This window comes from Amborella trichopoda, chromosome 10, assembly GCF_054954075.1.
Source record: "Amborella trichopoda isolate Santa Cruz 75 chromosome 10, AtrichopodaSantaCruz75HAP2 v2.0, whole genome shotgun sequence".
NCBI lineage: Eukaryota > Viridiplantae > Streptophyta > Magnoliopsida > Amborellales > Amborellaceae > Amborella > Amborella trichopoda.
In genome coordinates this window covers 37,231,917-37,376,095 of record NC_142345.1, presented here as the reverse complement: position 1 = coordinate 37,376,095, position 144,179 = coordinate 37,231,917, and the positions used below count along the sequence as shown (strand labels likewise).

The 144,179-nt window shown below is 37.2% G+C and overlaps 4 protein-coding genes across 26 annotated transcripts in view; 2 read left to right on the top strand and 2 right to left on the bottom strand.

The window, feature by feature from the left end:
* The window catches only part of DOX1 (Peroxidase superfamily protein), a 13,157-nt gene extending 1,136 nt beyond the window's left edge, over window positions 1-12,021 (top strand). Inside the window, exons 2-10 of the mRNA XM_006836618.4 lie at window positions 188-451; window positions 5,096-5,245; window positions 5,400-5,533; window positions 6,142-6,355; window positions 8,514-8,659; window positions 8,771-8,998; window positions 9,637-9,839; window positions 10,560-10,803; window positions 11,646-12,021. Of these exons, the coding sequence (XP_006836681.4) occupies window positions 188-451; window positions 5,096-5,245; window positions 5,400-5,533; window positions 6,142-6,355; window positions 8,514-8,659; window positions 8,771-8,998; window positions 9,637-9,839; window positions 10,560-10,803; window positions 11,646-11,871 (1,809 nt within the window). The 3' untranslated portion in view covers window positions 11,872-12,021. The remainder of the gene's footprint in view (window positions 1-187; window positions 452-5,095; window positions 5,246-5,399; window positions 5,534-6,141; window positions 6,356-8,513; window positions 8,660-8,770; window positions 8,999-9,636; window positions 9,840-10,559; window positions 10,804-11,645) is intronic.
* An 11,861-nt stretch (window positions 12,022-23,882) lies between these two features.
* On the bottom strand, window positions 23,883-58,416 carry LOC18427570 (P-loop containing nucleoside triphosphate hydrolases superfamily protein). 23 transcript variants are annotated; one of them, XM_088849931.1, is made up of 17 exons: window positions 58,111-58,375; window positions 57,362-57,859; window positions 56,915-57,094; window positions 56,613-56,806; window positions 56,283-56,444; window positions 54,040-54,170; window positions 52,714-52,882; window positions 52,294-52,589; window positions 47,746-47,870; window positions 33,954-33,997; window positions 32,234-32,365; window positions 31,208-31,285; window positions 27,118-27,200; window positions 26,382-26,504; window positions 24,871-24,931; window positions 24,553-24,780; window positions 23,883-24,217 (listed from the first exon to the last, which is right to left on the bottom strand). In XM_088849931.1, exons 4-16 carry the CDS (start codon window positions 56,730-56,732, stop codon window positions 24,613-24,615), a joined length of 1,692 nt encoding a protein of 563 aa, XP_088706057.1. In that variant the 5' UTR covers window positions 56,733-56,806; window positions 56,915-57,094; window positions 57,362-57,859; window positions 58,111-58,375; the 3' UTR covers window positions 23,883-24,217; window positions 24,553-24,612. The 23 variants fall into 23 exon arrangements, with proteins under 23 accessions (XP_088706057.1, XP_088706054.1, XP_088706060.1 ...); XM_088849928.1 differs by having other exon boundaries at window positions 57,362-57,856; XM_088849934.1 differs by having other exon boundaries at window positions 57,753-57,856; window positions 58,111-58,143.
* A 12,041-nt stretch (window positions 58,417-70,457) lies between these two features.
* LOC18427573 (AP-1 complex subunit gamma-2) lies at window positions 70,458-130,072 on the bottom strand. The gene is made up of 18 exons (XM_006836622.4): window positions 129,900-130,072; window positions 123,128-123,430; window positions 122,840-122,981; window positions 120,151-120,324; window positions 118,409-118,585; window positions 115,732-115,886; window positions 109,352-109,442; window positions 107,051-107,214; window positions 104,069-104,123; window positions 96,050-96,172; window positions 95,869-95,964; window positions 91,378-91,505; window positions 83,448-83,552; window positions 83,051-83,331; window positions 81,866-82,138; window positions 81,575-81,750; window positions 72,154-72,255; window positions 70,458-71,020 (listed from the first exon to the last, which is right to left on the bottom strand). The coding sequence occupies exons 1-18, from the start codon at window positions 129,941-129,943 to the stop codon at window positions 70,925-70,927; spliced, it is 2,685 nt and encodes an 894-aa protein (XP_006836685.2). The 5' UTR covers window positions 129,944-130,072; the 3' UTR covers window positions 70,458-70,924.
* On the top strand, window positions 83,746-87,337 carry LOC148780202 (uncharacterized). Its single transcript, XM_088849923.1, has one exon. It carries the CDS (start codon window positions 85,853-85,855, stop codon window positions 87,029-87,031), a length of 1,179 nt encoding a protein of 392 aa, XP_088706049.1. The 5' UTR covers window positions 83,746-85,852; the 3' UTR covers window positions 87,032-87,337.
* Window positions 130,073-144,179: the final 14,107 nt, after the last annotated feature.

The following is a 144,179-nucleotide window of genomic DNA, read 5'->3' as shown; positions in this document are numbered from 1 at the left end:
TTGAGTCAGGTTATCCTACACTGAGCAGTACTATATCTCAAGTTCTATTTTTACCGCTGAACAACCCAAAAACAAAATGTTCTTTCAAGTTTAAGCCTTTTTAGTTTAGGACTAGGTATGTCTATGTTAATTAAGGCAAAATGGTTATTAGTTTCTTAGATCTCCATTGGTTATGAAAATTTCGCAGATTATACATTTAGTAGACAAGGCAGGGATATGGCACAGGCTACCAGTGCTTTTAGGTGCCCTTTACCTTGTTATCAGACGCCATCTCCATGAAGAATATAACCTCCTTAGTGTGGGAAAAACACCAGTTGGGGTGCGCTTCAATCCTGCTGATTACCCTTACAGAACTGCCAATGGCAACTACAACGACCCCTTCGCCCCCGAATCCGGCAGTCACGACAGCTTTTTTGGGCGAAACATGCCTCCTCAAGATCAGAAAGCCGTGGTTCGAACCTCTCCCTCTCTCCCTACATACCTTTGTGCACACACAGCATGGTTTTGAAAACAGTTATTAACATAAATAATGGTGGTTATAACCAAGGTTTTAGTACTCGGCTTAGTGGGCCCGGACTTGTCACCTTGTTGAGCCGAGTCTAGGGCACGAAACTGGCATTTAAACCATAAATAACAGAAAATATTAGAGCATCATCATCGTCAAAGCCTTTTCCCAATAAAATATTAAATCATATTTTTTCGCTAAATCATGCTTATATATATATTTGATGTTGTTTATGGTAGCTAGTGAGTTTATCTCACAAGATGCTTTATTTTTCTATTTTAATTTTTTTTTAATTTTTTAAATTAGTTCAAGCTATCAATCATTTTTCTTGGATTTCTTTTTGTATAATCTCTTCGTATTTTTAGAATTTTAATAATGTTTATGGTTTCATTTTCTTTTTATTGATTTTATTATTATTTTAACAAGTTTTTAAAACTTTTTCCAAACTTTTAACCTTTTTGGGTATATACGACTAGGGCGATCCAAGGGCGGAGTTCCAAGCCCGAGCTAAGGCTTTACAATTGGTTATAATGTTAACATCCCCACTTGTTAAGTTGTATAAATACTACATCTGGGCTATGTTAAATAGAATGGATATGTGTGTTTATTTATGACTTGGATACGAGTGTCAAAAATACTAATTCAAAAAAAATCTTCTAGACACAATACATCCGTGCAATAAAGAGGTGGTTACATATATGCACGCGTCAGTTAAAACATGTATTAAAATTTATTTGTAATTGACATTTACATTTACATATACAACAATTCATATTATCATAACAGTAGTAAAGTGTTAAAGTACTACAAACTTTAAAAACTATCAAATACAAGTATGGACATCAAAAACTTGTGAAACACAATGGCTAGAAAAATACAAGTAGAATTATCTAAAATACTATATTAAAAAATAAGGTAAAATATGATTAGACCACCCTACTAGAAAACTATATTTGTGACACTTGTATGATCCGAATTTTTCACACATACACTCTCTTCATCATAATAATTAACCCAAAAATAAAATAAAATTCAAAATTTCACCCTAGATTTGGTCAAAATGAGTGCCCTCCAACAATGGATCTCGACCATCCATTTGGTTAATTTCAAGATCTAGGCATTCACAAATTCAAAATTAGTTTTTCCTTTTCTAACATTGTTTTCTAATGATAATAATGCCATCTAAATATTTAGAAAGGAAAAAAATCCTTCCGTGGCCTAAATCTAAGCATCTCACTAAAGTAGATGGCCTATATTAATTAAGTTAAAAAATACTCTTTAGGGTATGTTTCCAAATTTAGATTTTTAGTGATTTTTCACTAGAATGAAAAGAATGCATATTTAAAAATTGGAGTCATATAAATGACCGTAATATGGTTTTTCTAGATCACACACACGCACACATCTGTATAGGAAAAGTCTTAAAAACACCTATAGGCAAAGTACTACAGTGTTTTACCCCCGTCACGGATATGCCCTATCCATGACAGTTTTGCCTAAAAACCGCCATGGACCTACAGGAGCCGTGGTAGTCCCCCCATATTTTTTACTTCAAATTTGTGTGAAAAAAATCCCATCACGGACTTACTATGTCCGTGATGGACTGCCATAGACATGGTAAGTCTGTGACGGTCTTTAATCTATGACGTCCGAAAAAATCAGACAGCGCCAAGCCTATGGGCGAAAATATTGTTAATTTTCGTCCATAGGTATTTTGTAGTCTATTCCATATATATATATATATATATAACACCTATAGGAGAAAATGAACAGTGATTTTGCCTACCCTCATCACTGTCCAGAGTTCATGGTACGGTCATGATTATTCGGTAGTATTTTATTTTTTATTTTTTTCTACAAATTGAAATGATCTGAAATTTGGAGCTTGTGTTCATAAAAAAATAGGCAAATCTACGAAAAATATCAAAAAAATATTTTACATGAAATAAATTGATCAAAATACCCCCAAAATGTTTCAAGGGTATTTTGGTCAATTATTTTTTCTCGAATTATAATTTTTTTTATATTTTTATTAGGTGCGCTTCACTAAGATGTACACACGTTCCAAATTTCAAATCATTTTGATTTGTAGAAGAAAAAAAAATGAAATATGAAACACTACCGGACAATCATGACTGTGCGATAAACTTTGGACAGTGATGAGGGTAGACGAAATCATTATTCATTTTCGCCAATATGTGTTGGGAAGAATTTTCCATATATATATAGGTGTGGTTTGTATAAGCCTGTGGCCATAAACAATCAAAGTAAAGTGTGCCTCTAAATAGTATCAAAAGATATTATTTCAATACTGGAAATCTTTGTGATTGACTGAAATTTTATTTTTACATCTGATTATAAAATTTAAAGCTTCAATGTAGATCGAGCATATCCATGAACGCTTGAAAATCTTAGAAATTGACGGTCCAAAAAATGCAATACAAGATATACTATTTCCAAGACTTAAAATACATTTTTTCTCATGTCTATATATCTTAAGGTTGAGATAATCGATTTGATCAATTTGGAGCATCGAAACAACCTCTTCGAAGTGAATTTTTGAGCTGCGCCTTAACTTTATTTTATATATATATATATATATATATATATATATATATATATTCTCTGTTTCCTCTATTATTGATGTTTTTCTATATTTTAACATTTTGTCCTTTTGGGTTAATGTTGGTTTTTCCCTTATAAGTTTTATCACTTTTATAACTGTAAAACACACTAGTACCATTCCATTCTCCTTGATGCATAATACATACATAAATAAACTTGTCTAAAAATATTATTGTTCTTTGGATTAGGCTTGATTGCTTTAGGTGTTTAAAGTTTCAACATATCCCTATATCAAATGTACTGTAAACTTATAACTTTGATGTAGCGACCTATTTTTAAATGTAACCTATGGGATTTTATGGGACATTAACCATATAAAAACATGTGCTATTTTCATAGTAAGTGCGTTGGAAATTTATTAGGATAATACCTTGTTCTTTAGTTAAAATTTTAATTACACATATAAAAAGATAACAAAAAACCTGGAGTTATTTAGTAATAATTATGCATGCACCCATACTTAATGAGCAATCTATCATATAAAGTAAATTTTTAAAAAAAGGAAATGAACTTTGGTAAATCTATTGTTTACAACTCATTCTAATATTAGTATAAGTAATTAAGGGATAATCCAGTATTAACAACATTTGAGTATACTAATATTAATATTAAAATGGGTTGTGAAGGGTGGATTAACCTATAAAAATAACTTTCTAACAATAAATAATATTTTTGTAAATACACCCATCAAGACCTATTCTAATATTAAACTTTGTAATAAATATTATGTTTTATAGGTAACTTGATCATTATGTAAGATATGTATAAAATGCAAAACGCATAAAAATAATCACGAGCAAAGTTTTACACTATTTCAGTCATGACTCATCATCGTCCAATGACCATCAAATAATCATGATTATTTTATAATTTTTAATTTTAAGATTTTTTTACAAATCTGATTGACCTCAAATTTCGTCGGTGTGTCCACCTTAGTAAGGCACACCTAAATAATAAAAATAAATAAATTACCCTTATAAATATTTCAAGGGTTCATTTTATTTTTTGATAATTATTTTAATGTTTTATTTGGATGAGAGTTGGCTAGATGTACGCTTACTCTGAATGTCAAATAAATATGATTTATAGAGAAATTATTAAAATTCCTATATTATCAGACAATCATGACCCTGTGATGGATTTTTGATGGTGATAAGTCATAAGTAAAATGCTATAGAAATTCACTCATGAGTATTTGTGAGAGTTTTCTATAGTTATCACCAAAAGAGGAGCACTTTGGGCATGATAACAAGGACAATGGCAATACACAAGCAAAGTTTTATGACAATTTCTTTGATAATTTCATTGCATTTTTGTGCAGATTTCAAATGAATCATTCCTTAATTATTTAGCTATCCATAAAAATAATTTCTTATAAAAAAATATGCATTTTGTAAACTACATCCACGATAATGCATTCCAAACTTAACTGTAGTGTTGTGGTTCCTTTGTCTTAAACAACTTGGAGTAGCCTGTAGGCAACTTGGATTAACCTCACTAAATTAGGTAAGCTCAAAAGAATATGGTAAGTAGTAAGAAAAGATAAGGCAACTTATGACCTCATTGAAGGTATGGCTATTTGATAGAACAGGATGGTAGACTATAACTCTTGTAACCAACATCAAATAGTTGGAAAAAAACTATGATGATAATGATAGATTAGCATGAATAAATTTATGAGGCTATTACATTCCTACTGTCCAATTTTTTGGATGGTTAGGTACTAAAAAAAATTTTATTAAATTGTTAGGAGGGCAACTTTGAAAAAAAAAAAAATGCCACGTGCATGGGGTGGGGGTGGTGGTTGTGATTCCAACGGTGCCCGTACTTAATTTGTTTAAATTTTTTAGATCAATGAAGTCCTTTTAAGCAAGTCATTTGCGTAATGGAAAAAATAAATGTTTTGCTCATGGGAGACCATACTATACACCCTTTGTATTCATGATAAGGTGGTTTTCATTGCAGCTTTTGAAGCCGGATCCAATAGTTGTGGCAACTAAGCTTCTTGCTAGGAGGAAGTTGATAGACACTGGAAAACAATTCAACATTATCGCTGCGTCTTGGATACAGTTCATGATACACGACTGGATTGACCACCTTGAAGACACTCAACAGGTGCATCATCAGTCTCTCTCTCTCTCTGAATTTCTTCATTGCCATGAGAGAGAGAGATGATCCATTGCACAGAGAGAGAGAGAGCGAGAGAGAGGACCCATTGGAGAGAAAGAGAGAGAGAGAGATAACCCATTGAGTACTTGACTGCGTGCAGGTAGAACTAAAGGCTCCAGCTTCGGTGGCAAGTGAGTGCCCACTCAAGTCCTTCAGGTTCTATAAGACAAAGGAAGTGCCCACTGGCTTCTACGAAATCAAGAGCGGTTCCAAGAACATTAGAACTCCTTGGTGGTGGGTTTCAATTGGTTCTATACATAATTTCATAGTCATCAGTGTTCCAAAAATCGAGCCGACTTGGATGAGTCCGTGTAAACTTGGATGAGTCCGTGTAACTCGTACACCGGCCGGTTCAACCAGCCTAAGCGGGCAGGTCCCGGCCTATCCAAAAAGTGTTAAAAAATAAACAAATATCAAAAAAAGCTAAAAATATGATAAGTATATTTAACACTTGATTAAACAAAGTACGTCAAGATGAAGTTGAAAAGCAGTGAAAAAAATTGATTTGTGCCCAACTGTATTTTCAAATTTTTTTAATACCGATGGGAAAATGTAAAAATAAGTATTCATGGCCAAAACAACTTTCAATCTTTGCCAAAATAATAAAAATATTAAAAAATACATTACAAACAAATCCCTTATATCTTGGGATTTTATTTTATTTTTTGAATTTCTTTTAAAATACCCAGCATGACCAAAACCAGATTGACTAGTGCCCAATTCTGGTTTGACCTGGTTTCGAGTTGGACCAGCCGAATTTGCGAACACTCATAGTCATTTAGTGTAGAGAATGTTGTATGATTTGAAATGAGTTTGGATGAATGGTTTTCATGGAGAATTAGGGATGGGAGTGGGATTTATGGGAGCACGGCAGAGAAGCTTGCAAAGGTCAGAACATTTAGAGATGGGAAGCTAAAAATCTCCTCAAATGGTCTCCTTCTCCACAATGATGAGGGTATTGCAGTAGCCGGAGATGTGCGCAACAGCTGGGCAGGGGTTTCCACGCTTCAAGCCCTCTTTATCATGGAGCATAATGCCATTTGTGATAAACTCAAGGTAAGACACAGTTATAGTACCAAATGCCTGGAGGGAATTTTACGATTTTAAATCATAATTTTTGTCAAAATCTTTTCGCAACTAGTTGAAGTTGACTAGATGAATATGGTCTGCCATGCTTATTCTGCTCTATTAAGGATCATATCTTTAGTGAAGCCATAAGTCCCTATATTTTCTTCCAACCATATCCTTTTCAGTCTACCCGTTATCCTTTTTGAGTTTTCCACTTGAATAATCGTACCTCTTAACAAATTATATACTGGGTCTACGCCACACATAGCCAGCTAGCTAAGTGTACACTCTCTTATCTTATTGCCTATTGGTACCATACTTAAATTTTTCCAAACATATTCTGTCGACTTCTATCCTTTCTTATTTTACAACTCATCCATCTCAATATTTTCATTTCAGTTACACTCTTTCTATGAGTAATGTTGTTTCTTCACCGCACAACATTCCACCCCATAAAATAAAGTTGGTCTCACAGTTGTCTTATAAAACTTTCCCTTTAGTTTCATCGGTGAGCATAATGCCATTTGTGATAAACTCAAGGTAAGATATAGTTATAGTACCAAATGTTTGGAGGGAATTTTACGATTTTAAATCGTAATTATCGTCAAAATCTTTTCCCAACTAGTTGGAGTTGATTAGATGAATATGGTTTGTCATGTCATTCTGCTCTATTAAGGGTCATACCCTTAGTGAAGCCATAAGTCCCTATAATTTCTTCCAACCATATCCTTTTCAGTCTACCCGTTATCCTTTTTGAGTCTTCCACTTGAATAATCGTACCTCTCAACAAATTATATACTGGGTCTACGCCACACATAGCTAGCTAGCTAAGTGTACCCTCTTATCTTATTGTCTATTGGTACCATACTTAAATTTTTCCAAACATATTCTGTCGACTTCTATCCTTTCTTATTTTACAACTCATCCATCTCAACATTTTCATTTCAGTACACTCTTTCTATGAGTAATGTTGTTTCTTCACCGCACAACATTCCACCCCATAAAATAAAGTTGGTCTCACAGTTGTCTTATAAAACTTTCCCTTTAGTTTCATTGGTGAGCATAATGCCATTTGTGATAAACTTAAGGTAAGACATAGTTAGAGTACCAAATGTCTGGAGGGAATTTTACGATTTTAAATCATAATTATCGTCAAAATCTTTTCTCAACTAGTTGGAGTTGACTAGATGAATATGGTCTGTCATGCCATTCTGCTCTATTAAGGGTCATACCCTTAGTGAAGCCATAAGTCCCTATATTTTCTTCCAACCATATCTTTTTCGGTCTACCCGTTATCCTTTTTGAGTCTTCCACTTGAATAATCGTACCTCTTAACAAATTATATACTGGGTCTACGCCACACATAGCCAGCTAGCGAAGTGTACACTAGCTTATCTTATTGCCTATTGGTATCATACTTAAAGTTTTCCAAACATAATCTGTCGACTTCTATCCTTTCTTATTTTACAACTCATCCATCTCAACATTTCCATTTCAGTTACACTCTTTCTATGATTAATGTTGTTTCTTCACCGTGCAACATTCCACCCCATAAAATAAAGTTGGTCTCACATTTGTCTTATAAAACTTTCCCTTTAGTTTCATTGGTATGCGGCGATCACATAAAACTCCAGTTGTACATATCTAGTTTGCCCATCCAGCTCTATTTCTATGTGTAACATCTTCCTCAATCTCCTCATATACTTAGATTATCGACCCAATATATCAAAAGTGCGTTTTTTTTGGTATTTCTTGGTCATCAATCTTAATTACTTCTTCATCTCTACTACTATTATTATTAAACTTTCATTCCATATATTCCATCTTAGTTCGACTAATTTTAAAACCTTAAGATTCTAAAGCATCCATGCAAACATACCATAGGGAGAGGCCGAGTCGGAGTAGTCCAGGCCGAGTCTCGAAACAGTGGTAACATATGCTTCTTGCCAGTTTCTCTTAGTTTTGAACAGTAGAGCTCCATATCTAACGATGCCCGAACTTTTTCATATGCCATGCCCTAAGCCCCGAACTATTGATCTATCAGCCGAACCCTGAAAGTAACATACTTTGATATCAGTTTTTATCGATAGATTATTTTTATATGGTTTTCAAAAAAAAAACTAAGATTTTTTATTTTTATAACTAGTGGCATCATCCGCATCTCGACGATGAATCCTTGTATCGGTACGCAAGACTGGTGACCGCAGCTGTAATAGCCAAGGTTCACACGATCGATTGGACTGTGGAACTGCTTAAAACCGATACAATGCTTGCTGCAATGAGAGGAAACTGGTAAAGTTTGAATAGAATTAACTTGTTTGGGATCACATATTATAGTTCTCCATTTTCATTTTTCAGAAACATTAGCTTAGTTTATTTTATTGACTCGAAAAGTTGTTTCAGGTATGGCATATTGGGTAAGAAGTTCAAGGACACCTTTGGTCATGTTGGAGGCCCCATCTTGGGTGGATTAGTTGGTCTAAAGAAGCCTGAGAACCATGGCGTTCCTTATTCCTTGACAGAGGAGTTTACTAGTGTTTATAGAATGCATTCTCTAATGCCTGACCACCTTATCTTAAGAGACATTCATGGGCAACCTCAAAAGGACAAGTCCCCACCAATTCTAGAAGAGTAAGCACTGTCATCGTTCTTCTTGTTTTCTTATAAAGTGTGGAATGTTAGATAAGTCTCCATATCAACTAAGGAATCACAAATGAGTGGGTTCTCTCAACCCTAAATGGGCACCGGTAGCTTAATGAGCATGCTATGAACATAAAAATTGATGGGTCAAAAACACTGGACTGCATTATTATTTATGTTACAAAGACACGGTTACGTGCATCAGTATTGGACACGACTATAAGTTTCAAAAATGTCAACTCCAAAAATGACATTTTAAACACGACATGTTTGTATATCATTTAGTTGAGACGGGGGAAGTGGAATTTGAGGTAACATCTGGTATCTGTATAGTGAGAATTCAATAAAGAGCTTACGATGAAAATTCATTACATATTCCTTGGTGCGTCAACAAAGACCAAAAACTATAGACAGACGTGTCATATTACACGACGTACTAAACTCCAAGTTTGTTTTTCTTTTATTTTCATTGTTGATGTGAATTACTCAAGTCCATTTTAGAGTCTTCATTTTATCAAAAAAAAAAAAAAGGTTGGTATTATGCCAATTACTTGATAATCAAAGGAAGATAATGTCAAATTACTCCAACGATTACTCTCATCCATTCCATACTTGTGCTGAAATTTCAGGATACCCCTTGAAGAAATGATTGGGATCAGGGGGGAGAAGAAGGTAGCTGATATTGGATTTGAGTCCCAAATTGTATCAATGGGTCATCAAGCTTGTGGGGCTCTAGAGTTATGGAATTATCCTCTCTTCTTCAGGGATACTGTGCCAGAAAATGTGGATGGGACTGAGAGACCTGATCATGTTGATCTACCAGCACTCGAAAGTAAGTCATTAATTTTTCTACTCTTGGCAATTGTGTTATCTCCATTTGTTATAGTTCACTCATATGATCTAGGTTTCTTCCTGCCGACAGACCCTCATTGGTCTACCATCCCCCACTTTGGGGGGTTTAGAGGCATTTCTTTCACCTTAAATTTGACATATACATCTTTTTGGCCACAATGAATAAGAAAAAAAAATGTAAATGATTTATGTGGACTCAATAGGCTCAAGCCATTGATTTCATGGGTGACTAGGTTTAGGCCTTTACAAACTCAAAATCACTAAGAAAAGTTGTCATTCTAGTGATGTCGAGGTAATCTACAAAATTTTGGGTTAAACAAATCCCCCTAGGACCTTGATCAGACAACTTTTTATTTCCTAAAAAGGATGGTCCGCATTCATTCTAGCTTCTGTCTCCTCAAAAATTATTTTCTGAAACTTTTTACAATTCTTTTAACTATCTTATTCAGATGAACTGAGAAATGCATGTATCAAATTTGAGGCAAAATAAATGTCACAAGAAATCTTCAAAATCAGGGGAGAACAAATACTATTCTAGAGCTTCTATATTTTTTGCCTTGATAATCAGATGAAACTGATTCTTCCTATTGAACTTTTAATGATTACCTACTAATAGTTGTGATAACTGCTGAATTCATTGAGTGTGCACTAAAAATACAGTTGGAGGTTAATATGAGTTCTTTGCCCATGTTGGGCTCAGTTTATAGGGACAGGGAGAGGGGTGTGCCAAGGTACAATCAATTCCGAAGAAATCTGTTGATGATTCCTATTGAAAAATGGGAACAACTCACTGATGACAAAGAAGCAATCGAGTTACTGCAAGAGGTTTATGATGACGACATTGAGAAGTTGGATCTCTTGGTTGGAATGATGGCTGAAAAGAAGATCAAGGGCTTTGCAATAAGCGAGACAGCTTTCTTCATTTTTCTGATCATGGCTACTAGGTCTTTCTCAAAAACTGTCACCTCATTCTAGCTTTCATGGCATGAATTTCTTTTCTTTGATAGATTTTCATAAAATTTAGCTGATATGTTTATTAAACCACCCGGAAGTGAGAGACATACAGCGGAGAAGAACTGCAAACATTAATATAACAATAAACATTCACAAAGTAGTTGATATATGATAGTGGTAGGATATGACTGGTGATCAAATGGTACCTAGATTAACCCAAGGGAACATTTTAGAAATCAAACCACTTTCATGTCAAAAAATCAATGGTTTTTAGAAAGACATAGGAAAAGCAAACCATCCTCTTAGAAACTGCAGGCTCCATTTCATGGCCCTATAGCCATATCCCAGCTTATCTTCTGTGGCCTTATGGAAAATGGTAGAAACAATCTTCAATGATCATGTTCAAGTCAATAGTTTGGTTATAGCGATAAAAGAGGTTTTTTTCTTTTTTTTTCCAATCCATAAGGCATCAACAAATAGTATTTTGATGATATACAAGGTTCAATACCTTAACTTGTAGTATAAATAGTGGTGTCCCAAGCTGATAAGCCACTCCTCTAGGCCCATGTACACCAAAGTTTATTGCTATGGCCGTAAAATGATGCATCCAATGGGGCCTTAGTTGGCATAACAAACTCTTGAGTGAATCCAATAAAATTCGCATTAAAATGACTTCCTTAATCCAACTGTTGTGGCCATAATATCATTATTATCCATGGCAAAAGAAATTAGCAAACCTTTTCTTTCTCACTCTTCGCGCTTGTTATGAACATTTAGATTGCAACATGAATCGTCAATATATTTTGATTTGTCGAATGTGTGGTGTTCTCAGGAGGCTCGAAGCTGATCGTTTCTTCACCAGCTATTTCAATGAAGAAACTTATACCAAGGAAGGATTTGAATGGGTGAACACCACAGAGAGTTTGAAAGACGTTATCGATCGCCACTATCCCCATCTCACTCACAAATGGCTCAATGCTTCCAGTGCTTTCTCTGTTTGGGATGCACCTCCAAACGAAGATAGTCTTGTGCCTCTCTATCTTCGCACCCCCCATTAATAATTGAAAAAGTATATAAAAATATTATTTACTTTTTGTATAAGGAGATCATAATCACCTTTGTCCACCATATATTAAATTGGATAGTTGTAAGTGTGTTGTTGACTAGACTCCAAGTTAAAAAAAAAAAATTTGAATTTCGTGACGCAACTCAATCCATCCAATTTGACGACATTCAAATATTTCGTAGTATACAATGCCTTCTCAATTTGACGACATTCAAATAATCTCAGTATACCATCCCTGATATCTTTCCACTACGTGAATAAAGTTTTACTACTAATATCGTTCTATACAATATTCCCATGCTATGCAAGCTATTTAAATAAGGATGGTATCTTATCTTCTTGAGAATGTCCTTTTTCAATTCCTTTGGTGCTTTTTCTTCCTTGTGCATGTATATCTATTAGAAATCATGTGCAACTACCATGAATGGAGTTTAACTTGCACATGACCATGGTATGTGAAAGAATATCCTAGTAGAAAGTACTCCATATTTCAGGGCCGTTTGGGCAAAGGAAAACCAAAATATATGTATTTTCAACAATGATTTGGATTTCTGTTTACTCTTGGTAGAAACTGTTTGGAAACTCATGAAATCCTATCATTTATTTTCATTGTTGGAAAACCACAACAACATAATGAAAATACTCCTACTTGTTTATGGTTACAAATAAAGAACACCCTGTTTATAATTAATAATGATGAACCACAAGGGGTATTTTTACCATTTGATACATGCAAGGCATTTGAGTATCAAATGATAAAAATACTCTTAGTTGTTCCTCATTATTAATTATAACTGGTATGTTCATTATTTGCAACTCTGAACATAAAAGGGTTTTTTGTCATTCAATTGGGACCTTATGACCCTTGTCCTTAATAAGGATAATATGGAAAAATTTTATTTTTAAGAGGAGGTAGCTAGGGAAATAGGGGGAAAAGAAATTCCCCCAAATGTTAATTGAGATCAATTAAATTTTTAGTAATTTTGTAAAAGGTCTTAACCCCTTAAATGATATTTTCCCTAAATTCATTTGGTGCCAACAAGACACATGATATGTAAGAGAAAGCTTTGAAATACTTTATGGACTTCAAACTTTAAAAAAAAATAAAAAAAATAAAAAAAAAAAAGGGAAGAAGAAGAAGAAAGAGAGTGCAATAGTAAAGAACATTTCAAATCTCCAAGAAATGAGACAATGCGGGTAAAAGACAAGTTTACACAATTCCATAGCAATAATACAATATACATTTGAAAGAGGGATTGATTCTGCAAGTTCTGAAAGGACAATTAATCAAACTGAAATTATCAAAACGCTAGGAGGTGGTGGAGAAGAGACAGAAAAGCCACCTAGTTTTTCCCAGTGAAAATGACACAACGAGCTAGTTATCAACATTGCAAATAAGTGAGAGACGGTCTTCTAGTTCTAGTCCAATTACAAAAACTTTCATATGCATGTGTTATTTACTTTGAGAAATCTGTCAAAATACCCTTAAGAGAAAACTATTCAACATTTTGCCCGTTTGCAATTATTCCAAATCATGATCATGTAGATTTGATTCACCCAAAAGAAATGATCATATGAATTTTGATGGATATTTAAAATAAAAAAAATATAGGTAGAATATTAAATAGTTAACCTCTCATGAGTAAATAGGTAAATTCCCATTTATTTATTAATATATGTTTCAGATTTTTTTTTTTTGGTATTTCAGTAGGGAATATAGGCTCCTACCCATTTTTTGAAATGATTTATGGTTTTTAAAGATATAAGTGGGAAAGAAAGTCACAATGTTCAAGGTCATTTCCTATGTTTTAGAAATTAGAGAAGTTTGTATAGAGCCGAGGCTCTAAACAATCAAAGTAAAGCGTACCATCAAATAGTGTCGAAAATTGACGGTCCAAAAAAGCATTACAAGATGCACTATTTTCAAAACTTGAAATCCATGTTTTTTTTCTTATGTCCACACATCTTGATGTTGAGATGATCAATTTGAGGATATTCGAGAATCAAAACAACCTCTTCTAATGAAATTTTTGAGGCGAGCTTTAATTTGATTGTTTAGAGCCTCAGCTCCATATAAACTTTCTCCTTTAATACCTAAGCCCATTATGGGGCAGTACCACGTATATAGTAGCTAATAATAAAACCAAATGAGCATTATTTGTTGTATGTCATGTAAATGCAATCAACGTTGCAAATAAAACACATTAAAATCGATACCATAATTGTTAGAAAAAAGTTCACAAGTTATTTTGAACAAAATGTCATTTTTTTACTGTGATAAATTGAAATATTTGTGCGTAAGATTTCAATAATATATTTAGTATTTTCCCTCTTTCTAAATCTCTATGTGATTTTGTTTATTTCTCAGTTATAACCTATTGGAAATGTTTCTATACTTCCCCTATAGCATAGAAGATCTATACTTCCCCTACCATCCAGCCATCCAATTTTGATCAAGAGAGCCACTCACTGTTTGATCTTAGATCTGATGTCTCAAAGTATTTTATTTTTAGTTTTTTTTATACAAATTTTATGGATATGAAATTTGGTACGTGACATCTTCTCATTGGGGTGCACCTATACAAAATATTAAAAATATTTTTTCGATAAAATATAATGACCAAAATACCCCTTGAATCTTTCAGGGGTATTTTGATCATTTTATTTTATTGAAAATATTTTTTTTAGTGAGAGTTTAATAGAGGATTACACGCACAAAATTTGGTATCAAAATCATTTATATAAAAAAAAATTAAAAATAAAATAGTGTAGAAATGACATTGTGATTGGGGTAATCTTAGCCCTCCATTCAAAATGTACAGTTGAATAAAGGGAAATATATAAGTTTTATGTTGTGGGGGAAGCATAGAAAGCTTGCCCTAATCTATTTGCTATAATTTTTCTTATGTATATCTTATTTCGTAATCTTCCAATTTTGTGGCAATTATCATTGTAAAACAGGAAAGTGAGAAGCTTCTTACCATTAATATAAGTTCATTTTAAACCTTGAATTTATCTTCCACATCCTTGCTAAAGAAGTGGTGGGGGATTAAAAAATGGTCTATATCACCACTATGTTTCCAATTTTAATAACTAAATAGTAGAAATATAAATAAGGAAGAAGTTTAGGTAGGGTTGCAACTTATATTATTAATGTGTAATGCACCTTAAAATTCCAATAGAAAAGAGTGTTCCTAAGTTGGAAAACTACCAAATGATCATTTCGACCTCGAGATGTATTGGATTTAAAGAAAAAAAAAATGAAGTCTTAAAAATTACGCATCCTATAGCAAGTTATATAGACCCTCTATTTTTAAGATTTTTAAGTGTTTATAGAAATATGCTTGATCTACACTGTTTTTGGATCTTTAATTTCATAATTAACATTGTACATAAATTTTCAAACCATCATGAGGTTTGTGACATTGAAATACATTTTGTGGCAAAATTTGGAGGTGGACCAAACTTGTACAGTTTAAGGTGGACACCTTGTACAATCCTCACCTTATAAATAATGAACGTTAGTTCAAATCAATTGGATCACCGTTGTTATTTCAAAATAAGTCTTTACGGTATGGTCTCATAAGGCGGTATGTCATCATTCTAACACCGGAGGAGTATAATATATTTTTGGCAAATGGGGCACATAGAGTACGCTCCCTCAAGAGCATGGTTGACTTCTACTCTCTCAATCACAAATCTACTTGAAAGGATTTTTTATTCGGAAATTTTGGGAACCACTCAAGAACTATTAGATGATTGATTATTCTCAAAAAAAAAAAAAAAAAAAAAAGAAAAAAGAGAGAAAAAAATTAATATTTTAGTTTTTTACACTAACAAAATTGGATGGTCTCAAGACATTATTTATTTCAAGGGCATCGAGAATACACTTAGGAAATTTTATTTATTTATTGAGGTTAATCTTGGGTTAAAAAAGTTACATCGGCAGAGTTTGGGATTCTAAAGTTGATTCTAGATGGGGTTTTATCTTAGGGAGAAAATGGAGATTGTACTTGTAGAATACCTTTTGGGAATTGTAAAAGGGCTTTCCTGTCTTCCTTTGTCCATCAACCAAGGAGGCTTACATTGCCTTTCTTTCATCCTTCGAAAGTACCATGGAGATTAATTAGCATATGGGAAGCGAGACTTGTGATGGTGATTTTTACGGAGGACGATCTCATCCTGACAATTAAGATCAATGAGGACATTGCGGCTCTTTTGGCAAATCAGGATAACCAAAGTTCTTACTTGATGCGACGAGCACTACACGACAATAATGTCAACACCCAAATAAAATATTCAAAAATAATATTGTGTACAATATATTTAGGAAAAATATGGAAACAAGAGAAATAAGAAATCACAAAACCACAATACAACATTTAAGTGGTTCACCTAAAGTAAGTTACATCTACGAACAAAAGTCAATGATGCATTTATTATCAAAAGAAGAAATTTATGTGTTTGGGATTTTATAGAGATTACCTAATAGAATGATAAATAAAGCTCAAATAAACATTTCCCACCACAATACCACTATCAATCAACTTCTCTCTTCGTCACCTTCGACCAAGCCTATCACTGTGAAGAAATGTCGATGAAAAATCTGCCCAATACGAGATCATAATAGTGATAGTGTTTGTGCAAAAAACCCAAATTTAATTTCCCAAACTTCTCTACAATTTTCCTTATATTTTCTCTTTTAAAAAATGCCTTTTATGGACCTCCAAAAAAGGCATATTTTTTGTGATGAAAATAGCCCTCATGAAAGAGGGAATTCCATACAGGAGTATTTTGGCATCAAATCCCAACAATCTCCACTTTAATGCAAAATCATTTTCTCACCTTGCTATCCATATCCGGTTATTCATTTCTTGAAAAACCTAGATAATTTAATCAATGCCACAAGCCCTCTAGCCCAATACCCACAATGAGCATGCCTTGGTAATCTTCCTTTGTGTTTGTTCTTATGCAAACTCCACCTTCAATACTCTCATCTTTGAGTTCTTGAGGTCATCTTGCCTTCACACGTGCTCTAGGTGAATAATTTTCTACACATCTACAAGCACAACCGGTGCTTGATCTCATATCACCGATATTCCTTGCATAAGCCTCTCCCATGAAGTCTTGCATATGCTCAAATCCTTGGCAATACTTGCCCATACTTTTTAAATTTCGTACCCATTTCACTTCATTCCAACAACATCTTCCTAAGCTAAATACAAGCCAATCAATGAAGCACTAAACAAGTGAAATGACAAATTTTGTAATAATGATGAACATAATCAAAATCAATAATAGAGTAGCATGCAACAGTTGAATCACATCGGCCCTTCTTTCATCAAATTTGAATATGGGCCCAAAAGAAATTCATGTGTTGTTTTCGGCTTCACATCCCCTTGTGAAAGTCTCAAATCTTCAATTTTTCCATCTCGTTGAATATTCTTATCAAGATCGTACTCTATGTCACCAAGATCTTCAATTGCCAAACCATGTGCCTCTGGTCGAGCTTCTTCTCATTCTCCAACCAAATTTACCTCTTCCTTTACAATTGTGCTCCTTAATAATTTATATAAGTTTCTTACCAGGATGCCCTTCATCATAACTAGAACCCCCTTTGAAACTTTGAATATTCCACCTTGCCCTGTGAATTTGTAGCTTTCATATCTAAAGATGAAAGTGAAAATAAACTCTTCTTTAAATTTGGCACATGTCTCACTATTTTAATAATCATGCCGTTATACATTCTTATGCTAATCGAGCGATCATTTTACTTTTTAAGTTGTTCCTTGTTGATGCCAAACCGCCTCCACATGGCGCATATGCATCAAACCATGATCAATGATGTGTGGCTCCATTGCCAAGTATCCAACTTTCATAATACATAGGATTGGATCCCACCATCAATACCTCATCTTCAATATAACTGGATGTTGATTTTTCAACTTGGTGAGCATCATTCTTGGCCTCACCTTGCCCTTCATTTCCCAAACTGAAACAATTTGGTGAATTTTGCCTTTTTCTTTGCCAACAATTTTTTTATTTGACCGAGATTGCCACAAAACCAATAACCTTTGTCATAAGACCCCCTCGCCTGCAATTGGCTACTTGAGGATTCTCTTGATTAACCAACCCGTTCATCCAACCGTCCTCTTGCCATGAGGAGATCCATCCTTGAACCCATCGAGTCATCTATCAATGCCTGCGTTCGAAGTTCATTGGAACTCAATGTAGTAAAGGTTATCCTAGGATTTTGACAATGTAAAAATTAAGGTGACCGTTTTATCTTCATCTTCCATTTTCACACCAATACTTTCAAGTTGACAAATGATACTATTAAATTCATTCAAGTATTTTGAAATTTTTGCACCCTCTTTCATTATCAAGGAATATAATTTCTTTTTTAAAAATAAATCGGTTTGTGAGAGAATTTGTTTGATATAAGCTTTCCAATTGTTCTCACAAATCTTTTGTCATCTTTTCCCTAATAATATTAAACAACACTTCATTCGCTAAACACAAGCGAATATTCGTACGTGCCTTCATATCAAGTTCCTCCCAATCATCAATCATATTTACCAGTTTCTTATCTTTCCCAAGTAATGCTTTGTGTTGCTATTGATGTACCAATAAATATTGCATTTTTAATTTCCAAATTTCAAAATCATCGTTCCCATTAAACTTCTCGACCTCAAACTTATGAGTTGCCATTTTTTCAAAATTACTACACTACTTCTTGGAGCTCTAATACCACTTGTTGGCAAATTGGGATAAACCTAAATCTAAGGGTGGCAATGGGTCGGGTCCGGCTGGACTCGTACCCTGACTCGAATAGTATTCGAGTCCAGTTTTGGACCCAGACCGGACCCGTCGGGTCCAAAAGTTGAACCCATACCCATAAGCGTCGTGTCCCGGGTCTATCCCGTCAGGTCTTGGGTTTGGTCGGGTCCATTGCCACCCTTACTATAAGCTTTTTCATCTTTTTTCCCCTTTTTTTACCATCATATACCCATATTATTTTGCAACAAGGTCACAATCACCCGTTATTAGATTTCAAGCCATCTGATTTGTCGTTTAATAGATAAAATGCCTACGAGTTATTATTGTATAGGATCCTTAATACATCCAAACAGATAGGGATTGAAGTATTTTATTTCTAACAGTTTACGGGTATGGGGTCCAGCGGGACCCGGACCCAAATAGTATTTGAGTCTAGGTTTTGGACCCGAACCCGACCTGCTGAGTCTAGATGTTGGACCCATACCCGGACCCGTATTGGGTATACCCTGTAGGTCCCGGGTCGGGTCCAGGTCCATTGCCACCTCTACCTAAATCCCTAATTGATGTGGTGACCATCCCACAACAATGATTCCAACACCTAAACAAAATACCCATAAACAATAATGTGTGCAATATATTTGAGAAAAATATAAAAAAAATAATAATAAAAAAAAAAGTACAATGAGAAATCACCAACCACAACACAAGTAAAAGTAGAAGGTACACATACATTTATGTAGTTCACCCAAAATGGACTACATCCACAGGTAAGGGGTTGTATTGTGGTTATGTGGTTTGTGAACTACACCCAAAATGGCTTGGGTTGTTGGGCATGTACAGGTTCTGGTGTGGCCAGCTCATTAATTGCAATAAACTTGGAGACCATATGATTGAACCAGAGCGCTGACTTGCATAGGTTGATTAAATCCGACAATATTGATTAGGTTAGCTAGCTACGGGTTGGTTCTAATATCTAAAAAGCCAATACTTTTTTGGGGTAGTTCAGTAGTAAGAATTGAACTTAAGATGTAGTATTACTTGGTATCAACTGCTAACCATTTCAGCCCGAGCGCAATTCCTGAGAAGAAAGCCCAAGCCGAAGCCCAATTCCTAACCAGAGATGGTGATTGGTAAGCTAGACAACTTGGTTCACCAATAGGATGTCCTTGGGGGTTAAACAATTGTTTGATGATTATTTATGACTTCCTAGAATTTTCAAACAAGTTATCAAAACATCGTATTTGCGATACCAAATATAAAATTCTAGGAATGGTCTAATCCGATTCTTCTTTCGTCATCTGTTGCCAACGTCTACAACAAGTATGGCCATCCTTGTTCACTAAAAGGTCATCCCGACTTTTTTTTTTTTGACAAATGTTAATAAAATTTATTGATAATCAAGGCTCCCTAAAAATATGGTGAAAAGATATACTCAAATCTGAAACCATATTCATAATCTGGCACTATAATGATCGCAGATTCCAAGGAATCCCTTGTTCCTTTCTGCACCACTTGATAACATTCAAAGAATCTCCTTCTACCATACAAATAGGACCCAAATATTTAGATTTAAACAATCAAAGACCATGAAATAAGGTTGAAAGCTCTACGTGGTTAGCATAGGCTATTCCAATATGGATTGAATAAGCAAAAATAATTGTCCCACTACAATCATGCACCAGGCCTTCAAGCCCTGCATCACCAAGATTTCCAAGCGAACTTCCATCGAAGTTCAATTTGACACAACCCTGTGGTGGGGGCAGCCATCGACCCACATGATGGCTCTTGGCCACCTTTGAGAAAACTAGGACAGCAAGGTTTAGCCTCACATCCACCTCAGACGTTCCCTAGCCTTCCTTTGTAACCGACAACCAGTTCCAAAGTGTGTGAATAATCCTATTGAGAACTCTTTCAAAAGAAAGACTCTCCCCTTCAAAGGTTCTTTTATTGCGTTCCTTCCACACCTCCCACAATATTGCACCCCTTACTATCTTCCAAATCAAAGAACCCAAATTTGGTAACATATGAAAAGATAGATGAGTGATAATACCCATAACATCTTGAGGCATAGCTACTTTCAGCTCTAAAATGTTCAAAAAGAAACCGCATATTCTTGAGATGAAATCACAATGCACAAAGAGACGTGCATTTGATTCTCCATCTTTTTTACACATCAAGCATATATTGGGTAGGATTTTACCCCTTTTTATGAGATTATCAATCAACACTTTGTTAAGCCCAGCTAGCCACACAAAGCATTGAACCTTATGGGGTACTGGCCACTTCCATACTTGTGCAATCTGAGGTAAAGAACATCGGTATCGATCTTGAAAGAGTGGTTCATAAGTCAATTTCACCAAAAATCTCCCATCGTGTTCTAAGTCGAATACTATCTCATCTACTATCCCACTTGAGAGGTATACTTCGTTCAATTGAGATATTAGAGCAGTAAACTGTGTAGAAACCTTATGTTGCACCCTGTTATACGGCAATAGCAAGGACTAGACCACCTGACCATTATTAGTTTCAAAGAATACAGCCACAGTTGCTTGTGGATTAATCACTTTGTTATAAAGATCATTATACGGCAATAGTAAGGACTAGACCACCTGACCATTATTAGTTTCGAAGACTACAGCTGCTTGTGGATTAATCATTTTGTTATAAAGATCAAGATATAGTAATTTGAGAGGACAATCCCCGAGCCATTTATGGTACCAAAAGGAGATAGGGTTATCCGTACCAAGACTTCATCGAATATTAGGCTTTAGGTAAGGCTTACCCATATAAATATCCTTCCAAAACATGGCTCTATGTGCACTGCTTCTACCAACGCCAACCCACATTCCAAATCTATCCACTCCATATTTTGCTTGCAGCACTAGGCACACTAGGCACCACAGCTAGTCTTTGAAATTTAAGCTAAGCCACCACCATTTGCATAGTAGCACCTTATTCATATAAGTAACTCGCCTTATCCCCAACCCTCCTTCTTTTTTTGGAGTACAAACTCTATCCCATCTACAAAGAAATTTTTTATTTCACAAACGACCCCCAAAGAAAGTTTTGCATCATTATGTCTAGTTTTTTTATATACTTCTTAGCATTTTAATCAAGGACATTTGGTATATTGATAGATTTGCAAGACAAGACTGCAAAAGAGTAACTCTACCTCTCAGAGACAAGTATTTTGGTTTCCATAAATCCAGTTTAACTTGAAGCCACTGAAAAACCTTATCCCAAACCGAGATAGTCAATCTATTACCACTAATGGTAAGTCAAGGCATGTAATTGGAAAAGATCCCACTTTACAACCTAAGCGCCAACTCATTAATCAACCCTTCATCGCAATTTACCCCAATAATTGAGGTATTTTCGAAATTCACTTTCAAACCCAGTGTCATTTCGCAACAAAGTAGGAATCTTCTAATATTTATTATTTGCCCTATGTCTGTCTTGCAGAAAATAAGTGTATCATCCACATATTATAAGTGGGAGATAAGTGGTCCTTTCGTAGCAATGGTAAGTCTCGAGAAGTTCCCCTTATTTACCATATTATTGATCATAAGATTAAAGCATTATGTGTAAATAGTAAAGAGAAAAGGACATAAAAGATCTCACTGGATTTACCTTTTAGACTACCATTTATCAAGCCTGAAAATTGGGCAGAAAATAGACAAAACAAATATCCAATTCCTCCATCTCGAGCCAAACCCCATTCTTTTCATCACTTCTAAGAGAATGTTTCACTCTATCCTGTCATTGGCCTTTTCATCATTTCTTGTTTCTCTCTTCTTCTTCTCGTTCATCTCTTCATCTTCTATTTGAATCTCACTAGCTAGAGTTTCAACATGAGCCGATGATCCCCCTTTCTCTCTCTTTCTCCTCTCTCCTGATTCGCCCTCTGCAGCTGCTCTCTGTGTAACACTATCTAGGATTTCTTGTTTCTCTCTTTTTCTACCTCTCGTTCATCTCTTCATCTTCTCTGTGAATCTCATTGGCTAGGGTTTCAACATGAGCTGATGATCCCCTTTCTCTCTCTTGCTCTTCTCTCTTGATTTGTCCTTTGCAGCTGATCTGTGTTTCACTATCTAGGATTTCCGGCTAATCGAGCACTCTGCCATTTCTCTCTCTTCTTCTTTTCAAACTCCTCTGCAACTGCATCCCGTTGCCCTCTTTTTCTTTTCTTTGAATTTCCCCTTTGTATCGCTACTCTTCAATTCTCTCTCTTGGGTTTCACCATGACCCATTAACTCGCCTCTCTTCTCTCTCTTCTTCTCTTAGGAATTCTCTCTTGCACTTCCTCTGTGCAACCCTCTCTCCAGGATTTCATCCTGAGCCCTCAATTCCTGTCTTACTCTTCGTTCTTCCACGACCTTCCTGTGCAACCCTCTCTCCAGGGTTTCATCCTGAGCCCTTAATTCCTGTCTTACTCTTCGTTCTTCTACGACCTTTCCTCTTTAACTAGGTTTCCCTTTAGTTTAAGAAATAGTGCATCTTGTAATGCATTTTTGGACGATCAATTTTTAAATTTTCATAGCTCTCTTCAATCTACAATATTTTTAAAACTTTATATTTTATATTTAAAAATAAAAATATATTTTAAAACTATCACAAAGATTAGATTTTTAATATTGAAACCATATTTCTCAACACTATTTGAAGGTACACTTTACTTTGATGGTTTAGAGCCTCGGCTCTATACAATGTCTAAGACCTATATACTTCCCCTATCCGAATGCTCAATCACAATGTAACTATTTTATTTTAATATTTTTTTACAAAATATTTTGACACGAAATTTTTAGACATCCACTCGACTCTAAAAATCATACATGTAAAAACTATAAAAAAGATATTCTCAATAAAACAAAATAGCTAAATTTTCCTTAAAAGTTTTAGAGATATTTTGGGCATTTTAATTTATCGAAAACATTGTTTCAATATTTTTTAAGTATGCCCATAGAGATGATGGCACGTATAAAATTTTATATTCATATAATTTGTAAAAAAATTAAAAATAAAATACTCTAAGACATCAGATCTAAAATCAAACGATCACTTAATTGAACGGCTCGATGGGGTAGACGTATATATCTTCCCTAAGAGAAGAGAAGTATAGAAACCTTTCCCTTTGAAAATATTTTTGTTATCATGTATTCAACTCGTACGTATAAAGAAAGGAGGGTGCGAATGAAGCGCAAAAGATATCGACAATTCACGTGAAGCGCAGAAATCTACCATTCACCACTATTTTATGTTGGATAATGCTAAAAAGTTTTAAATACAACTATTGCTGTCATCTAATTTCGCTGTCATCTTCTTAAAACTTTTTTTTTCTTTTTGTAGTTTTCCTAAAGGTAATAACTAAGATAAGAGAATTAAGACCAATACATTTTGCTTCATTAGAGGATAATAAGACCCCTTTCATGTCCATTTCAGTTTCGATGTGTACATCATGATCCATGAAGTGTAGCATTACCAAAGCATTTCTGCTGCCTTTGATCTGGTGATGATGATGCCTGGTTTACATGTAAGTGTTGATTACTTTGGACCATCTGCAAGCCATAAACAAATGCTTTTTACATTTTATTGTCCAATGCACACTGTAGCAAATAAACAAGAGGCAATCTATTTCAATAAAACAGAGTTCAAAAACCCAAAATAATAATAATAATAATAATAAATAAAAATTTATTTCAGTAAAGCAGTTCCAAATACTTTGTACAGAAAAATAATACATGCCGTCAATCGAGAATAATCTACCCTTGGATTAAAGGTTCGGTAATTTAACATTTATCAATAAAGTCTAATATGCTTTCTTTCATTCTTCAAATTATGCAGATGTGAGATTATTCTTCAAACAATGAAATGAATGTACAATTTCACCTACCTGTACAAACAAGTGTTTTTCCTTCGTAAAGCCAAAAATGCTACGAGGTAAGTATTTGTTTTAACTGGCAAATGCCACAGGTCGTCTCTTGGACTGGTAATTGAGGTTCTTGTGTGCCGTTTCTGAGCTGGTAAGCAGAGATCTTCGGCGATCCAATGCGCACATAACATATTCTTGGAGAGGTGGAAGGCCACCAATGGCATCACTGGGTATCTGTTTTCTAATAATCTGCACAATAGATTTAAAAACAAAAAAGTCATTCTAGTGTACTATAATAATATAACATGAGATTTGTTAAGAGTGAAAGTCCATTACAACCTTTGAAGCCCAGTGCCTTTCTGCTTGTTGACAGACATCCCGTATATCTCGCCCAGACATCCTGAAAATAAGTAGATAAGAAGGAAATGCACACGAGAGCAATAAACCCATACAATATTCTATAACATGCTACTTTAGATTTCACTTCAATTTCTTTGGAATATGACCCATCGAAATAATAGAAATAAAGTACATTTAAATGTGCACTTTTAATTTTTATTTTTTGGTTGAATATGCCCTCCCTTATGCTGAACACATACAAGCAAATTGACAATAACAGAGATGGGAGGAACCAAACTTAATGTTAAACCCTTAAAATACCTTTTTGTTTTTTTCTCTTTTTTTGTATAATAATACTTACAAGCAATAGATGAATTTTTATGTAACTTTTGAAGTTTAATAGGAAGGAACATTTCGGTCTCAAAAGCTGTTCAGTGAGAATCAGTGGATTCTTGTTGGGATCCATCGGTTTATCATGATTCATGACCTACCCACTGGAATCATGTCAAAATGAAATGGATGCTGTTTTCAGAAGCCACCAAGTTTTCCACGCAATATGAAGTGGAATAGACTTTTCCGCTCCTAATTTTGAGGATGTCATTCTCTCTGGGTAGAAAGTTGCACTCAAAACCCATTTGTTTGTTCAACAATATTGTACCATTGCAAAAAGGTACTCTTCCACAAACATCCATGCAACAATATTGGTCATGGGATTGCCCACATGGATTGAGCATTGTGGTGTGGTGAAGCAAACATCCAGGCATTGGGATATGGTAGCTTCCCTTCCTTGTAAATTGCTATAACACATGTCATTGATTCAACAAAGTCACGTAGAACCTCGAGCGCATTTATGGAGTCTAATGTCTCCTACTCGGAAAAATAACTGGGCTGACACTTTCTTGGGAAAAGAAAAGCTTATACTTTTTTGGGACAAGAAAAGCTTACAAAGAAACAACTTTTTTTTCCTTCTTTTCTTTTCTTCTTTTTTTTTTTTTTTTTTTTTTTTAATTGGGGTTCTGTTTTTTTTTTTCTTTTTTTTTTTGGGGGTTGGGGGGGGGAAGGAGAGATGGAGGCCTTGCACATCTCATATTGTAGTTGTTTGGTTTCATTGCTATAGTGCTGGTAATAGACAAGTTTAATACTCGATCCTATCAGATGAGGGGTTTCTACAGTACCTACATGCTTTCTGAGAAACAATAGCCCACAAGACCTCGCAATACACGCCCACAAGACAGTATCATCCATGTCTGAGAACCTCATAAATTTAGTAGACTACGTCTCTCTCTTGTGGACGTGCGCGCGTGTGTGCATGCATGTGTGTCTGTGTGTGTCATATCTTACATATAAGGATACAATGAACAACATCAGGACCAGGAAGATGAATGACTTGTTGGAAAATGGTGTCAGTCGTAAGCAAATAGAATTGAAAGAATATGAATTAGTCAGCGGAACTGGATCGAAACATAGATATTACCCAAAGCTATTTCTCAACACTATTATGTGTGTCATACCCTTCCAAGGCTACAGAAAATTCAGCAAGTTCAGTTTTGTTTAGGTGCCTTGCATATTGTGCTGCTATCTCCTCGCGATCTTGCTGATTAGGAAGGTCAAAAGTTATAACTGCATCGAAACGACTGAAAGAAGACAAATAGATCAATACATGAGTCATCATCGTTAAACAAACATGTTATCTAAATGAACAAGAATATGGGATTTACCACGTTCTTGTGAAACAAAACATGCAATTAAAAGTGGTGCACATGATGACCTTGCGTTGCTTTTTAGATCATAGATAACTTAGAGCATCTTTTAAAAACAGGCCAAAATGCCCATGTAACCATCAATCAAGTTCACCAATTCCATGTTCCCCTACGCTGTAGAACTCCATAGGTGCTCCACCTCCGGCTTGCACATGAAGATGTAAAAATGCAGACGACCATTAAATGCATATGATTGGGACATATATGCACATGGACGAGTCCCAACATGAATGATTGCACATTCTAGTTTATATAAGGAATGTGCCTGAGAACTTGAGAATGCATTCGGATTGGGCAAAAGGTACCATCTTCTATTAACGGAAAAGGGAAAATGTGGTTTCATCAATTGTGACACACAAGACAAAAAGAGGTGACCCTGACTATTTTCAAGGCTAATGAAGTCCAAATTAGGCATTCATTCAATCTATGGTGACATTTGACGGCTAAAAAAGTCTACAAGCAGAAACATAAACTACAACAAGTATACCTAATTAGAGCTGGATCGAGGTCTTGCTTTCTATTTGTTGCAGCAATCACTATCACTCTTTTGTCTTGCTCAAATCCATCAATCTGCACCAGCAAGATGAAATATTCCAAATGATGAGTGGAAAAAATATATAACGTATACATGTATTGAACACCTATGGGCTGCCATTTGAATGATGTACTAATAGAAAATGACCTTCATCCAACAGAAAAAAATAAAAGCAAAAGGGTACAACACAAACAGGTGGGTTTCAGATGCCATGACACCTATTTGCAGATATTTGAAAGGAAATCAATAAAACCAACGGAGATATACTGGTGTGTTGTGTGCGAATTTTAGATGACAACACTCGGTGAACAAAATAATGAAAGAGTTGATCCAAATAAATAACAGGACAACATGTGCCAAAAAGATACTAGTTTAGTTCAGATTAAAACACTTAGACATCAGTTCAAACATACTAAAATTCAGATATACCGGAAATTCATGCAAGTCATCAAATACTAAGCCAGTATGAATATCGCATCAGGCAACACACCTCAATCTAAAATTGATCACAAAAGCAAGAATGACAATGATGGAAGCAGTGTTTAAAAATACGATGAATCTGACTTAGAAAGATAAGCCACATGGAATGTAGGAACGCTTACAGATACGAGTATGGAGTTAGTAGATACAATGAGACGAAGGAGAACAACATAGCATGTCTACAGGAAACTAAGGAGAAAAAACTAAGGAAATAGACGGGTATAAACTTTGATACATAGCAAAGGACAATAACAGAAATGGCGCAGGCATAATAGTAGACAAAGATTTAAAAGATAAAGTAGTTAATGCCAACAGAGTAGGTGATAAGCTCCTATTAATTGAGTTAGTATTATGGAAATATATAATTAACGTAATTAGTGCTTATGCACCACAAGTAGGACTAGAGGATAGAATTAAGAGACAATTTTAGGAGGACATGGATGGACAAGTGCAAGACATATCAAATGGAGAGATGACCTTTTTAAGAGGGGACTTAAATGGACATGTAAGGAAGGATAGTAGAGGATATGAGAGGGTACATGGGGAAATTGAGTTTGATGAAAGAAATGAGATCGGTGAGGCTATTCTAGATTTTTCTATGACCTATAACCTAGCAATAGCAAACACTTAAAAAAATGAGATGAACATTTAAAAACCTATAAAAGTGGATCCAGTTAAGAAGATAGATCGACCATTATGCAAAGACTGTAAAGTTATCCTATGAGATAATTTGACTACCTAACATAAGCTTGTGGTTATAGACGTTTGCTAAAGACATGCAAGAGAAGGGATGAAATTAATAAGTGTCGAAGAACTAGGTGGCGGAATTTAAAAAAGAGAAAATAAACTTATTTAGAGATGAATTAATTAAAGAAAAAAATTGGAACTCTAAGCACGAGGTCAATATTATGTGGAATGAGATGGCTGACTATATTAAGAAAGTGGTAAAAGAAGTTTCAGAAGAATCTACAAGGAAAAGAGATTCTAATAAGGAAACTTGGTGGTGGAGTGATGAAGTTTAGAAGGCCATTAATGAAAAACGATCATGTTATAAATCTTGGCGATGTACTAGAAATGATCACAACTTAGAAAAATATAAAGAGGCTAAAAAAATAAAAGTATAGGCATTTAGACTATAATAAATGCATTAAAAGTGAGGATCAAAGAGTCTTGATGAAGGATGACGAGGTCAACGAAAGGTGGAGAATTTATTTTCAAAAATCATTAAATGACAAACACAATGGGAACATAGCGGTAGAAGCAATCGTTTACATAAATGAGGGCGGAGGTCATAGATACATTCGTAGGATTAGGATATCGAAAGTAAAAGAAGCTTTAAAGATGATGAAAATATGCAAGGCATTAGGACCACATGGTATTCCGATAGAGGTTTGGAAGTGCATGGGGAAGATTGGACATTCATCATTGAATGGTTGATCAAGTTGTTAAACAAGTTGTTGAGAACAAAGAAAATATTACACAAATGAAGGAAATGTATTAAATGCCTATTTACAAGAATAAATGAGAAATACGGAATTGTACGAATTATCAAGGGATCAAACTTATGAACCACACTATGAAGCTATGGGAGAAAGTGATTGAACAACGACTACGCATATCAGAAAACCATTTCTGTTTTCCGTTTTATGTCAGCGATGTCAACAACCAAGGCTATTTTCCTACTTACGCAACTGATTGAGAAGTTTAAGGCAAAGGAAAAAGGCCTCCACATGGTAGAATATTTAGAGATTTAATTTGGTGGGTTTGTAAAAAGAAAAAAGAATATAGATGCTATTGAGATATGTACAAGGGAGTGTTAACTAGTGTACAAACAACTAGTAGAGAGAACAGTGAGTTTTCAGTGACAATAGATCTACATCAGGGATCAACATTGTGCTCATACCTCTGTCTTAGTTATGCACAACTAAACTAGGTACCTACAAGATGAGGTACCGCGATGGATCTTACTCGTGAGTGAAACATTTGATCAATTAGACCCGAAACGGCGTCAACACAAAGTTATAACTTTGGAAGGATGCTCTAGAATCTAAAGGTTTTAAAATTAGATAGACTAAGACAGATTATATGGAATGCAAGTCTAGTAATAATAGGAGTAGAGACGAAGTAGTTAAGGCTGCCGGCCAAGAAATACCAAAAAAAACGTATTTTTTATATCTTGGGTCAATAATTAAGAAAAATAAAGAGATTGACGAAGATGTAGCACATAGAATTAGAGTTGGGTCGCGAAGTGAATATGTACAATCAGAGTTTTATGTGATTGCTGCATACCAATGAAGCTGAAGGGTAAATTCTATAAGACAGTTGTGACTGTAAGACTAATTTTACTTTATGGGGTGGAATGTTGGACGTCAAGAAACAACATACCCATAAAATAGGTGTAGCTGATATGAGGATGTTGAGATGGATGAGTAGCAAGACAAAAAGGGATGGAATTCAAAATGAATACATTCGAGAGAATTCAAGTGTGGCATCAATAGGCGATACGATGAGAGAAAGTAGACTTAGGCGGGCCAACCATGTGTGATGTAGACGAAATACAGCACCTGTTGGGAGGTACAAGTTAGTTCAAGTGGAAGGCTCAAAAAAGGCAAGGGGTAGGCCCAAATGGACATGGTTGAACGTTGAGAAAATATATCAGCACTTCTGGCCTCACAAAGGGTATGACCCTTGATACAGTATAATAGCAGACCAAAATTTGTGTAGCCAACCCCAATTAGTTGGGAAAAGGCATTGATGATGATGATAAGAAAAATAAGCACAAAGTCAAATTTAGAAAAAAGTTAACTGAAATGAAATATCAGTGCCCAAAGTTCAAAACATTTTAACGCATGGTAACTACTAACTGAAAGAAAATACTAAAAATGACAAATCGAGACATCCAAGCAGTATAAAGAGTGGGAGATAGTGCAGGGCAATAAGAGTTCTGAAACCCTTACAACCTTACCAATTTGGATGGCAATTGAACCAAAAAACGTTCACCTGAAAAGGAGACAGGAGGGGAAGAGAAATAGGTTTTTTGACTAGGCAATTCATAAGGTTTTCAAAGAGTTTATTGCCACTTCTCTCATCTCATTTGCAAATAGCTCAAACTAGACCAATAACGATTTATGAGAAAGGGTCACAAAGATTAACTAGTGCCTATTGTCTAAACTAGCCAATTACCATAAGTTGCTAACCGTATCATGGTTATCAGCTTCCCGTATCTTACCTCATATGTTGATGTAAATGCCTACTATAGTTTTCGGCTATGCTTTCAATTTTTTCACATTTTTGGCCTCATGAAGGTACAGTCAAATCAGAAAACAATTAACAATACGTGGATGCTTCAAATGACTATGGTAATAACAAGGATGACATATTAAACTTTTACGTAAAAGGCGTTGAAATAAGACTAATGCAACAAACATCATAACAAAGAGGTGTGTACTTATTTGTGTTTCACTAAAAGAAAACAGTGGATTCCTAATTCTTTAAATTGAGAATCCATGAAATCAATTGAGAAATGATTATTTTAGAAAATGCAATAGGAGCTCAAAATTACCTGCCGCAACAACACTGACAAAACTCTACGCGTAGCCTCATGCATTTCGCTGTCACGAGTTGCAGCAAAAGAGTCGACCTGCATTTTATGGTCACCATACATAAAAATAAAACAGAGAGTTGAAGATGCAAGAAGTGCATTTTATGGTCACCATACATAAAAAATATGCATCAGTAGTGCACACCATAAGGCATTTTCAATGTTTGTAGGTTAAGGAGGAAAGAAATATAAATGGTTCACTTAAAACGGTCACTAAAAATAATAGGGAGAGCAGTGACCTTTGACAGAATAAATTGTGATAGTGTATAGGACAAATAACACTAGGTATCACTGTGACACATAAATATATGAGGTTGACAGCGTAGTACTTCAGATATGTTACCCCAAAAAAAGGAGAATTAAGCATTCAATTATAGACAAGCAAAGACGCAAAACGATCAACGTGTACAAAGAGATTTTGGAAGAGTTACGAAGCAAAACAAACAATTCATAAATTTATCTGTTCTTTTCCTGCAAGCAATCAATGGTTCACAGGGAAGCTATTTTTCAACTCATGCAAACAGACAATATCCTTTTTGTACTTGCAAAGAAAACTCACTAAATTTAAATCCATTTATCACAACTATTTCTTAACGCAATGCATGTTTAGTCCCACCAAAACTCAATAATATCATATTCATGTGTAACGTAGCACCTGCAGATTGCCAAAACTTGATGCTAACAGATGTACAAAAAGACAGAAGGTGAATAAATAAATGAGAATAGCTGACGACAAAAATAAAGCTGTATAGAAAAAGAAATGGTAAGACAGCCATAATTAAATGATGCTGAAAAAAATGGCCAAGCACAGATGAATGTTGAACTTAAACACACTAAGACAAGAATTTAAACACGCAAGGCAAGAGTATGCTTCCAAAAATGCAGTACCTAAGAGAAGAATCATGAAATAAGTATGAAGCATCCCTTAGCAAAGAGAGGCAACTTTTGTAGAATGCTAGCATTATAAGAGGTACCAAAGAGAAGCACCTCATCAAGGAATATGATTGCACCAGTTGGGAGGTCATTTGCAAGAGAAAACACAGTGCCCAATAAACGTTCGCTTTCACCATAATATTTTGACATTACCACCTCCAGAGGTACATATAGCAGAGGAACACCCTGAAATGAAACTTAAAATTAAAATACCAAACAATACATCAATAGAAGGCGTAAAATATAAACCATGACCCCCTAAGTTATTCAGCCAACATAAAGCTAACAAAATTGCAAAAACTTGGTCATGCAGGCAACATTTCTGGATGAAGTTCACCCCAATGCATGGTTGACTCATAGAATGCAATAAGAAACCACACATAAACATATTTTGCATGAGTATTTCTATGAAGACTGAAGATTGCTAACTGTAAGCACTGAGACACAGTGAAGTGCCAGAACATTAAGAGAATGTTCAATCAGGCGGAGGCAGCCGCTAGGAGGGCGCCCAGACTGATAAAAACAGGATTTTCTTTTCTTTTTTTAAAAAATTTGGATCCCCCACACCTCCTATGATATATAATTATTTTTTATTATTATTTAATAAGTAAGATTTGTATGTAATATATTATTAAGTTGCCGGAAGCACAGATCAAACATAAACATTTACAACTTTAGATTGTAAATGAAAGAATTATAACTCAAAATGAACTTTAAAAGATAAAATGAACTTGAGATGTCATTTAAATCTCGCAAATCAAAAGTCACTCAAAAGTCACAAAATAAAAAATGACCCCCAAAACCCTAGCTTTTTTATAAAAAAAAATTCAAACATGACTCACAAATCAAAAATTTTGATCTCTAAAAAAATCTCCAAATCTAGCTTTTTTCAAGTTATTTCTCTCTCTAAAGTTCACTAAATTTGTTTTGGGGGGAAAGAATGAACCCCAAAACCCTTATCCCCCCTTTTAAGGTGGTAAAACGTCCATTTTTGCCCCCACCCGAAAAACAAATTCCGACAAAGCACTGCATGCCGCCTAGTTCTGCCTTTTTGACCGCCTAATCAGCCGCCCAACCGCCTAGGCATCCGTCTAGGTCAGATGCCTAATTGGTCCCACCTTGATAATGCCTAGGCGTTTTTTAAAAATAGCCACCTAGGAAGTCGGGCAACCAACTTTTTGATCATTGCATTAAGAGAACTCCACTACAGAAAAGCATCGTATCAAGATATCGATAGAAATATAAAGAAAAACAGTTCAAATGAATAGACAATTACCAACAAATCCTCTAAATTTTGATGCCTAATTAGAAGAGGTCAATAAGATATAGATGCTGATCTATCAACATTGTCTTGGCAAAAATATCGGCCATTTGACAATCATTGGGAACAAAGGTCTAGCCGCACACGAGTTAAGTTTTCTTTTGCATCCTTCAGTAACAACGTAATGATTCAGTGCATTGTCTTTCAGTAAGCAGTAGGCTCTTATTATACCACAGATCTGTGTGATTAGAAGAGATAATAATTGGATCATTCATGCTTTTTATTTTTCTTATTTCTGGGCTATCCAAATTATAGCAACAGTATCCATGATTTCAAATGGTTACCAAGATTGGAACATCATTCATGAACGATATAATATTTTTCATTTGTATAATTGCAATATTGTTTTCCCAAATATAATTGAACCATGATGTGATCTTAGTCTATTTCACGAACTCAATCTAAGACGGAAAGAAAATATACAAAAAAATCAGTGAATCACATTCAACATACCGCTTGATTAGCAATAACTCGAGCACAAGATGTCTTTCCTGTCCCTAAAAATTCACAATTGCACATTGAGTTAGTTATCAGTAATTACAAACTAAATGAAATCATCACATTCCAACACCGCATAGAAATTATATACATTCCCACATAGCAATGAAGATATAATACCAAAGGCTCACTAAGCTCTTGAAAGAGCCTTTAGTTCTCCATAAAGGATCTAAATAAACTACATCAAAGTGGATGTAAAAGCTCCTATTTTTAATTTTTGAAAATTACAACAAATAAAAGCAGCTATTTGTTAAAAGAACATGGCATAGCAAGATTCAACTTCTACATAACTCCTATGGCCTCTTGAGTCATGGACTTATAACGTTAATTGCCAACAGTTACATAATGTATGAGAAAATTAAGATTAAATAACCAAATGGTCTAGCAATGCTTGTTGCTGAAAGAGCTGGAGTAACGGAACTTGGACAAGTTGGAGTAGTAGACCTTATGGATGATAGGCAAATAATCGCTACAAATATTATAGCAATCCAAAATTAATTAAACCCTGAAAGCACAGTGCAGGCACATTAAGTGGTCTTAGAGACACTGCCATGCTGATCTCCGAGGCAGGGTAAGGCCCAACTTGATCATGATCCATATTTTTCATAGATAAGGAAGCCACCAATCTAGTAAGGACAGAAAAGAAACTTCCTAAAAGGATACTTCTGCCTCGAGAAGGATTAAAGCTATCGCTCATATAGTTAAAGCCTCAATCTTTACTCATGTAACCTAGCAAACACACAACCCCTTCCACCTAGTACTTTCAAAGTGAATCTTATTGGCGACTGATAAACCATCAAGAAGTATGGAGGAGGCAGAGGACCAAGCTATAACTCCTTCAATCTTGGTCCCTGCCCTTTGGTATACCAGGATGTTGATCCTCGCCTGCCGATACATCAAGACGGCTGGACTCTGGTGCCGTGTAGAGGCAAGCATAGCAAGTTTTTCCACCACCCTCAGTCCTTCCATGCCCGGCAACCCGACCTGAAAGCTTCCCTCCCTCGCACGGTGCCTGAAGCTATCCCTAACTCTATTCCTTGAGAAGTCACCCCTGGCTCCAGAGACGTCGACTCTTCCCCATGCCGTCATTGCTTAGGATCCCCATCAGGATACTCTTCGCCTCCCCCTTTCCCTGTGGAAAGGTGTCGGCTGGTCCTTCAAGGCCAGAACAATGGAACGGCACCCCACCCCTCGTCTCCCTTCCCCTTCCTCCTGAAGGTCATCCCCTTTTTCATGCTACAGCCTCTTCCTCTCCCCCATCCTTGCCGACAGGTGTCCCTGCCTTTGACCCTCTCTCAGCTCCCATTGCAGCACACACTATCTCCCCCTTTCCCCTTTCTTGATGTCCTTCCTGCTGGGTAGGGCACCTGCCAACTTTTTCCTGAGGTTCCTCCAGTGGAGCTTGACACCTGTCCCCATACCCCCCATACCCTCTCTGCCTCGATTGGTGGTGACGAGTCTCCTACCCCGACAGGTGTCCTCTCCTACACCCCTTCTTCGGTTGTCGGTCAAAGGCATGCCCCTCTCCCACCTCCCTCTCCCTCTCCTCCAGTAGATCCATGTGATGGACAAGCCACCTGTCCCGTTATCTGTGGTGTAGAGCCTCTCGTCTCAACAAGTGTCCCACCACGTATCCTTTCGCAGGCTAACAGTTTACGGCTCGCTCTCATCTCACCGATAGTCCCTAATCTCTCTCTTCCAGACCCTATCCTTGCTGGGTCTGCTTCCAATTCCCAGCCCTCTCCTACTTTCTCTGTGTGAATCGCGTTAACTCAGGCAGAGCCACCTCCTCCCTCGGTCAATCGATTTCTCGGGGGTGCCCCTTCACTGCCAGGGTCTCCATCCATCGGTGTCCTTACCCAACCCCTTCACCCCCCTCCTTTTTTGCCTCTTTCCGTTTCCTTTGTTGCCGCCCTTGTGGCTGCGTCTTGCCCCGCGAAGCTGCCTTGGTCTCCTCTGTGCTCTCCCCTGGGGACGCCTAACCCTCGCCCCCTATCCCAGCTTCCACCTCGCTTTTCCCCTGATATCTCCACCCCCTGGTTATCTCTCTTTTCACATCCCCCTGAGTAGTGATCCTTCCTCCCTTTCTTACCCTATTCGTTGCACCGCGAGATTCCACCCTCCCCTCCTCGGTTGACCCCCTCTCCCCCCCTGCCAATGGCTTATCCTCTTGCTCAGAGTCGTACTTGATGGACTCTGTGGATTCTGGGTTTGTGGATGCCCTATATCGAGCCCAAGACAACCCAGTAGAGCTCCTCTCGGTGATGGGGTTTCGACCCGACAGTCCCATCAAAGTTTGTATTACAGCAGATAAAGATCCTGGTCACTTGTCGATAGAAATGAAGGCCTTAGGCGAGTCCTCTACCACCAACCAGAGAGTATCCAGAGAACTCCACAAACTCTCGTTTGGGGTTAGGTATGAAAGAGGCGAATCCCCTGACTTGCCCTATGCTCTTCGTTCGGAGCCTCTGCCTTCTCGCCAAAATACCAGAAGTGCCCCACACCATTTTGTTGCCTTATGAAAACCTTAATATGGAACATTAGGGGCTTAGGCCACTCGGACAAGTGGAGCAATGTTTCCCAGTTCGTGCCCCAATTTTCTTCTTCGATTCTCGAGTTGGTGGAGACCAAACTCCCCTCTCCTGCTCTCTCCCAAATCAGGCAAGTATGGGGTGTTCAACCCTGCTAGTGGATCGCTCTGGACGTCGTTGGCGCATCAGAAGGGATATGGGTTCCTTGGGACCCATCCCAACATACCTTAGTGGCTTCATAGATTGGGAGGTTTTAAGTCACTATGACAAGGATTTTTGATTCCCTCCTTTGAAAGTGTACAGTAGTCTATGGACCCAAAGCCGACAGCGAGAAGTTGAGCTACTTAACAGAGTTGCAAGGCATGGCAACTCTTCCCTCTTCAATTTAGTGCCTAGGAGGTGATTTCAACATCACCAGGTACTCTCACAAAGAAATTCCCACGACAGGATAACCCCTCCAATGATCAAGTTCTCCGACTTCATTGCTCACAATAGCCTTTTAGATATTACGCTAGAAGATGTGGAGTTTACCTGATCCAACCACTCATCTTCTCCAAGTCTTTTGAAACTAGATAGATTCCTAACCTCCCTTGGGTAGGATCTAGAATTACCAGGCACTCACTCTCTCGTGCTCTCCAAGCCCACCTCAAACCATAGACCAAACTAATCCTCTCCACATACCCAAGTCATCCCTAGAGGGCCCAAGCCCTTCCGACGAGAATGTCTTGGCTCCTCGAGCTTGGCTTCTCCTCTTTGGTCCTAGATCAGTGGGACTCCTCGAGCCAAGCAACTTCAAAAATAAGAAAACCTCCTTATTGACCTCTATTCACCAGTTGGATCTATTAAAAGCAGGGAGATCCCTGTCTTCCCCCGAGTTGGCCTCTCGCTCTTACCTAAAACTTGAATACCAGTCCCTTCTCAGGAAAGAAGAGGTGTACTGGGCCCAAAGGGCCAAAATGACATGGCTCAAGTCAAGAAATCAAAAAACATTGTATTTCCACAAGATAGCTAATTGCTGAAGGAGGGAGAACTCGATATCCCATATTGTGGTAGAAGGCCAGACAGTAGATCAACCTAGTCTTATCGAGGCGGCAGCGGTCCAATTCTTCTCCAAGTTTTTCTCCTCTCCCTGGGTCCTAGGAAAGTAATGGATGACCTTTCATTCTTCACTATCTCTCCCGAAGTCACTGTAACTCTAGAGGCTCCATTCTCTGAGAAAGAAGTCCTCCTAGCCATCAAAGATCTAGGCGACGATAAGGCCCCCGGCCCTGATGGCTTCTCGTCGCTCTTTTCAAAGTCTTCTGGGACACCTTAAGGCCCAACATAATGGCTTTCTTTTCAGAATTCCACTCTCGAGCCATCATGAAAAAGGTGATGAATGCATCTTTTATCGCATTGATCCCAAAGAAAAGAGAGGAAGAGTTGAAAGATATCAGACCTATTAGTCTGGTCAATTCCTCCTAAAAATTCTCTCGAAGGTTCTGGACTCCCGCCTCAAGGCGCTCCTCGGTTTCGTGATTTCTTCCCATCAAGGGGCGTTCGTCAAGCAATGCCAAGTCCTCGATGGGGCTGTAAGTACCCAAGAATGCATCCATTCCCGACATAGTTCTGGCATCCCTAGGCCAGTAATCAAAGTAGATTGGGAAAAAACCTACGACCACGCTGATCGGAATATTCTCGAAGAGACTATGCCAGAATGGGTTTTGGTGCCCACTGGAGGAGGTCGATCCATGGATGCATTTCCAATCCCCACTTTTTGGCTCTTATCAATATATCTCCTGAGGGGTACTTTCGAGAGGAGACCCTCTATAACCCTTTCTCTTCGCCATCGTGGCTGAGGTGTTCAGCGCTTCTATCTATCGAGTGTACAAAGCAGGCTACATCTCGGGGCCTCGGTCGAGCACGTGGTTCCCATCTTCAATATGTCGATGGAACGATCCTCTTTTGCAATGCTTTCTGCCTACTACGATTACCCAAATACTTCGAACTAACCTTGCAAAGACAAAGATGACTAGGATATGCCTCAATGAGGCACAGGACCAACGCTTTGCCGACACTTGGGGTTGCGATGTGGAGTCGCTGCCCCCATCCTACCTCGGTTTACCACTCTTGTCTAAGCCTCCCCAGGCTTCATCTATGGAGCCTAGTCATTGACAAGGGTGGGAGGAGGCTGGCGTCTTGGAAAAGCAGATTTCTCTCCCTAGCTGGTAGCATCACTCTAATTAAGTCCATTTCTAGCATCCCCCTATTCTTTATGTCAATGTTCTTGATGAATGCGATAGTTAGTCACTAGGCTGGAAAAAAAGGTGGTGGAGATTTGCCACCCAGCCCACCCAACTTTGGCGAGAGGTGATTAAACAGAAATACTGTCGGGATGAGCATGCTTGGTTCCCTTCTTGTAGATCGAGAGGAAACATTTCAGGATTTTGGAGGTCTTTGATGTGTACTCACCAAGTAGTACAAAGCCATTTCCGCTTCATTACCAGGTGTGGCTCACTAGTCAGCTTCTAGCATGACACTTGGGTCGGCCCTTCGCCCCTGAAAGATCAATTTCCCTTCCTCTTTCATCTAGCTCGCGACCCCTACTCCTCTTGAATACCCCCTCCATTGTTGCTACGACATGGCACTCTTTCCTGCCTCCCAAAATCCAATTCTTCACCTGGGTAGTTATCCGCGAGAGGGCCCTGACCTTAGATCACGTGCAGTGCAGGGGTCGTCCACTTCCCAATAGATGTATCATGTCTCAAGGCTGAAGAATCCAATAGCCACCTTTCTCTGCATTGTGAGGTCACCATGGGCCTTTGGTAGGACTTTCTCCTCCCCTTTAATTGGGTTTAGGTCACCCCCCGAACAATCCCCCATCTCTTCTCCTTTTGCCTTAGAACTCCCTGGAGAAAATCTCGACATCTCCTGTGGAGAGATTCCATCTCAGCAATTCTATGAACTATTTGGATTAAACAGAATAGTAGGACGTTCAGGGGGAGCAAACCTCCATCCCATCCCTCATTGAAATAAGCAGGGCACTGGTTACTTTCTGGGCCCTCAACCACCATTGTTTCTGCATCTTCCATTTTTCTAATTTGCACCACCATTGGCAAGATTTGTTGCAACTTAGGACTCACAAAATTTCTCGATATTCCATATGGAGGCTGCCAAATCCCAGGGCAATAAAGTTAAACTTCGATGGTTGCTCACTAGGAAACCTAGGCCCTTTAAGCATCGGAGGACTATATAGGGACTCAGAAGAGCGCATTCTCCTCTCTTTCGCCCTACCAATTGGAGTGGTCGACTCCACATTTGCTGAGGCAAAGGCTCTCCTCAAAGGACGTCGTAGATTTCAACCCCAATGGAACTCAAAAGTAACGGTTGAAGGGAACTCCAGCAATACAATCGCCAGGGCCTCCAACTCCACCCCCTGCCCGTGGAGACTAGACAACATGGTTATAGAAGTTACCCACCTATGTGGTGGCATTCAAGTCACCTGAGGCAAACCTTTCGTGAAGATAACAACGAGGTAGATGCCTTAGCCAGGGAGGGAACCACCTCAACTCCCCCCAAGGGATCCCCGACCCCCCTTAGCAACCACCACCACCAACCCCCCCCCCCCCCCCCCCCTCCCCCCCCTCTCTTTTATGTTGTAGCGTTCCTTAACTTTCCTTAGGTCCCCGTCTAAGAGAATGCCCACCTTTGTATCTTCTACTCCAGTATCTTTTTATTATATTTATACATAGTCAACACTATAAAAAAAGGTATGCAGGAGGCGCCCAAGGGTTTTCTCAACTTTCTCCTAATGAGCCAAGAGTTGTAAAGCCCGACAACCTGGGTGATTCAGTCACCTTGGTTAAAGCCTTTTAAGCGTCCTCACATACACTAGAGGGTATTTCCAAGGACATCATTGAAGCTTCAATTAAAATACACAACAGAAAAGAAGAAGTATAAGCGAGAAGAAGATCTAGAAAGAGAGATAAAGAGAGAAAAGGAAAAGAGAATAGGGAGTCATGTTGGGTTGTAAAACTGACCCATACCCCTAGCTCTTCCAATATATTACTAATTTTGCTTGTATACAATGATGCCCTTTTAATGAGGGGAATGACACATAAGTCCTTAGGACTTGAAAATAATAGAAAAGAGTATAACTTTAACATTCACAACCTCCACCTCAAGGTGGTGCATAGATATCCATCATGCCCAACTTGCTGAGGATCACTTGTAGTCAAGGTTCTCAACAGCCTTAGTAAGAATGTATGCTAGCAGGTCTTTGAATTTCAAAATGAGTGGCAAATTTCTTTGGTAGCAACTCTTACTTGAATAAAATGTCGGTTTGTCTCTATGTTCTTGGTCTTATCATGCTGGACTGGATTGTGAGCTTCACTAATGGCTGCCTTGGTATCACAATACAAGGACATTGATCCCTTCATAGGAAAACTCTCGTAATAAGATTTTTAGCCACAATAATTCACACACTCCGTGAGCTAAGGATCGACACTCTACTTTTTGAACATGAACAGACTAGAACTGGCGGTTTTTACTCCTCCAAGCCACAAGGTTAACCCCAACCAAACTACAGTGATGTAGATCTTTGGTCCACAATAGAACATGCATGGCTTTCTCCTTCACACCCAAGTTCAAGCTTTAAGTTGGCTAGCTATCCTTGGCCGTAATCTTATGGTCGACCAACGCCCATAAAGAGGCCTCCCTCTAACAATTGTTGTTTATGCCTTGACACTGAGGAGCTTGTTGCCTCCCATCTTTGGACTTGATTCTTCAAGGACTTTAATTGGATTTGGGTTACCCTCAATCCATTTCTCAGCTTTTCTCCGCCTTTTTCTCTCCCTTGTACCTTCTTATTGCCATCTTCCTATGGAGAACTTCAGTCATGATTAACCTGTAGTCCACTTGGCATTTATAGAAACCCCAGGGTCTTCAGAGGCATTCGTCATACCACTTCTAGAATCATAGAATTCTATCATACCCTAGCTATCTTTTGGGCCCTTAACTACAAACCACTCAAAACTATCTCCAAGTCGAACTTCATCTTGCACTTGACAGACTTCATTACTTTCTGCCCACCAAAACCCTCCCATTCAACCTCTTCGTGTCCCCCAACGAAGGGGGGTCATCATCAACCTCAACTTCGGTGGGTGCTCCTTGGGTAAGCTCAACATCTCTTCCACTTTTCCCTTCTCTCAATATTTTATTTCTATTTCTCTTTTGCTTTCGTATTTATGGTTTTGCAAAGGAGCACCCGGTTTATGGCTGCCATAATATCTCACTCCTCACGAGCTGTTTGTACCTAATACTATTTTAGTAATTTATTGTTGCCTTTCTCCAAAAATAAAAAAAATAGAACTGGCCCAATTTGCACATATATAAGCATCAACCCATAAGTGCCCATGATTATGAACAACAATCCCCTACCTGGTGATGAAATCAAATATCCAAGAATTTTATAAGGAACTTCAAGATTAGTAGCTCATGGAGCATGCAAACTAACTAATCACACTCACAGCATATGCATTGCCTGGATGTGTAAGTGAAGGATATAACAACCTGCCTACTAATCTTTGAAACATACCTACATCTGTGAGACCATCACCCCTTCGCTCATCTTGTGTATGGTGTTGTTCCAAAGGAGTATCAGCTGGTTTGGACCCAAGCTTTCATGTTTCCTTAAGAATGTCAGTACATACTTTCTTCAAGGGATGAAGATTCCCCTCTTAGACCAGGCCACTTCTATCCCAAGAAAGTACTTCAATGGGCTTAGATCTTTAACTTCAAACTACTTTGCTAGATAGCTCTTTAGTTGTTGAATTCCCTTAGAAAAATTACCTATTATAACAATATCATCCTCATATACAATCCTGCCAGTGGTACTGACTTTGGTATGTCTTATAAATAAGGTACGGTCTGCATGACTCCGTGTATACCCACTTCTTTTAACAACACCACTAAACCTCTCAAACCAAGCTCAAGGAGGCTGCATCATAGTTACCCAAAGCGATTCAGAAACTGAATTGATTTAAGATTCGGAAGCGCAGAATCACTGCCGGCTGGAAGATTCATGTTTTCGGAATTGACATCCGTACGAGGAATCGTGGGGGACGAGATTCCTATTTTTAGGAATTATGATTTAACCAAAATAGAATCGAGATCTCTATATAGATGGAATTAGGATTCCTAGCTCTTTGAAAACGAGTTTCTGACCTAATTGGAATCGACCAATAAGGAATCGAGAATCTTTCATTTATGGAATCGAGATTTCGACATCCTTGGAATAGAGAGGAAACTGAGATGGAAACAATACATATCTCAATGTCATTCATTGACCGACATGCCATACATTCATGTTTTACATTTTTCTACCATCTTGGAGTTGCAATCCTCCATTGGATCAATATAATGCATACTTAAAGCAGTAAGTAGAGAACGTGGACCACCACTTCGGTTTTTATTTTCATGCCAAAAAAGATGACTATGCCTTATAACTTGAGATTGAGTGTCTAGCTCCAGTAGTTTGATGCCTTGAAAACTTCTAAACATCACTTCTCATAAAAAAACAAAAAGCAAAAAAGGGGGGGAAAGTGTTAGAATTCCAGTAAATGTGGAAACCAATTTTAACAAGTTTAGAGTCGAGATTCACCAATTGCATAATCGAGAATCAATAAATATTGGAAACGAGATTCTATAGACTTTACGGAAACAGGTTTCCTAAAGATTCTTAGTCAGAATCACCGAATCTGGGTTCTGAATTGGAATCACAACCTTCGGTAAGAGATTTGAATAATTATAGGCTGCATAAATGGCATTTCTCAATTTACAAACTTTTCCCTCATATCCAAAAGCCCTAAATCCAAGTGGAGGTACCGTGTATATTTCTTCCTATGTTTCCCCATGAAAGAATGAATTCTTGACACCCAGTTGATGAAATAGCCACTCTAAGTTTGCTGCCAATGACAAAAGGGCATGAATGGAGTTTTTCTTTTCTTTTTCTTTTTGCTTTTTTTTTTTCCTTAATTTTTTGGGGTGAACAATATAAATGGAGTTCATCATAGCCACAGGAGCAAATGTCTCTTGATAGCCTATCAATCGTGCCTTCTGCCAAGGGTACCATCGACCATGTGTTTTACAATGTAAACCCATTTGCAACCAACCAACCTCCTCTCTTTAGGATGGTCTACCAATGCCCACATACCATTCTTGATGAGTGCTCTCATCTCCTCGCTTATGGCCTCTTTCCACTTGGGATGAGCTAAATCTACAAAAACACTAGATGGAATAGAAACACGATACAAAGGCCCAATAAGTAGGAGACTACTTAAAATAAACAAAGTTGCTAATTGCGAGTACATAACTTTTTTTAGCTTTTCGTACAATGGGCAGATCAGATTCATCACAATGAGATCTAATGGGATTACATGGATCAGAGGTATGCAACTGGCTTAAAGGCTTGTTAGCTATGGCGGTCTCCACTTCTCTCTGTTTCCACCAAGCATAAACTTTTAATTCTTTCTCTCATCATCGTGGGATAGCTACCCACTATCCTCTTTAGTTTCAAACTAAGGAAAAATCGCAATAGGAGGAGAAACAGAAGACCTCTCTTCCACACTACACTCCCCTAGAAGAGAGGTGTGGAGAAAAGGAGTGGACGCAAAGGTCACATCCATCAAGACAAACTTCTTCCCTAACAAAGGTTCATAACATTTTAACCCCTTTTGAGAAGATGGATAACCAAGAAAATATGTTCTACATATCGGGATCCGACTATCTTTACCAGAACAAAGAGAATACTAAGAAAACAATGAAGATATACCAGTCATGTGGTATGAGGCTTCTGAATCACTAATCCAGGATGGTCCAGATGGGGTAAAAAAGACATGATAGTTGAAGCATGAATACTTGTGCATGCAAAAGATGAAAGTAGAAATAGTAGATGGGCCATCTAATTGAGAGAACAGGCTAAAGTTCTCAATCTCCTCTTAAGGAACTGATATCATCTCCTTGTAGTAGAAACTTGAGGTTGGATTACGTTGGCTAGCAGTTGGTCAGTATTAACAATAGCTGTCCCAGTCAACGAAGTATTATGAGCACTAGAATGACTTGCATGGTTGAATATGGCCAGCCAGCCGGCCGTCCAACTAGATTCCAGCACGTTACTTCATGATGACCATTTCTCCCACAATGATCACATTTCATCTTACTTTTATCTCCTTATTAGGTCCCTCTTTTCTAAACTTTCAAGGTCCACCCCTCTTATTGCTTTTTCGAGGTAGTAAGGCTGAAACAAGGGCAGATCGATCAACTATTGGAGCAGGCAGCATATGGCACTTTTTCTATACACCTAATTGGTAGATGGAAGAGCATCCCTATTGAGAATTTGAAACCTAGCGAACTCAAAACTCAGGGTGGCTCTACAAAAATATGGTTTTTCTCTACAAACTACTTGAATTTTCCCCATCTTCCTCAATGGCTGGTTTAAACAACTAGTAATGGTCTAAATCCTCCCACATGCTATGAAGAAGGAACAAATATGCAGCAAGAGCCCTCTCCCCTTGTCGAAGATGGGAAATTTTACATCTCATTCGGTACACTCGAGAACACTTTTGCTTTTGGGGTAGGTTTGATATGTGATCATCCGAGCCTTGTCCCAACCATTTAGGGTAGGTTCGACATACCGAGTCCCAAATCCTCCTTGCAGTTCAAAGGAACAAGAAGCTCTCACTAATTGATGATTGCATAGTGTAATAACCAAGACATTACAATCAGATGTTCAATTTGACACTTCTCATGTGAAGGATCTCTTTCTTCACGTTCAATAATCATACCGTTAATGTACCCCAATTTTCCCTTACACCAATAAACATTTTTACTGATTGCGACCACTCTAAATACATTGTTCCATCAAGTTTATAGTAACAATCCACAGGTAGGGTTATCTCCACGGATACACATATGGGAGGTCACACCTGGACTATTAATGATGGCCGAGGAGTTACCGATACTAGACATGCCAGCCACAATATAGGTTGTACAACCAAGAAAGTTCTGATCCACACAATCAGCAACTGGAAAACATGTTGATCAACACAATTAGCAACTCATATTCACTTCCCATTAGAATCCGAGACAATCAATACAAGCGATCTCGATAATGATTGAGTCACACAACTCAAAGACAAGGATGTGACATATTTAAGGGTTCAGACAACACCATCAAAATCATCCGAACCGGATCTAGGGTTTGTAACACCATCGAGTCATCCCAACCAGATGAAGGGTTTTTAACACCATTAAATCATCCCAACCAGATGTAGATCTCGAGCCTATAACACCATGGAGTCATCCCAACCAGATCTAGGGTTTTTAATCCAACATCAAGAACTTGAACTCAGAGTTCTACAATCCATACCCGTTTTTTCAAAATTAAGGGTTTCAAACTGTACAGCTGCAGACTGTACAGCTGATAAGAGACACTTGCAAAGTCAGATCACATCATTAAGATTGCAAGAACCACTCCCAAAGCCTCCTACTCTGATAGCATGTTAAAATATACAGCAGAAAAGAAGAAGACTTTAGGGAGAAAAGGATCTAGAGAGAGAGGAGGAGAGCAAGAGAGAAAGAGAGAAGTTTTGAGAGAGGCAAAAGGAAGAAAAGACAGGGAGTCACATTGGACTCTAAAACTGACCCACAAGCCCCTCTCTTGTAATATATATTATAAACTTTTACTTGCATGCAATGATGTCCTTGTAGTGAGGGAAAGAACACATTAAGTGCTTAGGGACTTAAATACAATAGAAAAGAGTATAAAATTTGACAACTTCCCACAAAAGAATCTAGGTGTCATGCAAAGGAGGACTTGGTGGTATAGCATGGCATATAGTCTAACATTTGTAGTATGCCAACTACATCTATCAAGAACCCCCAGTTGGAGATCGTAATTTTGATAAACCCCATGGGTTAGCCACTAATGTGAAATGCCTCAAGCCAGCACCATTGAGTTCTCGTCGCAACTGGCCCCCATTCATTCCAAAAAACCATTGTAGGCAGAGGGTGGAACATCACTTTATGTTGCGTTCTTCCCCTATCTAAATATTCCTTTTATCATTTATCAAAAAGAAGTTGAAAACGACAATCTCCTTTTTATGGATCAGAAATGGTTAATTTATAAAACGAGTTAAATTGAAGACAAGAAGGAGCCCCAACATAATGAGATGTCAAGGTGACATCTTGAATGCCTAAAAACTCAACCTCACATAAGTAGCATCTCATGTCACTCTTCCATTGGGGAGCACATCAGTTTGTAGGCCTGGGAAAAGGCTAAACCAGGCCTGGGTTCTTATTGGGCTGCCCTAGGCCCGACCCAGCCTGGCACGAACAGGGTCGAAGGGGACCATGGCCCTAGGCCCAGGTTGGGCCTAATAGATTCTAAAAGAGATGAAGGGGAAATATGTGTGAGCCAATCCTGGCACAGGCCTGCCCTGGGAACAAAATTTGTGGCCCAAGTCCAAGATTTCCAGGGCTGATCAAGCTGGGCTGGGCCCATTGCCAGCCCTTTTGTATTGGCCTCCCTTAGAACATGATGAAAATGGAAGAGTTTACAATCTCATCAAAGATCACCGCCAACCACCCCAAGGGGAATAGCCCCAAATCCCAATAGTCCATCTAGTGATGTCTAGGCTGTCAATCTCTACAGCAGAAGAGCAAATGCAGAAATCCACATGGCTCGAATATGACAGGGGTAGTTTACCCGCAGCATTCCTCTAAAGAATCCCAATTCCACCAGGCCATGGATGAAGTTTAAAACAAAGTGTATTGGCAAACCGGAAGATTGTTAACAAGAAAATCTTGAATATTTGTACAGCTGCAAAGATTTAGGGCTGATGATACATAATACCAAAACAATCCCATATTCTTGTCCACTTCTAGCATAACTCACATTATATGACAAAATGCTAAAACAGTTATCATAATTCCATTGTTGTTATGAACTGCCACTAACACTTTAAATATTTGTAATATTCTAGACAAAAACAAAGTGAAAAGTGGCTGAGAATAAACAACAGAAATTCCAAGTAGACAAAAAAGACAAGGATAAATTACGACGAATCCGTTAGGTCCAAGCAGTATGCCCAAAAAACCTACTCTTATGATTTCTCTTCTAGGAAAGAACTTAAAAGAAAGGCCCATGACAGCATAGAACTTCTTCTACCTATCCATACCTGGAGGACCCTCGAAAAGAACCGCTCGAGGTCGATTTGACTCAAACTTGCGCCTAGTTCCTCGAGCAATATTATCATATACATCTGGACTATGTAGAGCCAACAACACAGTATCCTCTATTTCTCTGTAGAAATCCCATTAGTTATCAGATGAGAAAACGTTTGGAAAGAAATTCCCAATTATGTCAAGACTAACCCGAAAACCGGTTGTAAACAGTGTGCATAGTCTAATTTGAAGTGTACACTTGTACATGCTTAACTGGGAGGTAATTATATGGTCACAGGAGCATTCCTGAGTTCAATATTTTTACAAATTTACTCATATTCCATGCCCACAAAAGAGAAAGAGAGCCACCCCACCCTGAAGTAGATAAACAAGGAACTTCATCTTGATGAGAAGCACTATTGATAAAGCATTGCACAGGCAAATAATATAAAAGAGGCACATAGAAGACAGGTATGACTACTCCCAGCGAAGCAAATTCCAACATAAAAATCTTTGACAACTCATAGTGCCCTCATGGGTATTACATGTCTACGTTAAACAGTTATTCCTTGCCATTAAAGAAGCGTCCAAGTACTACCATTTTCAATAACAGAAAAAAAGAAAGCACTCGCTTCTTTATATCAAGAAGAAGACGAATACAACTGAAAACATGATAAATCGCAAATATTCGGAGAGAAAAAGGTGTAAATTAGTAATGAGCCTGAATCTTCATAATATGAAGATAAAATATGCCTGAATATAATGAGAACCTCAAAAGGGCAACTAAAGTACAAGAAATGAATCATTATAAGAGAAAAGGAAAATATTTCCTCATGTATCATTTTGATATCTTGAAACGGTTTAATGATTGTAGCATGGGGGGTTCTCTAGCAGGAATTATTCTCATTCAATGACCTGAGAAATGGGATTAAGTTGGATATCATGTTCTTCACTGCCTTGAGGGGATGTCATTGTGTCGCTGGGGGGGGTCTTTTCTTTCTTTCTTTTCTTTGTTTTTTTTTTTGGGGGGTGGGGGAGGAGAGAAGGGGCCAGAAATTAGGATACAGTCTGGGAAAACAGAACGGGAGAATTACACAGAAAGAATGGCCATTAAATAGTTTCCGAACGAAGGCATGAATTAGGACTCTAGAGCTTGGAAGTGGAACTGGTAATGGAAGAAGGGAAATCAACAATTTAAATTTTCATTTAAAAAAAAACCTGAGGGAAATCAAGGATATGAATGTGACAAAAAGGTTGTGGAGAAAGAGAGACATGATATGCAACTTCATTGTTATGCCAATTAAGGCATAACAATTCCCTTTCTATAGAATATGACGTCATGAAAGGCATACTTTATTTTAAAAATAGTAGTCTGATAAGGTAAACAAGCCTTATTGGCCTCATAAGGGACACATAATGAATAACTATTTTATAAGAAAATTGACATTCCAGCAAGACTAGGGCCGTGCCCGCAAAGTTGTTCGTGTTTCCTAAATAAATTACTACATGCATGCCTTTGAAGTTCACATATTAAAGTGGAAACATGAATATCTATTAACATTTATGTCGTAATGTGACTCGTAGACAACAGTAGAAAGTCATACTGAAGTCGAAAGCATTTAGCAATCAACATTCTAAATTGAACTTCCAATGCATCTAGTTGGAAACTTAATTGGGGAAACTCGCACAGGTTAGTGTTTTGATTGCATTGAACAATTCAAAATACAGCAAAGTGATCTGAAACTCGCTTGAGTCAGCTTACCTCAGGTCAGAACTGAATTGTACTCAGCCAACTCTTTTGAGAATCGGCTAAGTCATCCCAAACTTGGATTGGGACTAAAGCAATTGATAAATGTCAGTCCTTTAGAAATATTATTTATTGTTAGTATATTTAGCAATTTTACGTCAATTTAACCACACTAATGATGTATTCATCTAACAAATACTGTCAATTTCATCAACTCTACATCGGACTCATATAAATTTTTGGAATCCCGTTCCCACACATGGTGTTTATAATACAGATTCAAATTTACTACCCTGTCTATGGAAACAAAGCAGATTTTGAGGATTAATTTTAGAAGCTTTGGCCCGTTATAAATAACATAAACAAAGTGGAGGGTTTCATAAAGATGAGCAACAACAGGGTAAGTGTAAAAATATGTACTTAGGTGTTCATAACCAAGACCAGGTCATCTCCAAAATCTTTACAGAAAAGAACTGCAAACCAAACGACAAGTTTTGAAAAGCCATTAACTTGGGACAAAGTGAGCATTTATTTTTACCCTGAGAAGTAACCTCGCACATAATTTACATAAGGGAAAAAAACAATAGTCATGGAGATCCCCATACTTGGTGGTGATCCCAGCGATCCCACGCTCTGATGCCACATTCACAGTGCGGGACCTTGGGTGGATCCCACTCCCATATGGTAGGACAGAATCCCAATCCATTAAGCACCAGTGGATACAATCCACATGCATGTTAGATTGATCTTTTATAAAGAATTAAATGCATAAAAAAGAAAGTATTATTCTGCAAGATCATGTTGTATGTAGTAGACGCTTTCATCCTTGTCTATCAAAAAAAAAAGTCTTTAATGCATGTAAACCAAAGAAATATTAATGAAAATCCCAGCACAGCACAAAGTTACCGGATCTCCCACCCTCAATGTCCATCCCACTACATGATCTTGTTCCGGTGCTCCAAGATAGGGAGTTCCACTGGATCGCCACTTCTAAATTTTGTGACATCAATCCCCACTCGTTAGATACTACTCTTAGCCGCTCGAAGGTGAAAGAAGAGACCAAGAAGATGATTCATTTGGATCTTAATTGCATCATACTCTCTTTCCCTCTCATGCTTTTGAAGGTTGTAAGTGTAAAATCCGTTTTCTTGTTTGCATTTGTTGGTTTGTTTTTTTCCCCGTAGTTTTCTTCGTTTCTTCAACAAGTGCTTTTATGTTATGCAAAGCTCTTGTTTGAGAGTGCTTTGCAACATCAAAGCGAAAGTTGAAGAGGGTTTTTTGCTATGGCGAACCCTGCCAATAGTTTGACCTTGCAAAGCCCTCTAGAGTGCTTTGCAATGTCAAAGAAAGCACTCGGTCAATTTCGGGCCAGTACCACTGGCTTTGCTCATTGGCTACATGTCCAAAGGACCCCTCGCCCGCCCGCCATCTGTGGAAGCAAGCTAGCCCGCCTATCGGTCCATGGAAGAGGGCATTTATTTTTGTGAAGGATTCAATCCAGCCATAGGTCAAGTGACCATGTTTTTGGAGGCTGTAAAGTGCGAAATTGTAAGTATATTCGAAAAATAAAAAATCAGATCCCTTATAGTGTTATCCGTTATCCGAATGTGCATCATCATAATTTTTTTATCGTATATTGTTGGATTAATCATATAAACTACACTTAAAATGAACATGAAGATAAGATATTATTTACTAACTAAATAAATTTAGTTAATGAATGTTGCTTTTCTTGCCCATTTTTAATTGTATTTTGTGGATTATTGGATTTTTTAATAAATTTTATTTCTTGATTAAATGATTATATGAAATGCACACCCAACTTATGGAGCTTCTAGCATGTGTCCATCCCTCACTGGCACTCCTACTCCCACACCTGTTCCCACTTCCAATAATTATGAATCAGCAATGATAGGGAAAATGTAAAAAGCACATCTACTTAAGCGTTCATAACCAAGACTGCCATAGAAATTAAGCTCATCTTCAAAATCTTTTTGGAAGGGATCCCCTATTACCTGTAAAACCTAGTGACATTAACTTGGGAACTAGCTAGCTTCATTTTTTTTTTTTTTTTTTTTTTTTTTTGGGGGCGGGGGGGGGGGGGGGACCTTTTGGAGAACTATGAGTTGAAGAAATAACACACATAATCTGCGATACTGGGAAAACACCAAAAAAACCAAAAAAAAAAAAAAAGAAGAAGTGTTACTCCTTGTGATAAAATATTATACAATATTAAAATAAAGGTATAGATAAGCTTAAAGTTAAACAACTTGTGAACACTCTATCGATCAAAAAGAAAGCAGAACCACTCAAAACAAATCGGAAACACTTAACCATAGTTTCCAAAACAGTCCTCTACATGACATATTGACTTCGCAAAATTGGTGAAAATTCCAAAATTCATAGAGAAAATGGTTAAAGCGAGTTCGAGTTAGATTAAATCCCTAAAACAATATGATAGATCTGCCTAAAAAAAAACACAGAAAGTTCATGATCACACGGCCATGATAGCCATCCTCCAATACACGAAAAGTAACAACCCACAACATAATGCCAGGTAAGAGTTCTAAAAAGCAATGGCTTCTTGACAGACTCAATTACACCATGAGGTATTCAAGCATTCCAATATTAGATTGTTAGCTTCCATAAAATCAAGTTAGATAACCATGAAAAGATGATTTGATTTATTAACAATACAATAATCTAAAAGTCATCATCATCCGAGACTTACCCCAACTATTTGGGATCGGCAATACAATGATTGAAAAGTATCAAACGATAAATAAGTTTAAAAGCTTTAGTCAATGTCACATACCGTTTTTGCCAATAGTATCCTGCAACAATATCCCATGATATCTCATAATTGTGAAAAACAGTATTTGATTCATCCAGTCCAAAGACCTTCACTCCCATTGCTTCTAATGCTTCCAATGACTTTGATTTAACTGGTGCTTGTGTTGTATTCGATTTATCTCTTCTTTCTGGAAAGCCTCTATGTTTCTTTTCTGGGGCACTTATTGTATCTGAACCACTACTGGCTATTTTCAGCGCACAAGCAATAGCATCAAGTTCCTTGGCAGTAAATGATCCTTGTTTGATAAACTCTATTTCCTGAAAGCAAATGAACATGAATGCATATGGGTCATACAAAAGACTGCCCTAAAAATCACACAGAAACAATAACAGCTTTTAACATGATATGTATCAACTACAATGTTGAAAATGAAGGACTAACCACATTGCTTGATCCAATAAGTGATTCAAATATAACAATATAAAGCTTTCCATCATTCATATTTGGAACTTCAAGGGACTCTGAATCCCCGCCCGATGTTTTAGGATTGCTGTTTATATCATTCATGACCTCTTCTGGGGGACTTAATGTTAGCTGCCATGCAACCGCACTGAAAAAAATCCAAACAAGGCCAAGTTAACATGCATTATGTTAGTTAAAAGGTTGTAGAACCAAGTGAAGGCATTTTAGTTTCCTTGCACAGTAGAGATGACTCATCCAAGTGAGATGATAGCAATGACATAATTCAGGCAATGGGATGTGAATCCTGAATACTCTCTACTGAGGAGATATAAAGATTCTGTTCTCAGAAATGATAAGTGCTTACCCAAAATATTTTTTTAGATTACTTTACGAATGCTTTTCGAATACTACAATAATGAGTACAATGAATTCTATCTTATAATGCAGGAAAAGTAAGAATGGAACTGCTGATTCAATGCATTAAAGCAAATCATCAAGAAACAACAAATATTACAAATTTTATAACCATCCCATGAGGAATAAGATGATGACAAAAAAGGAATTACAGATAGACAGGTATTAACTAACTACAAATCCTCCAACCTTTCTTTTCTCTGAAATTGGGCTGACATTCGTCTAGTCACACCAATTGATTGCGTATGGCATGCTTAATGAATTCAGTATCATAATCCATTCAAAATAAATAGAAAAGCATAAAACTGCTAAAAACAGAACAGCACCAAGCATCAGCATCTAGAGGGCTCAAAAAACATCAACCACATTGAACTATGCCTTTTCCATCTAGAGAGCTCATGTATGAAGTGATAATGTGATATGCATTGCATCTAAAAGAGTATACACGAAATTTTGGAGGTCAATAGCAACCAAATTATAGGTACAATAAACTCAACCTAGTTAAACTTTGGCCCCTATAAGAAGGCATGAAGTACAAAATTATAAAAGATACTAAATCCTAGAAATTGCCAAGATCAGTATTTCACCCTTTCACATTTTCTCAGTTTTGCAATTCCTTACTAAATTTTCACAGCTTATTTCATCATTAAAAGAATTAAAAAACAAAACCCTATAGATCAGGTTTCTCCTTAGCAAAATGATAGTCAAAGAGTTTCCACTCAGATAAATAGAAGTGTGAACTCCTTATAATATGGAGAAGAGGTGAGTTGCACTTACTACATATCTATTAAGTTACGAAATCAATGATAAAACAGGATAAACAATTAAGAAAACAAGCGATAAAGCCAATAGACAGCAAGAGAAAATAAAGTATAGAACACTTTTTCATACCTATCCCATGCATGCAGTTTCATTTCCGACCCACCCACATGCAAATCAGTTTTTAATCCAAGTCTTGAGACAAGATCAACAATCAGCCGATGCACTTCACAATGAGATGGCACTTGAAATCTCAAGGTTACCTGAATTATGTTCGCAATGTTCATTTCTGTAATTGTGGAATGATTTACGATAAAATAGGCAAGATTAAGGCACAGGATAGGACATTAAAAAAATATAAATTTCTTCTAAATCCTAGTCTCCAATTAATAAGCCACATCTATAAAAGACCACAGTCATGTCCAATATCTGAAGTCAAACCAATCTTCAAGAAAATGACTAAATTTCCATCATATAATATTCCCTACTGAAACTAAATTGAGTACACTGTTGATAAATCTAGCGGGCATTGATGTTCAAATTAAGTAATGGCTCAAATCAAAGGTCGGTCACAGGACAACATAATAGAAGATCACATGATACGCAATACACCAGAATCAGCCCAGGACTTGACCTAGTCCCAGGAGGAATTAACTCGATTTGACTCGTCCCAGTCTTTCGAGAAAATGACCCAAGGTGAGTCGAAATGTTCGAGTCCCAAGTTGAACTAATGATTTTTTGAACAATGACAAGAAGGGTATCCATCATTTGTCACAGTGCAAATTAATTATGTCAAGCTAGCGAAAAACATAGATAGTTCTATTAAGGATTGTATAGCTCTTTTATAAAAGGTGAATTTTAGTATTCTTTTCGTCCAAAAGTTTACAAAGAAGACATTCCTCATGAAAGTGCAATATTTACATAAATGACTAGTTTTTTACATTCAAGAAGTGGGCAGGGTGAATTTTAGTATTCTTTTCGTCCAAAAGTTTACAAAGAAGACATTCCTCATGAAAGTGCAATATTTACATAAATGACTAGTTTTTTACATTCAAGAAGTGGGCAGGGATACCAACATTGTTTCCCAAACAACAGCATCTTCATACACCAACTTTCCCATGCAAGATACAGAGAATATTCATTTTGTTATTCTCATTCCCACTACATGATTTAAGGGACTGACATTCCATCCAAGCACGGCTTCTTGTTTTTGCAATAGTCCATAAAACACAATGCAGCGCCAAGGAAGGAGTGGGGTTTGTGATATCAAAATTACAAACGAATGTATTTTAGGTATTTCTCACTTGTACAAGTGTGATTGCATCACTGAAATTATCACTTAAAGCTGGAGGCTTCACAAGACATGTACGAGAGCAAATAGGGGGACTCTTTTGGAGGGTTTGGATTGCGATATGAGAGATGTTTCAAATTAGGGGTTTTCATTCTCCTCTTTGACAAGAAATCTAGCCACCACTACGCCCCAGTTTTGTGTGGTTTTATCAGCATTTCCATTGGATTTGGAGCCATGGTGATTTTTTCTATGGTTATTTTCTGGTAGTAAAAACGAACTCCTAGATCTTGCTGAATATGAAGAAAATCATGCATTTACCCAAATCTTGTAATTCTTTCACGATGATAAAATCAAATCCTTGCCAGTTGGCCATAGATGTATCCCACTAGGTGAATCACAAAGTGTGCTGGTTATGTTTGGATTGTCATTGTGCACAGTGTTTTGTAATGGTTTTAGGCTTTTCCTATTTCTCTTCTCTTGGTAATTTGGTTTCCATTTATTTTTCTAAAATTTTGTGCACAATATGCTGTTCTTGGGTGTTTTTGTTTATTGAGATTAATTTGTCAGTTATAACCAAGTTCGTTTTCAGGTATTGAATTTGTTGCAGTGGGGGGTGCTCACCACAACAAGGGGCAGTTGAGCAAATCTCGGTTCCCAACAGCATGTATATACATGAAAATTCCAAAGGACCCAGTGGAACAAATTCAACAGGTGGCATGCAAACACCATAGAGCCAATCAAATGATTCAAAAGAAAATTTTGTATCAGAAATAAATGTTTAAAAACAAGTATTCCCTTTGACAAGAATGAGTAGCTCATGAACTATATGATATTTCTTTTTTATGTTTCTAAAGTAACCAACTGTCAATGCAGCTATAACACTTGCTAAGGCAAAGCATTATACAGAACAATTGCATGCATATCATAACTTCAAATTCATGTTGTGAAATGTCATTTATCTGAACTGAGAACTGATAAAATATTGCACAAACTAGATAAAACTAAGCATATAAGACATCGCACCAATCATAAAAAATAATAATAATAATAAAATAAAAAAATTAAAGGAAGGCAGCTCACTCACCTGTTGACCTTTAACAGCAACAATAAATGGGGGATAAGAGCCTCGCTGCAACCCTTTCTTTCTTAGCAGCTCTTCTACTCTTTCCCGTTCAAGTCCAACCCTTTTCTCATTTCCACCAATGTTTGATGGTGATTGAGAGGCAGATCCAGGCTGAATGTCTGCCTATGCTATGTTCATAATAAATCAATAAACAGAATCATGCACACATGACAGTCTAACAATTTAAATATTCAAAAAAAAATTATTGCATGAGTGTAGTTCTTTACAATAAAATCAAAACGAAGTAGATAAAAAGAGCAGAAAATATCGATCAAGTAATCAAATTCATACCTCAGCTTGAGCAAATTCAAGCATAGTACTTCCAACAAGAGCACCAGCGAAGATTGTTTGTAAAATAGAATAAAATTTGGAGTTTGATGCTGATTCTGACCTCCATACTTTGGAATACATCAAGGAATGACTTCCACAGTCTGATCCTGCATAAGTCACGAAGTACGAACTTCCACAACAACATCCACCTAGACCTAATAAAGCAGATTACAAATATGAATTAATTCCCATGATAGAGATGATGTCGTATGTAATGTCAGGCAAACAGGATCCAAAAGACCACAAATACAGCTGAAACTGACCTCAAAAGCATCTATCAAATCAACAGCTTTGTTTTCCGATTCTCCTATAGAACAGTGGTCAGGAAATGTGGTAAGACCACCCATTAGAAAATGGACACACACCTAGATGTGTCCTTAAAAATCAATCACACTGCTTAGTTTCAACCCTTGCTCCCACAGATTCAAGATCGCCTTCCATCCCTAGGCATTACTGAGATGTCAACATAAATTTAATGATGGTTTTCGTTTTCGTTTGACCCTCATATAAACAATTTCAGTTTCTTCTCATCCTTTATAATTTCATTGTGCAAAGAGAACCTAAGAAACTAAAAATCTCTACCTCAAGTATTTAGAACTCTCATCTATAATTTTATGAAGAATACAGATGTGGATTGACAGAACACATTTAATGTCTAATGAATTAAATATAAAATTTCGATTATTCCTTTCCAGGACAGCAGAACCAACCATTCATAGCGTGCGTCAACTCCATAGTCCATACAGCCTAGTGATTCTTAATTCATCTCCAAATGATGTCACAGCTTCATTCTTTAGACGCAGCAAAATCAACTAGGACAAAGGAACTCGAATGGCAACTCAAATTCACCCAAACCCAATTCAAATGAATACACACGGAAGTAATCACAAGTTATAGTTCACAAAAAAAGCAGAGACACATAAGCTTCAGACTCCCAAACAATTGCAGTATAATCAGCACCAACACAGGAGGGGACCCAAAAAGACATAACCATTAATTGAATAAAAATAAGAAAACTGAACAGCCAATACACACTAGGAAACCCCGAACGATACGAAGGAAGAGGAACTATAGGAAGATGAGGAAGACGCTGAATCTCACTGAAACTCGAAGTAGATGAGGAGCTCTGAGAGAGAAGGGGCAACAGCGTCCGCCCATGCCTTAGAAGCCGCTTCATTTCTTCTCCAACTGAACACAGCGATACTCTTCTTTTACATGGAAAACATGACAACAAATGCAAATTCTAATCAGAATAAATAATGGGAAGGTGAAACGAAAATTCAAACAACAAAAAGTGTAAACATGTAAAAACCTTTTGATGAAAAAATCAGACGTTTAGTTATAGGAAGGCACACAGAGAGATATTTAGTGAGAGAAAGCAAGAGAGATGAGAGTTTTAGTGAGAGAAAGCAAGAGAGAGTCTTAGTGAGAGAAATCTAGAGAGAGAAAGAGTTGAGACCAGAATCTCCTGCAATTTTCGTTGGCAAGGACGGCACCGACTAGAAAGTTCCATTTCTCCCTCAACAAAGTTTCTTACATTTTCAACCGTTAGATGTAAGAAGCTACGGTTTGGATATCTCCTTCCGTTGTCAGGACCAATGAGAGGGGATTGATAACCCGCATTATTAGTAATCCACCCAATTTAACTTTCCCTCCACTTTTTTTGAGTGTTTTGGCACCGCAAAGGGGATAAGGGTTCTCTCTCGATCTTATTTTGCGTGTGTACTTTTAAACCTTTGGAGCCTAAATTGTGTATTTAAACCCTATCAAAATAAGTGAATCTTTACCCATAACCAGCGTTTTAAAAAACGCTCGGAAATAGTGAAAAAGGAACCGGATCGTCCAAAAATCGGAAATCGTCCGGTTCTAGAGAGAACCGGACGATTCTGTACAGTGAATCGCCGATTCACTGTACGGAATCGGCGAGTCCGAACAGTGAATCGGCGATTCCGTACGGTATTTTTTTTATTTTTTTATTTTTTTATTTTTTTTATTTTTTTATTTTTTTTTTTTTTTTTTTTTTTTTTTTTTTTTTTTTGGTAATCCATGATAGATTTTTTTTGTAATCCATGATCGAATTTTTTGGTTTTTTGTAACCCATAATAGAATTTTTTGTAATCCATGATCGAAATGTTTGTTTTCTTTTCTTGTAATCCATGATCGATTTTTTTTTTTTTTTTTTTTTTTTGTAACCCATGATAGAATTTTTTGTAATCCATGATCGAATGTTTTGTAATATATGATCGAAATGTTTGTTTTTTTTTTGTAATCCATGATTGAAATGTTTGTTTGCTTTTTTTAATCCATGATTGAATTTTTTGTTTTTGCTTTTTTTGTAACCCATGATAGAGTTTTTTGTAATCCATGATTGAATTTTTTGTAATCCATGATCGAACTATTTTTTTCTTTTTTTGTAATCCACGATTGAATTTTTTGTTTTTTTTGTTTGTTTTTTTTTGTAATCCATGATCGAATTTTATGTAATCCATGATCGAATTTTATGTAATCCATGATCGAATTTTATGTAATCCATGATTGAATTTTTTGAAAATTTGTGATTTTTTTTGTTTAATCCATGATCGAATTTTTTTTTGTAATCCATGATAGAATTTTTTGAAAATTTGTGATTTTTTTTTAATCCATGATAGATTTTTTTGAAAATTTGTTTTTTTTTTTTTTTAATCCATATTATTCAAAGAGAAAACGTGAGAGATGATGATTCTGAGGCCACCCTATCCCAGCCATATTATTCACATATCGAGTCCCAACAGCAACAGTGTAGGGATGAGCACGAAATACTGTAAATTAAATACTGAATGGCGGTTCATGCAGGGAAAGAACATATCAATATTCGCATATTCATTCAAAAACATGAAAATTCTTAATGGAGTACCCTCATTTTTTATTGAATTCCTAAAAACCAATATTTATAATGAATTTTAATAATTTTTTCGGATTTTTTTGAAGCTTTATTCTGACCGATTCACCCGATTCCGATCCGGATCGCCGATTCGCCAATCCGGATCGGTTTTTGAAAAGCCCGATCCGAGTCACCGATCCGGTTTTTAAACCATTGCCCATAACTCATCAAAAATTGCAATTCAATTGTTGAAAAACCTTTAAATTGATTATCTCAGGTTGAACATTATGGTTGTATAAAAAAATTAAGATTTTAAATTTTATAAATAGAATATATTATAATAAATCATCAAGACTATTCATTTCGCCCTAAAAATAAATGCTCACACATCCGTTAGATCCGTACAATTTTTTGAATTCTTTGTATTAAAAATTAATTTTAGAGCCATCATATACATTGTTTTTTGTGCCAAAAATGCTTTTCGGATGAGAATTTCATATGAAGCTTTATTTTATTTTCATATAGTCTAGGCCCTATAAAAACTTCATCTAGCAAGTAGTGCTTTCTTAGGATGCTCTCACAGGAACATAGTACATGTTTAGCAATCAACATCAAACCATAGTACATGTTTAGCAGTCACCATCAAACCAGACTCATTAAAATTTTCAATCAAATGAAATAACTAAAATAGCCTTCAAACTTCTACTTAGTTATTTGATTTTAGGGTGCGGACCATATGAGGTGCGCGCTCTATATTGCGTACCTCCAAAGTTTATCTAGGGATGTAGTTTTCGTGTCGAGAACTTTATGATGTCTTAAATTAATTTTCATCTCTAGTTATGAAATTGTAAATTTTAAAAATAATATATATGGAGTAAATTTGTAAATACTTGAAAATCTTAAAAATAGATGGTTTAGATAATTTGTTACAAGTCGTTTACAAGACTTAAAATTCTATTGTCTTATTATCCATATATCTAGAGGTAGAGATGATCAATTGGAAGGTTCTCCTTTCTAGAAAAATAAAGAAGTCAAATATGAAACGCACTACAACATCTAATTAAGGTAAGATAGTAGGGATCCAAACCAAAGCTAATGGCACCATTATGCGGCAATCTAACAATAGATGAGCTTTTTCCAATATATATATATAAAAGTTGGGGTTAGCCCACTAGCTCATATGAACATATGAGCCCAATGGCCCAGATTGAATCTAGGCCGATCTGACGATCACGGATGTCCAGCAGTGTTTGAATTTTATTTTATTTTTTTATAAATACAAATCACTTGAAATTTTAGACGTGTGTTCATAAAAAATAGATAAATCTTCGAAAAATATCACAAAAATATTTTACATGAAATAAATTGACCAAAATACCATCGAAAAGTTTTGAGGGGTATTTTGGTTTTTGTTTTTAGAATGTTTTTTTTTATATTTTTATTATGTGCGCCTTGATGAGAAGAACACACACTTAAAATTTCAAGTGATTTAGATCTATAGAAAAAAAAAATTTCAAGCACTATTAGACATCCGTGATCGTCAGATCGGCTCAGATTCAATCTGGACCGTTGGGCTCATATGTTCATATAAGCTAGTGGACCAACCCCAACTTTTTCCATATATATATATATATATATATATATATATATATATATATATATATATATATATATATATATATATATATATATATATACACTTTACCTATACACTCCTTTCATTGAAGTGAAACAAAAAAGAAAATTTTGAAACCACAACTTAAAGAGTATTTTTTTAGCCCAATTAGCATAGGCAATCTATTTCGGTGGGATATTTAGATCAAGACGTTAGAAGAATCTTTTTCTTTTTAAACTTTTTAGGCAGCTTTATTATAATTAGGTGAACAATGCTAAAAAATAGAAAAATGAGTTGTTCATAAAGTCTAAATCTTGAAATTTACCAAATAGATGTTCCAAAATCATAATTGGAGGGTTACTACTTTGGCCATATCTAGGAGCAAATTGAATTTTAGTGTTTGGGAATTGATTATTGGGATGAAAATAGGGTAGGTGCAATTTTGGGGTTATACAAATGCCGCAAACATGATTTTTTTAGAAATATGGTTTTCTTAAATTATAATGTCACGGGGAACCTAAAATCACTCTCATGTGTATGAGAGAGAGAGTAAGTTATGTGTATATTTAAAACAATAATAATAATAATAAAATAAATAAATAAATAAATAAAAGAGAGAGAGAATATATGATGTGTGTTCCTCTATCTTTAAGATGGATGGCAAAAAGGGGGAGGCCGACGCCAAGGCCAACCGAAAGTTAAAATTGACGGTGTAAAAACAATTTAAAAGCACTCCAATTTTAGAATTCAGAATTTTATTTATTTTATCATATTCATGATCCCCATGCTTGTGATTACCTACCTCAAAAAATTTGAATATCAAATGTATCTCTAGATTTGTGAGGGAGGACCCACATAAATAGATGAGTCCATCACACACCCGCTCATAAATATATTTCCAGTAAAAGTTCATCCAATTTTTTCGTTTTTAAATAAATGATTTTCCGAAATAATGTGTCGCCTAGACACATATGAGATCACCAAATGCTCTTTTTACCTTTTTTATTTATTTATTTTTTTTCAAGTTCTTTATGAATAGACTCAAAAGAGGAATGTGAGAACCGGTGGGTCGATTTTTTTCATTGGATGATCTATATGGTGGAATTTTTCTATGGTGTATTCCTTTCCTCCAAAATCACATTGGAAGTTTTGTTTTTTTTTATTTAAAAAAGATGGATATATGGAGATAGATTAACATGGTTGGGTTTGGTTAAAATATGTTAGTGTTGTTTTTAAGCCGAGAGATAAATTTTAGTTTTTTATTTATATTTTACTTTTATTTATTGTTCCTTTTTTGTTTGTATTTGAAGATAGTTTGTATTTAAAAGGAGAAAGTCTATTTTTTGCACAAATGACTATGGAACAATGAAGAAAGAGTTTTGATATCTTGGGATGGACTCATTGGAGGCTCAAAGAAAGCGAGTATATTCCCTCAACTTTTTTTTAATTTTATTTTTTAATCTATTTATTAATTTTTTCATGCATCATATATACCAAACACTCTGCATTTCCTAGCCCATGGGCCACTCACGGCGCAACCAAGGTCCATTCAACCTTATGAATAGAAGTGGCGTTAGGATGCAACTTCGACTCCTCTTTTTAGTTGTTGTTAAGTAAATTACATCCCCATATTTTGGGTCGAAAACACACACTAGGTGGGTTTCTGCTTGAGAAAGTAAGAGTACATCTTGTTCCCGCAAGAGGAAATAATCATTCAAATTATTTGTTATTGTAATGTTTTGCTTTTTTAAACCACTTGAAATTTCATTAAGTGCCCGAGTCTAGAATTTCTGTCATGCATCTCATTTGGCTGAGAGAAGCATGAATGTTCCCCTCGAATCCGTGCTTAGGTGTTTCAGATTTAAAATTGTACTCCAATTTATGTTTGGTTTATTTAGCCTTTAAAGGCTTTATGAGTGCTTTGTAAAATGAAATGAGATAGTGGAACATGAACTCAGTGGGAGTGTGGTCTCTCGTGGATCATACTAAACAAACGATGACTTGTTAATACCGATCTGTGCTTAACGATATAAGCTAGTCAGTTGGGAAAAACCCATGTTACCTGAACATGAAACAAACCGATGAGGATTTATGGGTTAGCCCTTGATGAAGTCAGAAAACATACCAGGATGAGTGAGCAGAGTGACTGTGTGACCCTTGTAGACAGAGACAGGGGCCAAAACCTCATCCATGTACCATCACACGGCATGCATATCGATAGATCGTTCGGGAAAGCCAGAAATCTACCTTTCAGGGTGAAGCATATGTATGTGCGAGAGATACCCTATGCGCCATAAAGCTGTGGTCGCATAAGGTTTTGGTGACCTTGACTTGTCTTTAGGGGAGAACCTGAAATCCACAGACTGGAATTGCGATCCCTTAGCTCATCGACCGGACTTTGGTGACCCTCTAATGAGCCCATGGTTGAACTGTAGGTCATGGGAAACACTGGGTCGGTGTGATAAAGCAAGTGTGGTCTGTAGTCCACAGTTGAAGGTGGAGTGCCCCAGTTGATTCCTAAACCATGTAGATCTTTTTTCCATATTTAATTGTGTTTGTTTTATGATGGAAAGTATTTTAATATTATTATTTGAATTTTTATAAACCCCTGGATATTTTATTTATAATTTTTGGATTAATAACATTAAAGATATTGATTTTACAATTGTTTAAATCTTCAAATAATATTTTAAAATCTTTTTATTAATTTTAAGTATATAAAAATATCATAGGAGCCCATTGTACACATGGGCCCGCCATATTTTTAGAAGGTGGGGCCCATGAGTGCCTCCCTTGGGTGGCACGCCCCACCCTTATTCTCTTTCCTATTTTTTTGGTGACATGGCATGTGGCCATATATGGTTGGAAGATATTGACTTGATATATCTTTAAAAGATTTTGTGGAAAGATTGAAGAGACTTGTGTTATTTATGGTATGCATAATATTTTGATTAGATTTAATTTATTTAATTTCTATTGATAAGAAAATGGTTTAGGAAAGGGGGATAATGGTTCACACACATTCCATAAATGTTGATGGCCCATCTATGAAATGGATGACTCAGATCACTCACCCCACAAAGTCACTATTGATTGACGGTCTATGTTCAATCTCAAAAGAAAAGGCAAGCAAAAAAAAACCCTAAAAAACTATAATCTCATTCAAAGCCTATAAAAAGAGATGGCCCCTATCCAAAATCTCTACAACTTATCTTTCTATTTCTCTCTATTAAGAAAGTTTATCTCTCTCATGTTTGATCTCTCTCTCCCACATTGTGAAAGAACCTAAGGGTTTAGGTTATGAAGTTCTTCTCTCTCCTATCTCTCGTATGGATTTATGGTTAAAAGCTCTCAAACTAGGTTGCTAAGAGAATTCACCTAAAGTTTGAGTTTGTGATCAAAGGGGTTCATGTTACATTGATGTGGTTTGGCCGAAATTTGCTTTCCCAGTTCGAAATTGAAGCTAGACCGTTGACCCCAAGCCATCGGATGGTGGTGACCTATGTGGGGTATAATAAGCCCGATTGAGGTAATCTCCGGCACTCTTCATTTTGTTTCTTGCAATCTTATTTTTTATTCTCAAGCATAGTGCATAGTTGTTTCAATGGTATCAAGTTGTTAAGATCTTGGTTTTATTGTTATGTTGATTTTATTTTGAAATTTATCTTATTATAATAGAGACCACATGTAAGTGATCTTTTGCCAAAAGAAAGGGGTGAAGAAAAAAAAAAAAAAATGTATTCTCCGGTAAAAAATTATATAGGTCTTTCTTTCAATTTAAAGAAGGGAAGAACAATATCAATTTATTACGTATGAATACCATAGTACTTACAGAGGGGGTGGGTTCATGAATTTCTCTATCCGATGTAGCCAGATTCTCTTAGACCTCCCGCTTTATATGTTACCTGGGGAAGCCCGCTTGTCCGACTCGATCGATCTATGTTACCTGGGGAAGCCCGCTTGTCCGACTTGATCGACCGATAGTCCGATTGAAGATTCAATCCCAAGTCTTATGGCCCTGCCTTTGCTAAAAATATGTGAAAAGAGACGGCGCACCATTACTATTATTGCCGAATCTTGCTGATCGAGGTTGATCTGCTCTAAAAAGTTGTTTTCCTAGCTTTCGATCTTGTTTACATGCTATGTATGTCCAACCGTAGTGTTTCGGGGTTAACTAAGGGTAGCTTAGGTAATTTGGAATTTTTAGAAGTTTTAGTACTTTTATTGGTGAATCTTGCCGATCGAGGTTCATCTTGTTTTCCTAGCTTTCACTCTTGTTTGCCTGCTACGTATCTCCCACCGTGGTGTTTTGGGGTTAACTTTTTTTTATCCTATTCTAAACTCAGGTTCAGGTAAAGAGGGCGAGTTGTGTTATGAAAAGCAAATAGTTAGAAAAAGCTTTGATGATGATGATGACGATGGTAGGGTTTTTAGAAATTTTTTAGAATTATTGAGAATTTTGAGATATTTTTTTATTTTTTATAGGTATTTATGGAATTTGAAAATTTAGAAGAGTGTAATGAATTTGTCTTAAAAGGGCATGAGATTTCTCTTGGGGTGACAATGGAACGGATTCGACCCGGTACCCAATGGGTATACTTGACCTCGAGCCTTGTTATGGATTCAAATTTTGGACCCAAATATTATTCGAGTCCGGGTTTGGGTCCAGCCGGACCCAACCCGTACCCGTAATCATAGGGTATATGATGGCAATCATGTGACTTTAGATGCGCACTAAGTATTCATATCGTCACAATATTGGCAACATTTACGGTATTATTGGCAAAAAAAAAAGAAACTCACAGTCATAAAGTATATGATGGTAAAAAACAAAGGCAAAAACAAAAAACAAAAAAAAGTCTGTAGTCATAGGGTAGCAACGGATCCGACAAGAATAGGGAGCCTACGTGTCCGAGTACAGGTCCAAATTTTGGACCCAAATGCTATTTGGGTCTGAGATCGGGTCTAGCCGAACTTGACCCATGCAAAACCCGTCGCCACCCCTAGTTTCTCTCACTAAGGGAAGCTCATAATTAAAGTTTCAAACCCTTCACAAATAAGAGTCAAGGGTTATGTAGAGTTCATAAACATAGGTGGAAAATCAATAATGGGACTTAAAAAGGATAGATTTACCGAATTTGGCTTGGGCTAGGCCAAAATGAACATTTTTATTGGTCAAAGCTTGAAATATATCATTAATATACCCTTGCGCATCTCTCTCTTGCCACCATCCTTTTTGTTTTAATGTGTTTTCCTCGTTTTTGCTTAAATTTTCTCTTGAATTTTGTGGAAAAAATTACCACGATCATTTTTATAATAAAAATTTCAAACATTAAGGGCTTGTTCGCTTGGCATCAAACTTTTAAAGTATCATTTTGAAATTTAGTAGTCCACCCTTTATTGGCTATTATTAGACAATCAGCCATCAAAACTTACGAGGACTCATCCTTAAGATATTTGAGAAGAAATTTGGATCTAGACTTCAAGAATTGATGGAGTTATTATCAAATTATTGGGTATTCTTCCATTTTTAATGGTCTTTAATTTTTGGGCAACTTCTCTTGAATTGGTTTTGAACTCCATGACAAATTGTAATGGTGTGAAGGGGTTCGAGTAGGAACATATCTGCAATTTTTGACCTCTAAATTCTTCATGGATCGTGAAATATGGGTCCAAGAGTGGGTCGAGGTTATGGGAATTGCAACAAATGGATCCACTTTGGATAGAGAGCTTATTGAGACGGAAACATTACATCAAAATTTGAGCTCATTCGGCCATGGGAATCGTGAGATATGATCAAATATTTGAGAAGATGAAAACTTTAACGTTGCTAGAAAATTTTTCTTCATTGCTAGCTCATAGTCACATTGTGTAGTTTTTTACAAGAGTTTTGTGGTATGACTTGCTAAAGGCTGCTTTAAAAATGGCGCTTTTCCACATTGACCTCAAAGTTTGGAACTTAAAATTTTGCCTCTCCCATAAAAGTTTCAGCACCATTGAACCTTGGATTTATTCGGGCTTTTGCATAAATCTGGGGCCAATTTTGAACAGGATGCTCCCGTGAGAGCATAAATCTTTTGGCATAATAATACTTGGGGAATAAAAATTGAGGGAATCAATGAACATGATAAACTAGCATAGTGGAGCATTATAGGAATGTGCTTATTGCTATAAAGCTTACCGATGTGGATTAGAATGCAATACCTCTTAGAAAGCACAAAGGGATAGAAAGATGAGAGACCTTTTACCAAACATGAAATCAAGCGTATTTAGTTTGGTGGGGTGGCTTTGCCTTAGGCTTCTTTCATCATTTTTGGGATGTGGTTAAAGAGGATGTGAAGCTGATGATAAGTGAGTTTTACCAGAGAGGTAAGAGTGAATAAATCAATCAGTGCTGATACCAAAAATGGGGCCAGTGATGTAAGACCTAATAGTTTACTTACAAGACTATATAAGATATAGCTAAATATTTAGCAAAGAGATTGAGAGAGGTGTGACCAGTAGTGATAGATGGACAAGAGTCAACATTTGTAAAATGGTGACAAATTACGGATAGTATATTGTGTGCCCGAGAATGCATAGCTTTTAAGGAAAGCTAGGAATGAGGCTGGGTTTATGTGCGAGATAAGACCTTGAAAAAGTTTATGACAAGGTCGATTGTGGTGTCTTAATGAAGGCTACAACCGAAATGAGCTATGGTGAAAGGTGAAGAAAATGGACAGATGGATGTTCAACTATTTCAATCAGTGACCAACCAAAAGAATTATTTGGAACAACAAGGTTGAATTCTTATGAGCGATAAGGGAATTACAATAGGGAGACCCACTGTCCCCTTTTTAATTTACAGAGAGTGGGGAAAAAAAAAGCCCATTGGGGTATCTTTGTAATGGGGAGGAAGTGAGAAGTTCACGAGGACACTAGGTTGTGGAATTGGGAAGCTCCTGATATGGCATTTGGGGTTACCCTAGACAAATTCAAAGACTTTGAAGTTAAAATGGGATCCACTGGTTCAATGGATGCAGTATAAAATGGATTTATTGATATCCAAATTTTAGTCCATTGGATGAAAACTGGCATTGGTGAAAAACATTATCCAATTGGCATATATACTACATATCCCTACCGAGGATACCATACCGAGAATACCACATGACATGGCAAAGATACTTGAGCGATTGATGCAAAGGTTCTTATGGGGACAAACAGAGGAGAGCAGGAAATTCAGTCAGTGGCATGGGATAAGCTGGGCCCGCCAAAGAAAGATTGTGAAATGGAAGTTAAGATATTAAGGAATTAGAAATGGTGCACTGTTAACAAAATGGTGATGGAGGTGGCAAATGAAGAAGATGAACAACTGTGGAAAAAATCTCCAAAGGAAAATATGGTTTAGATATAGAGCATAATATGGTAGTTAAAAGTCTAAACAAAAAGGGCACAACCCAAAAGGGGTTGTAGCCTATAGGGAGATGATTTTAAGGAATACGCATGTGATGGTGGGAGACAAGGATAGAACAAGGTTTCGGCACCAGAAATAGATCGGAGACAAATTGTTAAAGGTACAGTTCGCTGCATTGTTGGTGCTGTCAAAGAGCTCTAAGATTAAGGATATGGTTTCTAGATCTGGTACCATGAAACGTGGGATATAAAATTCATATATGATAGACAACTAGAAGAGGTGGTGAATCAATATTTAAGCTGTTTAGAGCTGGTAAAACAACAACATTACCACTGCCTAAGAATGCATAAGGTGATTTGGAAAACAAGCTCCATGGTTTGGTTCACTTTAAGCTCCATGTATATGTCGTTAATCGATGACAGATGACCGACGAAGATGGAGTGAAGCCAGATTTTGGAAGCTTCCATTACCAAGTTGGGTGTTTCTTATGGCTCTAAGCCAAAACCAACTGCTGATGATTGATGTGCTCGAGAAAATAGGGGAAATCATTACTAACATATGCAAATAGGATGAAGAACATAACGATCATTTGTTTTATGTACATAAGGCAGATATGGTGTTGGGTAATGATGGAGGTAGGAATTGATTGTGGTGAATGATACCAATGAAATATTTACACACCGGCAGTTACCAAATGTCACAGGACTACATAGAATAATGTGAGATTATGAAAAGGCAGAATGGTGTGGGAAGTTTTGAAAGAGAGAAACAGGAAATCTTTTTGAGGGTAAAGTGGTGGGTAGTGGGGTTGGGTCCGGGTTGATCCTGACCTAGATTTGACCCGAGTAGATCTTAGCTAGATACGGATTCGAGTAAGTTCCAAGTCAGTTGGACCTGGACCTAACCCACCGGGCCAAGTACAATTAGGGTCTATAAATAAAAAAAATAAAACAAAATTATTTTATATATACTGTATTATATAGTTAACAAAAATTGTATGATTTTTGCATAGGGTCCGTTCTAGTTGACCTCAAACTGACTCCACATGATCGAAGGTCAGGTCAAGGTCAATGAACCCAAACCCGACACATAGGGACAAATGTCTAGATCTAGACACAGACCCACTTGGGTAGACCCATCAGGCCCGCAGGTCAATTCGAACGATGGGTCAGCCCAAACCATTTCCCACCCCAAATGCGTAGGAAGGAGTTAGTTGAGAAGATGAGGATGGTGATCGCTGGATGGCATATATTAGGAAGGAGTTTTGTGCGGTAGCGAAGTTTGTTTCTATGCATATGATGGGGGTAGTGTTATCCGGTTCCAGTATGGGAGCCACCTAAGGATGGTATATTAAGTTGAACTTCAACGGGCGTTTGTCAAGAGCTCATAATCCTTTGTAGTTTGTACTAAAGTAACATTATGGCCTGCAGGGCTGGCTTCAGCTAATAATGCTGAGTTGCAGTCCTCAATGCAAGTGGTCAAAATGGCAGAACAGTCTGGTTTTAAGCTAATTATTGAAAGTGCCTAAGCAAATGTTATTAAATGTTTTTAAAAGCAAATGTTACTAAAAGGAAATGGAGGTAGCATGGTCCTTCATGATGATATGGGAAGAAATAACGATTGATGTGCTAATAAAGTTCTTAGATCTATACATGCGTATAGAGAGAAGAATTCCATTGCTGATGGCTTGGCTAAAGAAGGGGTAGAAGCGCAAGAATTGATTGTAATTTGATTTGGGTAGTACAAGAGCAGGGTTTTTAATGGGCATGGGGTGGATGTATATATGTTCAGATTGGGTAGAAGAATAATTGTAATGTATACGGATGGTCACAAACTCTGTAAGTGTGACTTTTGTATAATGTAGTTGTGAATAAAGCAATAAATGTCACCTTTGTTAAATAAAACACACACTCACACATATAGGGAGAGAGAGAGTTCTAATCAGAACTCAAATTGGAAGCATATCATAGTCTCACGCCGGAAACTAGTTAAAAAATGGCAGTTTACAAGGGAATAGTTCAAACTATATCACAAATGAATAACACAACAGAAAAATGGAGAAAATTAAATGGAGTCTCTTCCTCTCAAAGGGAAGAGAATCCTTGACCTTAAACAAACTTCTCTGTCAGCTCTCCTGGAAACTAACCATAACAACTTGCTTTAACATTTCTTTTGTCGATTGAGGAGCTCGTGACTATGAGATCTCAGTTGCCATGGCTTTCGACTCCACATATATTATACATCAACAGCAGGAAATTGCTGAATGGCACATGCGGCACAAGCTTACAGACCAAAACCACATACCATACCGCTCTTGAACAGAGGAAAAACAGCTCATAACAACTCTACATTTCATAAAAACTCTCTCTCTCTCTTCCCACATTTTTTGAACCTTTGCACTCTTATAAACCCGGAGGAAAGTTGTTGACTTGTCCTTGTTCAAGCATGTCCTGATTGTCAACTTTGTATGCCACACGTATCCTCATTGCAAGGGCTTTCTGTGATGCCAAAAAGAAAGCAAACATGAGCTTCATAATTCAAATCAACATAGCTTTCATGGGCATATTTCATGCATGACAACAACCCTATACGACTAAAATAACAATAGTAATTCAACAAGAAATCAATTAATACTGCCAGCATATTAGTATGAGTTTCCAGCAGTCAGCAAATATAACTTTAAGTAGCGTGATCATATGCCATCTATATTCAAAGAGGTATTCGTGCTACACTGCAACGATTATACGAATTAAATAATGGGGCATTAGTCTATTGGTAGCCACAAAAAGAATGGCTACTACAAACAAAGTTAAGGAATAGAAACAATGTAACTAGAACTTCATATAGAAGCACAAATATGCACAATCACACCTTGATGCTTTCAAACTTTGTAATTTGAGGATTTTAATGCATAAAAACCCAGGCATAAAAGTACAAAACTAATGTCTCTATAACGGACAACTTGGAACTAGAAGTTGAGGGCACTCTGGAGGTGAATGAAATTGAGAGAGCTCGGGATATTAAGAGAATATATAATACATAATAGATTGATTATCTGGGTAGTAAATATCTGTAGCACATGGATATTAGATATCTTTTTGTTGCAAACATTAGTTGAATACATGGATAAATACAAAAACACAAATAAACATCCATGCATGCATGTGTTATAGTAAACTCGTTCTATAAAATATAAGTATTCATAAAATTAAATTATAACATATACAGGAAAATGTATAAAAATTAAAAATCTCCAGCATCTGAGCAATGTATAATAAATATATCGCCTTTTGCTATGTGAAGTGATCAAATATTTGGGGCATTAAGTCATCTCTGCTTTCATTGATCCACAAATGCAGATTACGGAGGATGCATTTCACCTTAATCGCATTTCTACAAACAATGCATCTCCTGTTAATTAAATCGACCAAGAATAATAACGTTATAACTAAATGCGGGTCCACTATAATTTCTAAATATCATGGAGTTAAATGTCAATCCATACCACAACAACAATTAGACAAAAGCAGAACATGTAGAAATGGATACTGCATGGGCTGCCAAATAGCGATCACATGATGTCTTTATATGAGAGCACCTAATGCTCAGTAGGATGAAAAGGTACTGTTACCTGACGATGTTGTTTATTGTCGAGGGTCAAATGTTGTGTGATTGAACCGCCATTTGCAGGAAGAACGTTACCGCTGGCAGGATCCAAGCGAAGCATGACAAACTGAAAAGTGAAAAATGTAAAACTCAAATATAAGTAACTGAGATAAACGCAAAGAAAAACTGTGGCCAGCACAGACTGTTTCTAACAAGTCCCTGATGTGACAAAATTAGTCATAAGGTCTCACTGATATGATAATTTAATATAATTCGATCTTATTGCTACATGTACAGAACTGAACTCACATAATAGGATATACAATAAAAAGGCCCTTTTTTTATTTCCAGTGTGGTGATTAATATTAAAGCAAGTGTAGTCGTATATGCATCTAGAACTTTCAATATCAGTGAACACACAGTATTAGAAAAGAACAATTACAAGATGGCATCTAATAATAATATATTCAAAATTTGAATATTCATAGCAACAAATCCACAACCCCCCCCCCCCCCCCCCCCCCCCTTTTCAATCTGTTTCTTTCACATTTATAGTTTAAGGTTGAGCTAAACTACATGATGCATCATTTATAGTTAAAAAACCCATGCAGCTCAACCCAGGACTTCCTGTGTTATCGACTCGCCACCTAGTGCAGTGGATATACTCACTTAGGATTCCAAAAAATGGACCAAACTTTTAGGTTTATGAATGTCGAGGATTTTTTTTTCTTTATAAAGTTTTCATGCATTAATAATAACAATAACAATAATGGTAAAAGTAATCATTTAATAATGATGATCAATTGATGATAATGATGATCATGGTAGAAATACTAATAGTGGTAGCAGCAGCAACAGCAGCAGTTGCGGTAGCAACTATAGCAGTAGTGGTAGTAGGAGAAGCGACGTGAGTTATACCGATAACAAATACTTGAATTTTTCTATTCTTGATTCAAAAGGTCCAAAACATCATCATCTTCCAAGACATATCCCAACTATTTGGGATTGACTACACAAATCTTGTTCCGCCATCAAAAGGTCCAAAACATCAAAGAGAAAATTCTTTTTTAAGGCTCATTATCTATCATTTTATTATAGTATTTAACGATAGAAAGATACACTAAGACATTCAGAATGAATCAAGTCAGGGTTATCAAGTTGTGTTCTCTAATATGTAGGCCGAGCGGAATCCAATTCCCACGTTTTTGAACCATGATATTATGAGTATCATTTTCATTCACCACAGGAGTCTAATGCAGTTTGAAATTTAACCATGTAAGTCCTATTAAGCGAGGCAATTAACTATAGAATTGTTCTTTGAAGGTTCCAATCGACTAAGAAGGGGACACTTTGCTGGTGTAGTGCTATTGAATAGTTTGACATCTCAGAACCCTCGCTGAATTCCATTTCTTTCTCGTAACAGATTTTCTAGGGAATCATATCCACAACTCAGTACCATTATTGTAAGGCTCTGCACATGTGAAGTTTTCGTGTCCTTGGAAACAGACAGGAACCCATAACTTCAACAATTGAATTTAGAAGAATACAACTATTAGATTTGCAATTTATGGATTTGTGACAATTGATTCCAGCAATCATCTTAAGGTAATGGATTTATCTCGTGATACAGCCGGAGTGGAAGGTGCAGTTGCGGGAACGGAGGATCATCCCTAGCCAAAAATTCCCTACCTAAGGAGTGCATAGTATTGCTTGTCTGAGAAAGCCCTAAAAGCGCCTCAAGAATTTACATTTTATATATAGGGAGTGATTTCATGCAACGGTTTATAGTAATATAATAAACAGCCTTCAAAAACCATGTTCGGGCCATTTGTTTGATCCCAATTTTTAAATATACATTCTTTTCATTCTAGTGAACAATTAAAAAAAAACAAAATTTGAAAACACACCCTAAAAAGTATTTTTTTATCCTAATTAATATAAGTTGTTAATTTTTGTAAGATTCTTATATCTAAGCCTTAGAAAGATTTTTTTTCCTTTCCAAATTTTTTAGATAGCTTTATTATTATAACAATGTTGAAACAGAAAAAATTATTTTTAAATTTGTGAAGCTTAGATGTTGAAATGCACCAAATAGATGGTCGAGATTCATTGTTGGAAGGCCCTCATTTTGACCATATCTAGGGTGCAAATTGAATTTTACATTTTTCGGATTGATTACTAGGATGAAGAGAGAGTGTGTGCAAAATTTGCAGCAATATAAATGCCACAAACATAGTAGTCTAGGAGTGTGGCTTCATTATATCACAATGACGACAAGGAGACATGAAAATCATTCCCTTGATATATACATATGCATACATAATAAATGTAACTAGGAAGGAATGTTAGGGAGTGCCCTTAGAATATATATCTTATAATTTTTATTATATATTATATGTATTATATTATATTTGGGATAATATATAATATAATATCGTATATTATATATTATATATTACATATTATATACTATACAGTATATATCACACATTATATATTATATATTATAAACAAATGCTTCATTTGCTAATATTATAAACACATGATCCACAAATATTCCAACGTGAAAGAGTCCAAAAACAAAATTGAGATTGTAGGCCCATGAAAAGAGAGAGAAGTCATATTTTTCTTTGAACTACCATAATCTTTAAATGATATTCGTGAAGCCTTGAGTTCTGTCTCCATTCTATCAATATAAGCATCTAATCAACATACATAGATACACATATGTATGCACACGCACACGCACACGCACACGCACACGCACACGCACACATACACGACTATGGTATAATGAGAAGGAGAACAGAGTCATCTGTATAATTGACAATTCTTCTAATCATATATCGGTTACCAAAAGAAAAATAAAATAAAATCTAAGCATATATAGAATGAACATGTATTGCAATCCCATGTTAAATGAGATCGAGATTCCATTTCATCAGGAGTAAGCTCCCAAGGAGGTTAGTGATGCGGCTAAACTATGGAGACTGAAACTAGTGAGAGAGAATCAGAAAGCGAGAATGTAGAGAGAAAATTGGTGGGAGTCAAGGGTCACCACAATACTACAACAAATTGCTCTGTTCAAACGAGTTACATAAAACATAAGCCTCCAAAATAGTCACGTCCCACCCATACATGCTTGTTGTTTTCATAAATTACAATACACGTTTAAAACTACCACGTTCCCTTTACAAAACCCACGAGTTTCTAAGCTTATTCCAATTCCCTATCCTAGGAAATGACTCACGTTGACTCTCTCACTTCATGCAAAACTTTGAAAACCCACTATTACTCCTTTCTAGGCTTACTGAAACTAGAAGCCCAAGTTGGGTTCATGGGTCCTAATATGACCTACATCAATTAGCTCCAGGAACACACAAGACAACTGCGTTGCCTGAGTCTGAGTGGTAGCATCCCCTAGGGAGGCACTCCCATAACTATGAGTGGGAGTAGAATAAAATTTCTTACATATGAATATGGCCCCCACGTGCCAACATCAATACCATATACTTGATATATCGGCCCTTACTCCCATTTCTCCTGTTTTCCTTTTTGATGCATATGTCTCTGTTCATATGTACTTGTTCGAGTGCAACTAATGTATACATACATAATCCCCCACTAATAAATAAAGGAAAATTGTTTCATGAGTCGGGGGGCGCATTTCTACTTGCGTCCCCCGAGGTATAAAGCATCCATTTTAAAGATGGATGCAAATGAGCGGTCCATCTAAAAACAATTTAAACTAATGGTCCAAATGTTCTCTTTATAAAACTATTACTTTTAATTTTTAAATCTATTTTTTTTCATATTCATGATCTCCATGTTAGAGATTATGTCCTTAAAAATTGGGTCAAAAAATCCATCTCAAAAATAGATTTTAAGAGGGGACTCATTTCTACATAGACTCATAGAAATCATGTCCATAAATAGAATGTCACTTTGAAAAAAATTTCGACTGCATTCTCTAGTGTCTAGGCCATATGCAAGCAAAAGTTAGTGCCACATCATATTTTAGCACTTCTTTAGGTAACACTACTCGGTATATAGATGCGAATTCCTCTGTTGCCTTTAGCAAAACAGATTGTCATATTCACAAAATCCATCATGCCTTGTATTAGCTCGCCAATTACCTAATCAAAATTAGATTTTTCCTTCTCTTTTTCTTCATAATTTTTGCTACATATAGAATGCTGGAATTTGGAAATTTGTTAGAAACCATAGGGTGAGGACCACTTTGGATACCCATATAAGTCACAATACCAAGCTGCCTCAATCAAAAACAGGTTTTTAAAGTTTCGCAACAGTCACAGATATGTTAGGGTTAACATATAACTGGAGAAAATGTTCTATAGCAATCAGGTTGTACCAAACACCGAACACCAGGGCTTTTCCATATTACATGGTGCTATTCGCAACTGGATGCCATAAAGTCCTATTTGGATTACAGATTGGAGGCTGCCAGAGAAGACATACTTCACCATCTTGTCAAATGTTCTCATTATTTTCTCATATGCTGTATCTGTTCTGATGTTGCTGGCATTCACATAGAATCTGCGGAATGAAAGACAACATAATACATTGATTCAAAAAGCAGTCCACTCAGCGCCTAGGCAGCCTAAGGGGCCTGGGAGGACCAACAAGACAGGCTGTCCCTTGGGCGCCTGCCTAGTACCCTGCCTAGGTGGGTGCCCAGGGGACTGTGCCCGCCTACATGCAAAAATATCCATCGAGTGGTGTATTTTTGGTGTTTTTTTTTGTTTGGATTATAAAATACATTTTTTATTCAAAATCTGGACCTAAAACAGGATTATTGGACATCCATTGCCCTCTTTTGAACCTGGGCTGTGCAGGTTCTGGGCGACCTAGACCCCCTCATCCGCCTAGGCGCCACTAGGCATTTTCTGGAACACTGACATAATTTTAGGCTCTTTTGGTCAGTCAAGTCGAATGTATTGAACGCTGCCAACAACAATGAGCAATTAGTTTTAAACTGCTGTAGAAGACAACACTTTCATTTGTTTCCTGATATTGCTCACTTCGAAGTTTAAGGCTCAGGATATATTTGTTCTCTATTCTCTCTGAGAGAACCTTTCAAATCCACCATGGCAAGTAATTAGTAAGAACTCACATAGGTTGATTGTTGTTTCCAAAGTGTAGTGACTTTATAAAGGTGCATGCTACACTATCAAACATAGTTTATCCTTCATTACCAACCAGCGGGGATAAGAAGGCCATGCAACTGGTTAGCACCAACCCAGGGCAGCACCAAGCTAAATTTCGACAGGTGCTCCTTGGGGAACCCTGGTCCAGCAGGGGCAGGAGAAGTCTTTTGAGATTTTGAAGGCAATATACTCCTCACCTTCTCCGAATACCTCGGCCTCAAGGACTCTCACCACGTGGAAGCCTTAGCTCTCCTCCTAGCTTTAAAAAAATTCAACCCCTCCTGGGGCACAAGTCTGATAGTGGAAGGTGACTCAAGAAATGTCATCTCTTGGGCTAGTAGAACGTGTGATCCACCATGGCTTTTGACCCAAGTTTTTGCCGAGGTTCAACACATTTGCAGGGCTATGGACATCTCATGGCAGCATACCTGCCGGACGTCCAATGATATCGCGGATTGGCTGGCGAAGGAGGGTGCTAGAAGACAGGGCTAGGCTGCTCATACTGGGTTCACTTTCTCTTTTGCATTGGACCAGTGAACCTATCTAAAATTTTTTAGGTCTTTCTCTTTTCTTTTTGGCTCTGTACTTCTCGAGGCTGCGGGGCAATTTTATAAGCCCTGTCCTTGCATCTTCCATGTAAATCTTTGTTAGGGGGGAATTCTTATAACCCAATTACTGTACTGGGTCTACCGACCTATTTTTTACCGGAAGCCCCGTCTAGAGGGCACTCCCGGAGGAACACTATACTGTAATCTCTCTTTTACAGCAATACAAATGTTAACGTTTCTCAAAAAAAAAACATAGATCCTTAGGTTACAGAAAAATGGTATAGCAAAAACGAATTATTCATTCATTTTTTGAACAAACTCTGTCCAAAATTACCTCAGATTTCTTGGCAGAAGTTGCCCTAATTGCAACTCATCCTATTCATAGAATGACTATACTACTTCTTTATAATATCTACTCTATTTTTTCTGTTCCCAAATGAATTTCCAACAAGAGAGCTGTAGAACACGTGGCATGAGAAGACCATTGAGGACGAGATCGATACACAAGAACAAAGTCATATCCTTCAAATTTAGAACCTCTTCAGCTACACCTATTGAGATCAAGTAATTTTATGTTCAACACATTATGAGATGGATATAAATGCTTTGTCAACATTTCAACAGTGAGAGAGAGAGAGATAAATGCTCATTTGGTAGCTTTGCTACATATGAATATGCAATAGACCAAGAAGAAGCCTCTCAAACACTAACAGTTCAGATCTTATAAAACTTTGTGTTATTTAGGGATGCAACTTCCTGTGATTGACACTTGAATTACTTTTTGATTGGAGATTCACAAGAGGACGCCTACATGTTGCCCTCCATGGATATCTATCTATTTGGCATTAATTTGTTGGCAGAAGGAAGCTATTTATGGTTTCATAGGTCCATAGGCTCATTTGAAAAAATTTGCAGCGTGAGTGAAGGGGATTCAGATAATGTGTTACTAGGCATTTCTCAGATCAGCTCTAAAGCATTGTACTTCCAGTATTTGCAGATGATATGGTTATTAATGAGTGATTAAGCTATGGCCATATTGCATGTTAATGATACTTAGATGTAGATTATACAAATACTTGAAAGATACCTGACCAGAGTCATATTTTCTCAAATTCAAGAATACCAGATTAGCCAGAGGTGACTGATCTAGAACTAATAGAAGGAACTGAACAAGTGATAATGAGTACCTGTTTGATCTGTGTACAGGTCCTCAATTGGAAGACTTCATTAACTTAGGATCACAAAAGTTTGACATTACATCAGCAATGAAAATGGTGAGTCAGTTTCCTCACTCACGACTCTTCTCCCATACAACAGCATAACATATATTAGACAATTATATCTACAAGATATATCAAACCAAGTAGACATTGATGCAAAACTGTGATGCCCCAGTTTTGGAAGGAATTAATATGATCAGGAAGCCCATGAGCTTTGTAAGTTGCTGGTTCAACTTGAGTCTATACCGCGGTATGGACAAGGCAGACTTCTGTAGAAACATGACAATAAGGATTCATTTTCAGTGAAATTCTTTGCTAGATCCCTCTGACCTTCAATTTCCGCTCTCTCCCCGTGTCGGTTCCCCATATGTCATTTCAAGTCCCTCTTATATCCCTCATCACGTCCCAATTCGAGGTGGATCATTCTCCAATCAGTAGACAAAGTGTTATCTTCTTGGAGCACATGTCCTTTCCCTAAGGGTAAGTTTCTGTGGATGTTTTGTACTGTCCATTAGTCATCTTTTGGGCCATTTGGCTCGGAAGGCACAAATGACTTTTTTGAAGGGAAATTATCCTCTAGCAAGAATGTGGGAGCTCAGATTAGAAACATAACAATTTCTTCGGCTCTTGCCAGGGAAGAGTTGTTCGGTTACACTACAATGAAACAAGCTAGAGAACGGGGCATGTAGCTTATAGTGTCTGCATCTTGGAAGCGCCTTCCAGTGCGCAGCCCGAAACTTAACTCTGAATGCAGCTCCTCAGGAAATTCAGGACCTTCAGCTGGTGAGGACGTGATTAGAGATCACTCTGGTACCCACTTTACATGACCTTCGGGTGTACATGATGCTAACAAAGGAAAGGTGACTGCCCTCCTTATTAGGGATGAAACTCTTCTTCCAGACCTTCAATGCTGTGCTCATTGTGAACGGTGAATCAATGAATGCTACCATGAGCCACTACGATGTGGCCATTTCGATGGCGTTCTGTAAACACACTGGAAGAGGTTAAAAGACCTTTGCAGCCAGCAAACACTACAGGGCAGTATATACCAAGGAAAATGAGCTGACAGACTCTCTGGCTTGACACATGAATAGGAGTAAGTGACCTCTTTGTGGCCTAAGCTCGCCCCCTACAGGATCCCTCTCTCTCCCCCTCTGCCTCTCCCTCCTTCCCTCCACCATGAGAATCCATGTGATACCAGTTCCCTTTGGGAGCAACTCGATCTAATTGGTTTCTAACCTCAATGTAAATGTTTATTTTCAATGACCACACACGCACACACAGACACACACACACTAGACTCCGTGTCATAGTCCGATTAATCATTGGCAACAGGTTCACAGATGGTTGCCTGTACGGATTTTGACAGGAGACGTTAGCCAAAAATCAGGAGACATACTACTAGATATTGTATATTGATAAGAACTTTGCTTATATCCTTGCATAGCAAAAATGATACAATCTCATACCAATAAAGAGGACTGATTTGGATCGGTTGTCATGATACTTGGTATGCTACCACCGGTTACTGCGACTTCATTTTGACCTGCATCATCCACCCACTAAACTAACATATAGATGCAGGGAGCTTGGTTTGGGGGATGGCGATCCTCCTCGGAATCTCACTCTGGAGCCAGAGAGAAGCTTACTTCCCTTGTCAAGGGAGCTTGATCCCTATCTTGTAAGGATCTCGATCCCTAACTAAAGGGATCTTGATTGCTTTGGAAGGGGACCACAACCTGATTGAAAATGGGGCGGCAGTCATCGTTTGGAGGGATCTCGATCCTAGAGGAAGTTTCAAATATTTTTGAATTTTGAAACGATGATCTTTCATTTTGTGTTGCTTTTCGACAATTTTGTAGCTAACAACTACCTGGAGATGTTTTTTGTCTTCCATTTTTATCATAGTGATTTGCATAAGTGGTCGAATACTGGTGAACTGCCTCGGAATGGCCTGACTCAGCTCAGACCTAGGGGAATCCCTGATCAGGATGGTCCTGAAGAGGGAATTTGCCAGGGTTGTTCAAAACAGAGTCCTCACTATATCAAATTGCCACGTCTCGTCCTAAGAAGCTAAGACATGACCCATAGCCTTGCAGAAGTCATCAAAAACTGTCGAAACAAACATGTGAAAATTTCAAATTATTATATATATACTTTTTAGTAGATAACCACAAATTGAATCTACCATCAAAGCTGAAATTTTTACTGGGCAATGACTTCTATTCTACTATCAACATAAAGGGTTAAGGCCATTCTGATTTCAAAATTAAGCCGAACACAGAAAACTTCGCAAAAATATGAAGAAAGAACTCGATTACTAAATTTGATAGGGATTACTTCATAAGCACTCACCAGTTCCAGAAAATACACTTCTGTGCAGTAAAAATCAAGAATATTGTACAAAGAAATGCAAGTTTAAAAAGAAAACTCTTTGAAATTGAAGGGAAAACAACTCAACAGTAAATTTCAATAGTATATAGACTACAAAGAGCAGCTGTTGGCACTACCTTTGGTACAGCAGCCTGAAATATAAAATGTGTGTATTCATTAGATGACAGATTTGTAAAAGTAGCTTGAACATGCGTCACTTGCGGCTGTCCAGGTTGCTTTGAAAAGCTGAACATTATCTTCAAGGAGCTGCTCTGGAATCCAACAATAGATGGATACTCTGGAACATTCTCTTCTGCAAAAAGTGGGCAAGAAACATTACCTAGACATTTGACTATATAGCCTAAGCCAATATGTCAAAAGGTGCAAATAGATAATCTTCTGCAAAAAGGTAAGGGGGACTTCCTTACCAGCCATTGATGAATTTGAACCCAAGTCACCTAACAAATCAATAACTGGAGGAGCATTTGAAGTAGGTTTTGTATCTTGAATTGTCGCTTTCACTGATCCTGAAGTATTAGATAATTTTGGGGAAGCAACACCCAAGGGTGATAGTTGTGGCAAAATTTTAACTTGAGGACTGGATGGTAGCTTTGGGGATGAATTATTTTGTACAGGAGGTGTTCCAATTGACAACAGATCCAACAAGACATCTGTGCCAGTTGTTGTGGGTTGGCTCATACCTTGATACCAAGAAAATAACATCAAAAGCATGCAATGTGAAGTGTAACATGAAAATATTCCATCAACAAATTTGTGTCTGAGTATCAATGTTTTAAAACAGAGACATGCAGCTCAGACTCTTAGGGTCCCGAGCCCAAGAAATCCACCAACTCAGCAGAATCAGTCATCCAACTTGGCCAAGCTATCGACAAAAACAAAACGGGGAGATTGGTCAGACTCGCCCAAATCTTGGTATTTTCATCCATACAAGGCAACCTGCGGGAATGGAGGGACTCAAGCGAGTCCAAGACCAACTCACCGGCTTTTTAAACAATGATATATATATATATATATATATATATATATATATATATATATATATCAAAGAAGAAACAGATGAAAATATTAAAACACATTCTCCAAGGCTAACTGACGACGCAAGTATCATGTATAGAGGGCCAGCATCAAACATTCCATATATGTATTTAGTATTCAGAAAATTGTGTATATATTAGAAATTAATTGAACATTCTAGAAATGCAGACATATTACAAAACCAAAATGAAAAAATAGTCACTAGGATCCCATGAGAAAACCTTTAAATAACATTTTCCCTAATAAATTCAAAGTCAATTATACTTGTATATTTAAAGAGATAAGCATAGGTTTACGAAGTGATAAATACAACCGTTGAGGTGGACAGACAAGCTTAAGCAATGAAAGGCAAAAGAATTTCCTGCACATAATAGTCAAAATGTGTGCACATTCCTAGCCCTAGTAAGTAAGAATCTAATTTCAGTGAAGGACCGAGAACACCCACATCATCAATACAACATAGTAGTTGTTATGCTCAGTAAAATAAGACTGAAATTGCCTAATCCTTTTATGCAAATGAAAATCACAACACTCAAATGCGACTGGAGATAAACTACCTTGTATGGGTGAATTCTGCATTAAATCCACACCAAGAAGATCATGAAGGAAGTCCCCGGTGGAAGCACTGGGAGTTGGCGCATTATCTGAACTTAAATCAAGCAGATCCACAAGAGGAGCTGCAGCGGGTTTGCTAACTCCATTTGGAAGATTAAGAGGTATTCCTGATGAGGATTTTCTATTAGATTTCTCAGATGAGAGTGTGGCAGCAGATGACACTGCTCTCTTCCCAACGAAAGCTGCCTCGTCCAGAACTGGCATCCTTTCAACTAATGTAGATCTGGAAACGCACAAGTAGCAATCACAAAAACCAGCAGCATGAGTTTAGCAATTTTAGATATATTTACCAGGATAAAATTCAACACAATGAAAGTCAAACTAAAATGAAACGCCCACTTGATATTCTCGTGCTTGTGAATCACAGAACTGAACTCAATTGATCGTTGCTGCAACTCCAGCACAAGGCTCCCTTTTTGCTGAATAATGATATCTTTGATCCTCCTGAAACAATATATGACATGAATGACATTCACACAGCATCCAAAAGGACTAGGATACAACAAGGAGCAGTCCAGAACCCACAAAGTAATTAAGCAGTATTGCATTTGGAGGAAAACTAGGAAGAACCTTATTTAAATATCAATAAAACCCTAGAAAAGTCTCGAGGCTGCTCGTAATGTAGGAAAACAGTATCATTCATTTTTTTTTTTTTTTTTTTTTTTTTTTTAAACTAGCATCATTCCTATCATTACAACTCAATTGCTCATTTTAATAACTTTTATGAGCAAATTTTCACTTTCATTCTCTGTGAAGAGAAATACTTGCAAAATAATCTCCATGTGTGAGAAAAACAACATCTACGAAGAGCATGAGTTGCCACACAACAAGAGGAAACATGTCTCTATATAGTTACTCATACCCATTAATATATCAGAATCACCAATTAAAAATCGTGGCTAGGCAGAGAGTGGTGCTACTGAGAAAGAAAAATAGTTAGAAAAAGATTATTGTAAAAAAGGTACCTAATATAGTAAAAAACAAAATGCCACATGTTGGTGACAAGAAAGGTGATGACATTTAACAGATATGAATAACATGGCCCTACATTTTACTCATACATAAAAGATCAAATATTAATAATCTGTTGGTCGACCACTGAAGTCATGAATGGTAAGTCACCCCTGCATTGCTTGCATTTTCCCTACTACACTGGTAAAGTGTCTAAACCCATCTACAGGCTAAACAGTGGTAGGACAAGAAAAAACAAAAATATATTTACTACGAACATGTCTTAACTATTCAGTATAACATATCACTTTAGAAAGCTGTGCAAGATTTGAGAAAGTGCAGCAATCTCTTGCATTCTGATTGATAAATTTGCTAGAAAACCAAGCAGTAATACAAAATATATTTCAACAATATCAAGCCCCATTACCAGCTTTTCAGAGCATGTGGTTTATTAAATTAAAATAAAAAAATTTTGACAGCAGGTTTCCCAGTGACACTTCTACCTCTGCAACTTGTGCCAGCATGCAATGTCCTTCTGCCCCCCTTTCTACACCTAAACCCACCCTCTTGTTCTGCACACAACATCTTCTAAATACCTGCAATTTGGTAATATCTCGTCCAATCAATGTGCCTTATCACTAGAAGGCCCATGACCTGCCCCAAACATCCATCATTGACCCATGCTATTAATATTCCGCACAATGTTTCAAAAAATGGTCCTCCCGCCCAGAAAAAAATTTCCGCACGCCTCAACCTGGGTGCCCCTACACAGGCGGCTGTACCTGGGCGGGCGCCTAGGCGGGCGCCCAATGCCCAGTTCTGGGAGGGCACCCAGGGCAGTTGGCGTTTTTTTATATTTCACTTCGCCCAAAATGGCAAAGGGGGTCATATTGACCCCCAAGTTTGTATAAAAGAAGTTTTGGGGTTTATTTTTTAACTCCAAAGTAAAAAAAAACAAGAAACCCTCAATCTTAAACTTATTTTTGAGAATCTAAAGTAATTTTTGAGAATCGAAAGTACTTTTTGTGGATTGAAAAAGTTTGTTTTTTCTCATTGAAATTATTTTTGGGTGCTATTGGTGGTATTAGAAGACTTTTGAGTTGATTCGTAGCTCGATTGAGGTAACCAACATCGAAGATCAGAGATTGGGTAGAAAATGTCAATCTGTAACCTTTATTTGAGTTTTATTTTTCCAATTTGAGATGTCTTCCACAGAGTTTACTAGGAGTGGAGATCTGAGATGGGCATATTGTGTTAACCCTGATAAAAATGACAAAAATAAAATTATGTGCAATTTCTGTGGACATGTTTCAAATGCCGTCATAAATAGATTTAAGAAACATCTTGCCGGTATTAGAGGTGATGTTGCCCCATGTAAGAAAGTCCCAGATCTTGTAAAGAAATTTTTTTTGGAATACATTAAAGTTAAAAAGGGTAAAAAAATTGCATAAAAAAAAAGGATATAGCAGAATTAAAGTCAAGGGTCCACATTTTTTATGATAATATTGACACGGAAGAAGAAGATGAAGATGGGGAAGAAGAGGTAGCCAAGGTTGGTACTCAGAGCTCTAAGACCAAGAGGGCTTTTTAGTCTAAGAAGGCTCATACGATTTTTTTACACTTAGCGTGGAAACCGTAATTGAGAGAGACAAGGGAGGAAAGGGGAAAAAACTAGTGACAATTGAAAATAGGTTTAAGAAGGAAGTTAGAGCCAGGGTGATCAGTATATTGCTCGGTGGTTTTACCATGCGGGCATTTCTTTTAGCACTGCTCGCTTGAATAGCTTCCATACAATGTTGGAAGCAATTGAGCAATTTGAGCCAGGTTTGAAAGCTCCAACTCCTTATGAGATTGGAGAGCCACTATTGAAGAACGAAATCGAGTACACTAACGAATATCTCAAGACTCATAAGGAGGGATGTGCTAAATTTGCGGCTTCTTTAATGACAGATATGTGGAGTGATAGAAGGAGGAGAAGTAACAAGAATTTGTTGGTAAATTGTCCCACAGGTACAGTTTTTTTGTGCTCAATTGATGCTTCCAATGATGTTCATGATGCACATTATATATTTTCTTTCATTGATAAGGGCATTGAGGAGGTTGGGGAGGAACTTGTAATTCAAGTGGTCACAGATAATGATGCTCCCAATCTAGCTGCAGGTCATTTGCTTCGACAGAAGAGGCCTAGCATATTTTGGACTCCTTGCGCTGCACATTGCATAGATCTTATGCTTGAGGCAATTGGTGAATTGCCTGCTATTAAAGGAATTATTTTTAAGGCTAAGGAGGTTACAATCTTCATATATAGTCACATACTTGCCCTTAGCATGATGCGCAAGTTTACAAAAAAAAGAGAGCTAGTGAGGCCTGGGGTCACTAGATTTGCCACTGCTTACCTTACTCTACAGAGCACGTATAAGAGGAGGATCCAATTAAGGTCCATGTTTGTTGTTGAGGAGTGGAGTAGGTGTAAGTGGTCTAGAGATACCAAGGGAAAGAAGGCACGAAATATTGTTCTTTCGAAATATTTTTGGCGTGGGGTGAAGAATGCGATATTAGTATTTCTTCCCTTGGTGAAGGTCTTGTGCTTGGTTGATGTTGATAAGCCCTCCATGGGCTTTATATATGATGCAATGGAAAGGGCTAAGAATGAGATTGCAGAGAATTTGGGCAATGATGCAGCGAAGTATGCCCCAATTTGGGATATTATAGATGACAAATGGGATAGGCAGCTCCATAGACCATTGCATGCAGTGGGGAACTACTTGAACTCCAAATTCTTTTATGCAGATGCAGATATTGAGTCAAAAGGGATAATTATGGATGGTTTTAATGAGTGCCTTGATAAATTAATTCATGATCCACATATCCAAGATAAGATATCAATTGAAGAGAATTTCGTACTAGTGTTCTTTGATGTCATTTGGGAAAGATATGGCATTAAGATAGAGAAACAAAGACGAACCAGGTAGTATTCTTTTGACTCATAATTTTCTTTTAAGTTCAGATAGTGTTAAATACCTAAATTAATTATAAAGGTTGCCCACATATTGCAGCCTAATGGTGGAAACAACATGGGAGTAGCGCTCCAAACCTCCAGAAGATGGCTATACGGTTCTTGAGTTCGACAACTATCTCTTCTGGTTGTGAGCGCAATTGGAGTTCATTTGAGATGGTATTTTACTATTTTACAATTTTGTATGATTTTTTTGTTTATAAGTTCATTTTGTAATATAGATTCATAAAAGGTAAGAAGATCATAGACTCATAGTAGTTACTTATACATTATTTTTCCTTATATGTGCATACAAAGAGAAGAAATAGGCTTGAGCAAAAGAAGTTCAATGACTTGGTTTTGTTAGAGAGAATCAAAAGCTCAAGGAGAAGAAAACCAGCCAAAGAAGGACCCTATCTCTTCGAAAGACATGGAGAATGCTTCAGATTAGCTAGTTAGTGACCCTGACACTAAGGAGGTCTTCCCTGGCATGGGAAATGGTCGAGGAGGCTTCGGGGAAAGCTTCTGATCCTAGGAGGACCACTCGAGCAACTTCTTTTGCTGGTACTTCACAGAGGGAGATAGAGGAAGAGGAGGAAGATTCAGAAGAGTCTTTGGAAGAAGAGGAATATATTGAAGAGTGTGAAGATTCTGATGATGACGGCTTCAATTCTGATGCAGATGAAATCAATGAAGATGATGATTCTGATTCTTATTGATGTCTTGATTGTCTTCTCTCTTCTTTTTGTAGTAACTTTATTGCACCATCTTGGTTTGGGCTTTAGACATTTGAACGATTTTTATTTAGTTATGTGGTTTGTAATTTTTTTGCCTTTTTGGATTATTTCGTTGTGTGGCTTATTGGTTTTTTATAGTTTTGAAAGTCAGTTTGTGGAAGACTTGGAGAGTTGGAGACTTGAATGTTATTATAGTTTATTTTATGGATATGGAATATGGAGAATATGAGAGTTGGAGACCTTACAACAGCCTTTTAGACTTTTAAATGTTTTGTATGGTTTGAAATTTTGAATAATTTTATTCTCAACCTGATTACCTGAGAGGCCGAGACATGTGATATGCTTGTATATAAAAACATATGTTGCAAACTTGCGATATTTTCAAATGGAATAAATTACAAAATTTGACACATATATGCATATATGCGCATTTGGATAACAAATATATAAAAAAAAACTAAGAATTTGCACCACAGGGCGCCCTGAGGTTCTGGACACCTGCCAAGCATTTTTTGAAACCTTGATTCTGCATGTTCCCTATCCCATACTCATTCACAATTGTCACCACAGATCGCCTTTGGTTAATGTTCAGCCTTTTCTCACTATACACTAATTTCGAGTACTCCAGTCCTTCCCTACAAGTTCCTTTCAACCACCCTCATGATGCTTAGTTATGTGTTTCAGCTCTCTTTTCATAGGCAATTTGCTTGCCTGTTGTTCATGTCTAAACCTGTGCTCGATCCTAACTTAGCATGAAACTGCTGTTACCTTTGGGCTCCTCTGACAAAAGACTTGTATAGAAAAGAGAATCATATCAAGTCTTTATTTTCTCTTTTTGCTTCAATGGAAGAGGCCACTGAGTCCAGTGCCAAGCATCAAATGCATCACTGAAGGTAACCATGTCAAGCATGTATTCGTTATTCAGATACATAACCAAAGACGATTAAACCAGAACGGCAGAACATAACTTAGGCTTGGGTCGAAGGTTTTCTTCATTTTATAGGATACATCTATTGACACCATATCTTCAAAATAATTAGGTTAACAGTAAGATGGCTCCTATGACATAGCTTGCAGCAAGCATTGTACCAAAATTTTTCAAGCAATCAATAATTTTATTGCAGTTATGGCTATCTCATTTTATATTAAGGCACTCCCTATTGTTTATCACCTTTATTTATTTATATATTTCTTTATTTATTTGCCCTTTTTTTGGTATGCATGTGTGCATGGATTTTGATGAAATGAGATCTTTTTAGACAATACTCTAAAGCTAGATTAGAGTTTAGAGATCTGAATCCTAGAAGATAACGATACCCAATTGTATTCTTTTATCATGATCAACGGTATCTGTATGGATCACATTTGGCTTCTCACGCATCAATGTTTATGCAGTCATTCAGGGAGCGTGCAAAACTGTAATCACATTATTTGTGCTACTAGAGATCACTTTGGGTTTACCCAAACTTGTTTCTGAGTCTGACAATTGACATATAGCAGAGCGAAACCCAAAAACCCCATTCAGAATAAAAGCAATAGTCTCTAGAACCAAGTCTCTGCTAAATTGCAGGTCTGAATAACATCATTATGTAGCAGAACTCTGAAGCAAAATCTTTGCTGATCTGGAGCCATGCCTCAGCATTGTACAAAAACCTTATGGCACTTCTTCCTGACATCAAGATGGCTTCATCATACACCAAGATTGCCCTTAAAAAACATCTGATAAAAAACCTATAGTCTGAAACCTCAACAAATGGTTGAATATGTTCAAATCTACTTTGCACGGGCTAATCATAGTACAGTATCATGAAAGCGTACTACCAACGTATCCACCTTTATATGAAGAATCTCAAGTACTGGATGCACTTATTAAGCAAGAGAAAGAATTGTGTGCTAGAATTCAACATGTCCAGATCTCAAACACCAATATTCCGAGAGATGCAAGAAAGTTTTTGGTTGCTGAAGCTTATTTGGTTATATATTCAGTAGGTTCATTTTTCCTCTTCACAGTTTCAGAACCTTTGGAGTCGAAAACATTTTGCCAGGGAGATGGACTTTTAACTTGTCCTAAGTTGGGCTAGAATTCGTTTCTTTATGTATTTTTTAACGATCAAGGAATTCATGCATGTATAAAATACTAGTATTCCTCATGCTTCAGGAACCATGGTGCCGCATTCCAAACCTCTTTACCATAATATTTTTAGACCACAATCTTCTGTAAAAAAACAAAATATCTTGCCTGAATCTTTTTTCTGTGAATAACCAAAAAGAATCTAATTATTTCCAAAGGGTCCCAGTCCCTCTCTCATGGGCATTGCAGTCATATCAGAAATAGGGGAAGTCTTATATATTTAAAAATAGCTAAACTACATATTTTAAAAATATTTGGGAGGTTTTGGCCATTCATAGACTACGAACTTTTTTAAAAAACACTTTATGGTTATCCTGATCGGCAGTTGAAAGTGAAGGGAAAGTCAGACAGACAAATAGATTAGAGGGATTCTTTTCTTGTTTTGAGTGTGTATGCAAGCATGCGAACAAGAAAAAGTCAAGGGAGAGAGTATCAGATAGACTATTGTGCACACATTCAGGCATATGAGAGAACTAATACTACAAATTAATAAATATAGATCATACTCTAAAGACAATTGCAAGCATGCCTTAGAGCAAAACGCAATGGTATCCTTACATCTTCAATGATTCACATGTTAAACCTGAAGAAATAAAGAAATTAATAGATGAGGTATCACTTTATATGAAAAGAAAAAAGAGCCTGGGTAGCGTCATTTTAAAATACAAAGTTGGTGGGTGTGTGCGTGTGCATGTGTGTGTGTGTGAGTGGAGAGAGAGAGAGAGAGAGAGTTGGTAAGTGTTAGTGCACCTCGAGAAAATAATAAATGCACAACAGAGAATTTGGTTAGAGACAGAGAGAGTTGGTAAATGCACCTAGAGAAAATAAAGATGACAACAGAGAATTTGGTTAGACAGAGAGAGAGAGTTGGTAAGTGCTAGTGCACCTAGAGAAAATAAAAGATGAAAGATGCATAACAGAGAATTTGGTTATCCTGATTGCCTTAGGAATGCAGTCCTTCAGGAACTAACCGAAGTAATGGGGATATTTCAGGTGGACAGAAGTATTTAAGGGTCTGTCGAAAGCCACAAAAAGGAAATAGAAATAAAAAAAGGCAGAGTCGACACTGTAACAATACTTAAGAGCCAGATAAATTCCCAATGCCAATAAACTATACTTAAGAGAGTAACCAGGTAGTGCACCATGTAACCTCCCAATGTTAGCAACTGGTTGAGCAATATCTACATTTTCTAAATAATGATGATTAGGGAAAAAAATCTGACACAAAAATGCTCAAGAACCCAATATGAACAAATTTAATCAGAGCACTGCCGTGATATTGATAAGCCTTGTTCTAAGCAACAATCCGATCCACATCCGAAAATAATGTCTGGCCAATAAAGCATACTGGTCATAAAAAAGATAAAACTAAACTCGATGACCAACAAAAATTCCAGTTAAAACTATGCAGAGTGCTCCAGAGTCGTATGATTAGATGCTTTTTGTTATACTTACTTCGAACAAGGTGGGAACCGAGACGAAAGCTTTAGAAGGGCAACTAAAGCCATTGCTCGAGTAGTGATATCGAATGAGGGTCTCTTCAGAGCTGCCTCCAAGACATCCACTGCATCAGACTCTGTCACCTGCGAAACAAAAGTGGTCATGCAGTCAGGCCAAAAGGAGAACCTGTTTAATATGTGCTATAAATACACAAAATACAACAATATATAAAACTCATCATCACAGCTACATGTACAAGAACTGAATGATCATATCTAACATGAATGATAGTATCATTATAAGAACAAATTTATAGACCTCTAAAACTCAGCTGATAAATTTCGTGGCAGTAACCATAGTGGAAAAGTTTTCGTGAAAAAATTGAAAAGGAAGCCTTAGTTAAATGAACAAAAATATTAGCAAAACGATAAACGAAAAAAAGACTATAAAACAAACTTGATGGGGCAGTCTTGCTAAGGAAAACATCCTACCCACAACTTTCTACAATTACAAAGTTTAAGAAAATGAAAAGGAAGCCTTAGTTAAATGAACAAAAATATTAGCAAAATGATAAACGAGAAAAGACTATAAAACAAACTTAAATGGGCAGTCTTGCTCAGGAAAACATCATACCCACAGCTTTCTACAGTTACAACATCAGATATGTGCATCTTTATCACCATTGTTGATAGAAATGCAGCAACAGTCAAAAAAACAATAATGAGTTATATCAGTAACAAAAATGTCCTCACAACAATAAGAAGAGTAAATCCAGAATTCTTTTTTTTGAAATGGAGACAGTATATTACTAGATAAGATAGAGTAAAAAAGGTTCTCATGAGAAGTGAGAGAAAGGAAGCCCATAAACTGGGTAAACGGGAGGACAGATTGAGTATTTAGGGTCAAAGAGAGAAGTCGGTGGAGATATTGAGAGAGGGAGAGAGAGAGTAATATGGAAAGGTTTACCGTAGGAGAAAGAAAGCCGGGTGCTCTATACCAAAATATACAAGTTTAAGAGAAGGCACTATAGGAGGGATGTGATTATCAAAGAAGAATGGTGGCCACCTACAAGTCGTGCACTTAGTCAATGATGAAAGGTAGAGAAGGAAGCCCACAGACCGGGCGCTCAAAGCTATACAGTAGTTCTGTCCAGGAGCCCCAACTTTGGAGGGTGTACCGGCAAAAAAGAACAGGAAGGAGGAAACTGCATGTAAAAAAAGAGCTGGAGGAAGAAAGTAGTAAGACAGTGGGGGAAGAATAGAGTACAAGAAGGTGAGAAAACCAAAATCAGTCAAAGTTCAAACACAAAGTCATGAGGTCAGTCCCTGAGATGGAGGTCCCCTTGGCTAAATCATCAGCCTCAGCATTAACCTCCAGCCCAGTATGATGGAAGCAAATGCGAATGCAACTTCACAAATGAAAAACATGATCAAACATATGAGCACGAGCAACTGACACTGGCTTTTGTTGTTGGCCCAAATAATGATATTGGCATTATCCCCTTCTGCAATTAGCGCATCCCCCCAGCAGGGGTGAAACCTAGAGAGACCTTCAAGCAAAGTGTTGGCCCCAGCCCAGGTGGAGTCACAGGTGACAAGAAAGCCGTTGAAGGACAAAGCATAGTACCAACATAATCACAGAAAATTCCACCATATACACATGGTCGAGGATTACCCAACGAGTAACCATCTAAGTTTAACTCAATGTTTCCCTGATTGGGAGGACAATAATAGGAAGAGCGAGAGGGCTTAACGGGTTTAAACTTGATTATATCTCACCAGTGAGAGATGAAGTCCCCCTTGTTTTTTATAATGTTAACTGTAGTATAAATAGAAGTGAGTACATCATGCAAAGAGAAAACCCACAGACCGGGCTTCTTGCCAAAAAATAGACTTACCGAGATGGTAGTCCTATACAAAAAATGGGCTAGTTGGGGTAACAAAACCCGTACATCAGAAAAAGGAAAAACCATATACAAAAAACATAATCACGCTGGGTCACAAAAGGTTAGAATGCGCTTCATCTTTAGCCAGCTGATCCACTAGGGCGTTGGACTCCCTCTAGATATGCCTCCAAGAGACGGCTATATCCCTGCAAATGTGAGTAATCTCATCAAATATCGTTGCGAGGTACCAGGGGCAAGGTGATGACCTGAGGCCCAAGTAATGATGTTTTGAGCATCTCCTTAGATGATCAGGGGTTGACCAAGAGGGGTCAAAAAGCCTAAGTCGGAGAGGAATGTCATAGACTCAGCTAGCTGTGAGTCCGCGCAACCGTTCTTTTTGGAGAATGAAATGAGAATGTTCCCGAGGTGGTCTTGGATGGCTCCACACACCCCTACCGGGCCTGAGTTTTCAAGAGAACACCCGTCGAAGTTTAATTTGGTCTGGGCCTTTAGGAAGGGGGGGGGGGGGGGGGGGGGGGTCCAAACACTGGACCGAGAGCGGTGGGGGGAGCGGTTGCTGATTAGATTTTCCATTGGTGCCGAAAGGTAGTGGACGAGGTTCCTTTAAAATATTTGTGGTTTATGGCCCAAAAAATGAAAGACGACCGAAACCTCACTTTTGATTTCATAGAAAATTCTGAAGTTTATCTCGGTCCAGATGACCAAGATCGTGGCTGCTATGGATTCCACAAGGTCCTGCCGGCTTTGGGCCATGTAGTGTCGAGAGAAAGATTGTAAACGGCTGGGATGGAGGGAGGGGTAACTCAATAAAATCCGAAGAGTTGGAGCATTAAACCCCACAAGTTATGAGCAAGTTGGTAGTGGATAAAAAGATGGGAGTTGCTCTCTTCATCCATGAAGCACATCGCACAGTGATTGGGGATAGGAACCCCCCTACGTTGGAGGTGGTCCACGATGAGGGCTTTTGCGAGACAACAACCAAGTCAGGGCTTGAACTCTTAAGGGGGGGGGGGATACAGGACCACACGTGAGCTATGATGTATCTAGGGGAGAGGTAGGCGGCAACAACAGTTTCTTGCAAAAAGAGGGGATCGAAAAACTGCCTGAAGGTGAAGGGGACCAAATGCTTTGGTTAGTGCCAAAGGAAGCCAAGTGTAACAAAGAAGACAAGGTAAAAAATTTATAGTTTTCAAGGTCAAAGAGAGGTCGCCTGAAGGACGGACTCCAGACTCTGAGAGAACCGAGAGTGGCATCTCATCCGCGACAGAGAAAGCTTGCTAAAGACCATGGAAAAAAGAGCAGGGAAGAGGTCCCTAAGAGGGGTGTGGCCTAACCATAGGTCAGACTAGAAGAGAATACGATTTCCTACCCAAGAGAGGCAACAGATGTTATTATGGAAGAGGGCTAAGGAGGACAAAAAACACTTCCAAGCTCAGGAAGGTTTGCTTTGTGGGCTAACAGCAGGTAGCCAAACGTTGGCAGGAATGCGATATTTGCACCGGATGACTTGGGTCCAGAGGAGGTTATTTTGAGTTGCTATGTGCCACCACCACTTACCGAGCAAGGCCGTGTTGTGTTTCCTTAGGCGGCGGATACCGAGACCATCGAGATGTTTGAGTTGGCATACTTTGTCCCATGCGATGAGATGGTATTTTTTTAGTACTAGTGTCTCCTACCCACAGAACGTCCCTCATAAGTTGTTCAATGCGATAGGCCACCGCAGCTGGCAAGTGGAAAAGAGACATGAGGTAGACGAGAGTGTTGGCTAGCATCGCCTTGATGAGGGTGGTTCTTCCTGCAAAGGAAAGAAAACATCTTTTCCAGCCTCCCAGGCGGCGGTCAACTTTGTCGATAATATGGAACCACAACCTCTTTTTGGGATTGTCCTGTACAAAACTATATGCCTCCCTGTACAACTATTTCGATGGAAGAATTCACTTGAGTATATCTTGCTAAGTATCTGTTCGCAGAACACAATATGATTCCCTCTTTCACAAGAGCATCAACAAACTCATTTGCCTCCCTCAACGACTGGAGAAATGAGACTTCTAAGTTACTAGTTAGTTCAAAATGTTCTCTAAACACATGTTGCAGCCTCCATGGTGTCTCTTTCACCCAAGCAAGGACATTAACAAAATCCCCTTCGTGTGGTAGGCCACAACACACTCCATAATAAGTGTAAGACAAAGGGGCATATACTCCAAAGGCTGCCAAGAAATGGCTATAAATGCAATAATAAAGTAAAAACAAAAGAAGAATAAGGTGCATGAATGCCAACCAACCGATCTCCCATCCCTTGTGCAAATGAAGACAAGAAACAACAGACAAGACACACCAATAGGACAAAGCCATTTCAGAGAGAAAACATGACATAGCCTCACATGCACTAAAGCAGATAAAGGCAACTCAAAAAAAAGAAAACCAAGAAACATCCATATATTTAAAGTTATGGTCTTAACAAACTGCATAACCGAATTACGGCTTATAACCTAGTTGCCAAAGAGTCTAAATGACAGAATCAGGGGAGTACCAAACTAATCTTGTTTGAACCAAAAAACAAAAAAAGGAAGAGAAAGAAAGATATGCAACAATAAACTTACAGTCAAGGGCTCCTCTCCATCAAGCTCGCCAATATTATTGACAAGTAAGTCACCATATTCACCAATGCACCACACAGCTACCCGAACAAGAGTTTCCTGTCAAATGGTGTATCCGATCCTTCTCAAAACTAAGAAAATAGCAGAAGCCATTGTCATAAATTGAAGGTAGTGCATGAATTACCTGATTAGATGAAGTTTGAAATGCTTTATAGAGGGAACGAACAGTATATCCTTGGAGGTCAGTCGCATTGCTTATCACTACAATAAGAGCATGCCACACTTCATCCTTAACAAAATTTCCGGCCTGTTGAAATTGGAAAAGAAATAAGATTTGAACTCGTAAAATCACGCAAGTTCAGCACACGCAATTCTTCATCATGACATAAAACAAACAACAAAATGAGGTGTAGCAACTTATAAAAAAAACCAAGTTGATAACAAAACAAAAGTAAATCAAATGGATCAAGAACAAGCAAAGACACATATCAATGCCAAGGCATATCGTTGGAAAGGTGCTTCAAGCATATGCGTGAATATACTATGTATGAAGTGTTGGGTATTTGTGGCCTTTAAAGGCCTAGAGAGCTTGTAAAAATGATATCTATAGTAGAATATGCACTTCAATGGGTGCGTATTGACTAACCATGGGTTGCGCCATTTATGGCCCTAGTCATGTCTAAAACCCTTGGCGCTAGACATGTAGCACTTAGCCGAGAAGGGTTTGAAGTGGATCATCCCTTGTTGAGGTTGGAGAGATGCACTGGGATCATGTTTGTAAGCCAGGAGAACTGTGTGGTCTCCTGTGTGTTGTTGTAGCCTGTAATAGCAATGGCCAAATCCTCAACAAACTTCCGCACGACATGTACACATGACAGCCACATGGGAAGCAACCATTTCTAGAGGAACATGTGTACATGTGTATTGAGAGAGCCCCCTTTGCACTTCGGTGAAAAGGGTTTGACTTGCTCTTAAAGGGGGCAACTGAAATCTACATTCCATGATCATGATGCCACTGTTTATTTTCCAACTTTGACAAGCCAATCGTGAGCCCCTGCAAAGAGATTGTGGGTCATGGGACTTTTTTGAGTTGGATAAGAGAGCAGTAGCAGATCATGGTTTCTAGGACTAGTGGAGTGCCGTTATTGTCGCTTATTTTGACCAAATGGTATCAGTCCACTCCTAGTATATTTTATTATGATTTTTTGTTTTTTAAATATTTTTTCAAAATTTTAAAATATTATTTCTCCTATAAATTTTTATAAAAGGGTATTTATGAAAATTTTAAAACTTTAAACCACATGTGGGACCACGTGGCACCCTAGGGACCACGCGATGCCCAAATTTCTTGCAATTATATCACTGGGTATTCTTAAAATCCTTCTTTTACTCAAGCTCATTGTTCCCCTATTGATTCTCATTAGTTTTGTTGTTATACTTTCTCTTGCCTTTCTTCTTCTTGAATGAACCAGAGTTGGGTTTAAGGTTTACCATATTTACGGAGTCATTCAAGGCCGAAGTATTGCGAGACAAATCTCCTTTCTTCTTTGGCTTTAAGTTTAGTGATGATCTCATCCAACTTCGGTATGCTTTCCCTTGTCGTAAGGCCTGAAATGAAGTTTTCCCATGAGCCAGGCATAAAATTCAACAACTGACAGATCTGCATATTTTCATCTGGCTTGACTTGTGCAGCCTCAAGTTCAAGAACTAAGGCTTTGAACTGCTGTATATGCTCGGTTAACTTGTGTATATGCTCGGTTAACTTGCCTCCTTTCATCGTCAAATCTGAATATTGCTTCATAGCCATTGTCTTTCTTGTGAAGGAAGGTGAGGCATAATCAGTCTCAAGTTGTTTATGAATCTCCATGGCAGTCTTGAGGTGCTTATACTCGAGAGCATGGAGTCATCCATGGCCATACGTTTTGTTGGAGTGTTTTTGTGCTCCCACTGAGCATGAGCTTCTCTTATGGCTTGCCTCTCATAAGCATTAAATCTTGGGATGGGTGGGGGTTCATCAATAAACATTTGGCTAAGTCCTTGTTCAAAGAGGACAGCCTATTTTTCTCTTCCAACTAATATAGTTTTTCCCATCAAAATTTTCAGTCTTCATAAATTCAGCTTAGAAACCTTTTGAAGTCATGTTTCTTAGACCAAATAAAAATAGAACTCCTAAAATATGGCAGTAAAAATATAGTAGCTTTGATACCAATGAAAGGCTCCACACCTCAAATTCATGCAAAATAACGCAAAATAAGGAGATCCCACACTAGTGGTTCAGTCTTGACTCGCATAATTCATAAATAAGTAACTTGAAATGGAGGCCAGCAGGTGAATCATGGAACGTGCTCCTGCAAGCACCTCTACCCACATAATCTCAGATTAGAATAAAACCTGACTCCTTGGTAAGATACTCACCAAAAGGAGGGCCTACCAGGCTCCTGGAAGCCCCACATCATCTGTTTCACCTATACTCTCACAGACAGAGTAATCCTTCCACAAAGGCTCATCATACCTTATCCAGTCCCCATCATCCTAGAAGAGCCATTTAACCACTCTGATGAATCCCATATGCAATCCCCTAAAATCTTGCAGTTCTCACTCACTTGAACAGATGTAACTTCTGACTGTTGTTACTACATTGTTATGTAGACTACCTATATATCCATTATAGCATTTCAGAAACAGTTGTCAAAACATTAGAAGAAATGTGGTTATCAAGAAAAAAGTAAAAGGAGAAGAAACATGTAATAAACAAGGATAAAGCGCAATGGAAAGCCAACCTTCGGCCATGCAACCTACCCTTCTAGAAAGAGAAAGCTACTCTCACAGAGGGTAAAACACCATATGAATATATTCCATGTCTACCTAGCTAAATCAGCAGTCCTGAGAACCTGGTAGGAAGCTTTCCAACTTGCAGCCCAAATTAAATATAAATTCCTCCAATATCAGGTTCTAGATGCCAACTCCATGACTGCTCCCTCGTCAAATTTCTTGGTTGACCATCACAATCTCGAAGCATGCCAAGAAATGCATAAGATTGTCGATCTAAGATTCATTGCAATGGAAGTCAATATATTATACATTAATCGCCACATTTCAAGTTAGCTCCACAGTAGAACAAGGTGGAATCTGTCTATTACAAATGAAAAAATACCATTCTTCCTGAACCAATCCCCAAACATTCTATGCAACCAGGAAAACCACTAAATCATCACCCTGATTAATATTTCTTCAAAAGCAGTGAAGAGGAATGGAGACAGAGGATTGCCTGTCTAATCCCCTTCAAACTTCCTAGTCTAGCATGCTGCCCAAACGTATTTCAATGGGCTCTATCGAGAGAAGAAACTAGATCACTGTGGTACAACACTTCTATCATGATATTAAAGAGGATGAAAAAAGTGGATCTCCTTGTCTAACCCCACGTACTTCCAAGTAAGCTCTTTTAAGGACCTGTTACCAATGAAAGCAAATCATGAAGTCGAGACGCAAGCATTTAGGCATTTTCTCCACCAATCCATGAAAGCCATATGAACCTAAAATTCTCATATATCCAAATCCACAGAATAACACTAAAATCAACCTTAAAACACCAAAGGGCCCTCCCTCCTCTGCTTTAGAGTCAATGCACTTAATTGCCACCAAAAGCAGTACCCAAGATCGGTCACCCACTGATAAAGGCCCCATGGAATGGGAAGATGAAGATTAAAAGACACCTTGCAACCTGGTGATCAAGGCCTTGTTAAGGATTTTTCACATGCACCTTACCAAGCTAAAAAACCTGAAGTCTTTCTTCATATCCTCAGGTCCTTCAGTCATTGCAATCAAAGTTATCATCGCTGTATCCAGTACTCTGTACAGCATGTGCACCTTTTCAAGTTAGCTCCACAGTACCTACCCTTTTCAAGTTAGCTCCACAGCACCTTTTCACGTTAGGATCCACCCGAGCTAAGTTCAACTGGTTTCACCTGGAAAATTTAGCAACAAGTGCCTTTTAGAGTACCGAGACTGCATGAAACTTGAGTATGGAAGTTCATAGGTTTCTGTTTTTTGATTCCTAGAATTAACAGCATTTTTTTTTGGGATAATGTTAACGAAGAATTAACAGCATTTTAACGATTTAATACCGTTTCAAAGGGAGGAAAGAGAGCAAGAGGGGGGATTTTCACTAACCAAACTCACAGTTAAATAAACACGATTACAAAGAAGATTTTTCTTTATTTCTTATTGCAAAGAAAAATATCGGTTCATAAAAAATATGTGTGACATGAATCACTATATAAAGTACACAAAATATATTCCTTATACTATGCCCTTCACTTTAAAATATCACAGCCTACAAAACTAGGAACCAGCCTAGACAGGAGCTTTGAGCACTCAGGCAAGTGGAATCCTTCACATGGTGCATTAAATATAAAGACCAATGATAGTCTTCTCAAAAAACATACCTATTGGATTGTCACAGGCAAGACCACGGACAGCTCTAACCAAGTATATGCTACTAAAATGTTTTCTCATTTTATTTTATTTATACTGGCAAGACCACGGACAAGTGCCAATTACAATTCAAAATTAATAAAAAAAAAATTGATACATTCTAATCACAAGGCATAAAACTTTTATTAAAAAAAAAAAAAATGACACAATGTACAAGATTGAATCAAGAAACATGGAAGGAAAGTTACCAAATTACCTTCAATTGGATCACCTCCAAGGACAAAGCACACCCTACTCCAGATCTCCAATACCAATGGTGCACATGATCTAGGTCCTTTTCTTTAATCTCTAAAAATGGGAAGCCAAGGCAAAACCCTAATGTAACTATGAGAGCATGAACAAAGGTAAAACTCAAATCTCAAATCAATATGGGATAGGGCAATGTCTTACACCTAGCCTTCAAGCTTGGGGTGTGCCACCTATTGAGTCTTACTTTGGGCATGGCATCCCTTTGATCTAGGTTTTAGAGAAGGGGGAAGCCAAGGCAAAACCCTAATTTAACTATGAGACCATGACCAAAGGCAAAACTCAAATCTCAAATCAATATGGGATAGGGCAATGTCTTACACCTAGCCTTCAAGCTTGGGGTGTGCCAACTATTGAGTCTTACTTTGGGCATGGCATCCCTTTGATCTAGGTTTCAGAAAAGGGGGACGAGAGAGTAGCGTGGAGCTCTATAGATGGAGGAGAGAGAGAAAGAGAGAGAGGTCTCATGTGTGTAGATAGGCCAGCCCAAGGGGGGTATTTATAGAAACAATCTAGGGTTTCTGGGGCCAAGGTTTGCAGTCATAAAGAGATGGAATCATAACCGTTTATCCAAAGAGATCTGTCAGATAAAGAAAGGCTTACAATCTCAGCCACCCTTTCCCTATATCCGCCATTACAATTAAGGGGAAGGTTCTAGAACCCTTATCCCTCAGTTTCCTTGGCCCACTCCCTCTTAATATCTAATTTTAAGAAAATATAGTACATGTTTCCTAAAATATCAAGTTATGAACAAATTGCTATAAAATGCCAAATCAGCCCTTTCCCTCTCCAACAAATCTCAATCAAATATTTTAAAAAATTATCGTCGTCAACCAAGAAAGAGAAAAACCAAAGAGAGAGAGAGGTGGGACGTGGATGTCAATGAGATCCCATGTGGGCCCCATGTCCCCCACCAAGGTGGGCTATCCAGGTGTAGGACCACTGGAAATGGCCCCCACATACCCCCCAGATTTATAAAAGCCTTAATAAAATTTTAAATAACAAATAAGTATTTTAAAATTGCTCTATAATTTAAAAACATTAAAAATAAAATTTTAGGCCGCTAAAAATTTATTATGAAAAAACAAATGTATATAGAGCATTATAAAAATTCATTTTTTAATGTTCCATAATTCAAATAAAATATAATTAAACATAATGAAACAAGAATTGGATCCACTGAGTCAAGAAACATACAAATTTATTGAGGCACTCCAATTATTTTAGAAACTGTGAATTACAATCTTCTCAAACCAACTTAACAGAACCCATGACCCACAATCCATCGCACGGGCTTATGATTGGTCCATCAAAGTTGTCCAATAAATTAAGAGAACATGATTCTACTCTGTGATTAGAGGTACCTCCTGAGGACAAGCCATATCCCTTTTGGACATCGCACACTATCGCAATGGTGCAAGAGGTCCCTTTAGGTTGTTTCCCAAACACGGCTGTATATACATACATGTTGTGCGATGACAATGATAAGGATTTGGCCCTTGCCCTCTCAGACACGCCAATAAGGATTTGCCCTTTGCCCTTTCAGGCCCGCCAAACGCATAAAGGGTCATGAAATCCCATGGTCAACAAACCACCCTAAGCATCTATCCAACTTCATCAAGGGCTAACCCAACAGACCCTTCACGGTTGTGCCTTATACCAAGGCTATAGGGTTTTCAGACTCCATCCCGGGCAAGGCACATCAATCCTGAGTGAGTCATAGCATCGTAAAGCATGCCTCATTAGTCCCAACGAACCCTACTCCCACTGGAGTTATGATGTCACTATAGTCATAGTTTTAGATGTTCTCATAAGGCCTTTAAATGGCCACAAAACTCCATCAAGAGCAACATGTTTCATACGCCCATGCTCTTCCACCCCACAAAAAGGATACGCATAGCTTGATGTGAGAGATTGCAACCATAAAATCTGATGAAATTTTGTACTCTTAGGGCAAGTTCACACGGTCAAGAGAGCGTAGCAAAGGGACAACACCTATAGTCACCTCCCCACAAGTTCGAATGTCAACAAGAAGGCATTACAGGAGAAAGGCACCTCAAAGAAATCTGCGCCGACTCTTACAAATAAGACCTACCTTGCTTGGTGAACCATACAGATACATCCTCAGGTCCCTTTCCTAATTACCCACCTCATCAAGAGCAATAATCACTAGTACAGAAAGACCACCTCATACATCATGCCTCTAGTCATGTAACCATTGCTGGCACTATGTTTGCTGTTTTCCTTCACCTGTAGCATCATCGATCAACTCCTTAACATGTTCACAACAATACTAGCCTATTCTATCTCCTCAATCGTCTTCAGTATGCTCAAGTGCCTGCAAAGTATTCGAGGAGATCAACAATTCTGCCCCTCCATGATACTCAAACACTTGAGCTACACTCATTCCTGACTCCAATGGATCAACCCACATAGTCCAGCAGTACCAAGAATTGGTTGATGATGAATTGTTCTGCCACTATAACCTACAGCACCAAAAGCCACACCCAGTTCTCCTCCCATGTTAGGCCACCTTTGTTATTCCCCCGCTTGAGGATGTCAGTAAATGATTCCACTCCCATCATAAAAGATTGCACATACCCTACAGCCTGCCTCTAGGAAACCTAATGTTCTTAGGGTTTGAGTAATGCATGGAGATGCTCCAGCAAGGGCAGAGGCACCCCTCAACAACCACTATCACATTCCCCCGAAAAGGACCAAGCCGGCAATCCCTTGCCCTACAAGGTTTCAATGACATTGCCTGCCTAAGACATTCCATGCCCAGCAGCCATTTTGACTTCCCAGCAGTAAAAACCAAAGGCCTCAAGTATGGGTGATTCTCAGGTAAGGAGTGGAACTCCCTACGGAAGACCATCTACATCGTAACTAGTGGAACCATCACTGCAATCCAGAGGTCTGGGCCAACATAAAATCCCCAAACCTACAAGTCCTATATCAGCATCCTTCTCTGAGGGAAGTTGAAACAACAGGAGCTCTCCCATCACCAGAAAGACCGTCATCAATCCCTTGGAGCCCATAAGCAGATAGTATCAGCATCAGATTTAATTGCAATTAAAAATCCCAACAGAAAAAGAAAACAGCATACACTCCTGCAATTGGAAATTATTTTCCGATAAAAACAAATCGTGGACCTCGCATGAACTCCACCCGGCATTGCTCTTGGTGAGACTTGAGTCTTACGGGCACCAAGGCTGCCTCCACAAGGACCTCTACCTCTAATTCACCCAAGGGGCCACATACTAGCATTGAGGGCCCACGCTCTTACACAGACCAAAACAAATTAATCAAAAAATTGCAGATTATCCTAAAAAATTCAAAACGAAAAATGGATTTGAAACTTAAAACAGAATCTCATCATATTTCACCTAAGAGCATATTAGGTTCACGAACAAAATGACTCGAAAGCATCCATGAAAATTTCAAAAAGGTGGTTGCATCATACCTCAGACAGAACCTTCAACATTTGGTCAATGTACCACAGTTTATCAGGGGAAAACCTGCAAAAGAACAAAATCATAAAATAAATTTTCTCATATAAGAAACAAATATTATATGTATTATGGCAAATTATTATATAGGCAATGATAGAAGAAGCTCAAAAATTCAAAAGGAACTTAATCTATAAGCCATTCCAACTCTTTTGTATGAAGAAAGTACCTTCAACTGTCACCTCTCATCAAGAAAATTCACTCATTAAAAAAATAAAAATAAATAACAATCAAAGTCAAGTAGATGAGTTTATTGTATACCAGTACACTAAAAACGATTCTTACTACTAAAGAATACGACATGTGGAAATGAATCGTTATCTAAATACTAAAAGGCACTTAGGGATGAGGATAAATGTCGTTAGATTTCCTTCACTTCGGCCGAACAGGCTGAACTACTTGCCCTTGGCCTCTAAACCAAAGGGCAGCATTATTTCAACCAAATTGAAGCGCTTTTTCAACCACAGCATGACACAAATGTTTTTGAAGATATCCGGGGATAATCTCTTAATCAGAGCTAATAAAGTTTCTTAGAAGCAATTTTGTGACCAAAAATATCTTTATGGGATAATGGATATGGAAATTTTAAAGGAAACTTTTGGCATATCATTGAATTTTGAAAATGAATTTGCATAAGTTTGAATATTGAAATTCAATAACTACTTAGTATGCAAGAAAATTATAGGAAGAGCTCTAAATACATCTATATGTTCCTCCAAAGAGATGTCTACTACCAAATCAATCCATCATGGGCATCAACTAATAGAATGAGTTTTTAATGCATACATAACCAATTTACAAAAGATAATTACTGCTAAAACTAGGTGTCACCATCGGTGACCATAAAAAACAGGATGCATGATGTTGGTAATTACAAATTCCAGAAATATATCCCATATCTTAATACTTGAATTTCAAAAAAAAAATTACTTATTTTGAGGCTCCAACGAATATTCACAGCATAAACATTTGAAAAAGCGAATTTCCTTAAAATAATATTTTTAGAAATAAATTTCCATATTTTAAGCATCAATCATATTATCAATATAAAAAAAAAACTTAATTTTCTATATATTATTCTTTTTTAAAAATATGCCCAAAGAATTCCCTGAATTGACATAGCATTTAGTGCCTCTTCCCAGTTTAAACCAAAGCATGCTCCAAAGCGAAATTAAAGAGATTCAAAAATATATAACAAGAAAAAAGGTTCTTGGACTCAGCAAAAAAAAAAAAAGAAAATTTTCATTCTTAAATCAGAAAAACATTATAGATTTCAAACATCAATTAATGAAAAATACGAGACCAATGACTAATTTACAAGTTTGGAGGTGGAAAGCACTGCAAATAGTTCAAAATCCATTCCACAGTAAACTGAAAAACACTTGGTTCAAAAGGCATTCCGTTGGAAGCTTTTATGCTATTTCACATCAATCATTGCATTTAAGAAATAGTATAGTTTGTGAGCATGTTCAGACTAACTGCAGACCACTCTAATATTGTACTCCAGAAAATAAAACAAGAGAGTTAATAGTGTCCTTCTAGGGAATCATGAATGCAACTTTAGGGCAAAGTGGAGCTCTAGGCAGGTCAAGCGCAAAACATCACAGCAGTGAGGCCTTGTTGATTGCGCTATTGATATACTCGAAAACAATGAGAAACATGAGAAGAGAGGAAAAGACAAATAAAACATATAGAGAGAAAATCTACTCCATACCTTAAGTTCAGAGTTCTCTAAAGAAAATTGCAAAATACAATCATAGGTTCACTCAGGTTTGATGGCTAGGAAAAGTACAATTTTCAAATATCTCTTGTCCTTCCATTTTAGTATATGCTCCTCTTTTCAGCTCCTGCCAATTTCTAAATCCCTCTTAACTATTTAGAGGAGAGATTTCTTGATATCTTAGTTCATATTATTGGTACATAAATTTCTATCTCTTCACCAAAGACTCTCAATCCTATGAAACTAATACTGGCACCATAGTTCTCCTTCCAAAACACAATTACTAAAGGAGAGATTTGATATTTTAGTTTCTATCACACTCAGATTTTATAGAAGAGATTTAAAGAATATTTTTTTAAAATATATTAATCTCTGATTATTCCTTTGCAAAAAAACAAGTGAGTTTAGAGGAAATTTCAGTTCATCTAAGAGAAATTGTGCCATACTTCAACACAATTGTCATAGGGTTATTTTTTAAAGGGTTATGTTAGGGTGCTCACACTATAGAGCATTTTATAATGTACAAAACAAATTTTGGACACTTATATACCCTTGTTTTGTAACAGAATATTTTTTTAGTAAGGGTATTTTCAGTCATTAAGAGGGGTGTGTCATCACCCACATTGAATGCTTTTTAAAAAAAACATGTGCACATTTTATTATCTCTATAAAGGATACATCTAATATACATGAGTAGAGCGCAAATGTAACACACTTGTTGTCTTCTAGTAAAAACTGAAGATGTTGACAGATGAAGATTTGGCACCACATCACAGAAGCCTCCTCTAAATCAAATCAATTATTAATATCCCAAATATATGAATATATAGCTACATCTCATGTGTATTTCTTGAGATTAATGGTTTTGAAGAAAAGGTTGACGTTGCAAGCTGACTTATACTAGACTCTTCAGAAAATGTTATCAGATAATTTTCTTTGCAAGTCCAGGCAAAACCGACTATAAAATCTGAACATTCCATAAGGAGCAGTGTCAAAAATATAATCACATAAGGATAAAAACACACATTATTTATCACATCAATGCAATTCAAATATTAAACGAACACTATATAAATTTGCATCTTGCATCCCACAAGAAACATCCCAAGGTCTACAAATATGATCACCAGAAAAGATGAAATATTCAAAAATGGATACTATTCTGTAATCCTGAGGTAAATACAGTAATAAATACCAAACATAGATGCACCCTTACTTTTCCACAATGGAACAGATCTTGGCACTAAGGTCACCCTTGAACTCTGGATCGCATACTTCAAGATATTCAATAAGTTCTTTAGTCAATGGCTTCACATTACTGTCATTCACCAACAGGAAAAGAAGTTCAAGGGCTCTCTTCCTGATTGAAGCATCAGAATCCTGCAGTAAAAAATGAAAAAAGAAACTCGAGAATTTTATAAAACATAAGCTTAATAGAAGGCTACCGAAAAAAAATTTAGAAGAAAAGAGAAACAGACAACATTAAGTGAAGCAGAACAAGACCATATGGGATGGAACCAACAATTGAAATAGGTAGAAATATTTTCAAATTCAAAATAACGTATGCCAATGAAATCAACAGCTATAAAACACAGAATCAATAATGTTTATTCAATCATCACCAATTATCCATTTCCTTTAGTATGTAAAACATTCATGACGAAACCGAAGCATCTGATAAGGTAGGGGATCCAAAGAAGATATCCACACACCATTACCCTCTCTATGTCCAAATTTTTCCAAATATCTGCAATCAAATTGAACCTTTCTACACATCTAATTTTGCATACAAAAAAAAGACAGGCAAATTTATATCAGCAACTTTGGACCACTACGTTAATATTGGTTTTATGCAACCGTTTGTGCTTCACATGTGGGAATCAATCCCCGCAGGCCCAAGTATGTACCCTATTTTTTTCCTTTTGTTTTTTGGGAGGAAAGGTTGACTTCTTAGGTGTGAACTCTGTTTTACCTAAACCAGAGATTTTTTGAAAATCTCTTTTGCACATCTTTTACATGGTTCCAGTTCATTTGGACATCTGATTTTGTAAGATATTAAAAACACTAATTTATTTTTTGAGGGTTGTGTCTTTCATACCCAAAAAAAACATAAAACAGTGAAAATCAATATCAATATGCTTCACCACATCCCAAAATAACTTCAAATCAAGTTATGTAAGGATCAAAATCTGTGAGAGAGACCTAATTTTCGAATCTAGTTGATATGAGCTCAAGGTTGAGGCCTAAGATTCAACTCTTTCTTTGGATAAAAATCATACATTTATGCAGGAAAACTGATTTGAAGTATCATGAACTGTATTGGATATCCATTGAAATTAACATCTTTGGATAAAATCATACATTCATGCAAAACTGATTTGAAGTATCATGAATTGTATTGGATATCCCTTGAAATTAATATCACTTGTGGTGTTTTAGGTCGAAAGAGTCCAGTTGATTGCTGCGTTCATTTTAAAATTAAATTTGCCATATTGCATATTTAGAAGAGAACTGAAAGGCTCTTGTGATGAAACCATCCCAAACCACTTAAATTTGCAAAAGAAAATATTCTTTTATGCTATTTAAGAAACAAAATCAAATTATTCTGGGTAATTCAGCTGTGGGATTCAAATCTCAGATTTCATGCAGCAGCCCCCAATGGCCTAACTACTGAGCCAAATTGTTACTGAATCGTAAAAGAGAACAATCTTTTTGCTAGCAACATTCCACAATTTAGTTTTCAAAGATACACAAGTGTGACAAAAATTTTCTAGCCCGCGAATAAGAAACTTTGCGCATTTCAATAAAAACCAAGAACACTCATGAATTCTATACATAACCACCTACATATTTTAAGAAGTGCTCATTTATCACTCTTTGGAATATTTTACTTATGAAAACACCATTTGTACTTGGAATCTCTTGATGCTGAGAAGTAACAAAGAACAACTAAACATAATAAATACCAAGAAATGTACCTATATATACATAGAGATTGTAATTTGCTTCCATATATATTTAGTACAATTAAAAAAAATTCCCTCAAAAAAAACACTAAGAAATTTTAAGCAATACTGAACAAATTGAACACAATTACGAAACAAGCATTTTACTGATTGCAAAAATTGACTCCTTAAATCAAAGTAGGACGAATCAAATATATTTGATACTACCACTAAAATCATTAGTCCCGATTGTTGAAGAGAACTGGTATTAGAAACCATGTTTACCGCATGCAAAAGATGATAAGAAATTCAAACAGGTGAATTCTATCAAGAGAATGAATGAACAGAACTTAATTCAAGAGTTCACAGCACATGGCAACTAGATAAAGAATAATAACATGTTATAAAAGATTGCTAAAATAGACTTGTTGTAAAGCAATAAAGATTGAACAATTTAGGATGAATGGGATAATCGGAACAAATGGGACCAACTTCAAAAATAAATAAATAAATTAAAAAATTATGTTCTGAATTTATGATGCATGATTCTCAGGATGTAAGTCTTTTGGTACCTTTACACACTCTAAAATCGTTGTCCGGTGCCGTTGCACTGCTTGACCATCAACCGTGATAGCTTTCATTAGCATATTTAGAGCCACATACCTTAGAGAGAAAACATAAAAAGACACTTATATACACTCCACAGTTTTGGATATCAGCTCCATGCTCAAGTCTATTTTAACAAATGAAGCAATATAAAAAGCACAAAGTTTGCAAGACTGGACTTTCAGGATATGCAGCTTGTATACAAGAATTTTCATCGGGTCAAAGACAGATAGATGGTATCTAAGTTCCCATGCCATGCAAGACAAGATTCAGCACACACACGCGTGTGTAAATGTAGAAAAGTTAGCATTTATTGAAAAATATAATTATAATGAGACAACAAAGCCTTATATAATTTACTAAGTTTCTAATTTATGAAAAGTATCAAGCTAGAACATTACATGGTCGCCCAAAACCAGCGCATCTCAAATTGAAATATGAAGGAAAATAGTTTGGCACAGTTTGACTACCCCATGACCAAGGAGCCACATTTCATTAACCCATGTTTCTGAATGGTATGGACCCAGAAAGCTCCAAATCCAATATATTATTCAGGTACAAGGTTCAAAAGGGCAGATGTGGATGCCTAGATACCTGGACAGCCCTAAGAGAAGGGGTTGAGTAGGGGCCATATGTTGTTTTTTGTGTGTGTGTGTTTTCTGAATGTATGTGTATGTGTTTAGTGTGTGTATGTGCATGTGCACGTATATGTGTGCATGAGGTCTCGCATGAAATTCTTAAAGATCATCCTCTTTTTTTCTTTTGCATATGTATTTGTGAGAGAGAGAGAGAGAGGGACCTCACATCGAACACTTGGAAGTCATTTTCTTCTTTTTCTTTTTTTTACATGTAAAGGAGCATATGGGTCCATGTGTATCTTTCTGTGTGTATATGCGTGTGCGAGAGAGAGGCCACGCATTGAACACTTGGTTCCATCTTCTTTTTTTGACGATACAAAAAAAGAAGATGGAATCCAAGTGTCCAATGCGCGGCCTCGCCCTCTCACACACACACACAACGATACACATGGATTCCATCTTCTTCTTCTCATATATAGAGATCACATGGACATGAGAGAGAGAGAGAGAGACAGACAGACTAGGTGGCCGCCCGACTTGAGCCCGCATTGAGTAGCCCACCCAGACCCCACAGCCTAGCCTAGGCGGTTTGTCGACCGGGACACATAGGCGGCGAATTTTTGTTCATTGTTCAAGTATTCTACAAGATCGATCTTCTTAAAAAAGGGAATTGGAGCCCTAAAAATATTCCAACTCAAATACCATCTCAAAATCTGAGATGTGAAGGCTTTTAAAAGTGCCAATCAATTCATTGGTGATGGAAAAGTAACAAAAAGTATTTAAAGTGTTATGCAGTGTTCCAAAAACACTAGGCAGCGCCTAGGTGACGGGGGAGGCCTGGCCACCCAGCGCCTAGACGACCAACCAGAACCTGAGCGGACTAGAACTATAAGAAAAATAAGAAAATAAGAATAGATAAGGAAAATACTAGATCGTAGATAGTCCATAATCTATACTTGCATACAATGATACAACCATACAGGCATGCACACAAGAGTAGATAGTAGAAATTAGAAAATAAGACAAATAAAATATACAGTCTGAGACTCAACACCAAGAGTCACGCGTCTACCGTCATCACCATCATCATCAAAAGAAGCAGCGTAAGCATCATCATACACATCGGATTCCAAGCCATCTTCATCAGAGTCATCTCCATATTCAACACAATGATCATCCTCCTTTGTTTCTTCTAAATCTACTTCTTCCTACTCTTCTTCTACCCCCCTCTTACTTTGTACAGATAAGGCCCTAGAAGTCTGAACTGCTCTACCTGGTGCCTCTTCACTATTTTCTTGCTTTTTGTGTTTCACTGAACTCAAATAGTGTTTAATCTTTTCCCTGGTAGCCTCGGGAACATTTTTACACAGGGCAACATCCCTTTTCATACGGTAAGGTGTTTCTTGAACCTGTAAATACCCCCAATTAGTATCCTTTCCACAATAATTACACCTTATACAATTTTTGTCATTCGGATTCGGCTTATGAACATACTTCCAACTGGATCACCGCTTCTAGAAGAACCTGGAGAAGATATTTCTATATAACAAGTCTCATTTTCTTCCTTTTCTGGTTTTACTAAATTCAAATATTATCTAATCTCATCCCTAATAGCTTTAGGAACCTTTTTGCAAGAAGCAAATTCCCTTTAATAACGGCTAGGTGTTTCTTGAATCAGTTAATACTGAAAAAATTACACTATACATTTTTTATTGTCTGGTTTCAAGTGATAACCATGCTTCCAACCCAGATCACCTCTTCTAACAGAATCAGAAATAGAGTTATCCAAATTACAAGGATTTTGTTCCTATTTGTGTTATATTGAACTCATATATTGCTTAATCTCCTCTCTGATAGCTTCAATAACATTTTTACAATGGGCAACATTCCCCTTAATACCAACAAGATGTTTCTTAAACTGGTTTATGACCCTTTTTGTATCATTTTCACAATAATTGCATCTTATGCATTTTTCACCGAAGTGTAATCCACAAAGCTATGAATGCTGCTTTAAATACCCTCGTCCCCAAGATAGAAGGGGCTGAAGAGCTTAAGGACTTTCACCCTATAAGCTTAATCAATTCTTATTATAAGATCCTCTCCAAAGTGCTTGCCTCTCGGCTCAACGAGATTCTACCCCATGTCATCTCTCTCTCCCAGAGTGCCTGCCTCAAAGAAAGGTAGATCCTCAACGAAGTCCTGATGGCGCATGAATGTATGCACTCCAGGCACCTTGCCAAACAACCGGGCCTTATCTTCAAAATCGATTGTGAGAAGGCATATGACCACGTCGATTGGGCCATCCTGGATGAGAACATGGACCGCATGGGATATGGGGTGCGATGGAAAACGTAGATGAAAAGCAGCTACTCCCGACCCTTCTTCTCTATCCTTATCAATGACACACTCAGGTGTGTTTTCCCAGCTTCTAAGGGACTGTGCCAAGGAGACCCCCTCTCCCCTTTCTTTTCGCCATCTCGGCCGAGGTCTTTACCCAATCTATCTCACCCATGTATCAGTCGGCTGGCTCACTGGCTTCAAAAGTAGCCCCAGAGGTCCTGTCATCTCACACCTGCAGTATGATGACGACACGCTCAAGTCTTTCTTAAATGTTTTGAGTTTGCCATGGGTTTCAAAGTCAACATGGCTAAATCAACAATGATTGGCGTAGTCCTTACTTCACTTCAATTCAATCCCTTGTCCCCTGGTGGGACTGCAAAGTGGACGACCTGCCAACGAGCTATCTTGGAATGCCACTGGACCTTGGAAAACCTAAAAAGAGGCAGAGGTGCCACATTGCTGACAAAGTGGATCACCGTTTGGCAAGATGGAAAAGATAATTTCTCTCTTTCGTGGGCAGATCCACTCTCATCAAGGCAACCTTAGCCAACACCCCCATTTATCTCATGTCCATGTTTCACATGCCCGCTGCGGTTGCCTCCCACCTTGAATAGTTAATGAGGAACTTCCTGTGGGCAAGAGACGTCAACACCAAGAAGTATCACCTCATCTCTTGGGAGAAAGTCTGTCAGCCCAACACCTAGGAGGTCTCGGTATTTGCATTTTGAGGAAACAGAATACGGCCTTGGTCGAAAATTGGTGGTGTCACCTTGCAACTCAAAACAACCTCCTCTGGACCCAAGTCATCTGTTGCTAATACCGCATCCCTGCCAATGATTGGTTACTTGCTCGAAGACCACCAAGTAGACCATCTGGGGTATGGAAGTCCTTTTTATCTAACTTAGCTCTATTTCAAAGGAATATCCACTTCCACCCTAGAGAGGGACATCGAATACGGTTATGGTCCGATCTCTGGATAGGCCACACCCCTCTTATGAACCTTTTCCCCACTTTCTTCTCGCTGGTCATAAACAGGCTCTCCCTTGTGTCGGATGAGATGCCAACTTCCGAGACCCTCAGAGTCTGGAACCCTTCTTTCAGGCGGCCTCTCCTTGACCCTAAAACCTTTGTAGTTCTTCACATGTCATCCGTGCTTCATTCGACCTTCTTGGCTTTTTTGGGCCTGACCAAATCCTTTGGACCCTTCACCCTCAAGTTGTTTTTTTGTCGCCTTTTTCTAAAAAAACTTTTGATGCCACCTACTTTCCCACTATCCTCGAACTCCATTGTCACCCAGGTATGATCTTCTATTGCTCCTCCTGAAGTCCAACCTTTGGCATGAATTGCCCACTTTGAAAAGGCCCTACTATGGACTACCTACAGCATAGGGGTGTCCCTATCCCCAATCGTTGTGCGATGTGCCTCTCGGACGAAGAGAGCAACCTTCAATTTTGGGGTTTTCTCTCTCTAAAATAGCTTCTACTGGGTTTTAGGTTTCAAATGAACCTAAAACCCACAATTTTTCCCCTTCATTATTAAAAAAATGACCCAAAAATACCCTCAAAGAGCCGCATTTCCGCCTCTGGGCGGCTACCCGGGCTGGCGCCCAAGGATATTCGCTTAATTTGGCCGCCTAGGCCTAGACGATGCACCCAGGCCTTCTGGACCACCTAGGCGGCCACGCAGGTGCTGCTGGTTAGTCCGCTTTTTAAAACACCGCCAGAAAGTCTATATTAATTTTACTCATACAAGCAAAGAAGCAATAATAAAACCACAGCAGCATCTTCCACAAAGATTTACACATTATTGTATCATTTACCGCCAAAATATGTTGAAGTGACATTTTAGTGTTCGAAAATTCGGCCACTCAGTCGCCTAGGCGGCCAATCGCTTAAAAAGCCCAGGCAGAACTTAGGAGGGGCACCTAAGCGACATCCATCTAGACGCCCGCCTAGGCAGCCAAGGCGGCGCACTACAGTCAAGGCACCCGCCTAGGCGCTGCCTTTATGCAAGTTGCCAAGGGTGGAAAAATGCCCTTAGCTATAGTCAAAATCTTAGTTGTTGGGATCGAGAGCGAGAATGGTTACCGGGATCGAGATCGGGAGTGAGTGATCGTGAAATACTAGAAGATCCCTATAGTAGGGAATGCTGTCTGTACAATGCACATGTTAGGGATCTTGATCCCGACCTTTTGGGGATCTTGATCCCGACCTTTTGGGATCTTGATCCCAACCTTTTTGAGATCTTGATACCAACCTTAAAGTGTATGATAATCAAGGATTATGTATACTCTTTAAGATAGGGATATCATTATTTATAGAAAGCAAGCAATATTTGTGTTGCAAGTTGGCTATAAACAAAGAAAATCATCAGTTTTGTTGCTTTCTTAGTCTTTAAGGTTGGGATCGAGATCCCTAACAACAAGAATCGGGATCCTTTTTTGCGGGGTACGAGATCCTAAAATTTAAATTTCGAGATCCCTTAGAGTTTCATTCCAGAAGCGACAGAATCAAGATTCTACAAGGGATCGCCTACCAAAGTACGAGATCCCAGTAACTATGGTCAAAATAGTAAACCCCCTACCCCCCCGGTTAAAAGGGGGGGAAAGGGTTTTGAGGGAAATTCTGAACCCCCAAAATCAAATCCGTGCCATCTAGAGAGAGAAATATTCCCAAAAAAACCTATATTTGTGATTTATCAAAAAATCGACAAATTTTGGATTTTTTTTATTTCTTGCGAAATCAAAGACAATGCTTCGTGGTAGTTTTTGGTGCTTCTAGTGGTCAATAGTGACAACTTTTGGCCATCGAATTGATGAGGTTGGGCCGACATTGTTTTCATTTTTATATTTTTAGAGCATTATGCTATTATGAAAGTTGAATAAGGGTTCTGATGTTTTTTGCTATATTGTATTGAATCATTTGATATATTTTTTTTAACTTTTTTCTTTTTATGATATATTTACATGTATGTAGTTGAAAGATTGATTTGTTTGTAATTAATTGATTATTAATTTGTTTAGACAATGAAATTGGTCCCATATCGAATTGTTTTATGAATAAATGGTCCTACATTATAACTTATATCTTAATTTTTTTGTGAATAGTCCGTACCTGTCCCTAATCCTGGGCATAGGCGGCCAAGCCCCCAAAAAGCGCCTGTGTTTTTTTTAACATTGCATACTATCTATATAAACAACCATCAAATTCATTGAAAACTATGGCTGACAGGACACACGATTGAGGAAACCTCCTAATCATAGATTTTAAATACCATAGAAGGAAGAACTAGAAAAACGTATAACTATAGGTTCCAATAACATAGAGATTGCAAACTAGCATCTGGTTAAAAAATGGGTTTGTTGAATATAAAAAGGACAGCAGTCAGCTGATATCTAATTTAGAATATTAAATGAATTGCAAGCTCACCGAATATTGTTGTCACGGTTTGACAAAAATCTTCCTAAAATATTTATGGCGAGTACACGGAGCCCTCCAGTAGCTTCGATGCTCATGATGGTTTCAACACATTCATACAGTATAGCATTTCCTGCATTTTTGTTGGACTCAGTACTTGTTGCAACCTGCGACCAAAAACAATTAACATAATTATAGGGATATATGATTTGAACTACAATAGACATCAGTATGGCATGCAAAGAAACAGAGGATTTCCATAAAAATGAGCATTAGTGAAGTATATTTCCATATTGCCACAAAAGAACAGCATTTATGAAATTGTAGCATACAAACTTTATGATACATGAAAACTCTCGACCAACTACTGTCAACAACAGACAGTCGGGATGAATCATTCCCCCAGTGCGACAATGGCTTCTTTTGCAGATGAGTCATACCGTTGCTTACAGATAATCGGGGTCATATGCAGCATACTTTTTGTGTGGAAATTTGCCAATTTTGGCAAGATGGTGAACTTTAAAACATACTCCCATAGAGTGAGGGCAAGAGAACCAACTCTAAAGCCCCATTGAAAAACATAAGCATTGGGTTTTGAGAACAGGCAAGAACTCATATAAAATAAACTCACTCAAGCGAGTCAACCAGGTAACAGACGGATCCACATTTAGAAGTCGACTGCACTGCTTACCAAGTTCAGATGAATTGGCCAAGCAAATGCATATATATGACATTATGACCTACGATATGTATACATGCATGAGCTCACTGCATGGACATGTATGTGTTAGACAAAAGAGAGAGAGAGAGCAATAAACACACAACCGTAAATGAAGACAACAAAAGATAAATGCAAGAAAAAATAAAGAATGCAACACCTAGTTTCGAACTACAAAAGGACTAACATCCAGGGTTTTAAAATGTGGATGTGGTCGTGATATGGTCAGGGGCATGCGGCAACGCCGCTCGATGTAGTCCAAATGCAGGTGCACCATCCCAATGCAGTCAATAAATATAAAAAAATTCAAAAACTAGGTTAATGTATGGAAACAAATATGAAGACGATTTATATCATAGTAGGAATTTAATTTATTCATTAACTCCCATATTATCAGCTGTTAGGAGACTCTTAATCCTGTGATGGAAGAGTCATTAAACAGTAGAAACTAGAAACTTGAAAGTAACTTTAGAAGACATCATATTATCATAATTCATAAACATCCAAAAACCATAATCGCAATTGCAAACTTTAAAGTTGCAAACTCCAAAGCTACATACAACCACTAAAAGTCTGTGAAGAGTTCAGGAGTCGAGACAAAACATAGAAGACAATAGAAACCAAAAGATAATCTAAACAGCTCTCAACTCTCAAAATTATTTTTCCCTTCTTTTGATCCAAAAACAGACATGAATAGGGCTGTCTATTGCGTTTCTTTTTTTTGGTTGTTTTTGGGTGTGCGTATTTTGGGGGTGTGTGTGGGGTGTTAGTACTCCCCAAAACCCATGACCAAATTGCCCACGCTTGTGGGCACTATTTTCGCCCACGAGTGTGGGCGGGCCATGCGGGCGCTATGCACTATGAGCCCGCATAAGTGGGTGCACCCCACCATAGCGTATATGTGCTCCTAGGCGATGCGCCTTGGGGCACATAGCACATTATGTGGCCGCATTTTAGAAACAATGCTAACATCAAACCCCAAATCATGTATCAAAGAAATACACACTTTCTTAGTAATTTATAAAATAATGAATACCCTGCATCTAAATAGTCATGTAACCAACCCGAATCCACCACAAGAGAGCCTAGTTGAAGAACATATGTGAGAATGGGTCTCAGATGGAGAATGGATCATGGAGACTCTGTACTACCATAGGACAAACTTCCATCTTTTGATTATTTACTCTTTATGACTTGATGCACCAATGGAATTCATGGTTTCTTAGTAAAGATCAGGAACTGGAAGCAACCATGACTCAAAGACTGCCTATAACTCTCCAATATCCTCCATCCCTCTTTTGACAACCTCTACAAATTCTTTTGAGCTACTCCTCCCCATAAAGCATCCAGCAAATCAAAGCTAGGAAGCTGACAATTATAAGAACATAATAAGATCAATTTGCAACTCAGATCCTACATGATCAACACATACATGCAATCTGTAATCAAGCAAAGATATATTCAATGGAAGACTGAAATTCATAAGACGTATCAGGAATCAACAACAGCTGTTTAAGATGGACAAACATATCTCTGTTTTTTTGTCCTATTATTTTAGTGAAACAATAAATGGAAGAAGGCTGTTGCTTCATGTCAAATTACTAAAAGTGGAGTGCAACACATTAAAAAAAACATCCAACTCATATAGTCAAGTTAAACATCTATATCTCCACAAGACCATATGTTTCAATTGACTCAGCAACCCAAAGGAGAAACTAAAGATATAAACTGCCAGGTGCATTAGTTTCATTAAGATCACCAGAGATTGACTAATGCCTTCACCCCCAGAAAGACTGCAAAAATGCACAAAAATAATTCGAAGGAAAAGCACATGAATATACAAACTAACACTTAAAAAGTAATCTAATGGTTCAACAGATCAACATGAAGATCAGTAAGAAGAATGAAGATAAGTCACTATTATAATAAGAAAGAACAAAAATAATAGGAAGCAAATTGTGTTGCACAAACCTGAGCAAGAATGTCACTCATAACATCACTGGCATCAGCATCTCCTTGCCCCAAAATACGAAGGAGCCTAAGCACTCTAATCTGCAGGAAAGGATCCGTGATACCAGAAATGTCGTACTCAGGAGTATAGCCACTAGTAATAACGTTCTTCAAAACCCGAACCAAATCCTTTGTATGCTGCAGCAACATTCATGGTGAAAAGATAGCATCATGCAACTGAAAATAGTATTATTCTGAGTAGACTACCATCCAACACTGCATTGTATCAGCGTCTCATGCCTTCCAGATCAATTAGGGGTGCTCACACTAGCAGAAATCATGCTCAGTGAAGCTCAAATAAGGCAAAGGCAATATCCAAATTATACGCTAAGAATGAAACAACGGAAAACAAAATTAATGACTAGGAAAAATGAGAATTATGCTTAATCAATAATGAAGTAATCAAAAGGGCTCATGCAGAACCGGAAACATGATCGAAACTCATGGAAAAACTTAAAAGCTAGCTAAATGATCAACATTCTAGTTCTCTAGCACATCATTCTTTCTAACAGAATATTTTAGCCACTATATTGGTTCATAAATGCTGCAGTTTTTTAATAGAAACAAAGTTCTAGTATTACAACATAAGATGGAGACTTGTTCGTCGAGAAAAAAAAACAGATGGATACTGGAAGAGACTAGCAAGCTGACATATGAGACAGCACTTTGACTACTATCTTACCTCTGAGAGTGAGAGAACATAATAATTACAATGAAGTGCATATGCTGACATGTTCAAGATTCTGAAAACCCAATGTTCATCTCATGTGATATTGTTTGTTTTTTTTTTAATAAGGAAAATGTTATGATAGGGCTGCAACCCAAACAAAATAAGCAAAGTCTCTCACCTCAAAACTCGCCGAAAATTGCAGTTTTGGCGTCGGGAAACCTTCAAATCGATCATCCCGGCCATGACCAAGTGGTTGTTAAAAAAAATAATGATTTCAACCTTAAAAGTAGTGTATATTGTGTAACACATTATCTGAACCATGAATTTCAACCTGAAATAAGTGTTTACGGATCCGCAAGATTTGTACCATTTTTTGCGATTCAAATAATTCGATATTGGAAATTGATTTTAGAGCTATAATGGAAATTTCCGATGCCCAAAAAGCTTTCTGGACAGGAATTTGAGGTGATGCTTTAGCTTGTTTTAAGCTTAGGCCTTATAGAAACTGCATCCTTTTGATAATTACCACATGTCATATTTACTGTGTATCACACATTTCACAGTTGAGATAGAAATCCATTTCACAGTTGAGATAGAAATCCAACAGGTTACTTGGTGTTACCAAGAAAAAAGAAAAAGGTAACTTAAATAGCAAGGTGCCTTTTTAATTAGTCCTTCTCTTGCATGTGTTATAAGGAGCCTATCGTTATTCCAAGATCTCAAAATCATGTGCAGCTGTTGCAAGTTAGAAGTGTAGGTAGAAGTGTATGTATCATAGAATCATAAAGAAAAGCAGAAGCATACATATTGACATGTATGTCTTTGTGTGAAAACAACAATGTCTAATCTAAAGAAAGAAACAAAGTTCTTTTTAAAAGAAATAAAGTTCTTTTTTTCAATCAATTATTTTCCCATTAGAAGACTTTGAGAGCTCAAATCATAGAGCATAGAACAACCAAATACAGAAAGATCGGAAGACTAATCTATAACCCATTGCCCACACAAAAACAAAATCAGAATATGGATACTTTACCTTTCTTAGATATTCCAGGGCCTCCGAACTGGCTTTGCACAGATCCATACAGAGTTGAACACCAGTGATTAAAACTCCGTGATGTTTTTCACCAAGAAAAGCTCCAGCAGGTTTCATAAAATTTTCAGCAAGATCTGGCACTTTTCTAATAATCCTGATGGAGCACAAAGCTGCCTACAACGCAATAAAAGAACAGCATAAGACAATTAATGAGGCAACGCTTAAAAACAAATTACTAAAGAATATCCATACTAATAGATTAAAATGACGCTTGAACTAAGAATCTCACAGAAGAATTCTAACTAAAAAAGAAAGATTCTATAGTGGATTTATATCATCTAAGGAATCAGATCCACCCATTACAAGCACTCTTTCGGCAGCATACACCCTGTAAGTGGATTGTAAAACTTTTCTTTTGCCTTCCAGTTTGTTAATTTATCGGTTACAATCCCAAGAAATCTTTAACCCTAAGGGTTATTTCTCTTCCATATTGCGTGAAAGAGGAGTGTCTTCCACAAATCATGGAAGCGGCGGCTTCCATGCTAACAGGGCATTTTTACGCTGAGTGTGGAATGTGCAAGTTCCATTTTGCGGCTTCCACGCTCTGCAACAAACATGGGAGGGCAAAATTGGTGGAACTTGGGTCTTTTGCTCCCAAAACATTCCACCAATCAAACACGCCCTAAAGCATTCTTTTTTGTTATAATGTGTCTATATTATCCTCTCACAGCTGACCATAAAGGTCGTTTGCAACCTATGTCACATAGACATGAATATTTGTGTTAGTTTTTGAGACATGTGAGTGCCGAAAACACCAAAACTCAAAATTTTTCTTTTAAATATGATACATCTAAACACCATTTAAAGAAGGGGGGAGGCAGGATTGTAGGCGACATTTGGTACTTTCATAGTAAGATTAAAAATATATATATAAGAGACAGTGTTTAGGTTTCCAAATTGTTGGACAATGTGTCATATCCTTGGTGGGTAAACAAGAAAACCATGGACATGTGTGTGCAAGTTAGATAGTTTGCAACAGAAATGGGCTTTTTGTATGCGTGTGTGTGCACGAGCGTGTTGGGGACGGGGGGTGTATATATATATATATATATGGGTGGCACAGGTTGTGAGGGTTCTACACACTAGCAATAAGAACTAAAATAATTTATTCCTTTGTTTGAAAAGCCTACGAGCCAGTGGTCGGGGTCAGAGCCTGAGTCACTTTCGTCAGACTTGGATGAGTAAGAATCGGACAGGATGATCTACTAGCCAATCAAGAGATCAAAAGAGAAGCAATAAAGTTATCAGAACAGTTCAAAAGGGGGAAAAAAAAAAGAATTAAGAATGAAAAACCATATTTGTCAACAAAATACCAAAAGCATCATCAATAAAAGGAGTATTTTAAATCACAAAATTAGTTCAGGACTGCCCTAAGCCCAAATCAGCAGCCCTATTCGGCCAAATCTTACACTGCTAAAAAAATTTCTAAGAGAAAATTGCAGAAAAAATAGAATTGTACTCATTTTTCAATAATAAGCGACAAATATGCAACACGAAGATAGACATTGCTATGTTGATTCCCACACATCCCTCTGCAAAACGTTGGGAAGACATAATCCAATCCTAAATTCCAGTTGATTTTGCCACATGTTTCAAACACAAATGGCAGCTGACACATTCCAATTCAGCCATCTCAAGGAGACCTCAGATGCAGTCGGATGTAGGCCTCAGCATGCCCTCTGGCTCACCTCTGGGATGTACACCAAGACTCTATCCAATCTCATTATGTTTGATTTTTCAGGTTGTCAGCAAGAACAAGTAAACCACGCTCTGCCCAAAGATTGAAATTAAATCATACAAGTATCAACTTTGGTTTCCATGTTCCTCGTGAGAAAACAGAAGGATATCAAAGTCACCTCCTGAACTATCAATAACCCGTGTATTTGGGATTAATGCCATGAGAACCCCTGTCAATGCTCTGCCTGGGGTTCTACATCCAATTAAAATGGTGCAGTCACCCATTTATCGATATCACAACCTCCCTTTCATGAGTTACGAGAACTTGCAGCCTAAGTGGATGTCCATTTTACCTCCTTTTAATGGAAATCATTAACCAAAATTAAGTTATTGGCTTTGTACCATATGACCATAGATAACAACATATATTTCTATTTTTACAAAAAAAGGCCACGTTGTGTACCTAACTCTCATCACAACTTAGTCAACCTTTCTCAAGGGGGGGAAAAAAAAAACTCATCAGGACTTGCATGCAAAACAAGAAGCTGGAGAGATGCCACAATTACACAACCCAAACACACAACATCAAGCTTTTAACGACATCTAGACACCCAATAAAATAGAAACTAGTACCAAGTAAGAATGTCTTTTCTACAGCCCAGGAGTTTGGAGAATCCATCACAAAAACTAGAAAAGACTTCAGCATGTTCACAATATGAAAGAATGCATAACTACTTACAGAGTAAACGAAAAGACATCAATTGACAGAACAGTAAGAAAGGGCAAAATAAGTGCAACAATTAGTGAAAGTGAGAAGACCAAATAAGGATACTTGTTACAAAATCATGAGTCCATAAGTTATGCCAGTTGTCCAAATATAGCACACATAATCAACAGAAACAAGATTATGTCCTGCACAATCAAAGCATACTAAAATAAGGGAAGATGTTACCTTTTTGCGAATGTTAGGATTGCTATTTTGAAGCAATCTTTCCACTTCAGGAGCAAGATCACGTGCCATTTCTGCAGAACAAATATTTCCAAGTGCACATAGAGCAAGACCCACTATGTATTGATTTGAATGATTAAGATCTCTGCAAGCTTGTCAAGGGTTTTGGAAAGCTTTCTATGCATCAAAATCATCAAACTAGGTGATACAGATACATATATTAGTTCCAACTATAGCTATTTAACAAAAAAAATGTACACCATGCAAGGAGAAAACAGCCGATTAGGATACTGCTTTAAGGAGTTTGTAACCAACATGAGAACTTCCTGCCTTTCATCAAGAAGCAACATGAGGCCAAGATATCCTATTCGTTTCTCAGGAAATCCAGAAGATGCAATCAACTTAAGACATTCCATTTGACCAAAATGGGTGGGGTATCCAAGCATGTGGATGAACATGAGCTTTGCCAAGTTCCTATGTCTGTAATCCTGGTCATTTTCACTTACTGCTGCACGTATGGCTGCACACTCTTTCCTTACAACAGCACGCTCCTCTGCTGCAGTTTTGCAGGCTCGTATAGCTCGTATCATATCCCTACAGGAAACCATTGAGCTTATATTAAGCACTGAGTAAAAAGTTTAATCAAGTGATTGAAAACACGGACTCAGGATGGAGCCCCCGCACAGCTCGAGCCAGAGAGTTGGTCAGTTCCAGAGAGTCGGTCAGTTCGGCGCAGCTTAGTCAATCAAAAGTGGTTAATCTGAGAATGAAATGGCTAAAAAGAAAACAAAGTTCCTGCTCCAGATTCTCCAAGAGTAACACTCTCATCTTCTGCATGGACCCATGCACATATAAGCATCATGATCTATAATTGAAATCAACTTGGTGCCTAGTCACTTTTATTTTGATCACTCAACTGCATGGCTTCACTTCGATTATCATTAAAAAAGATTTAGATATAAATACAGAATTTCTTGGGGCAAGCAATTCATATGTAGCAAGTAAAACAAGCTAGCCCTTTTTTTTTACCATTAAGGAAGACGATAGAATTTTTTGTCGCATACGACATAATATTATACCAAAGAAACAACAAATTTTACAGCTAAACCCCTATCGTACTCAGTCATCATATCAGCCAATCTGTACTCCATTTGATTTAGAATGCACTAACCGCCTCATCTCTATCAACATAATTTGATACAAGGATATCTATACGTCCCCATGATGCAGGAAAAAAAATGTGGGAAATTAAATCTACCCTTTTCTTAAACCTTAAACAAGTAAAATCAACAATAATGGAAAAAAAATCAACAATAATGGAGAAAGAAGATTTTTCTTCTTTCAAATAAAATTCATTCTCATAACATATGCCTCTCTCAAAATATGACATCCAACCTTTTATAAGCCTATGAACATCCACCCAATGTGTGGGGTCGTTCCCTTTTTTGTCTCTCTCTCTCTACCCCTGAGCCTTAGTGCTCTCTACTATAATTTATGTATTTTGAGCACCCAATATGTGGGATGCCGTAGACAGAACATTCTTCATGTAAATTTCTTTTATTTTATACAAAGTTAACATTCTCAAAAAAAAAAAAAAAACCTTTTATAAGCCTCTGAAACCCTAATTCAACTTGAGATCCAAGTAAACATTTAAGACCCTAAAACACCCTTAAAACACTACTAAAATTTCAAAAAACCCTAGTAAACAGTAATGCATGAATAGTACTTATGAACAGTAAATAAAAAAATATAAAATGCTAGAATCCCAAAAAAACTTAAAAACTATAAAATAGACCCGAAGATTAAAATCAAAATATACATCCTTTAAAAGTGAATAGAAATAAAAATTAAGAATAATTAAAAACAAAGAATAATTTTGCCCTCCATCATTCTCCTCTAGTTAGAGAAAACCCATCCTCGAGTTTTAAAGTGTGCTAAGATGAATTCAACATCAAAACCACCTTCTTCAACCTTCTTTTTCTTTGTCAGCTCAAATATTATTTAAGTGGTAAAAAGAATTCATACAGAAATGGATCTTGATATGCATATTGAGAAATCAATACAAATTTATCAAATTCAACTATTCTTGAACTCCCATTAAAATCATGTAAGATACTTCAAACTCAATTTTCTATACTTTAAAGGCTTTCTCGACATCTATCTCATTACTCTTTGAAACCAGGGCCACAATTTGCAGATTTTGAGTCGACCATGCTTCCACTGCACTACTCTTATTCCAATGCCCTAAATCTCTTGAATGCTCCACCTCTTTGATATCCTTCATATCATCTTTTCTTTGTCAAATATCGGTTCCCCCACGTAATCTTGATCACCACCATAGATTAGATCTCTTACAAAATCCTATTCATCAACTAAGTATGTATTGAAATTAGTGGCAAATCCCAAACTACAACCTGCTGATTTTCGATGTAACCTACACCAAAATCAACATCGTTCTCCTTCAAATCATGTAGATCAACTAAATCTCATGATTTATTCTCTCGAACATAAGGCTCCCTATGCAGAGCGTGTGCATAGAACGGATGATCGAATGGAGCTTCATCATTCCGCTCCAACTCTGGGTCGGACTCTGATTTATGTCATTCTCCCTAAAAACCCTTGCAATTTGGATCTATCCCCGTAGATTCCTCTTTGTTTAGGGCACGTTGTTGTTAGGCCCACTTACGTAGCAATAGCTCTATAACCGCCTCTGTCAAGTTGTTGATTCCCTTGTCCAGTTGGATCATATAAACATCCCTTCAATAAGATCTCGACGACAAGCCATCGCAATTTGAAGCCGTCCTCGAACCATGCTCTGATACCACTTGATGCAGGAAGGAAAGGTGAGAAATTAAATCCACCATTTTCTTGAACCTTAAACAAGTAAAATCAGCAATGATGGAGAAAGAACATGGTAGTAAATCAAGCCAAAAGAAAAAGAACTTTCTTCTTTCATAACATAAAATTCATTCCAATAGCATTTCTCCCAAAATGTAACATTCAACCTTTTATAAACCTATGAAACCCTAATTCAACTTGCGATCAAAAAAACATTTAAGGCTCTAAATACCCCTAAAACAATGCTAAACTTTAAAAAATAACCCTGTGAACAGTAACACATGAACAGTAACTATAAACAGTACCATAAATCGTACTCGTGAATAGCAAAAAAAAATATAAAAAAACCTAAAATCCCAAAAAACTTAAAAACTCTAAAATATACCTTAAAACTAAATCAAATTATACATCCTTTGAAATTGAACAAAATAAAAAATAAGAATAATTTTTCCCTCCATCACCCCTCCAGGTTTGAAGATCCATTTAATCACATTTAGAGAGTCACCCTTAATCACCGAACTTCAGAGACAGTACTCATGTTTTAATCACGTCAGGTTGTCAAAGGACCTATGGCTGGGAGAGAGCCCATTGGAAGCTCTATTTCCAGACCTCCACAACCAAAGCATCGCAGTTTCTCACTCCTATGAATCCCAGGTAGGCCTACTGTTTGGATCATAGTTACCAGGATCACCTTTTAGGGGCTGATTCCACTCCGGAACCTGATTTTTGCACTCCATGAAGGAGAATCTCATTCCTTTGCAATTTTTAAACTTCGGAATCACGATCCTTCCTATGAGAAATAGAGATCCTGAGTTACACAAGATCCAGATTTCCTAGCATACTTAACGGGCTATAGGTAAACTAAACCAAATTTCCACCACTATGGGATCAAGATTCCTTTAAGATGGGACAAAGATTATTGAGACAAATTTCCCACTACTACTTTGATTCTCCGCCAAAGAAAAATTGGTGTCATTCGCGTGGCTATGTAATGTAACTTATGCGTAAGGTGGCATGGCTATGCAATGGTTATTCAATAAACAATATTACACAACACTTTCTTTCTTATATATATAATTTTGGGCTTCATCTTAATACTTTTATCATTCAATTAATAAGGATGGCCAGGATTGTTGTTACTTCGCATAAAATCGTAAATTACACTCCAAAATGCAAAAGATCAAAATAACACACAATGGATTGGTTTTTTATAAAATATTAATTTCATAAAAAATTTATTATTAATTAATTAATTAATATATATATATATATATATATATATATATATATATATATATATATATATATATATATATATAACTACAATCAAAAGAGAAAAATTAGAAAATCATAGAATGACTGAATTCTTATGGTAACTTTAAATTTATAAAAATTAAAAATCAATTAAAACGTTGTACACTCCTAACCTAGGGAGCCCTAGTTTAGTGCTCTCGAGGGCCTCAATTTTTAACCAAATGAGCTTGGCCCTGGATGATTTATCATTTGATCCCATTTAAGTTACAATTGAGGTTCCCCACATATTAGGATTGAGATCCCTAGATTTTAGGGTGTACAGGCAGTGATCCCTACTCTAGGGAGCTTTTTGCTTGTCGAGATCCATGATCCCAATCCAGAATCCAATCTCAATCCTGATCCCAACAACTATGGTATGGATGCCGAGGTTTAGGAGAAATCTCCATGATGCCAAGATCGCAGAGCTGGAGGCATTGTTGTCCCTCCTCAAACTCCCATTTTATACCCCACTCTAGTAGGGACAAGATGGTGTGGATCCCAGCCTCCTCAAGCTCCTTCTCAGTATCGTCCTTTTATAAGGACCTTCACCCAATTCTGGTGTCCCTACTACACCCAGCAAGGTCTGGTTCAGACCAACCCCAGCAAGGTGCTTTTAGTTGGTTAGTCTTTAACAAAAAGGCCATCATGGTGGACCAGATCCAATGGAGGGAGATTCCACCTAATCAATCATTGTCTCATGAGCAAAGGTTGCAAGGCAAAGATGAGAATCATGGCCTTCCATTGGATGAAGTCAATAATTTTTGTACACTACCAATATCAAAACCCTAGAACTAGTTGTTGGAGACCCTATGACACAACCTCTTCTTCTCCCTAGGCTGTAGGCTAGCCCTAAATTTTGACCAATGTTGTTTAAGGACATATTTCAATCCATTCCTGATTGGACACCTCATCTCCTTGGCATTAAAGCAAAATGTTGATTTACTCAAGTTTGCTCATTTACTTTGTGGATGAGTACATGCTGAAATTGTCAATACTTAGCCTTATTGGAAATAAGATTGTTCCATAAACGTGATTTAGGGTCTTGCAACTGAAGGTTAGGGAGTAGCTAGTTTAGAATACATCAGGAAATCATAGATCACCTGTTTGTTCAATTGGAATGAAGTGGCCAGATTCGGTCTTTCCTACTGAATCTGTTCTAGTTGGTATAGGCTACACTAAAACTGTACAGCGATTGTCTGTGGCATTTTCTCTCCCACTTTGGCACAACTACTTTAGCACACTTCTATCCTAGCATAGTTTTGGATAATCTGCTTTGGAGCGCAAACCATAGCTTATAACCACACATGTATGTTATAAAGAGGTCGCTAATAGAGTGGAAATTGATATGTTTGGAAGAGGTCACTTCTTGAATAATGCAATCTATGTCTCCAAAGATGAATATGCAATCCTAGGGCCAACATGAATAGCACATCCATTCACACCATTGACAATCTTTTTCAATCCAACACCATTGCCTACAAAACCTATCCCAAGAGTTATACCCATATGCCTTGTGTCCGCCACATGAAGGCGTTCATTTAGTTTCCCTAAAGAGTCCAAAAAAAAAACTTTTTGATGTTGCACTACACTATAGTTTTCCAATTTCATCCTTTAATGGCAGACAATCGGCCAGAGGTCAAATTTGGAGCTTCAGAGCATCTGTCACACAGACTATTAATTTTTGGTAATACTAAGTTGCAATTTAGCCCAACTTCCATGAAGCAAGATTGGTGGAAGTCATTGAATGAATAGTGTAGTACATGAAAGTATCAGGTTCTGATGCATGCACAAAGTAAAAAGTGCAGCAACAGATTTTGCCAGTTCCATGTCATTCTAAACAAAAACCAAAAAAATTGCTTTGAGCTTTATTTACTGAGTTGTTGGTTCTCTTTTCTAACCTTTTTTCATTTTCTCTTAGGGACTTTCAATATGAATGCTTCAACCTTCAGTTATTCACATTCTATCAATGAAATTCTACATCATATGTCCAAAAAATAGAGGGAATGTTCCATAATGCACATTCTCACCGGAGATTTTGTATTTGAATTATTTAATACAAAGGTATGAGACATTGGCAAGATGGTTGAGCTGTAATTTAGTCAATGTGCGACTCAGTCACAATTAGAGCACAATGCAAAAAAGAGCTTCATTATTTTGAATAATTGTTAAGCTTACGAGTGCTGATAATGTGTCAGCATCACCTGTTTGAGGATAGAACCCAGAAATTCAAAATAAAAACCACTAGAGATGTCTGAAGACATGAACTACAGAGTTAATCACAGACCTTGTGAAAGGAACCCATAATCTTTCCTTTTTTTAAAAAAATTCTTCAAAAAGGATTTGTACATCCCAAAGAATTTCCCATGTATCAGGCATATAGTTGGAGATTGAAACAAATCTCATTATTAGGATAGGAATTAGGACTTAGGCCAAACAAAGAAAAACGATAGTCTTATTGATACCAACGAATTAGAAGACAGCCCGTACACACAAATGGTTTATTCACGGATAATAAATCCACTAGGCAGTAGCAATTAAAGTAAAATGCTATCATTCACAAAACAGTACTCAGCAAAAATTGAACCAAGTCCATTGCCACATTGATAGATAGGCTAAAACAACTAATTATCTAAAACTGAGGAGCATAATATTATTATTCACACATATAATTGGTAGCAATATTGGTTCTAGCTCTCAAGCAATTAAGCAAAGCAAATTCACATAGATATTTCAGTAACTAATCAACAATCTGAAAATTAACTAATCAACAATCAATTTTCAGAGGCACAAGATTCGGAAGAACCTCAATTCTACTTCTAATTAATGGGGAGTAGTAAGAGTAATCTGGGCAAAAAAAACAATCCGCATAATATTACACGATCAAAATTCAAATATTTTAACAACGAATAAGAATTGAACCAGTATGTATCACCTTAACCGGGTTCCTGATGAGAACGGGTTCATTACTGAATCCATGGTGAAAAGCTTCGCTTAACTCCAATAACTTCTCTTTGAGATCAGATCGAGCAATCAGCTCGATGAGAAACAAGATCACGAGCAAACTCCCTCCTATCGAGAAAATGCGAAAATATCAGGCTCTAAAGGCTTTCTCAGCAAGACAACGACGATCCTCCTATGCAGATCGAGGAAGCCTTTATGGAAAATGGATCTAAAAACAGGTGAAAATGACAGAGAAATTAAGAGTGAGATTTGCAGAGAAAGGCGATGACTTAGGGCTTTTAAGCGATTTAAGGTCATGGAATTTGGATCGACTACAAGTTTGGAAGTTTTTCTCTGAGTGATACAAAAAGTAGAGAGCAGGAGCAGCTAAGAAGCGAGGGAACCACCAAGGAAAGAGAAAATGTCCCTAATATTTTATTATGAAGGACCTGAGACGACGAGGCATAATTCGAAAAAGAAAATAAATGTTTTTTGCTTAAAAGTCACCAAATTTAAATCGTAACCTTGCTCTTAAGTTAGTCAAAAGCATGTGTATGTAAAAAGAACCCGACGTAGTGTTTGATAACCCGGTGATTTTTAATCCGGATCATTTTGATGGGAACTGGTTGGGACTAAAGATTTTATGATGGTAGGTCGGGGGCCAATTTTTTACTAACATCAATACCCCCCAGGTCGGGGCTAGGGTAGGCTAGCCCTAGCCCTAACCCAGCCATAGTTCTCATAAGGCTAGCCAAAGGTTGCACCGGCCATGATCGGGCCAAAGAAGCCCTGGCTAACGGCTAGACCTAATCCTATCAAAACAAGGCTGGCCTGAGCTAGGCCAAATAAAATAAAAAAAATGATAAAAAAAGGCCCAAGTTGGCTTGTCCATGGCCCACCTCGAGCCACAATTCTCATAAGGCTAGCCCAAGGTTGCACCGGCCATGATCGGGCCAAAGAAACCCTGGCCGAGGGCTAAACCTTACCCTATCAAAACAAGGCCAGCCTGAGCTGGGCCAAATAAAATAAAAAAAATTATGAAAAAAGGCCCAAGTTGGCTTGTCCATGGTCCACCTCGGGCCATAGTTGCCCAATCCTCATGCCACATTTTGTGGCATAGGCCTTAGCTTTTAGGGTTAAGCGGACCGGGCTAGGCCGAGATGATCGGGCCATTGGCACCCTTACTTTGCTTTAAGCTATAATCTAATGTTCTCTTAAGTCCCTTGTAAATCTTTGCCTGTCTTAATTTCATTTTATTTTATTTATTTATTAATATTTTTCTAAATCATTGATCTAAACTCAATCCAGATCACCAATCCAACATTGATTTATAAGTGAATGATCTACCACAACGATCTAGGTTTTAAGACATTGGCCTAATGCGTAATTATGTTGGTGTTACTCTTGACAAACAGCTTTGGAAAACCCAAGATCTTTTTGTTTGAGGAACAAATAATTGCTTTCTCAAATGCAATACGAAAATCATTATGCATCTAAATTCTCCACGTAAATTTGTCCCTCATATATATATATATATATATATATATATACAAAATCAAATACTTAACTTGCTTGTACAAATTGACAAATATAACAAATATCTATTGCACTAAATTAGCCTTTATTTATATAGAAAAAGTGAGCAACTGAGATTTGGCTAGCATAAAACTGTCTTTTTTTGTTTTGTGAGTGAGAGCATAAAACTATTTTTTCTTTTTGTTTTTTAAGTGAGTAAGTGGGGAGATGGGCCCTACACTTGATAGGAATTGAGCTTAGGACGCAGCATTACAAATTGTCATGCACTAAGTAATTAAGCTCAAGCTCTTTTTCAAACACTAACTAAGCCCAAGCTCTTTTCTTAAGTACTTGCGTACCTAAGTACTAAGTACCCAGGCGCTAACCGCTAGCAGAAAACTTTGATTAAGTACTTGTACTTAAAAGTGAGAACAACAGTAATTTATAAGAGAGAAAGTGCCTCTACAGCATTGGTAATTGAACACCAAATGCGTAGATATTGTCTATTGAATGGTTCTTTTTTATCTTTTTTTAGGGTAATTCACTAGGAAAGACAAACTCTTACCCATTTTTTTAAATAGTTTGAGAGTTAATTATTTTTAACGTGTTAGTGGGGTAGTATCAGTAAAAATAAAAAATCACGACATAATGACTAAAGTGGGAGGGTACTACCACTACAACCCCAACCACTTCCCCGAAATGTTTGTGCAGCACGGTCTTACGTAACGCACGTAGCATAGCGTGGCCTTCCATTTTTTCACTTATACGTCAAATAAAGGCTCATGAATTACGCCCTCTCAACTATTGCCCACCAAAAGAAATTCTCACGTAATGTCACCCATGCGACATGAACTCTTGCAAAGTCACGCTTTTCACTTGCGGCAACGCTATAAGCAATTTCGACCGACAACGTTGCTTTGAGCGGGTGGCAATGGACCGGTGGGCCGGCCCAACCCTGCAAAATTAGGTCGTGGGCCACAAAATGTGACCCCTACTTGAGCCAGGGCCTAGGCCAAGATAGGGCCAGCCCAGTTTGGCCTGGCTCCACCATTATTTCCTTTACTTTTTTTTATAAAAAATTATTTGCCCAACCCGATAGGACCTAACTTGGGCCATACAAAATTATCTAATTTGATTACTTATTTTCATTCTATACATGCTAAAAAGAAATATTTTGTACATGCTAAGAGATTTTATTTACTAGAATAAAACTATGCAATGGAAAATTATTTTGGGGAACTCTTGTTTTTAAATTGATAATTTCTTTTTCAAAAAATGAAGAGCTTTTTATATTTTATTTATGGAAAAAGTTTATATAAGGGTGAGGCTCTAAACAATCAAACTAAGGCGCACCTAAAAAAATTCACTAGAATAGGTTGTTTTGATGTTGAAAAACCCCTAATTTGACCATCTCGACTTCAAGATATGTGAACGTGAGAGAAAAATATATTTCAAGTCTTGAAAATACTTGTAATGTATTATCTAGACTGTCAATTTTCAATATTGTCAAATATTTATAGAACTGCTCGACCTACACTATTTTTGAAGCTCTAGATTTCATGATTAAAGATGAAAATAAATTTTTATGCCATTTCTAATATTGATATAACATATTTTGGCACTATTTGAAAGTATGCCTTAATTTGATTCGTTAGGGCATCAACTTTATACAAACTACATCCATTATTTATTAGGCAAAACTACAAAATAAATTTATATTAATCCCACATATATGGAAACTTTATGAGTCCTAGATATTGAAAGAAACTGTAGTTTGAAAACTAAAAATTAGTTCTAAACATAATTGTAGAATTGAAATTATTTTCATCTATTGGAAGTAGTAAGAAAAGATCCGAAGACTTATGGCCTCACTGAGCATATGACCCTTAATAGAGCATGGCATACCAGGATTCGTATAGCCGACCTCAATTAATTAAAAAAGGCTATGATGATAGTGATGATTTATTTTTATTTTAAAATAAAACATAAAAAATATCTCGATCTTGCATATGTACGAAAACTTATTTATCTTGACTTCATAAAAAAGCATTCCAAATAACTTCTTATTTTTTATTGGTTTAGAACATTTCTTTAACATTTAAAATGTGTAATATTAAAGAAAAATTCATTTGATATGAGAACTCGTTGTCATCCTTTTGATTCAAAGAACTCATATTTGTTAGGAAAGTATTGTGAATTTAAATATGATTTTAAATTTTTATTGTTACATTATAAATGCCTAAATAATAAAATTTGTATACTAAAAATTTTAGGAAAGTGCCTTTTTACCTTAATTTTAAAACATATTTTCTTAATCAACATTTTACAAGTGTGGAAACCTCGTTTATAAATTCATTATGCAAAACAATTTTTATGTTTATATTATTAATGTCTAGATAATAAAATTTAGGAAAGTGCCTTTTTTTAATTTAACAAATATTTTATTAATCAACCTTTTACATGCGTGGAAACCTCGCTTATTAATTCATAAGCCAATTCTCCATTTCTAATTTGAGGGAGAGAATATATAACCTGAGTCTTCCTTCTTCTTTTTTTCGATAGGTTAACTAAACTTTATATATATAATAGTAGGTTACAAGTGTTAGAATTCATGGGAGTATACATGCACAGACATTGAATGGAGAGAGAAGAAGAGATAATACAACATTTACGTGGTTCAGGTTGAAGCTTCACGTTCACGAATCCAAAGCCCCAACTAACTACATCTTCACTATTTGGATGAATGTTTACATCAATAAATACCTTCTTATATAGAGGACAATCACATGAGATAAACATGGTATGATAAATATAGGAGATAAATATGATTATTGGATATATAAGTAATAGTAGAAGCCTTATCACCAAACTAACTTGATGACCAAGTAACTTTGATTTGGTCTCATCTTATCTTCTAGATACATAATCTTATCAAGAGATATATACCCACACATCCATAATGATGTATATCAATATGAACCCGAGATATCCATATCCTAACACTTCCCCTCAAACTCAAAATGTTTTGACACAAAGCAGTTGGAGTTTGAACAATACTAAGTTGCCAAAAATGAGTGGTGATCTTCAGGTTAGTAGCATAAACGAACAAGTTGGATCTTCAGGTCTTCAGGTTCATGGCGTGACTGATAGAAGCAGTGGTCTACATACTCAGATTGCTTAAACAACAAGCACATTGCTTGAACAAATAGATGGCCTAAAAAACATCCAGGATTGAGTAACGAAAACCTCGATCAACAGAAGACAAACATGCCTTTGGAACATCTGGTATCGAGTAACAAAAAACTCAATCAATAACAGACAACCAGGCTTTCAAAATTTTTAAGATCAAGTATCGAAAAACTCGATCAATAGACATGATCGAATAACTGAAAGAAATTCGATCATCTCACAGGATGGAGCAACATAAAACTTTATCATCCAACATGATTGAGTAACGAAAAACTCAATCATTAAAATTTGGAGTAGACAGGATCGTGTAAACCTGATCATCACGCAGGATCGAGTAAACTCGATCATCACACATAATCGAGTAAACTCGATCATCATACTGGATGGAGTAACAAAAAACTCCATCATCAAACATGATCAAGTAACAAAAAATTTGATCATCTACCAAGATCGAAAGATTTGATCATCCAACATAAGGCACTTGGAAGAGCCAACAGAAATCAAAAGAAAATCTGAAACCTTTGAAATCGCACTGGTCCATAAATTGAACTGCACTAAATCAATCTCTCTACCAAAACCATCTACAATATTATTTCAAGGATTCCAGAGCCACTAACTTCTCTCAAGTCCATTGCAAAAGTGAACGGCAGCTGGTCCATCCTAACATATTTGAACAACACCTTATTCAAATGGACCAATCAGGGCATGATTTAGGGTCTTGAAGCTTTGACGGCGAATAAGGAACCACAGTCTAACATTTAATTTGCAGAAGCGGGAGCTTTGAAAGGATTGCAATTTCAAACCCTAGAAAACCCTAACCTTTTTTTTTTTTTAAATATAGCTTAGTGGGGGAAAGATCCCCTTACCTTGGGTATTCTCTATTTTTTTCTATTTTCAGTTTCCTGATCGGTGAATACGCCCAGAATCGAGCACTATGGGTGAGTTGATCTCCTAGGTCGTGCTGGCCTCCTAATCGAGGTCCAACAGTTGATGGAGAGCATGCCCATGAAGCCTGACACTAAATCTTAATCCATTTTTTTTTCTCATCCCATTGACCCATCTTTGCAAACACTAAAACCCTTTTAGCTCGGTCCCCTTAGCCTGAGACCGAAGGCCTGCCTCCATTGAAGCACCTCAAATCCTATCGAGTTATCAAATTGGTCCAATGGGAAATCAGGTTTTCCTTTTGTAGAAGATACCCTACATTTCGTTTTGAAAAGACTGTTTTTTTATGCTTAGCCTTTTGAGACAATCAGTTGTAGCAAGAAGTAAACTTGCCTGACCATAACTTATCTTCTGTTGTATTTGATCCCTTTTATTATTCTTCTTGGTTGGTAAGTTTTGTTACCTGGTATGGGAATCTTAAAGGACTTTCTTCCCCAGCCAAAGGCAGCAATCATTGGTGTCTATGACTTCTCATTGGACTAATATATCACTTTATTGACCTTGAAGATTTTGGAGATGGCGGGACCTTTCCTGAGAACCACATCGCCCAATACCCACTTGGTATGGGTCGAAAAGAAGAGAGGAGAGACTAAAAAAATCCTAAAGATTTTTTTCTTTTTTTCGACTTGATGCCTTTGCTTTGATACCATGTTAGAATTTGTGAGAGCATACATGCACAAACATTAAATAGAGAATAGAGAGAGAAAAAGAGAGAACACAATATCTACGTGGTTTAAGCCAAAGTCTTACGTCTACGGATCCAAAGCCCCAACAGGTAACATCTTCACTATTTTGGATGAATGTTTACATCAATAAGTACATCTATATATCGATGACAATCACATGAGATAAATATTGTATGATTCTTGAAGATCGAAGTAAATAGTAGGAGCCTTATCACCAAACTAACTTAATGACCAAGTAACTTTAACTTGGTTTCTTCTTATCTTCTAGATACCTAATCTTATCAAGAGATTTATACCCATACATCCATACTGATGTATCAATATGAACCCCAGATATCCAAATCCTAACAACAATGAGGCTGAGAGTGCCTCAAAAGAACAAAGAAAAGAAAAGAAAGAAAGAAAGATAGAAGAACAAAGAGAATAGAAGAAGAAAGGAAGACAAAAGAAAGGAGAAGAAATTAAGGGGGTTGGATAAGGAAAGGTGTAGTAGTTTCCTTAGTCAAAGAGTCAGCTAAAGAGTCATGCTCTGTATTAACATGAGACAATACCACAATTTACCCTTTGAGCACCAAAATGATTTCATTTAAATTATCCACCAATTGCCAAGGAACAGAGGAAGGAGAGTTGCACCACTTAATAACATTCAAGGAACCACATTCTATAATCAAATGGAAATCCGTGTCCCCTAAATTGGATACTTCATACTGCGAACTTAACAACTATGCTTCAATACCCTGACAAGGTAGAAGAGTCCCTCTCAAGGTCCATAAAACTTGACCTGAATGATTCCTGAGAACTGCCCCATAACCTGCAACTCGTCCTTACAATCTATCACTCCCATCGAAAGTCAATTTCACCTAAAATTGGGGAGGGGTTTCCATAAAGCCGATTTCCAAACCCTATGCTTACGCAACTAGATAAATTGGTGGAAGGAGGTCTCAAACAAGTATTTCGGGATATGTTTAAAAAATAGAAATGCATGCGCCCAACAGACTATATCTCTCATGATTTGAGTTTTGAGAGATTAAAAATCTGTTTTGTTCTAAAAAATCCTTGCATTCCTTTCTCCCCATATATGCCATAACACAACTCCAGCCAATATTTTAAAAAGGACCAAACCCAGGTTAGAGAAAGGCAAAGAAAAAATTTATAACTTTTTTTTTTGACAAGAGCAAAGAACTTTATTAATTATAAAAAGAATAACACTCTATGGTTACACTAAAGGCGAAATAAAGAGGTGATCAGCATAAACCCCAAGTTTTGCTAAAGAATATCCCCATAGACATGATGGAAAGCAACTATCTGACTCTAACATATATCTATCAGTTGAAGCAAATATTTTCTTAAACTCCATGTAGGCATCTCTATCTCAGGGCACCAATTAAACACATTCAGCGAATCGCCTTCAACCATACATCCTATATTGGCACACCGAGCCTTTAACTGCTTAACACCACTCAACACTACTAACATCTCAGCACAGCTAGTCGTAGCAACCCCACAAGGACCCTAATAGGAGAAAATCTCCTCTCCCCTCTAATCCCTAGCGATTCCAACAAAATCAGTCGGGCTTGGGTTACACAGAGAGCTCCCATCAAAATTCATTTTAACAGACCCTTGAAAAGGAGGCATCCATCTCCCAAGAGATTTAGAGTTAACCAAAGGCTGAGAAATAAAAAAGTGATAATTAAAGAAAACATCAGTTTTTGATACCCCAAAACCATCTTTCGAATTGGTGTACCAAAACCAAACATTGTGCAAGATTTTCTGTTTAATATAGATCATCTCCGAGCTCACCCCCTCAAATGTTCTCCTATTCCTTTCAAGCCAAACTTCCCAAAGGAGAGACGCCTTAAAAATCTTCCAAATAATTGCACCTTTTTTAGGCAAAGAGGGGAGAGATAATAAATCAATAGTGTTGAGTTGTTTAAGCAGCAAAGAAAAGGAGCACCCAACAAGTTGAAAAGCCCAACACCAAAGGCTACAAGTAACTTTACAATGAATGAACAGATGGTCTCCACTTTCTTCGGCATCTTTGCACATAATGCAAATATTAACAATTATTTTACCTCTTATCCTGAAATTGTCTATTGTCAATAGTTTATCCTAAGATAAAGCCCAAAAAAAAGTTGTATTTTATGGGAAACTCGCCACTTCCAAATAACATTAAGATTGGGTTGCGCACATGTTAATCTATCATGAAAAAGAAGGCAATAAATAGACATCACCGAGAAATCCCCATCTGTCGATATCTCCCAAACAACTTCATCATCTTGGGTTTGAGAGACATAGACATTTGATAACTCTTCCATGAGGTTTGAAAATTGAGCAATAATTGAATTCGGTAATTTGTTATAGATAAGACGAACATCTCATGTTTGTTATTGCAAAACCCCCTCAAAAGCCTCACAAACATTAATATTATGATTTACGGCCGTCTCATATATCACGATACCATAGCTTTACTCACTATCCCCCAACCATTTATGCCTCCAAAAATCATTCGTTGCTCAATTTCCGACCTCCCATCTGATATTGCGCATAACCACCTCTTAATTTTGATTTATACACCTCTACCCTTACCGATGAAACCTGAGTGATCAACACCATATTTTGAAATCTGCATATCCTTAGCTGATCACACCATTCACTATATCGCCACCATCATTTGGATAACAAAATCTGATTCATTAATTTTAACTTGCAGATCCCCAATCCCCCTTCCACCTTAGGAGTGCAAATCCAACTTACCAAATGATACTTCTTCCCATCAAGAGTGCCCCATAAGAAATTGCGCGACCATAAGAAATTCCGCATAAGCCGCGCAATTTATTTGACAATAGAAGCAAACATATGTAATAGTGATATTACAAAATTGGCACATTGGTCAAAGTTGATTTGATCAAAGTAACTCGTCCTCTTGGAGATAGAAACTTAGACTTCCATAAATCTAATTTTGAATGCACCATTTTAAACACCAAATCCCACACTGCCCTAAGAAGTTTTGAATCCGAATTTGCAATATCAAGATACTTAATAGTAAATTTGCATCACAGAAAATAAAAGTGTCATATGCACACTGAAGGTGCGATACTGATGGACCATTAATTGAAGTCTTAAAGCCCTGAAACTGACCATTATGCTCCACCCTTGTCATCATTAGACTGAAAGCCTCAACCACGAATGTAAATAAGAAGGGAGACAAATGATCTCCTTGCCTAAGACCACAGGATGCTTTAAAAAGCCCTTTAGGACTATCATTAACTATAATAGAACAATGGACTGAAGACAAACAACCTCAGATCCAACTTCTCCAATGACATCCAAAACCCATCCCCTTCATAATCTCATCCAAAATTATCCATTCAACTCAATCATAAATTTTATCTATATCGAGCTTGATCGGCTCTGCACTCAACACTCGAGAGTGCAAACACTCCTGAGCCACAATAATGCTATCAATAATAATGCGACCCTTAATAAAAGTATATTGTGGTCATGTCACCACCTCAAGAAGAACAACCATTATTCTAATAGAGTGCAATTTAGCAATTATTTTATATAAGCTAGTTAAAAGGCTAATATGTCTCAATATAGCCATGATGATATCCTTTTTTGGTATCAAAGAAATTAAAGTAGAATTGATACTTTTATCAATAATACTAGATAAAAAAAATTCCTGCACCATCAAGAACAAATCATCTATAAAGAAAGGGTGATAAGGGGTCTCCTTGTCTCAGACCTGTAGAGGCTTTAAAATAATTAGAAGCTTTTCCATTAATAAACATCGAAAAATGGGCAGGCGATAGGCAGCCCTTATCTAATTTCTCGATTTAGCTCCGATGCCCATCATGTGTAGAATTTGATCTAAATATCTCCATGCAACTCTGTCATAAGCTTTCTCAAAATTCAGTTTACACATCATACCTCTCAGCCCTTGACTAGAAGTGGAGTGGATCATCTATTGTACTACCATTATACTATCCATGATTTGGCAATCTCTGATAAAGGTAGATTGGGGAGTTGATACCACCTCATGTGTAACCTTTTTAAGACGGTTAGTCTGTACTTTGGCAATAATTTTATAAACTATTGAGAGAAGACTTGTAGGCTTAATCTCTTGGAGTGTTTGAATTCTATCCTTTTTTGAGACAAGGGCAATAAAGGTAGAGTTGATGGCCTTATTAACCACTCATGTTCAATAAAATTCTGTAAAGAAAGTCCAAAGATCATCAAAGATGGTATCCCGATATTCTTGGAAGAAGGCCATAGTGAATCCATCTGGTCCAGGCGCCTTGTCTCTAGGTAGCTGAAAGATTGCTTCTTTAATTTTTCAGCTAAAAGCTCGTTTTCTAAATCCACCATTGTCTGTGCTGATAACTTTTTAAAGGAAAGTTGATGTAAAGAGAAATAAAGATTAGGTTTCGATTGAAAGGCTCTCTTAAAGTGGTCTACAATTGCCTGAACTTTACCTTCAGAATCTGAATCCCCGAAATCCTCTTTGTTCTTCATCTAGAAATCGCCAAAGCATGAAAATACTTGCTATTCTTGTCTCCGACTTTGACCCATTTAGATCTCGAATAAGGGAATCAGAAAGTTTCTTCCATTCTAAGCACCTCTTCAAATTTCATTTTCAGGTGGTCTCTCTGCATTTTTCTCCTTTTTCATTTTGTTCGACATTGAGTTGTTTTATATTATTCAACACTTCTATTTCATTGGAAATGTTCCTTACCTGGTGCGAAATCCTCCCAAATTTCTCTTTACTCCAAATTTGAAGTCTATTATTTAGAAATATAAGTTTTTGTGAATTGACATATCCACTCCACCCAGCGACATGAACATTCTACCACCCATTCAAAACCTCTATTTTCAAAGCGACATCATGTAACCGTATTACTAGTACACATGAATATACGAATACCCATGCTCTAAATGCATACGAACCACATAAACTTACCAACATCCATTTACTAAGTACACACTTTAACGTAATATAAAAGCATATATGACCCAAATTCCATTGTCTAAATAAGCGAACCATATCCATACAAGCTTCCATCTGCTAAATAAAGATGAACCACAAACACTGGTTGTCCTTTGTTGAATATATGTCCAATTCATCGATCTTATTATACTCTTTTAAAAAAGATTAGTACACATAAAAAAAAATAGAAATTGTTGCACACGCCCCATAACGCATTAACAATTGGATATTGAATAAACTTTGATATGGATTAACCATGACATGCTCTTGTGAATATTGCGGTTGAGTCCTTTGTTGCGTTTTATGTTGCCTCAAGGTTGTTTGTCCCTTTAATATAATTATTGCACCACTGTAAAAAGGTACAAGATGGACACCTATAATACACTCTACCAGGTTTCTTAGGAATTTGATGTATTGGTGTTGCACTATAAGTGGCAGCTAAGACATGTAAGATGCAGATATCGTCCATCATTTGTTGAAGTAATTGATGGTCTAAGAAAATGAAATAATATAAGCTAAAGGATCCTAACTTGTGAGCTACCAGAAAACATGACAATATTCCGTTTCAACTCGAGGCAAAGTATATGAACATATATGGAGAATAGTATAACTTAATACAGTTCCACAAATTAAGAAGATGGAACATGCCTCTAATTTCAACAGCACAATTCATTTAAAATTGCAGCAAAACCAAGATCATGCTGCCAAAATTGCCATTTCTATTCAATAACAAAATGAAATTCTTAAATAATGGGTTTATATGTTAACCACTTTAGAACAATTTTAAGCGCATGCTAGCATCAATGGTTTTTATTTTGGCAAACTCATAAAAACAACAATAATAAAAAAAGGGAAAGTATATAAGGTGGTTTTGGTATAACATGGTCACAATCAATGTTGACCATTGAATGTGAATTTGGGTGGCTGCATTTATTTCATTGACCAAACTCAAAGTTCAAAAGAAATTTTCTCGAACTTAATGACACACCCAAGCTATTAGATTTCACATTGGATGGATGCAAAAGATAAATGGTCTTATTGTATACAATCCCATACAAAAGGACTCATATAAACAACAATCAAAAATACAATTTTTTTTTTTTAGTATTCATATCATATTACCAAAAAATAATAAAAAAGCGGTCCTACCTCCTTTAATTAAATTTTCATCACTTTCTTTCTTTTATCATACTTTACATCTCCATCCCATCAAATTGGTCATACAAATATGTTGACGCCATTTAAATAAATTTTCATCACTTTCTTTCTTTTATCATACTTTACATCTCCATCCCATCAAATTGGTCATACAAATATGTTGACGCCATTTTATAAGGGCTTGTGTCCCGACTTCCACGCCACACCTTCGACATTGCATTTTTTTTGTGAACTTGAAAAAGTGACATGCTGCCTCCTGCCACATTTGTTTTGGAACAAACATCCTTTTCAATAGACTCTCGATGACTAAAGGTTTTTCAATAGACACTCAAAGATTAAAGGGTGCGGTTTGTATGGAACCGAGGCTCTAAACAATCAAAGTAGAGCGCACCTATGAATAGTATCGAGAAATCAGAAATATGGTTTCAATACTTGAAATCTTTGTGATAGCCTTAAAGTATATTTTCATCTTTTATTATAAAGTTTAAAGCTTAAAAAACAGTGTATATCGAGCAGATCTATGAAAGCTTGAAAATCTTGAAAATTGACGGTCCAAAAATGTGCTACAAGATACAATATTTTCATAACTTGAAACCCATTTTTTTCTTATGTCCATGTGTCTTGATTTCAAGATGATCAATTTGAAGATATTTGGGCATCAAAAGAACCTCTTCTAGGAAAATTTGTGAGGTAAGCTCTAATTTGATTGCTTAGAGCTTCGGCTCTTAAGAAACTTTTTCCATAAACGTTTGGGGCAAACATACTTTTCAATAGGATAAATGAATTTGTGAGAGAGTTTTAAGTTGGTAGTTATATTACCTTCCAACTAGGGCTAGCAATGGACCAGGACCTGGACTCGACCCAGACCTGCAGGGTGTACCCGACATGGGTTCTGGGTATGGGTCCAAACATGAAAACCGTGGGTAAGATCAAGGCCTCTCAAAATAGACCTGAAGATTCTCAGATACAAGTCTGAGTACTGGTGGACCCACCCCATACCGGACTCGAGACTCACCTCATACCGAACCCGGGATGCTAAGTTTCCGACCCCTTTCAGTACCTACCCTTCATTTATAACAAATTCCCTCGCATTACCTCTACATCGGACTAAAACAATTTCCCTACAAAACAACAATTTGCTCTCCCTGTAACCCCTCTCCCGACGGAGTTTTAATTGCATTAATTGGGTAGGCACTTGGTAGCAATTTTTTGGCGTGGTCTCTCACCCCTCTTTCTCACCGGTGTGTGTCACATCGAAGATGGAAATAGAGTTACGGTGTGTAAGCCCTGTAAAAAGGGTGAAAGGGTTCATGATCAAATACAAACACATAAGAGAAGGCCATAAAGCCCGGGTTTGGATCTCGGGTAATCTCGGGTTCTGTGTATCTTCTTGAGTACGGGAATGGTGGTATGGGCATCAATTTTTTTGGACTTGTCGGGTTTCTACATAAGTATTTTGGGTCTGGGTCTGAGTCCAGCGGTTCCCAACTCATTGCCACCCCTACACAATCGGTTTAAAAATAAAGCTAGAGCTAAAGAAAATGCTATAAATTAAGAATCAATTGCAATAATTTAATTGAGGACAATTTATCTAGATCTTTCTTTTTGTAAGAGAGAATTTCTCTTTTGTTAAATGACATGATGCAACAAATGGATTTGTGCATTGTATTTCTTTTTTATTTATACACAAACTTAAAAAATGAAACTATTTCGTGTAAGTGACATTAAAGATTATAAAAATAAAAAATTCATTTAGAAATCATTTCGGACATGTGCGCATTGTGCCCAATGG

Excerpts from the sequence above, each read along its gene's own strand:
- LOC18427570 (XM_020663242.2), bottom strand. The coding sequence starts at position 57,828 with ATGAAGCGGCTTCTAAGGCATGGGCGGACGCTGTTGCCCCTTCTCTCT. Across the intron at positions 54,171-56,282 it reads TTGCTGTTAAAGGTCAACAG|GTAACCTTGAGATTTCAAGT; the intron begins GTGAGTGAGCTG and ends AACATAATTCAG. Across the intron at positions 24,932-26,381 it reads TTTTCTGTAGCCTTGGAAGG|GATGTCTGGGCGAGATATAC; the intron begins GTATGACACACA and ends ACTTATTTTCAG.
- LOC148780202 (XM_088849923.1), top strand. The coding sequence starts at position 85,853 with ATGTTGGAAGCAATTGAGCAATTTGAGCCAGGTTTGAAAGCTCCAACT.
- LOC18427573 (XM_006836622.4), bottom strand. The coding sequence starts at position 129,943 with ATGGATTCAGTAATGAACCCGTTCTCATCAGGAACCCGGTTAAG. Across the intron at positions 120,325-122,839 it reads ATCCTAACATTCGCAAAAAG|GCAGCTTTGTGCTCCATCAG; the intron begins GTAACATCTTCC and ends ATTGCGTTGTAG. Across the intron at positions 109,443-115,731 it reads AACCGTGACAACAATATTCG|GTATGTGGCTCTAAATATGC; the intron begins GTGAGCTTGCAA and ends TTTCTCTCTAAG.